Raw genomic sequence first — 109910 nt, forward strand, 5'->3', positions numbered from 1 at the left:
AGATGTATGTTAAGGAAAGCAAAAGTGGCCTCGCCTGGACCTACAGTGAGCGTCTCTAGCAGCTCCCAGGCAGAAAACTAAAGAAGAGAGGAACATCTCTGTGACTGTGGGTGTGGGAGGGGGAGTGGCGCTGGACTAGGTCTGAAGGGAAGGGGGAGTGGCATTGAATGGGGGGCAGTTTCTCTTTCTCTGATCTCTTTTGGGTATAAGTCTGGCAGTGGTATAGCTGGGTCAAACAGCACGCACCGTTTTGTGTATAATTTTTGTGTATAATTTTAAATTGCTTTCCTAAATGATTGTACCCATTCACAGGTCCATCAAATTGCATCAATGTGGCTGGTTTTCCCTAGCCCCTCCAACATTTATTCTTTTCCTTTTTTGTCATCTTTATTACTCTGATGAGTGTAAAGTGGAATTTCAAAATTGCTGTAATTTGCATTTCAATAATTAATATTGGGACATTTTTCCAAAGCTATAGATATCCTGAATCTCTTCCCTTGAGAACTGTCTGTTCATATCTTTAGACGTTAATTGGGAAATGGATGTTTTTCTTATAAATTTGCATCAATTCTTTATACATCTTAGAAATGAGACCCTTCATCAAGGAAATTTACTGCAAAAAAAAATTCCCCAGCTGTTTCCCTTTTAATTTTAGCTTTATTAGGTTCATTTGTGCACAAAATTTTTAATTTTATGTAATCAAAATTATCAATTTTATCTTCCGTGATCCTCTCTATATATTATTTTGTCATGAACTTTTCTCTTATGCATAGATCTGGTAGATATTTTTTTTCCAGGTTTCTCTAATTTGATTATGATGTTACCTTTTATATTTAGGTCAAATGCCCATTAGGAGCCTTCTTTGTATAAGGTGTGAGTTGTTGGTCTAAATCTAATTTTTTCCATACTGCTGTCCAGTTTTCCAAGAAGTTTTTGTCAAATAGTGAGTCTTATCACAATAGCATCTGGCTTTGCCTTTGTCAAATACCAGAGTACTAGATGAATTTGCTTCTGCATGTTGTATATCTAACCTGTTTCACTGACCAATCTCTTTATTTCTTGCCCAGTTACAAATTGTTTTAAGGAAAAGAATTTTATGTACAAAAATATCTATTGCAACTCTTTGTGGAAACAAAAAACTGGAAACCAAGAGGATGCCCAGTAAATAAAGAAGAGTTGAATAAATGAGATAGATAGATAGACATATATGTATATTTACATGTATATGGAATACTCTGAAGTGTAAGAGCTGAAAGAATAGAAGGTTTAAAATGCATGGAAAGACATATGAACAGATGCAGAATGATGTGAGCAGAAAAAATTTATACCATAACATCAATATCATAAAAATACACAATTTTGAGCACTTTTATAAACTGTCAAGGAATGAAATGAGCAGAACCAGGAGAACAATTTATACAACATCACTGTAAACTTTGAAAGCAGTTAGAACTATGATCAATAAAATGACCATTTGTAATTCCAGAGCACTGAAGGTGAAATGTGCTATTTATTAGAGAGAAGTGATGGATTTGGGGTGCAGATTGAGACACACCTTTTATTTATGAAGCCATTGGGGGAATTTGTTTTGCCTGACTATGCATATTTGTTATGCCCCTTTTACCGATGAGGAAATTGAGGGAGGAAGGAAGGTGGGAAAGAGGAAGGAAGGAAAATATTTATTAAGCATCTACTATGAGCCAGATACTGGGCTAAACACTTTATGAATATTATCTCTGAGGTTCAGAAAAGTTAAGGGGCCATGGTCACACAACTAGGTGTTGGAGGCAGGATCTAAGCTCTGATCTCTCCAGACTCTTTCTAGGACACTACAAGCAACTACAGTTCTAAAGTTTTTGTTTAGTTTAGTCTAGAGTTCCAGTTTTAGACTACAAGGGATCCTGAAGACCATCTAGTTTCTTTTTTTTTTTTTTAATAATTTTTAGTTTTCAATATTCACTTCTATAAGACTTTGAATTCTAAATTTTCTCCCCTTTTTTCCCCTCCTTCCCAAGATGGCATGCAATCTGATATTGGCTATACATATACATTCATATTAAATACATTTACACATTAATCATGTTGTAAAGAAGAATTAGAACCAAAGGGGAAAACCATGAGAAAGAAGAAAGAGAAAATAGTATGCTTTGATCTGCATTCAGACTCCATAGTCCTTTCTCTGTATGAGGACAGCATTTTCCATCATGAGCCTTTTGGAATTTTCTTAGATCCTTACATTGCTGAGAAGAGCTAAGTCTATCAAAGATGATTATCATACCATGTTGCTGTTACTGCATACAATGTTCTCCTGGTTCTGTTCACTTCACTCAGCATCAGCTCATGTAAATCTTTCCAGGTTTTTCATTTCTTATGGAACAATATTATTCCATTACATTCATAAAACACAACTTGTTCAGCCATTCCTCAATTGATGGGCATCCCTTCAATTTCTAATACTTGGTCACCACAAAAAAAAGCTGCTATAAATATTTTTGTACATGTGAGTCCTTTTCCTATTTTTATGATCTCTTTGAGATACAGACCTAGAAGTGGTACTGCTGGGTTAAAGGGTATGCACAGTTTTATAGCTCTTTGGATATAGTTCCAAATCACAAGACCATCTAGTTTCTAGCTCAACCAAGTCATTTGACAAATGGGGGAACTAAAATCAAGAAAGAAGTGATCTGCTCGGTTATGAAGTTAGTTTGATCATTAGTATGGGACAAACAAGGTTTTCTGACTCCCAGGTCAATGCTTTTTTTCATGCTGATGTTTTGTGTCCTCTCTTCCACTCATGTTCTTGTCAATTGCTGCAAACATTTGCTTGGCACCCTGAAGTATTCTTAAATTCTAGTCCTTCTAGTGTTAATTCAGTTCATTGCAATGTGTATTAATCACTAGAACCTGAAGACATAGTATAAAAATGAAGCAAAGCCAACCCCCTGCCATCTCTCTTGGAGTTTACAATTTAGTGGGGGTGGGGTAGGAGTAAAACAAATACACTAAATACTGTGAGTGTAAAGATGTTCAAAAAGTATTTGGTATGAGAGATTTGAAAAAGGAGGATTTATATCTGGAGGAATCAGGAAAGCATTTATGGAGAATAAGGCACCTGATCTAGTCCTTGAAGGAAAGGAGAAGAATTTCATCAGGTGATACCATTTAAGGCATGATGGGTACCAAAAAAAAAAGAAAAAGAAAAAGAAAAAAAGCATAAGGAGCAGGTAGGTGGCACGGTGGATAGAACACCGGCCCTAAAGTCAGGAGGACCTGAGTTAAAATCCGGCCTCAGACCAAACACTTGACATTTAACTAGCTGTGTGACCCTGGGCAAGTCACCTAACCCCAACTGCGAAAGAAAGAAAGAAAGAAAGAAAGAAAGAAAGAAAGAAAGAAAGAAAGAAAGAAAGAAAGAAAGAAAGAAAGAAGAAAGAAAGAAGAAAGAAGAAGAAAGAAGGAAAGAAGGAAAGAAGGAAAGAAAGAAGAAAGAGGAAAGAAGGAAAGAAAGAAAGAAAGAAAGAAAGAAGAAAGAAAGAAAGAAAGAAAGAAAGAAAGAAAGAAACAAGAAAGAAAGAAAGAAACCAAGAAAGAAAGAAAGAAACCAAGAAAGAAAGAAAGAAACCAAGAAAGAAAGAAAGAAAGAAACCAAGAAAGAAAGAAAGAAAGAAAGAAACCAAGAAAGAGAAGAAAGAGAGAGAGAAAGAGAGAGAAAGAAAGAGAGAGAGAGAAAGAGAGAGAGAGAAAGAGAGAGAGAGAAAGAAAGAGAGAGAGAGAAAGAAAGAAAGAAAGAAAGAAAGAAAGAAACCAAGAAAGAAAGAAAGAAAGAAACCAAGAAAGAAAGAAAGAAAGAAAGAAAGAAAGAAAGAAAGAGAGAAAGAAAAAGAAAGAGAGAAAGAGAGAGAGAAAGAGAGAGAAAGAAAGAAAGAAAGAAAGAAAAGCATAGTATGGGAAAGGATAGAAGGAAATCAGGGAAGGTGAATGAAATCAGGGAAGTCGAAAGAAATCAGAGAAGTCAGATTAGAAGGCACTGATGTAAGCAAGGGGTAAATAGTTCCTCTATTAGAGTGATGGCAATAAGAATGGAAAGGAGGGGAAAGATGACCCTATATAAATGACAGAGTGGAGTTACTCTTATCTCACCAACAATATTGTAGAGACTCCCACAAGGTTGGATTCAAATCCTACCCCTCCCGGTTGCACTTAACAGGCGATAGGTACCTTTTAATAAAGACTTGTTGAGTAATTCCTCTTTCCTTTTGAGTTCCTTATGTGCCAGGTTAGCTTCAGTGACCAATGGAACCTTGCCACAGGATCATCTTTTGAGGAGGTATGGGTACCTTCTCTAGGGGAGAGAAGTTAGCCCAGCCATATGATAGAGTCATTATTAAGTCATTCTCTACGTTCTAGAATTTTGGGAAGGGGCAAGAAAGGATTTGGAGAATCTTGCTACCTTTAGGACCTAGAGGGATCCTGAGGCGAGTGGGTCAACTCCTCCCCACCTATCCACTCGTCGCTCCCCTCCCCCTTCCTCCATCCTCCCTTGACTGCTGAATTGATGGACTGAGCTGAGCTCCTGAACCGCTGCATTAATAAGAAACAGGGGGAAGAAGCTCTGGGAGAGGGTTCAAGTGGCCGGGTTTTGGGATTCCTGCAGAGACCTCAGCGGGCAGATCAAATGGAGCTTGACGCCTTGGTGGGGAGGGGAGGGGAGGGGAGTGGAGGGAGGAAGGAAGCGAGGAGGAGGAGCAGTAGCAGCCACAGGGGGTGGGGGAAGTTCTAACAAAAGACCTGGGTGCCAGGAGCTCCTGCTTGATTCCTGATTTCAAGACGAGCCTGTATGCCTACACTGACTGTAACCCAATCTTAGGCACTGCTCTGCTCGTCCTGTAACTAAAGTAAGCGTCCCAAGTCCTCCCTGGAAAGCAATCTAACAGCCAGTCTATGCTGGGGGCTGGAAGGACCGTGGAGATCACCAAGTCTAGCGGTTCTCAAAGAGTGGTCCAGGGACCCCCTGGGTTAATTTCTAATGCAGTAAATACAGAAAAAATACAACTCACAGAAACTTGGGGGGGGTCAACAATTTTGAAGAGTGTAAGAGGTCCTCAGACCAAAAAGTTTGAGAACCACTGAACTAGTCCAAACTCCTGGTGTTACAGATGTGACACAAAAATATGCAGTGATTTGCCCAAGGTCATACAGCTAATTAGCAGCTCGCTCCCTCCCTGCACTCCAATCCTCCAAAGGTGGAGGGTTCATACAGTATGTAGCCCCAAGGTCTGAGAAAACTACCTCTTAGGGGGACCTCACCTCACCATTTGAGGTTTATGCCTTATTTGGGGGGAGGAAGAGGGAGTCGATTTCACTCTGGAAGCGAATTTAGGATTTAATCCTAAAGATAACCTTATCCTCTCCTGTTGCCCGCCTCGCCAGTAAGCGCTCTAGTCTGGATGTAGCGCAGTTAAGTGTGTATATATGCGAACGTGTGTGTGTGTGTGTTGCCTAATCCGAGGCTGCCAGTCCCCCTCCCCCGACTCCCTAGGCAGGAGGGGGTGTGGCTAGGTTTCAGTTTAGCTGCCCTTGGAGGGGTGAAATTTTCCCCCTCCCCGGGGACAGGAGAACCAATTTTCCCCCCTGCCCTTTCCCCCTTCAGTTTTCCTTTCCCCTTCCAGCCTTTGGGGAAGGTGAGAGGGTGGGGGTGCTGCCTGGAGTCTGGGCTGGAGTGGCCTGGAAGGGTCAGAGCGGTCGGGGAAAGTTTCCACGTGGAGCCTTCGTCGGGGGAAGAGAGGGGGCGGAGAGGGAACGAGAGAGCATAGAAAGGAGCGAGGAAGGAGGGAGCGATTGGGGGTCCCGGGCAAAGGTGAGTTAAGCCTGGCGCCGGAGGAGGGGGAAGGCGTGGGGAGGGAGTAGGGAGGAGTTGGGTCCTCTAGGATGACTGAGAACCACGGAAAGGGAGGAAGCTGGGAAGTAAAGGATAGGGGTGGGGAAGCAGTCCCGGAAAAGTGGGAGGGGACAGGTTGAGGGGTGGTCTCCTAGGAGGAGCCAGACTTCACTTTATTGTTCTATTGCCCTCCACAACGAGTAATTCTGAGTTGAGGGAGGAGTAGGGGCTTAGGGGAGTTTAAAAGAAAAGACCCCCATCACCCCCATGGGCTCTAGGCAGGTCCGTGAGTTGATGCACCTTGGGATGAGGCTGGAAGCTTTTTCTTTGGTTTTAGGTGTACCTTGGGGCGGACGGTGTGGCTGGAGGTCGTAAGGGAAGGTGCAAAGTTTGGGTTAATTACCTCTCTTGGGACTCCTTACGGTACTGGGGTGGAAATCCTATGGTCGAAGGTTAGGGCTTTGGTAGCGCTGGAAGGGTGACAGACAGTGGGTTCAACTAAAATCGGGGAGGGGGGTGCGGCATCCCCAACCGGGAATATGTCCTGTAGAGGGAATTTCCTCCTGGGTAAAAAGGAGGGAGAAGTGTAGGGAGCTGGGAGGTGGGGGAAGGGATTTGGTTATTCTCCAGGCAATGAATTCTAGTCCTAAACCTAGGAACTGGTGTGAGGGGCAGAGAAGGAGGGTGAGGAGGTGAAATCTCATTTTTCTGTGTCCAGTTTTGATGGATATATTCAATCACTTGAGTTGAATTTTTCTCTTGAGTTTTTTTTTAAGGGGGTAAGAGTGTAAGATAAGAGGGGCTAGATTAGAGGGAATGCTTTTGTTAGGAACAGGGGTGCTTCTGCAGGGCTGAGAATGCATTGTTTGTGCCCTCACGTACACATGAATACCTTTTGCAGGCTCTTGGAGTGTAATTCCTAAGGTGATGTCTGAAGGCAGTTTCTGGAGGAACCTGCCTTCCTTTGGCTGGGGAGCCCCTCCCTAGAGGGGGTCTCCTTCTTGGGACTCCGCCTTTAGAGTGGCAGAATGGGGGGCAATGGCTCCGCCTTGAGAGTCTGCACGGATCACAGAGGAGGCATCAATTGGCTCAGCCTGAGCCCTGACGGCCGACGGCTGCTAACGGGCAGCGAGGATGGCACTGCTCGTCTCTGGAGCACTGATGACAGCCAATGTCACGGACACTTCCAAGGTAGAGAGCGCGCTCCAGCCGGTCTCCTTGCTCCTCCCCTAGTCTGGGACCCTTCTAGCCTCCCAGAGAGTGCCACATGGCGCCTTATCCTCTCTTTCCTTTTCCTCTTCCCTTTCCATTCCAGCCTCTGGGGTTCTGTCGGATAGTGTCTCCCCAAAGACTGGGATAACAGTGGGACCTTCCAGCTTTCACATCCTACAAGGAGTTTTTAAAACAGAGCTACAGCTATATGAACAGATAGAAGTAGACCCAGCCATTTTGGACAGGAAGCCAAGTCTCCTGTCCTTCTGGGAGGTAAGGAAGACTATATGGAATGGACATGCCTAGGATGTAGGAGGCTAGTTAACTGGGAGGGAGGCCCATGTAGAGCATTTATCAGTAAGCTGGATTTTGAGAAGCACTAGGCTTATGAGGTCTAGTCCTGGCCCTGCCAATAACTAGCTATGTGACACAGGGCAAGTCATTTCCAGCTTTGATATCCTATGATTCTGTGATTTTCAGCCAAGCAAGTGTGGCTTATGTTTTGTGCCTTTTTTTTTAAACCATCTTCCAGGTAAAGAGCTCCAGGTAAGGAACTCTTTCTACCAGTTCATATTTATTGAACCTACTCTTCCACTTGCTGTTTTCCTGCTGCCCTCTTTTGGAGAGTTTTGGCTCCAAAGTTTATCGTTAGGCAGCTTCCATTTTTTTATTCTGTGCTATCTTACCACTGCATATCTCCCTCCCCCTAAATTTACAGGCATTATGAAGAAGGATCATTAGATCAACTATCTACAGCTTGAAGAGAACTCAGAGGCCCATTAGTCCAACCCCTTCATTTTGCATATGAGAAAACCTAGGCCCAGGGACGTTAAATGACTTGCCAAAAGCTAATAATCATCTACCAGTACCTATGCTTTTTTCCTTGTATCATGTCCCCTCTTTTTGTTTTGTTGAAGAAAAAAAGATATTTTAGTGAATGCACAACCGAATAGAAATAAACTTCGGCTTTTCTGATATTTGCTGATGTTTATTCTGACAGCTGAGACTTTGCTACAAATGAAAAAAAAGAAAACAAAACAGCTGCTTATCTGTGGCCAAAGGAGAACTGTGATTCCCTGTAAGTGTTAGACCTCGGAAGGTCCTGATTTGAGTGGAGCCCATTCTCTCTCCTTAAAGTTAAAATATTTTCCAGATTCTACACCAGTTTTAAGAATTCGTTCTGATTTTTGCACCCATTTTTGTATCTATAGTCTTGTAAAAGCAAATGGTAATTATTTTATAGATGATCATACCATTTTTGGCACAGCCCAGTCTGGTATTCCCATTCCCCAGAGTGCCCCCTTTGGGGACTCCACTGCATTGCTCCTCAAACTGGGCCCATTTTTTTCTCCCACCTTCACCCACAGCCATCCCTTGTTTCCTCTTCATCACCCTCTGCTCCTCATTCACAACTGCTTCTGCTTCCACCTGGCTTCTCCAGCTTTATTTTACTTATACCTCATTCTCAGGAAGGCATCTGTGCTCCAGAGCCCCTTAGTACCCTTGATTTGAGGACTGATCCTACTAACAGGAAAGTTTCATGTGCAAGAGTAAAAAATGTCTACTCTTTCCCACTTAATTTTTTTCCTCTTGATGGCTGGGATTTCAAAGGGAGAGGGATGTTAAAAGCTCTGTAGAAGGGAAATGCTAAATTTTCTTCACCTGGAAGATTGGATGTGAATCAATGGGTACTTGCTGGGAAGAAAGAACTGATCTTTTTTCTTAAAAGATCATACCTCCTTGAAATCAGGGACAGTGCGCTCTCTTACTTTTGTAGCTGCCTTCTGAGAAGAGTCAGGGATCACTACTTCCAGGTGTCCCCTGAGGTGGGGAACCACCAATGGTGGACATATCAGATCTCTACAGAATGGGTATTAGAGCTGCCCCATCAGGCTTCAGGGCACATAGTAAGTGCACATTATTGAGTAATAAATATAGATTAGTTGATCTGTGATTCTCAAGACAGGAGAATTGATAACTTCCAACACACTGTCTTCCCCTGAGCATTTAATTCAGTGAAATGCTTACCATGCTAGAATACAGAGGGTCAGAAAGCCTGCCTCTTTTATAGGCCACCTGTAATGAAGGGTAGAAGGTGTAAAGACCAGCTATGGGTCATGTGTAGAACTGCCCATGAAAATGTGATTCTTTAGTAGCAGCAGGTTATGGTGGGGGGGGGATGATGGAGAAAGTAGTAAAGAAGTGAGAGGGTTTCGTGGGGAATTTCTGGCTGTATGGATCTAGAATCAGGAAATAGAATCAGAGAGTTGGATAAACTCCTCTTGCCGTTTGAACTCCTTAGGAGAAGGTGGTTATAAAAACAAAGTGTACTGAAATCAGATTTTTTTTGGCAAATTGGATATTTCAGATATATTCAGGAGATTCTCTATGAAAAGGACGCCGTAATTGAGAATCCTTCTCTAAATTAAGCAATTAGTCAAAAAGCATTTTTTAAGAAAAAATTTTTATTTTCCCCCAATTACATGTAAAAACAATTTTAAACATTTGTTTTAAAGTTTTGAATTACAGACTCTATACCTTCCTCCCCTTTCCCCCAGATGGTAAGCAATCTGATATAGGTTATACATATGCAATCATGTAGAACATTTCTGTATTAGTAATTTAATCAAAAATAATTTATTAAGTACCTACTATGTGCCAAGTACTATATTAGCCACTGGGGATAAAAAAGATAAAAGTAAAAGCCCCTTCCCTCAAGGAATTTACATCCTACTGGGAAAAACAGTATGCTAGAGATAATTGTAAAAATGAGAACGACTATGAAGCCTCTGTTCTCAATCTGGGGTCACTTCTAATATGAAAGATTAGGCTCCTTTTCACACACTCTTTGGCTCGTCACACCCTGACTCCAGTCCTCCAGGGAAAAATTACTTGAAGTTTATGTTTGGTTCATTCCTAGGGCTTTTCAAAACAGGACACTAGAAAGGTCTTCAGTGTACAATACAAATGAGGTATGGGACAGCAATTAATTTCTTCCATACAAAAGAAATATGAAATGCAAAGACTCATAAGCACACGTTGATGGAGACTCAGAATAGGATACAGTAACTTATAACAGTAATTGTTATAATATCCCAGGAGACTGGTATTTAAAACAAGACACAATGCAGTTTGCAAAGTCGGCTTAATAAGTATTTTACACTTCAACTTGACTCTGTACTGTCCAAACAATTCCTTCCAGGTCTGTGTCTTTTGTCAAGGCAAGTCAGGGGTTAATCTCCTCCCTCTGGTGGTGGTTCTCCTCTCTGATGCAGAAACTCCTAATTATAAAAAGAATTCAGTTGTGCCTCACTTTATTATAGATATGCTGTTGAAAAGTTTTGTAGAAATCAGATTTCTTTTATAAATTGGTCATATTTCAAATGAGAAAGCACTGTGTAAACCTTATGAAGTGCTGTATAATGTTAGCTATTCTGTGCTCAGGAGATTTACTGTGAAAAGGATTGTGAATACTTCTGTAAATTGAGCAATCAACCAATAAACATTTATTAAATGCTTACTATATGCTGGGCATTGAGTGAGGCACTGGAGATAAAGACAAAGATGAAACCATTCCTGTCCCTATTCTTGCTCTCTGGATTAAGGGAGTATATTCTGTCCCTTGCCCTTATCAATAGGGGAGGGGGAGGATATTATCTCCTCCAATACATTTTATTAGGAGAAATAATATGTACACATAAGTATATACCAGATACAAATATGTACAATAATATCAAAACCTTAAGCTGACTGCCAGTCAGCTCTGACAAAGGAACCCAGAATCTCTCTCATACGAGGTCCATCTTGGGATAACTGTTCATTCACCTAGGATCAAAGAAATACAAAGCAGAAGAGGCAGCCAAATGTCTGGGCTAAAGCTTACCTGGCTGAACCCCAGTTTTAACTTCTGCATGACCTGCAGCTGACAAGCTGTTGGGGTGGGGAAAAGGGAATTCTCCTATCCCCATCACTCTCTAAAAAGAGTTATGAATATCTTGACACGAGTCTGCCAGGGGAAACAGAGTCAGAGGGTGGGTGGGTTACTCCCTTTTAAAGATCCCTCTGAGTCAGCAGCTCTTCTTCCCCAGAGGCCAATAAAGTTTTGTTGTTTTTTTTTTTCATTCCAAAGTACCCAAGTCCTTCAACCATGACCAGTTTCACCAGAAGTGTGCTGGACACAGGTGATTTAGGTTTATACTCCAATTCAACCCTGCTACCTAATTAAATGCAAAGTATATAGAAAGTGTATACAAAGTAATTTCGTGGGCACTAACAGCTGGGAGGGATGAGGAAAATATTTATATAGGAGGTGGATGCTTGAGATCAACTTTGAAGGAAAAAAGAGGGTGAGATCCTGAAAGAATAGAAGAGATCAGAGAAGTCACTTTACCCCCCCCCAAAAAAAAGCAACAAGAAGATGGAAGGAATTACTAAGTTCCATTTGGTATTCTCATTTCTATAATCTCTTTAAGAATGATCTGTCGGCATTGAGGTTGATGAAAACACGGGAAGGGAATGTGCAAGGCTTCCTCAGAGAAAACAAAGGATAACTTTAATTTTTCAGAATGAGCAATTGCCACCTGATTGATCTGATTTGTTGGTGCAAGGGTGGGCATGTTGAATTGTCACAGAGCGGGGACACAGAGTGTCACTTATATTGAGCCAGTGAATAAGGAGTAAGCAGAAGGGGATATTTGCCAAATGCTTCTCTTCTTTCCTCCATCCCAAAAGAGTTCATGCTACTGCCCTCTAACAGGTGAGATTAATTCAGAGAAAACTTCAGGCCTCTGATTCTGTTTATCTGCCTGCCTGGTCACTAATAGACAAACTTCCTCTAGTTATGTCATCTTCCAACTTAAAACATGGGAGAATTTTACCCTCTTAAAATCCACATATACATGGGGCAGTTAGGTGGTGCCGTGGATAGAGCACCGGCCCTGAAGTCAGGAGGACCTGAGTTCAAATCCGACCTCAGACCAAACACTTGTCACTTACTAGCTGTGTGACCCTGGACAAGTCACTTAACCCCAATTGCCTAAAAAAAAAAAATCCAGATGTACAAACTATACTTGGGGATTTGGTTAGTTTAGGTTGTGTGTAAAGAAGGGGTCATGTGGAGGCTCCAGAAGGGTGAGTGAGTTGTATGAATTCGATTCATACAACTTATGATGTCATTGATGTGAGTACTCTCCACTGACACTCCTGTAGTGTCAGTGACCATCCCATCAGAGCCTAAACTCTTGCAACAAGCCAGAAGGACTTAGCAACAGATTGAAGAAAAAGAGAACTGGATTTGGTCAGAGGATATGGATTCAAATCATGGCTTTGCTATTTATTGCCTGTGTAACCTTAAGTAATTGACTTTACCCTTTGAGCCTCAGTTTCCTTATCTGTAAAATGAGGTAATTTAGACTCGGTGATCCTCTAAAATCCCTTCCAAACCTAAATCTATGGTCCTGTGCCTGTCAGCTGAAGAGCAGTCTAATTTTTTTTAAAATCTGGGTCTCCCTATCTTACCCATGCTGAAGTTATATGGGCTACTGATAGGTCTGATCCCACTCTGATCCACACAGAAGCTTGGACTGCTCCATTTCTGACTTGGGCCAAGTTGCCCCTCCTTGAACAACTTGGCAAAGCACTCTCACTACTCCTCATTCCTGGAGCTTGCTGTTAGCGTAGACACTCAATCAACTTAGCTCACTGCAACTCAAAACGCTCAAGTTCAAGAGATCACTCACCTCCACTTTCCCAGTAATTGAGATTACACCCAACTGAGCCATATTTAGAGAGGCGTCTTATAAGAACAGGGATTCTTGACCCTTTATGTGTCATGGGCTCCTTTGGCAATCTAATGACACTTATAGACTCCTCAAAATAATGGTGTTAAGTGCATAAAGCAAAATTATAGGATTATAAAGGAAATTAATTGAAATACAGTTATTAAAATGTTTTGAAAGAAATAAGAAGTCCCTTTATGAATGTTTCACTTGAAGGACCCATACTTCAGGCTAGATTCTACTCAGAGCTTAGAGATCCCAGTTGCCAGGTTACTTTTTCATCAACACCCAACTCCAGGTTCTTTTCTGTGACCAACAATAACAGTGGAGATCCCAGATCTCCTGGTTTGGGAGCTGATGCTGAGACATTCCATCACCCAAAGAAGAGTTGTTAGAACCTTAGGAGATGCAACCTGCATGTTGGGTCAGGGAGTGAGAACACTTCTGGAATGATGGAGGGGCAGGGAGAAGACAACAAAGAGGAAGAAAATATGACAACCTTGTCAAGAAAGTCTTTAGCCTCAATGTATTTCTCTCACTACCAGTTCATGTGATTTTTTTTAAATGCCTATCAACAACATTTCTCAAGCTCCTGTTTGTGCAGAGCACTGTACTAGGCATCATTGGAGGATGCAGCATACAGGATAATCTTTGTTATAGTGCTTCCAAGCTAGTTAATTCATAAATATGTGAAAGAACTTAACAATTAAAATAAAACGTTAACAAGGGCCAAATAATATTGAAGCACAATAGCATGCAGATGGGATGAAAAGATAGAGTAGAGGAGTGAATAATGTCACAGTAGAGTTAATCAGTGAAGGCCACTTATTGATTCTGTTATTGTGGCAATGTCTTATGTTGGTAATCAGAGCTTCTTAAACTTTTTTCCACTCTCAACCCCTTCAGCACTTCTTAAACCCCATTTGGGGTCTCGACCCACAGTTTAAAAAGTGCCACTTAGGGAGTTTTCGATTCTCCTGTGATTCAGCGAGTGGAGGTCTGAGGTAGATAGAGACAAACTGTATTAGTCTGTTTTCAGGGAGGTCTATGCTCTCCTACCTGAAAATTTTCAATAATCAATAGATTATTGTTTTTTAATCTTTTTTTTTAATCAATAGATTATTGTTGAATGAATACATGTGGGAGTATAGGGAGCACAAAGTACAAACATGGTCCACTACTTTAAGAAACTTATAGTCCTTTGAACTGGCTGTTCCCTAAGCCTGGAAGACATTCCATTTCGCCTCTATCTCTTCAAATCCCTTGTTTCCATTAAAACTCCAGTCAAGATCCAGTCTGCTCAAATATGAAGGCTTTCCTGATTCTCTCCTCCCATAAATATATGTTGTATGTATTTCATACATTTATATGTTTATATATTATACATGACATATATGTAAGGTGGTAACATATAATATGATACATTTATATATTATATGTGTGTTTTATTCATATGTATATATAGATAGATAGAGTGTAAGCTCTTTGAAGACAGAGTTTATTTCATTCTAGTCTTTGTATCCCCATGGCCTAGCAATTAGCTATTAGTAGCACATAGTAAGTACCTAATAAATGCTTGCTGATTGATTGGGGCTGAAGTCATAAGCTCTCACCAAAAGAGGAGCTTCCACCATTTTTTTAAACAATTAGCCACATCATTGGGCTAAGTAATAATAGTGACAATATTTAAATAGTGCCTATTAGATGCTAAACACTCTGTCAAGCACTTTACAAAAATTAACTCATTTGATCCTCAAAACAACCCTGAGAAGGGGGTATTATTATCTTTCTCATTTTACAGTTGAGGAAACTGAGGCAAACAGAAATTAAGTAATTTGCCCAAGTTAACGTAGTATATGGGAAATTATGTTTATATAGCCATGTTCCCGTGCTAGTATGCGTATGTTTGTTTAAAATAAAGTAGTTCCTTTATCATTATGCCTCAGGTACAACAGATCCCTCAACCTCAGAGATCCACAGCCTATGGAATCTTCTCCATCCCACCCTGTCAGGATAACCCATTTTCCTGCCTCCCCCTCCCTCCATTAGAAAAAAAGATTGCTTTTGGCAAACACAATTTTCTTAAAAACAGTTGCCCAAAAGCAAGCAAAATCTCAAAAATCTCCCTTGTCATATTGTATCGATTTTTTCACTTGAGTAGTTTAAATTTAAGGAAACAATTCTCACTCCATATCAATTTGACCTCCTCCACCAACTTCTTTTCCAGCTCAGCTAAGAAAAAGAAGTAAGGATTGATTTGTGCTTTACCAGTCCTACCTTTAACCCAACTTTGGAGCAGTGATATAATCAGTCATCACCTTTTACATGCATTCTCCAAACCAGCAATGCCATTTACTTTTCATTTTGACATTTGTGGATTCGTAGGCCTCTACAGACACAAGACCTGCCTCCTTGGTCTCTGTGCTGGTCTAGTGAAAAGAGCACTGGATGAACTAGGGCTCAGAAGATCTGACTTTTGAGTCCTTGCTCTGCCAATGAACTCTGATTGACCTTGGACAGTCATCTCACCACACAACCCCACCCTGCCTCAGTTTCTTTCTTTCTTTCTTTCTTTTTGGTAAAATGAGATTGGACTAGATCCCTAAAAACCTCTTCCAGCTCAAAATCTCATGATCACCTCTCCCCTCCATCTAGGGTACACACAGTTTTGTAGCTGAGTGGGCAGCCGATTGTTTTTTCTTCTCCTTAGTTTAATGCCCTCAATCTGTTATATCGTCATCATGATGTTAGGACTGCAGTAGTAGAGCTCAGAGGGCTTGGATCCTGATGGATGATGCCATTCTAAATGACACTCTGCAAAGCCCTGGCACAGTCAGAGATCCCACTGAAAAGCTTCCCAAGTGTGCTTCCTAGAAGATCTTCCTAATCACTGTGGGATTTGCTTATTGTTGATGAAGCCCTCAAAACCATGAGTCATTGCTGGTTCTGTTTTCAGATGTGGGGTGGGTGGCTTCGTCAAAGAAAATAAGCCAGGAGGTTCAACTCCAGATGGTCAGACCATCGTTGAGGAGCAGGGGGAATGGGGGTTGGGAGGAAGGAGCTTTTCTTTAAGGAGAGTTTGCTCCCTGGGGAGGGGGGAGGAGCCCCAGTAAAAATGAATTCAAGCTAGTTTAATAGAGTTAATGAAAGCGTAAGACGTGATCATGTAAAATCAAAGTGAGGACCTAGGTAGTCTTTATCCTCCAAGAATCGATATATATTCTGTAGTTCATAGATCTAAAACTGCAAGAGACCCTTGAGACCACCTACCCACCTATCCTAAGCCCCTTACTTTAAAGATGAGAAAACTGCCAACCAAAGAGGGGGTGAGACTTGCCCAAATTTATAGATACAAATAGGAAGTGACAGGTGGGAGTTGAGTTTGGGCCCCTGCCTGTAATCCAGTGCTCCTTAAGTTCGTGCACCACAAGCCTTTGCTTGTCACCTAATCCACCTTCCTCATCTTATGGCTGAAGAAACTGAGGCCCAGAGAGGTGACTTGCCCAAGGTCACCTAGGTAGTATCAGAGCTGAGACTCGAAAGTGAGAGTTCTCCCTGCCTACAACATTGGTCTGCTCACTTGCACTGCGTCATCTCCCCTGCCCCAGTTTACAGATTGTCCCTTGTTCCTTCCCTTCTCGCTCACTCACTATTTCCTGTGAAGCAGTTGAGGAGAAGCACCATTACAGTGTTAAAAAAGTTGCTGCTGCCTCTTCTCTGTTGGTATTCTGGGACTGTCAGATCAGTGAGTGGTGGGGGGCGGGGAGAGGGATAGCAGGGGACAGATCCGGTCTCAGGAAGGATTTGTTGACAGTCTCAAAGTATTTTGCAAATTCATTGAGGCTGGTGGAAAACAAAACAAAACAAACAAAAAAAAAGCCCTTGAGCTTCATTTTGCCAAACACATTTTGCCCTTAACTTTTAAATCCTGTGTGTATTTTAAGAGAAATTTAATCTGTAGGGTTTCCTCACATGTTTACTTAATTCCTGCAAACACTGTTTTCTTAGAGGCCTGGTATCTGCTGCCCAAGGAGATTTGAGCATTTCTTTTTAAAAAAAATTTTTTTTCCTAAAGTTTTCTTCTCTCAGAATCCAGGAAGTTGAGTGTTTCCAAGAGCAAGTAAACTCAAACTTAGGGAAAATGTGTCAGGCAGCTTGAAACTGAACCCTGGAGGTTCTAAGGCCCTGTCTGGGTGATGTCAGGCATCCGGATGAGAAGGGGAAAATTCAGTAAGAAACAGAAATGTTCTGTCCACGCGCTGCTGGACAGCTGGATGTGTAGATTATGGTAGAAAGACATCCTGAAGAGAAAGCTGGAGATTCTGGCTCTGTCCCACACTACCTGTGTAGCCTTGGACAAGTCACATCACTGGTTTAGGCCTCGGCTTCCTTCTTTATAAAATGAAGTCAGCTGGATAAGATGATCTCCAAGGCCCTTTCTAACTATGAAGTTTGGGGAGTCAGTGATTCTGTGCTGCCCAAGTTGTCGGTCCTGTAGCTAGGGCTGTACTGTCCAGCTCTAAGCTGCTATTTGATTTGCACAAACCTTAATCCAATAAGGCAGTGCTCAGCAATTTTGCTAGTCAAGAGCGCTACCGATAGGTGCTAACAGTGTCTGTGGGTGCTTTTGACTTAGGGAAGATGCAAAGAAAGGGTAGAAAGAGGAGAAGGGAAAGACAGGAGAGAGAATGTGAATGTGAAGGCTATGAGAGAGAAAGAAAAGAACTCTGTCCCAAGGGGAGGAAGAGAAAGCCACCATTGATTTCCTGGGGGGAGGGAGTCCCTCTGAGGGATCTGTCATAAGCCCCTGTGTTTTTTCCTAAAATGTCACTCCTTTCACCAGCCCTACCACTCTCCCTTTCCTGGTGGTTTCTTTTTAAGGAATAATGATAGTCAATGTCCCTCACACATCTCACCCGATTCTCCCTTTTCTCTGAAGGACATGAAAGCTATATCACTTTCTGCCAGTTGGAAAATGAAGCTGCCTTCACCTGTAGTGCTGATCACACCATCAGAAAGTGGGACGTGGTGACTGGACAATGTCTGGCTGTTTACCGAGGTCATACATCGATTGTAAACAGGTTCGTGCGGCTGATACCATTATTCCACAGCTGCTAACTCCCAGTGATTGAACGGCTACAGGTGTCCCAGAAGGCAGCTACTGCGCATATAATACTCGGCTGGGCACTAGTGGGAAATACGAATTCAATTCAACAAACATGTATTAAGTGCTGGTGCTATGCAAGGTGCAGTGTAGTAGGCAGTAGGCAAAGAAAAACATAACAGTTCCTGCCCTTAGGAAGCTTACCTTCTTTTATACAAAGAAATAGAGGACAAGGTTTCTGCCCTACAGTATGGCGTAGTGGAAAAAAACATTTGATTGAGAGTCTGAGAACCTCAGCTTTGCTTTTGAAACTTAACTTTGCTACTTACTACTTGTTTGAACTCAAAACAATCAGTTCATCTTTCTGGACCTCAGTTTCCTCATCTATAAAATGAGAGTGGAGTGAATGATTTCTAAAGGTCTTTTTCCAGCTCTAAATTGCATGAGCCTACCATCTTCAGTCTAGTTGGGGAGACAAAGCATACATATATGCAAAAATTTAATAATAATAAAGTATGGTGTGGTACAGTAGAAAAATTGCTGGACCAGAAGTCATGAGACTCAGATCTGAATAACAGTTCTGGCTCTTGACTCATTCTCTAAACTGGGGTAAGTCACAGCCACTTCTCTGAGCCTCAGTTTCCCCATCTATAAAGTGGAGATAATAATGTGTGCACTCCCCACCTCTTATAGTAGTTGTGAAGAACTTTAGAAGTCTTAAACCTGAATATGAGGCATTATTTTTAGGACTGAAGTAACATGAATGACACCACAATGGGAAAGACTAATTAAGATCACACAGCTAGGAAGTGTCTAAGATGGGACCACTTAATGGCTGAGCATTAGCCAAATCTCTGGTGCAGACGTCTATGCTGAAGCAGTTCAGAGAAGAGGAAGGTGACCGGGGGCTGCAGTGGGCAGGCTCTCAATTGGAGTCAGTCTTGTTGAATGGCTCATTTAGCTGTCCGCATGGAAGCAGATGCCTTCCTTCAGTTCCAGGCACCCCTTGATGCCTCACTTAGCTGCTTCAGGGTGAAGGATGGGAGAGGAACCAAAAGCCCAGCACTCTCCCTGGTGAGAACAGAATTCCAGAGGAAATGGCTTAATTGATAACTGATGCTTAGCTGGGGGGAGATTGAAGGAGGAGGAAGAGAGAGGCGGGAGTTGTCTGTTCTAAAGATGGAACTAAGAATTTTTAAAAAAATCCTTTCCCTGGTTAATTGTTGAAAATATCCCCCAGCCCAAGATGTTTCAAGTTTTTTTTTCCCCCCAGCTGAATTCAGACCTGCCAGCTGGTTTTCAGGGTAGTCTGCAAGGCCTTCACCATTCAGTTAAAGTCAATAAGACTTACTGGTTGCCAAGGAGCTGCCTGGCACTGTGCTAGGTGCTGTGAGGAAGGTATGGAAATTATATAAGACTGAATTTTTGCCTCCAGATATTTGTAGCATAACAGTAATAAAAACACAGGACTTAGAGTTGGGACACTTGGCTCCAAGTCCCGTCTCTGACACTTCCTAGCTGTGTGATCTTAAGCAAGTCGCTTAACCTCTCTCGGCCTCAGTTTCCTCATCTGTAAAATCTCTACAATAACTCTGAAAAGTGGTTTTCTAGCTTTTACTTTAATACCTCCTTCTATAAGAGGCAGCCCTTATTACTTTTGAACAACTCTTATTGTTAAGGCACAGACTTAACCATAGTTCCCACCTACTGTAATCTAAATAAAAATTAGTGAAGTAGATGAACATGCTCTCAAAAGACAGATGACCGGGGCAGCTAGGTGGCGAAGTGAATAGAGATAGAACTCCAGCCTCGGGGTCAGGAGGACCTGAGTTCAAATCCAGCCTCAGACACTTAACACTTACTGGCTGTGTGAGCCTGGGCAAGTCACTTAACCCGATTGCCTCACCAAAAAGCAAAAAAACCCAAAACAAAACAAAAGACAGATGAGCAACAGTGGAGGATCAGATTGTGAATTGTTCTTACCAATAATTGCCCCAGATCTTTAGCTTCTCTCTCAACTGATAGCCAGGGGTAGCATTCTACTGTCAGACACTGAGAGGTATACATGCCTGATGGAGAGGCAAGAATGAGCACCATGCCTGTGGATTAAGCATTTGTGACTCTGTGGTAGAATTTCTGCCTGCAAAGTGGGAGGTTTGGATTTTCTTTCTGCTTTCTACTGCAAGGCAGTTCTGGACAATCAAATGAGAGATAGAGTGAGCTGTAAATCAAAGATTATGGTATAGAAACTGGACTTGTGATTTCAGTAGTATAGGGAATTCTCAGGTGAGTTGCCTAGAACATTGAGAGGTTAAGTGATTTGCCCAGGGTCATACAGTCACCATGTATCATAGGCAGAACTTGAACCCAGGTCTAGAACTATACAATCAATTCCAGTTTTAACATTCTGTAGTTCTTTGGATATTCTATATGTTATTAAGAATAGGAATCGAAAAACGGACTTGACTCCAGGTCTTGCTGGCTCTCCAAAACATAAATTTAGATTAAGATATTACTTGCCCTAGCCTTCTGCCTTAAGGCAAGTAAAGTATTATTATCCCTATTTTAAAAGTGAGCCAACTTTCTAGCCTTCTTACACCATTCGTGCCCTCTTGCCGATCCTGTCCCAGGACAGTCCATCTCCCGACGTTTTCACTATCTGTCCCTTACGCCTAGAATGTTCTGCTTCCATCTCCTGGCTTCCCTGGCTTCCTTCAAGTCAGAGCTAAAACCCCTGCCTTCTACAGGAAGCCTTTCCCCCTCCTCCTTAAGGCTAGTGCCTTCCTTCTGTTGGCTATTTCCAGTTTGTCCCATGTGTATCTTGTTTGTCCACATGTTGTCTCCCTGACTAGACTGTGAGCTCCTTGAGAGCAGGGACTGCCTTTTACCTTTCTTTGTATCCCCAGCACTTAGCACAGAGCCTGGCACATAGTAGGTACTTAAAAATGTTTCTGGCCTGACTGAACGATTAAATGGCTTACAAAGAGACTAGAAGAACCCAGGTCTCCTAGTCTAGTACTTTTATTTATTTTTTTTCATTTTAAAAAAATTTTATTAATTTTAGTGCTTTTTTAAAAAAGATATCATAGGACACTGCCTCTTAAGGGATCAGCAATGAGTAAATGAACAAATAAATGGACTTCCTTTGTGGAAGAGATACAAGAAAGTGTAAGATATGTGGAAATTAGAAAAACACATTTGGACAGAATTTAAGAAGGTCACGTTCTCAGCTGACTGACCTTGACAATGTTGTCTCAAATTCTGGTTTTCATTTAATATGTCACATCATGCCAACTGTCAGCCCTCTGAAAGCAAAGCAGATAATTAGTCTCAGAAATCATCAGTTGTCATTTCTAAGTTTTTGGAAATGGAATTTTCTTCTTTTTTAAAATTGACATTATTATAGACTAATACTTCTGAGCTGACATTTCAACAACTGTATAACCAGGTCTCAAATGCCCAAGATGAGTGGTGGAACTAATAAATATATGGACCTCAGAGCTGTTTTGAGCGCTTGTGAGGCTCATGGTGTTAAGGGATCATGGTCCTATGGAACTAAGGGAAAGTCAGACATTTAGTATAATAGCTAGTATTTATATAGTACTTTAAAGTTTGCGAAGTGCTTTTACAAATATTATCTCATTCAGTCCTCACAACGACCCTAGGAAGTAGTTGTTGTTAATGTCCGCATTTTACAGATGAGGAAACTGAAGCTGAGAGTGGTGAAGTGACTTGCTCATGATCACACAGCTAGTAAATGACCGAGGCCAGGTTTGAACTCAGGACTTCCTGACTCCAAGTCCACTGCTCCTCCCATCCCTTGTTGTTGTTTGTTCTTCGTTCTCAAAGAGGACCATGACAGCAGGGAGATGATGCAAGTGAATTGGATTTAAGTGAAGGAGGTCTGTGCAAAGTCGCCGGCCTCACCTTCTCCTCTGGAGCCATCTGGGTCCAATGGCCAGAAATAGATCAGGATGACTGCAGATGGCCTCTTTTGCTGGGATAGCTAGAAAGAGGAGTGAGCTCTTTGTAATCTGCCAAGACGAATTTAAAGATGTCAAGAAGTAAGCAGAGGGTAAGTGTATGAAGGAAAGAGCAGCTGGAAGCCAGTCTTAAGTGGTGTGCACTATAGCCTTGAAGGAGAGACAGGGATCTTGGTGAAGGTATGTTTCAGATATGCCTTTAGGCTTGAGTATCTGAGAGTAAATAGAGATCCTGAGACCCCTCCGCATTAAGGGGCTTCTGGAAGAGCTTCCTCCCCCACCCCCCTTCATATGGCCATTATGGTTGGGAGTGAGGAAGTACACACAAGGGCTGCACTTGTGGCCTAATTGCTAAGGCTCCCACATACAGTGTGCCAGGATGGAATGAGCAATGAGGAGAGAGCTGGGATATCTGATTCTAGCTGTTACAGAATAGCTGGATCAGAAGGACTAAGCCCAGCTTGCCTCTGGGCACACTAGGAAGGAGCATACTGGACGGTGGTGGGAGTATTGGACAGCCAACCACTTGAGCAGTCTTGATTCTCAGCATTCTGATCAGGCCTTTCCACCTGCCCCGCCAGTCCTCACTTCCAGTAATCGTTGTCTCCCCACTTAACTCTTCTCTGTCAATCTCAGAACACCTAGATTGATATCACAGATCATTAAAACAACCTTAATAAAGGCAGCTTCATTTGATGACTGACACCCACTACAACCTCTTTAATTCCAGTGACTTTGAAGGAAGGTCAGCTGAGTGAGAGGTCTGAATCAGAGGATAGTTTTTCAATGTCATTTTGTTATTTTCACAAGGATTTGGAACTGGTAAGGATCTCAGAGATCAGTCAGTCAAGAAACATTTATTAAGTACTTACTATGTGCTAGAAACTAGGAATAAAAATAAAAGTAGAAAGACAGTTCTTACTGTTACAAGTTTATATTCTAATTGGGAAAGACATGTAAAAGAAAGGTGGCAGGCTGGAGGATAGGAGCATAAGAGCCTGGTAGAGGAAATCTGGAGCAGCCTAGAGAGGAATGAGACACCACTGGCTTGGGCACCTTCTTTAAATGGAGGTTATGAGAGGATCCATCCAATCTGAGGGAGAGGCAGACAGGGGTGGAGGATACATCCAATGTGTGAATGCCAAGGAGTGAGGTTTCAGGATGAAGAGCTAGGGCATGATAGAGGAGGTCTGGAGTGCAGCCTCAATTCCTACATAGCACTGGTCTTACCAACTTCTGAAAGTGGCATCTCTGCCAAATGAATCCTCCTTTCAGCCTTTGCTGGCATGGGTCACTCCCAAAGGTAGTCAACAGTCAATAAATTTTATTAAGCACCTACTCTGTGCCAGGCATTGTGCTAAGTGCTAGGCTGGGGATACAAGTACAAAAAAGACAATCCTTGACCTCAAGGAGCTTACAATCTAATGAAAGCATGGAGAGAGGTACCCAGTACAGGGCATGGTGAAGAAGTCAAAGAAATCCAAAAATGAGGTAGCTGGAGAAGTCAGAGAATTCCGAAATGATTTCTGTTGGATAGGAAATGAGATGTCTCAGGAGATGTCTGTTCTGTCTCCCCTCCTTAAATGGAGCTTGGGGAGTTCATGGCTCCATCCTCCAATCAGGGGAGCAGAGGGTACTGATGAGGCATGAGTACCAAAGCTGATGGGATCTTGCAGGATACTTCCCGATAATGAATTCACTGGGGGCATGGTGCTCACCTAATCCAGAGGTGTCAAATATGGAGGCCACATATGATCTACAGCACTCCAGCCCCCAACATTCTTAAGGGCAGCTCAAACCAGATTAAGTTGTAATTGGGAAATATTTGACAAAATAAATAAAAATACAATGTAATATAGATATTACATTTTAGAACTGTCAATATGCGGCCTCCAGGGATCCTTATTACTGTTTAGGGGCTCTGGTTTCTATTTGAGTTTGACATCATGCATCTAGTCATCTAGTCAAGCTCCCTTATTTTATAGGTGAAAAACTGAGGTTCAAAGTGGTACATTCAGTAATGGGAACACCCTGTCCAGTCTGTGTTACTGACTGGATAAGAATCACTTGTAATCAGTACATGGTTTGTGCATGAAAGGGAGTGTCTGGGTAATAAAGAGTGATTAAATTTCTGGAGAGAGTCCAGCATCCCCTCCTAAACCGATTCCTGCTTTTGGTTGGATTAAAATTAATTTTCTATAACCAATCAGTCAATAAATATTTATTAAGCACTCTTTGCTGGGCACTGTGCTGGCTCTGGGGGTGCAGAAAGAGGCAAAAGACAGTTTCTGCTTACAGCTGACTAGTTAACTAGTACAAAGGCTAATTTCAGCTCACAGATTGCAAATTAATGGTGTCCCAATAAATGTGATTTTAATGGATCGAAATTGTCCTCTGTAGAAGAGTCTAGAAGATCAAAGCTCAAATCCAGCCTCAGACACTCATTATCTATGTGACCCACCCCGCCCTCCACCCCACAGCCAAGTCACTTAACTTTTTTGTTTGCTTCAGTTTCCTTAGCGGTAAAACAGGGAGAAAATATGTATATAATATAAAAATGTAAAATAGCACCTACCTCTTAGGGTTGTTGTGAATATATAATGAGATAATATTTGTAATGCATCTTGCAAACCTTAAAGCGCTATATAAATGCTAGCTATTATTATTCTTACCAAATACATATTTCTAATATTATGTTACCTGTGTGCCTTCTCCCCATACTAGACTGTAAGCTTTAATGAGTTCAGGGATCATGTTTTATTTCAACTTTTTATTTTCCACAGCACCTAGCATGGTGCTTTGCACATAGTTGCTTAATAAATTTTGCCAAGATGTAGTGAATCAATTGAGATGAATTTAAAGCACTTCATAGCTGTATCCACTACAGCTATTATTAGGGGCAAGTCATTTAACTGATCTGTGCCTCAGTTTCCTCATCTGTAAAGTTGAGGTGATAATCCTTGTATCTGCTTCATGGTTTGCCATGAGGATCAAATGATAGTATATGCAAAATGTTTGGAAAACCTTAAAACACTTTTTAAACATTAGTCATCATTGTCATCATCATTATTATTACTCCTCTAAACTCCTCGAAGGCCTGGTTTCTCTTCTGTATCACCAGCCTTGGGAAAGAATTCAGTAAGTCCGTGTTCTCCTGTTGTCCTTGTGGTAAGTTGTCTCAATAACAGCACTCTCAGGCACATATTAAATATAATAGGAAGTGTGTAACCGGATAACATAATTAACAATAATACAAAGTGACACCGAAAAATATGCAAGAGGAAGCTAACAAGTGCTGCACTCCTTGGTAACATTGTGTTCAATCTGACAAGTGTGTTTTTTTATGTACCTATTTTGGCCAAGCTCTAAGCAAGGCCCTAAAGACATAGAAATGAAAGAATATGTAACTCCTGCCCTCAGGAACCTCACAATCTAATGGTGGAATAATACATTTACATATTCAAATTTTATTCAGAGCAGATTATGGAATCTGGTGTAGTGGAAACCCGCCCCTTTCTCCCCACCTACCCCCCACTAGATTTGGCACCAGAGAATCCAGGTCTGAAACCTAGCTCTCCGCTCCTACCTGTTTGATCTTGGACGAGTTGCTTTATCTCTTTAATCCTTAACTTCCTTATCTGTAAAATGAGAAGGTTGAATTAGATGACCTCAAGGATTTCCTCCAGCTCTAAATCTCTGATCCTGTGGACAAAAGAGAGGCCTAGGTAAAAGTGTTATGAAAAATGTAAGGATTGAGAGATCACTTGATGCTCTCTTTACTTCCAAATGACCTGCTCTTGGTTCAGCTGAGCTCATTCTGTGAACTATCTCTCTCTCCTCTCTCTCTCTCTCTCTCTCTCTCTTTCTCTCTCTCTCTCTGTCTCCTTTTCTCTTCTCTCCTTCTCTCTCTTCTCTCTCTCTTCTCTCCCTCTCTCTCTCTTCTCTCTTCTTCTCTATCTCCCTCCAATTTTCTTACTTCATTGTGTCTTCATCAGGATGCCTGGCTTCCAATATAATCCATTTACTGAAACAAAATGTTCTGTCTATAAGGGTGGAGATAGAGGAAATCTTTTCCATTTACTCATTAACACTTAATTCTTGGTAATTATAAAATTACTTAACATTCATTTAGCAAGATATCTTAAACGGTCTTACCCTCCTCATATACAATGGGATTTGGGTAAGTAGGAATGGGGGGGGGCCATCAGTTTGCCAAACTCAGTGACAATCTTGAGACTCTTTATAGCCTGGCTGGGGGAACTGAACTTTGGGCTAGTGTTTGATCTCAGATTTGTTGCCAATAGGATCCTAGTTGCCAAAGACTACCTCTTCAGTGGTTCCTATGACCGAACGGCCCGCTGCTGGAGTGTGGACAAGGAACGGCAGATCCAGGAGTTTCGGGGTCACCGGAATTGTGTCCTGACCTTAGCTCACTACTCCTCCAAGGACATCCCAGATGCATCCTCAGAACAGGGGGAGAAGGTCAGCAGAGACTTCCTGGTAACAGGCAGCACAGATGGCACAGCCAAAGTTTGGTGGGTGTCCAGTGGTTGTTGCTACCAGACCTTGAGGGGCCACACTGGAGCGGTCCTGTGCCTGGCCCTGGATGAGCTCAACCAGGAGCTCTTCACAGGTAGCACTGACTCCACCATTCGCACTTGGAACCTTGTGACTGGGGAGCCACTGAAGGTGTTTAAAGAGCATCAGGGATCAGTGATCTGCCTGGAGGTAAGCATCAAGCAATTTGCTTGCGGAACATGTAGAATAATTCTGAGATAATCTAATCCCCGCTTTGGATCATTTTAGAAAGTACTTATAGTCCATTGGGACAAAATATGCTTTTTAGTAGAAAGTGTAGTGTAAGTAGAGAAAAGCATAGTGTCCTCCAGAAACTCTGCATAGTGATCTGGGTCCTCATTTCATCAGTATAACCTTGGATGAGTCACTTCTCAGAATCATCAGATCTCAGATTGGAAGGCATCTCAGAGTTCCTCTAATCAAACACATACCTAAGTAGGAAACTTGCACAATATCTCTCCCTAACCATTGGTTATATTTTTTTCATAGCAAAACTTTGAGGCAAATAATGCAAGTATTATTATCCCCATTTTATAGAAATAAAACTGAGGCTCAAAGAAGGAAAATAATTTGGCCGCAGTCACACAGCTATGAAGTATCAGAGTCTAGACTCCAACCCAATTATCTGACTCTTGAGTTCAGTGCTTTTTCCAGCTCACCAGGAGGCATCTGGTTGGGCAGTGGAGTGACCCTTTGGCTACCCATGCCACTCTAGACCACAAGGACACCCGGAGTAAATCAAAATACGAGAGAATTACTGACCTTTGCTGTTACACAGGCTTGCCTCATTTTATGCTTAAAAAAGTTGGGTGTAAAACAATTTTATTTATTTACATTTTGGAGGGGTAATTGATCCATATTTTGAACACTCTGGTGAAGACAACACTGTTGGCCATATGAAGCCTTCCCCTGTCTGGGCCTTCATTTCCTCTCAAATAGAGGGATTAGACTAGATGTTCTCTAGGTCTCTGCTAGCCCTAAATCCTAAATTCTGACTTTTGGTCTTCAATCAATGACTAAATAGCTGGGTGACTTTGGCCAAGTCACATAACTTTCAAAGTAGGTAGACTAGTTGACAGATTAGCATCAGTTTCCTTGTGGTCAAAAGGAGGATAATTTCATACAAAAGTTAAAATGTGCTACACAAACAGACCTCTATAGCGAGCCCTTTGAAAAGATTTATGACGATTCCATTTAGAAAACAAAGGCTCCCTCTATTCATTTCTCCTTTGTACCCTGGGTTTCCTCCACAAGTCCTTCACTGATGCTTTAACACAGCAGGTGGGTGACCCTAGGTTCTCAAAGGGCAGGCTTTGAGCCCAGATCCAATGGTAGACTGAGTCCACTGTCTGAGGACCAGCCCAGCAAAGCTTATCACTACTGACTTGGCCACTAAGAGGTAAATTCCTTGGCTATGGTAGCCCATGAAACAAAGAAGGCTACGAAAGAGCTCTCGGTCCTGTGTGGCCCCTCTTTCACCTTTCTAGCCATGGTCATGTTCTCAGAATAGCAGTTCGTCACTAACCCTGAGCAAGATCAAGTGAGACCTAAAACAGGCAGACATATTCTTTAACCAGGTTGTTGGAGGGTTCCGTTTCTGGAGGTTACCCAGTCCAAATAGATGGATTGAGTCACTCTAGATTGTTCCATTGTGGTGGTTGTTTAGTCATTTCAGGCATGTCCGACTCTCCATGATCCCATTTGGCAAAAATAAAGGAGTGATTTGTCATTTCCTTCCCCAGCTCATTTTACAGATGTGGAAACTGAGGCAAATAGGGTTAAGTGACTTGCCCAACTATAGATTGTAAGCTCCTCCAAGTGCCTCTGTTTGCAAGTGTCATTGTGTTGATTGAATCAAACCTCAGGATACTGTATGGTATCCTCAATGAGAGACCTAACTCCTCAAAAGAGATCCACTTGATGATCCATATAGGAAAAACATAGATAAAGAATGTCTATAAACTTGATTATTCTGTGAATTATATGGACTGCCCATCAATCTAGTCCAGCAGTACATCTATCTTGGATAGGCACTGGAGATGGATAATGGGTCCAAAGTTGAAGAGGGAAGAGGAGAGTGGACTAGATTGCCTTTGGGAAATTGCACAGCACTTTTGGGGATCCCAAGCTGATCCCTGACACAAAACCTCATCTTTTTAACACTGAGATTCTCCCAGTGAAGGCTTATGACAATCAACCATAGAACACTGCCGGTTCTGACCTGAAGGGCACTGGAGGAAAACATGGCAAACATAAGCAGGCTATTAGTTATTGTGTGTAAGAAGTGGCATAAAAGCTATCATCCAGGAAATGTATGATGAGAAGGAAAAATGGGCAAGTCAGCTAGTAAGAGGGCAGATGGACAATGCAAGGGTTCTACTGGTTGGTACCCCACCCACAAGATGTATTTGAAAAACCACACATAAACACAAAAGCACCCACTGGACGACCTACAATACATTGGGTGCATCCTGAACAAAAGATTTTTAAATTAATTTATTTATTTTTAGTTTTCAGCAATCACTTCCATAAGCTTTTGAGTTTTAAATTTTCTCTCCCTCCCTCTCCACCTCCCTCCCCAAGACGGTACACAATCTGATATAGGCTCTACATATACATCCCTATTAAACATATTTTCACATTAGTCGTGTTATAAAGAAGAATTAGAACAAATAGGAAGAACCACAAGAAAGAAGAAACAAAACAAAACAGAAGGAAAAAAAAAGAGCAAATAGTATGCTTCGATCTGCGTTCAGACTCCATAGTTCTTTCTCTGGATATGGATAGCATTTTCCATCATGAGACTTTTGAAGAAGTCTTAGCTCTTTGCATTGCTGAGAAGAGCTAAGTCTATCAAAGTTAGTCATCACACATTGTGGCGGCTGAACAGGACAAGAATCATATTGGATGAGAAGGCATGGATGATCATGAAGGAGCTCCCACATCAAGGAGGTTATGGATCCTAAGTGAAGTATTGAAGCATATGCTGGACTTGTTTCAAGAGGGTGGCCAGGTGTACAGAGGGCCCCTGGGCCCCTGGGGAATGGAGATAGGGTTTCACAGATCCTTCTCTAAGCACTGGGACTTCCTTGGTCACTTTGGGGCTTGGACTGAAATATTATAAACTTTAATTTTTAGTTGGGTAGGAATTAAGCTATTATCTGAGTAGCCTAGCTACCTGAGTTGAAGATGTAAGCCAGAGACAACCCTAGGAGGGGAAAAACAGTCTCATTTGCTGCTTCAGTCATGCTTTCTCTCTCTCCCTCCCCAGGATGTTTAGGCCTGCTCAGTAAAAGACCATCTGTCTTTACTGGAGGAGCCCCATCCTTTTGGAGGTAATTTCCTCCAGTGATGGACAAGGTGTTATCTTTATAGTACAGCTCAAAAAGTCTTTCTTCGGGGCTGGATGCTGCTTTTCCAGTGAAGGGGGTAGGGATGGGCCTAGGGTATTTTTTGACAGGGAACAGGAGAAAGTCAAGGCCAGAGCAGAGAGAGAGAAGGAGAGTGGCAGCAGAGACAGGACAAAGAAAGGCAAAAGGCAAAGAAAAAGAGACAAAAAAGACAGAGGAGACACATGAATCAGAGGTGAACAGGGAATGACCCAAAACAGGAAGGGCAGAGGCTCTGATGGTGTGGTTTGTTTTGGTTTTCATTCCTTTTGAAACTTGAAAAAACAAGCAAATGGCCCAAAGGGCACATCTTAAGGGAAGAGACATGCAAAGTGAGAAAAAATGCTTTGAAGGAAAACTAGGTGAAAGGCTTGGGAAGTGGAGATAACCAACGTATCTTGCTCACAAACCTATCTTCCTCTGCAATTCCTTGGGCAATGACCAAGTATTTCCCAGCCACCCTTTGTCAGACAGTGTTTGGGGTATGAAGGAAGGAGGTGTCAGAGCCCCTGCCTTCAGGAAGTTTGCAATATAGTTGAGGAGAGCAAGAGTTGCATATGGAAAATGGCAATTTAAAAATGCAGTAGTAAGTAGTGTAAATGTTGCATTCCCCCACAGAATCAATCAATGAATCAATTTATCAACAAGTATTTATGAAGCCCCATCTGTGTTCCAATCACTGGACTGGGCACTGGCGACGCAAAAACAGTGAATGAAACAATCCGTTTGCAAGGAGCCTCCATTCTAAGCAATTTAGAATGGACTGCGTTGGGCTTTGTTTCATCATTGCACTGCTTAGAGAAGTGCCTCGAACATTCTAGGTGCTTTATAAATGTTTGTCAAATTGAATGGAGTTGGTGTGTTCCAAGCTGTAACCACTGCTGAGGCAGAGAAGAGAGATTGGTAGGAGCTGAAGTAGTTGGTGAAAGCTTCATTTAGGAGGTGGAACATGAGGTACTGGGGCCTTGAGGAGGGATAGGATTTATATGGAGAAAATTCCAGTCTGGAGGAATAACATTAGAAGGGGAACAGAATTTGGATTGAGCCATAGTGTGTGTGTGGGGGGGTGGAGTGGGGAGCAAGGAGTCAGAGATTCAAATTAGAGGATAGGAGATCAAATGTAATTGGGGTAGAGGGCATTGAGCTAGATTGTGTATGGCCTAAAAGCTACACATGCCTACAGAGGTCCAACTTGATGCAGTAGGAAATTTGGAACCATTACAGATTTGATTGCATTTCATTTAATAAGTAAATTAAAAGTAAATTTTGCCTGTACAGGGCATGAATATGATTTGTGGAGGAGATGAATGTATGAGTGGATTGTGGTCCTTACTAATGGAGGGAATACCCACATTATAAGAGTAACTTATAATAATATAATATTATTGTATTATTACAGCTAGTATTTATATAGTGCTCTGAGGTTTGTGAAAAACTTTACAGATGTTTCTCATATTTATCCTCACAACAACCGGGGAGGCGGATGCTATTATTATTCTCATCTTACAAATGAGGAAACTGAGACAGAGGTTAAGTGACTTGCCCAAGATCACATAGCTAGCATGTGTCCATAGGTGGATTTGAACTCAGGACTTATTGACTCCCACGTTCAGTGCTCTAGCTGCTGTTCCACCTAGTTGCCCACATCATGACATCACAAATCCTTGCAAGTAGTGAAGTGTGCAGAGCAGAGTGCTAGGTGGCGGAATAGGTACAAAATTTAGATAATTCATCATCCATGTAGTTATGGAGCTTATGGTTTACGACGTGCTTGAGCAAGACGTGACATAACCCCCTAACAAAACTCCCTTCGGTGTCAGGAAAGAATGCCACTCATTAATAGAAGGAGGCACCATTAATACAATAGATTCCCATTTACCCTCAGTGTTTGGGGTGTAGAGAATGTTTGGTTAATCTAATATTGTGACTTAAAGGTTGGCTGACCGTCCGCTCAGCCAACAAGCACTCCTTAAATGCTTACCATGTGCTTGGCACTTGTGCTAAACACTGCGGACATAACAGAGCAAATCCAAGGTTCTTGCGTTCATGTCATATTTGGACTGCCAGTTTTCAAAGAGTTGGGATACTTAAAGGACATAACATTAAAACTCTTCTAAATGGAAGCAGGTCTCTGCTGACTCTGGAGACATTTCCAGCTCTTTTGCTGCCCTAAGGGCCATCATAAGGATTCTCACTCAATCCATCAGGGTTGATTGAACACCTGCTCTCCCCTTCCTAGGGTAGGTCCATCAGGGGAAAGAAGAGAGATAGATGTCTTCACAAGGGCCCCTGTCCCAGGTGCTCACAGACTAATTGAGGAGGCAAGATAAATGCCCAGGAATTAATTATAGAATGTGTACTTGGCACTAAATTGTAGTGTGGTGCTATCCAAGTGCTGTAGGAGTTTGGAGAATGGTGACATCATGAAACAGGCTCAGGGGAGTAAGGGACAGTTTCTGCCAATTGTTTTTGAGTGGTATGGCTGGGATATAAGGGACCAGGGGAGAAAAGCCAGGAAACCTTGTTCAGTTGAGCTTTGTGGATGTTTGGATTTCATAGAAATCAGATGTTTCAATTTCTTCTCCTTGGCTACAAAGTTTAACCCCTAATTTTGTTTCCTGTCTTGTTGTTGACCCATTCCATTCTTCAGCTCCCATGCCATGACTTTGAAGAGGGGTTCAGGAAAAGTCAGACCCTACTGTGAGGATGCTGTTTCTTCCCATCTCTCCTTATCTCCCTAACCCATTCTGAGGGGCCTACTGAACACTGGCTCCTGTGGGAAAAGGAATGTGATATAATGGACGGGAAGGTGGAAGTGATTTAAATTGCTACGTTAGGTTTGTTGCCTGATTTCTTTTCAAGCTGCTGATCTGAGAAGCTGGCAACCAAACTGCTGAGGGGGAGTGATTGCTCAGAAGTGTGACTTCCTCCTCTTGGTAATTTGCATGGGATTTTCATTCAAGTAGCATCTGTGCTGGCCTTAGATTATGAGAATTTCCAGGGGACTTGAAGCTCTAACTATTCTGAGAGGAAAATTAGTCCACTCCTTTCTTAGAGGAGGCAGATGCGGTCCTATTCCTACTAATAATTACAGCTAACATCCATGCAACACTTTAAGGTTTGTAAAGCACTTTTTCGTGTCTTATTTGGTCCTCACAACAGCCCTATGAGGTAGGTGCTATTACTATCCCCATTTTACACTTAAGAAACTGAGGCAGAGAGCTGTTGGATGATTTGCCCAAGACCACACAGTAAAACTAGTAGGCTTACTAGCAAGGCTAGTAATTTGAGGCAGAGTTTGAACTCTAGTCTTCATGACTCCCAAGTTCATCATTCCCGATAGATTTACCCACCAGGCCAACTAGTGGCCACTACTAGAAGTGAAGCAATTTATCTGAAGCAACCTATAGTGTCACTGAGATGAGATTCAAACACAGAGCCCTTGAATTCCTAATCTTTGGCTTAGAAATGACCAAAAATCAAGAAACAACATGAGGTAATGGAAAGAAAAGTGGGTTTGGAGTCAAGGTGTTTGAATCCTACCTATTCAGCTTGCTATATTTGTGACTTTGGGCAAGTCACTTGCCTTTCTGGGACACTTTCCTAATAACTGAAATGAAAGACTTGATCTAGATGATTTCTCAAATCCCTTCAAAATCAAAATCCATCCAATATCCCACGGATCTAGTCCTGTCTCTGTCTCAGTGGTGTGACCTTAGGCAAATCACCTAAACCCTTTGTGTATCTCAGTTCCTTTATCTATGAAATGGGGATAATAATAGCACCTACCTCATAGGTTATTGTGAGAATCCAGTGAGATAATATATGCAGAGGACTGTGAAAACTTAAAGTGCTCTATAAATACTAGCTGTTATTATTATTCATATTCAGCATTTCTTATGGTGCAGTAATAATATTCCATTAGATTCAGCTGTCACAGTTGGTTTTATTATTTCCCTTAACTGATGAGCATGTGTTTTGTTTCCTGCTCTTTATATATAACTATTTTAGTGTACATAAGGCCTTTCTTTTTATCATTTCATTTCTCTTGTAATAAACCCAGTTTTCATGTAAGTTTTACGAAGTTGTGATCACCTATTGACAGTGTATATGCACCTAACAGTAAGACTTCTGGGTCAAAGGATAAGGACATTTCAGTCTCGGTTTTCTTCTTCTTTTTTCAAATTTCTCTTTTTATTCTTAAACACACACACACACACACACACACACACACACACACACACATACACAAAGCAGCATTTCCATATACATGGCAGATCACAGTTATATATGAAAACATGAATCTCAATTTCATATCACTTTTAAATATGCATGTATATAATATATATATATATATGCACATATATATTTTAAAAATAAAATAAATTCCACAAGCTACTTCCCAAATTTCCTGCTTGTCACTGCATCCTTTGGGGCTTCCTTCTGTTCTCTGCTATACATTTTAAAAAAATGTTTTCAATAGTCCTCTTTTGTCATCACTATTATTAATTCCTTGGGCAGCTTGGTGGTACAGTGGATAGAGCACTGCGCCTGGGGCCAGGAAGACTCATCTTTCTGTGTTCATATCCAGCCTCAGATACTAACTAGCAGTGTGACCCTGGGTAAGTCACATACCCCTGTTTGCCTCAGTTTCCTCATCTGTAAAATGATCTGGAGAAGGAAATGGCAAACTACTCCAGTATCTTTGCCAAGAAAACCCAAATAGGATCACAAAGAGTTGGACACAACTGAACAACCATAACAAATTGCTACTCCCTCTGACCCCTCCTGACTTCCCCCTTAAGTGAGGAAAAGAATAGCTGGCCGGGGGGGGGGGGGAACCTTTATAATAAATAAACACAATTAAGCAAAATGAATCCACACAATGGCCATGTCCACAAATGTATTTCTCTGCACTTTGTTGCACTTTGTTTCCATTCTTTCTCTGTCAGGAAGTAACATGCTTTATCAGAAGTGTCCTCTAGAGACATGGCTGGTCATTGCTTAGATCAGAGTTTTTAAGTCCTTCAAAGTTATGTTCCTGTATAGCATTATTTTCCATTTCTAAACTGTTCTGGTCCTGTTTACTTTACTATGTGTCAATTGATACTACCCGGGTCCTTTGAAATTATCTCTTTCATAATTAATTGTCACAATAATATTAATGCCGATGAACATATTAATATAATGATGAGAGAGGGAGAGGGAGAGAGAGAATGGACATAATTGATCTGGGAAGCAGAGATGGGGAGTGAGAGGTAGGGGGGTGTCTGTGGAAGGAGACTGGAATCAGATTGTTTTAAGCAAAATAACCTTTAGGGACTTAGGACTAAGCAGGGGAAAAAAGTAATAGAGAGAAACTCAAACTTAACAACTATGAACTTAAATATTAATGGACTAAACTCAGCTATAAAACAGAAGAATGGAGAAATGGATTAGAAGACATAATCCAACAATTTTCTATGTATTAAAACACAATTTAACATAAAATTACACACAGTTAAAATGAGGGCTGGAATAAAATTTATCAGGCTTCAGGCAAATCCAGAATGCTCAGCTGCATTAGAGAGGGTAGGAGGCTGATTTCCTCCTTATACTTAATTAGCAGTTGCTGCTGCCTTCTTTCCCAACAAATCAGTTTGCCCTACCTTCTGCCTCTCCAGTCTTATTTCCCCGCTCTGCCCTTCATGAACTTGAACCTTTTGCTCCAACCAAATTGATCTACTCTGTGTCTCTAAAAAAAAAACCACTTAACTTATCCCACTTCTGTGCTTTTGCATAAACTCTTCCTCACTAGCCATGTGACCCTGGGCAAGTCATTTAACCCCAATTACTTAAAAAAACAAACAAAAAATAACTTACATGAACTCTTCCTCCCACCCCCAACTAGAATGTTCTCACCTTTCTTTCCACATGTTCAAATAATATTCCTCCAAGATCCAGTTGAGATCTTATCTTTTCTTGACCATACCACCTAGAAATGATCTCTTGGTTTTCCAGATGCTCTTCGTATTTGTAATCTATTCATTGAACACTCACATATGAATCTTTGGACTGGCCCAGGGGTGGGGAGCCTGCGGCTTCAAGGCCACATGTGACTCTCTAGGTCCTCCAAACTTCACAGAACAAATCCCCTTAATAAAAGGATTTGTTGTGTAAAACTTGGACTCAGTCAAAAGGCAACACCCAAGGACCTAGAAGGCCACATGTGGCCTCAAGGCTGTAGATTCTCCACCACTGGACTAGCCTAAAGTCTGTTCTGATCAGTGGCTTCGATAGTTTGACCAGCTCAGAACTCATGCCAACAAACCTTCAACTCCACCTACATGAACATAGCAACTATAAATCTAAAAGGAACTCTGCTCACTTGGGGACACAATCCTTGGATCTAAGTCCAAGATAATGGCTCTGAGGGAAATGCAAAGATTCATGATGCAGGAGAATGGGTGCCTAGGTTATTTCAGGAGCAGGTTGAGTGCCATTACAGAATGAATCCAAACATGAACTTCCCTGGAACTTTATTCTTCAGAGGCAAAGATTATTGAGGAGCTTTCCAGCAGGATGGAAAGCAGACAGGTCTAATGGGCAAAGAAGGGGGCTTTTGTGCTGGGCTTTATCAGCCTGAAGGTGAAGTTACAGATATGGGAAGTTGAGCTGCATGACTCGTGGATCGCCTATAAGGTAATCCTTCCAAGCTTCTGTGAAAGTGCTTCTCCTCGGTGGCAACATAGAGATCGAAAAGCAGCAGGTGTAATAGCTTCATAGGTTCATAGATTTAGCTCTGTAACAGACTTTAGAGATCATTTACTACAAACCTTTCATTTTACGTCTATGGAATATGGGACGTAGAGTAGTGATGTGACCTGCCTAGTGTCACATACTCTAAGTGTTAAGTGGCAAAGTCATGATTCAAACCTAGGTCCTCTGACTCCAAATTCAAGACCTTGTATTACACCATACTGCCTCAAGGGGCAGCTAGATGGCTTGGTGATTAGACTGCTAGGCCTGGATTCAGGAAAACCTGAGTTCAAATTTGACTTTAAAGATTTACTACATGGATGTCCCTGGGAAAGTCACTTAACCTCTGTTTGCCCCAGCTTCCACATCTGTAAGGTGGGGATAATAGCAGCACCTACCTCCCAGGGCTGTTGTGAGGCTCAAATGGGATAGTAATCATTGTGAAGTACTTAGCCCAGTGTCTGGCACATAACAAGCTCTTAATAAATGCTTGTTTTCTTCCTCCTTCTGCAATTTGTCGTCATCTCTTGCCCTTGTTTTAATGTTAAATGATGCGCCAAGAGGAAAACCTGATTTTGCTCCATTTAGATAAAGGTATTGGCTTTCTCAGGTGCCTAATGTTCCCTAAGAAGTATGGAGGAGGTGGGTCAGTAAGTAGTCAGTGTGGAACTGTTATTATTATTGTTATTCTTATTAGCATGTGCCTTAGCAAAAATTTATGCTGAAATACATAAACTGGAGACTGTTTGCTTTATGAAAGGACTGCAGTTCCCTTAGGGCATTTGAAATAAATTTAATTAGCACAAATTTTATGGGCACATCATTTTCTTTTTTTAGAAATGTATCAATGGCAAGAAGCAAGGTCTATTTGGAGTGAAGCAAAGCACATGTAAAAAACACAGCCGTTGTGTTCACTTGAGGCTGTTTTCTTTTAGCTTCTCCCATGGCACCCACTCATCCAGTTTGGAGACAAAAGAGAGTGCCTGCAGACTGGGGGCTGAAGGAGAAACAGCTGTTTGTCTGCAGTTTTCCATGCAGATCAACTGGGGGTGTTTGTTGGAATCCAAGATTGCATATTTAGATAAAGGGGACAACTATGTTGTTTTTTTTTCCTGGAGAAGTTGTATTAACACCATGTTAAGGTCATTACAGTCCAACCAGAGTTGGACAATTCTTTTTTGTTTCTTTCTGCCACCCCAAGCATATTGCATGTATAATACTGCTTCATACGTAGTCCCTTAGAGAGAGAGAAACAGAATACTCTGGTGGAAGGAACGAAGGAAAAGTCACCGTGCGGATAGGGACCAAGCCATTGCTACCCCACTGAAGTGATCTTCATTCCTCCAGAGGCTACCCAGTTATAGCAACCCACTCTGCTATTCAGGGGGATAAAGGAAGAGCCCAGACCACAGATAATCCACTAACATAGGCAGTTTAGGGAATTGAACATGAAAATTGTATAGAATGGGCCAAATCCTCCACTCAAGACCCCAAATGATAGAGGGGCTTTGCTTTGCAACTTTTGCCTCCAAGGAGGAGCAAGGGAGATAAAGCTTTAAACTTCCCAAGGACACCCCAGAAAGACCTAGTGGTGATCATCACTGCTACCTCCTTTGAACACCTGTAGTGAAGGGGAACCTCTCCAGAAGTTCTTTTGGTCAGCTCCTTTTATTAGGTAATTTGTCCTTTTACATTAAGCCAAAATCTGCCTTTGCAGCTTTTACATATGGCTACCAGTTCTTCCCTCTGCCGCCAAGCAGAACAAATCTGATCCCTCTTCTATATGGTAACCCTCTAAGTACTTAAAGTGTACAGAGGTAGATTAAAATTGAAATCCCAGCATAGGATATGCCACCCATAAGGTTGGTAAGGGTGGACCTGAAGACTGTGGGATAAAAAAAAATGTTCTGGTCTCCTTAGCTTCAGTAGCCTTGGGCTCTGTTGGACTCTAGGCATAGGGTCAAGGAGATAAGGTGTGGCCCCAAGGACAACCTAGTTCACCTCTGGGGAGAGAGTCCTGTTTATGCTTTGATTAGCATGTTCAGAAAACCAAATGTCTAGCTGAGGGTTGTTTGTGAAGAGGCTTCAGCAGAACTAGCTTTAGGTGCCCTCCCCCACACCTGGTATTCTAAATTTGACAGGCTAATTCCAAGGAGTGGAAGCATTATTAGGCTCTCCTGCCCATTTTCCAACATTAAGCAGATAAGGCTCTGTAAACGTGATAAACATTACCCCTGAGCCACTAAAAAGTGAAAGCAATACCCAGTGCACAATTTTCAAACGTTTTGGTAAGATTTATTGAAGGATGAGAGTTATTGTAGAGATGAGTTATAGCTGGCCAGATCTTGGGTAGATAATGAATACAGGGAATGTGAGAGCTAACAATAACTCTCAGGTGCTTTCAGAGGAAAGGCAAGCTCATCTAGGCTTGCAAAGTTTCCTCGAAAGCTTCTTTCATACCACTGCAAGTTAACAGTATCTGTGTGAGGGTGTCAGGATGAGTCTTTGATGGCGATGTGATTTGAGACTGGGTTGTTGTTACAAATGTAATGAAAAAGCCTCCGCTTCTGAAATTAGTCCTTACTAACAGTGACCTGTCCCTTCAAATATTCCTGGAAACTTATCAGTACTCATTGGGCAAGCCTGAGCTTGTAGATGGTCTTTTCTGCAGGTTACTTGGCAAGGACACATGAACCTAGCTCCCAGATAGTGGTTTTCACATTTATGTTTGGTCCTAGAACCAACTTGGTTCCTGTTCAAAACTTTCAAAAGCCTTAGTTGTAGTTATCTGGAAAGATGCCTTTGGTGGATTGGTTCACATAATTACCCTCATGATGGTATATGGCCATTGGAGGGGTATGATATATAGGAGGTGGCAGTTCTTTTAGGATGGATGGTTTACCCAGCTTGAATACTAATAATATCTGGAGAACAACGTGATAAAAGGTACTGTTGTCTTAGAATAAGGTAACACTAATACCAGATTTATTTATCACTTAAGCCTCCCTTCTACAGGTTTAAAAATTCATAAATCAGCACTTCAAATTACTGGATGGGTCACAGAGTCAAATTAAGGCACTGGCTGATGGAAAAAGGCCAAGTCCAGCTTCTACCATGCCAAAAATCTCATGTCTGGATGAGCCAGCCCTCTGAGTAATCAGAAAGGGACTAGGCTAGGACTGAGCAGCCTATTTATCGGATCATTGGGTTTAAAGTTGGAAGGTATCTTAGAGATTATCTTGTTTAACTCCTTCATTTTATAGCTAAGGAAACACAGGATTCAAACCCAGATCCTTTGACTCCAAATTCAGTATTCTTTCCATCTTGCAATCCTGCCTTTTTGCAGTTTTTGAGAGTTAATATCCAGAAATTGTGAAGTCATAGGCAGAAAACTGAAAGACTGAAGGACTTACTTGGTATTTGAATTATTGCTGATGATGGACGGTAAAGGCTTTAGAACAGAAATGAGTTTGTGGGAAAATTAGCAGCTAGCTAAGAAGTTATTGTGAGAAATTGAGATTTAGTTTTCTGGGCTGCGGATTAAGATATAAGAGTGGGTCTTGGCCAGGAATAGGCTCTTTGCCAGCAATGGAGGGCAAAAAAAAGGATTTGCCTGGAGACTTATTGATCTGATTCAAAGGACTTTAAGTAAATGGAGAATGAAAAAATTCCCCAGATTTCCCTGCCAAACCAGATACTAAAGGGAGCAACAATAGAACAATGGAAGAAAAATAGCAGTTGAGGTTTCTAATAATTCTTAGGAGGATATAATGATAATTATAACAAGGAAGAGGAAGCAAAAGCAATAATCATGGTCTCAGAGATGTCTGCAAATTACAATGCACAAAACCAGAGATTTTAATATGAAGAAGAAAATATGAACTTGCAAACATAGAGACATGTTGGGCTATGACTGATAACTATAATATGCCAGTGGAAGAGTAGACCCTTTTTAAAAGGACTAAAGTAGATTGAAAGGGACTGGTGGAATAGCAGTGTATACTGAGAAATAACAGTCTGGTATCATTTTCTGATGAGAGGTAGCATGGTGCAGTGGACAGGGAACTAACTGGCCTAGGGAGCTAGGAAGACTGAGTTTCAAATCCTACTTCTTTTTTAAAAAATTATTAAATTTATTTTTTTCTTTTAAAACAGTATTTTATTTTTCCCAATTACATGTAAAGACAATTTTTAACATTCTTCTTATTTTTTTTTATTTTAAAAATGTTTTTGGAGGCAATCAAGGTTGAGTGACTTGCCCAAGTCACACAGCTAGTAAGTGTCTGATACTAGATTTAAACTCAGGTTCTTCTGACTCCAAGGGGTAGTGATCTATCCACTTCTCCACCTAGCTCCCCTTTAAAATTCTTTTTTTTTTTTTTAGGATAGGCAATGGCGTTAACTTGCCCAGGGTCACACAGCTAGTAAGTGTTATGTGTCTGAGGCTGGATTTGAACTCAGGTCCTCCTGAATCCAAGGCCAATGCTCTATCCACTGCGCCACCTAGCTGCCCCAACATTCATTTTTAAAAATAATTTTTTTGAGTTCCAAATTTACTCCTTGCTTCCCCTCCCCCCTCCCTAAGATGCTAAGCAATTTGATATAGGTTACATATATGAAATGTTGATGTAGATTATATATGGGTAATCATGCAAATTTCCCTATTAGTCATGTTGTGAAAGAAAAAACAGACCAAAAGGGGAAAACACACACACACACACACACACACACACACACACACACACACACAAATATAAAGTGAAAATAGTACGCTTTGATCTGCATTCAGACTCCATCAGTTCTTTCTCTGGATATGAATAGCATTTTCCATCAGGAGTCCTTTGGAATTGTCTTGGGTCATTGTATTGCTGAGAAGGCTAAGTCATTCATAGTTGATCATCACACGATGTTACTGTTACTGTGTACAATGTTCTCCTGGTTCTGTTCACTTCACTATGCATCAGTTCCTGTAAGTCTTTCCAGGTTTTTCAGAAATCTGCCTGCTCATCATTTCTTATGGCACAATAATCTTCCATTACATTCATATATCACAACTTGTTCAGCCACTCCCCGATTAATGGGCATCCCTTCAATTTCCAATTCTTTGCCACAAAGAATTGTGCTGCTCTAAATATTTTTATACGTGTGGGTCCTTTTCTCTTCAAATCTTGTTTCTGACACATACTGCCTATGTCATCCTGGACAAGTGATTTAATCTCTTATTGTCCTAGGCAACACTCTAACTCTCTAAGTTGAAGAGAAATTCATGACCTTTATTGATAGAGGGAGCGTCCTCTTCCAGGAATGAGTTTCTTGTACCAGTGAAAGCATAGGTCCTTCTTCTAATGCCTTATCATTGTGAAGAGATAACGTTGGCTTCTCAAAGGCTGTGCCATCATAATGAAAGCTCTGGCATGTCCTTCCAAGCTGGAAAGGCTTTGAGTATGTATGTATTGTATGTATGATAGATGTTATACTTGTTATCTAGAAACCAGTCTAATTAAGTTCATGGAAGTTTATCATTAGGTTGCCGATGCAGGTAAAGTACTGATAACTCCAACCAACAATGATATCTTCACCTCATTACCATCTATGATCCTTATTACTATATGCATTATATGTAATATAGTTCATTAAAAGTAGAATATTATGTTATTTTACATCATGTTACATTACATTGTATTATTTATGTTGTATCCACCAAAAAGTCCAACTTGGGTGCTTCATTGTGGCATAGAAGTGATCCTGAGTTCTTGAAGGTGACCCCAGTAGAGTGTAAGATCTAGTAGGTACTATCAGGCTGGAAAGACTTTGAGTATGGGTTTGATGATGGGCCATCATATAAGTACCGCCGTCACTAAGTTTGGAGAGGCTTTTCATTGGGTTGACTGAGGCTGATAAATATTCAGCCCCAGCAAATGTTAAAGACTACTTATGAGGTTGTTAAGGGCTTGTGATCTGTGTCAGTGAAAGTCTTGAAGCAGATATGGTCCTGGGTGCATATAGGCAAACCTAGAGGAAGGAGTATGATAGAGTGATACATACAGTGATATGGGTGAGGATAAAAGGAGGGGAAAACGTAAATGATATCATGGTGTGAGTCTGCTATAAACCTCCAGCAGGTCAGGACAAAGACATGGGTAGGGAATGCCTACTATTGAACCCAAAAACTGATACGGAGGCAAGATCTGGCAGTGTTGGAAAATTCAGTCATCCAGACATCTGCTAGAGGATTTTTGTTTGTTTTTGGAGAAAAAACCATGAAAACAGAACATCTGATAAGCCTCTGATTTGCCCTGCTGATCACTTCATCTTTCAGAAGGGAGAGGAAGCATCAAGGGGAGCTGCCATTTTGGATCTGACTCTGACTGGGTAGATCTGCTGGGAAGTGGAGATTGCAGGAACATTGAGGGGAAGTGATGATGCATTCTTAGCATTTATAGTAGAGAGGACAAGTTTCAAAGTCAGAGAAAATATTGGCAAAAATTTGTGGCCCAGGACCTACTTACTAAAGTAGCTAAAGAGGTCGGCTAAAGAGGGCTAAGACACTCTTGTGAGCAAAATTCTGATGATACAGTCACATTAAGCTTCCATTAAGGAAGCAAAGGGGAAGGGGCCTAAATGATGTGACTACATAGGAAGCTCATTGAAGAGCTCAGATTTAAAAAAAAAAAACTAAGTATAGGAAGTAGAATTAGGGCAGTTAATTGGGAATGATTACAAAAATTCTGTCAATATTAGGAAGACTAAATCCAAGAATGAACTGAGGCTTGTGATAAGTGCCAAGGACAAACAAAAATGGTGTTATTGCCAATGTTGGGATTAAAGGGAGGAACAAGGGGAAAAGAGACTCCTGGCTTGGAGTAAATAGGACATGATATGATTGCCAAGCTATTGTTAATGATCTTTGAGAAATCATGGAGAACAAGAGGAGTATTCTGAGACTGGCAATTGCCAAAGATCTTGGATTTGGGACTGGTTAAACAATTTGATCCAGAGAGTATTGGTTAGTATATCAGTATTAGCCAGGAGTGGATTGCCTGGTAGAGTTCCAGTAGGCTGTGTTCAAAACTCTTATCACTGACCTGGCTGAAGTCAGCAATGACATGCTTATCAAATTTGTGGATGACTCAAAGCTGGAAGGGATTGGTTGGCTTGATGATACCCTGAAGGATGGAACTGGGAATCCAAAGGACATTTCACAGATTGGAATACTGAGCTCAATCCAAGGAGATGAAATTTAATGTCTGGAAATGTAAAGTATTGAGCTTGGGTTGAAAAAAATCAACTACAAAAGTAAAGGATAAAGGAGCACTGCTAGGGAACAGTTCTTGAGAAAAAGATTTTTAGAAGATGTTTTAATGGGTTGCAAGCTCCATGTGAGTCAGTGAAGTAACATGGCAGCCAAAAAAATAATTTGTTTTCATTCTGTATTAATGGAATTATAGTGAAGTATAATTTCCTGAATGAGAGAAATGCTAGTCCTATTTTACTCTGCCCGGGCCAGATCACATCTGGATTACTATGCTTGGATCTGGGTATTATATTTTGCAAATCTTTTTTTTTTTTGGGGGGGGGCTGGGTAATGGGTTAACTGACTTGCCCAGGCTCACACAGCTAGTAAGTGTTATGTGTCTGAGGCCATATTTGAACTCAGGTCCTCCTTAATCCAAGGCTGGTGCTTTATTCACTACACCACCTAGCTGCCCCCTGGGTATCATATTTTAAGAGAAGGTAAAGCATGATTAGAGACAGTGACCAGGACGGTGAGTTGACTAACCACATCATGAGAGAAATAACTGAAGGAATTGTGTTTTAATAGAAAAAAGCACTGGATTTGGAACTGGAAGCCCTGGGTTTGAATTCTGGACCTCTTATTTAATACTTGAGTAACTTTGGACCAGTCGCTTAAACTCTGTGTGTCTGTGTGAGATGAGTTTCCTCATCTCAAAAATAAGGTGTTTGGAGTAGATGATTTCTAAGGGCCTTTTCAGCACTAAATCCTATAATCATTCTGATCTTAATTGAGGATGGTTAAGCCCAAGGGAATGGAGACTTAGGGGAAATACGATAGCTGTCTACAAATATTTGAAGGGCTGTCATGTGGAAGAAGGATTAGCCTTGTTTTCCTTGGCCTCAAAGGGCAGAAGTAGAACAAGGGAGGTGACATAACAAAGAGGCAGGTTTCAGCTCTATCCATATGAGGAAAAAACTTCCTAAGGATCCAAGCTCTCCATGAATGCAATGAGCTGCAACATCACATAGGAAGTTTGTCATCATTGGAGATGGCCTTGGAAGTCCCTTCCATCCCTAGGAATCTATTGGAAGAAAAGGGCTGGGGAGGGAGTGTCAGTGAAAGTCACAGTGTTTTTTATTCCAACTAGTGGTTCCCACCAGAGCACAAAGAAGATAGATCTTCTAGATATATTCAAAAAATTTTCCATGCCATCTGGGGAGAAAGTAAATGGTCTTTATGCACAGCTCTGGAATGTAGGTGAGGCAGATACTCATTTTACAGAGGAGGAAACTGAGACCCAGAGAAGCTGCAGTTTGCCCAAGACCACACAGATAGTTATTATTAGAGGCAGGGTAAAAAACCTGTCTCTCTTGGATTAGTCTTCAAACCCATTAAGTTCACTTTTCATTGAACCACCCTGCTTATTGACGGTGGTTGAGCTCCTACTACTCACCCCCCAAAAGGAGCCCTTTTGAAGAATTTGTACTTGAGGCTCCAGCATTTAACTTTTCAGAAGTGTTGGAGATACCTTCTACTCTCCATGATCATTCACTGCCTTGGACAACGCCGTTCTCGTTTTTCAGCTCACCAGGGACGATATCCACAGAATATAAAGTGGGGCAGGGCCTGCTGTGTATTGGAGGATTAGTAGATCTTTGTAGGAGGGTGCCACAAGATGATTGATGGATTTGCATCTGATGCATTTGATGGAAATACACTTCCTCCCCGTTCCCCTTAGTCCTGGCATCCTCTGCTGTGTGAAGGACAGGGACTGGAGTTTCTGGCTCCAAAATCTGTTGGTGTTATTACTATTTATTGATGTTTCAGCATTTCCATTTAGAGAAAATTTTCAATGCTTTCCTTGATGACTCGGTTACCTTCAAATCCAGGGGATACCTGTCACCACCTAAGGTACAAATCCTTTTTGCCATAACGTTATTTAAAGACAATCTGCTATGAAATTAATCTTCCTAAAACACTGCTGGTGTTCTATTCCATACTTGCTTTGTTCATTTCTCAGACTCCCTTGGGCCACGGTCAACTAAATAGGAAATTAGCCAAAATGAACAGAGATGAGCCTGAGTTAGCCAAGAAAAATATTTCACAGAGCCTCTCTTACTGAGCCCCCAGATCCTGGTAGATCAGAATTTGTCACTGTTACCTCCCAATCATTTTCAAACAAGAAAATTTATAGACATTGAGTAGTTGGGAAACACCATAGAGGGCTCTAGAGAGTTTTTCCTTCATTATCATCATTATCAACAAGCATTTCTTGAGTACCTGTTCTATGCAGAGCCCTGTGTTAAATGTTAAGGATACAAAGAGGGTCCATGCTCTCAATTAGAGTCTAATAGGGAAACAGGACATACTTATAAGAACAAAAAGTAGCAAATATTAGTTGGCAAATAAATAAAAGGGACCATAATGTTACCGGTTAAAGGGGGAAGAGACCTCTCAGTGATAGGTGGCCAGGGAAGGCTTTGCAGAAGAAGCTGGGCCTTGAAGGATGAAGAGACCTTATTCAAGTAGAGAGGATTAGGGAGAGTATTCTAGGTAGAAAGAATTGTATGAGTAAAGGAGTGAGAGAGACAATATGAATGACGTATTTGAGGAATGAGGAGCAGACTGCGTTAGCCCCAGAGTGGAAGATTCACGTAGAGGGATGGTAGAAGATCAAGTTGGAATGATGGGTTGGACCAAGGCTGTTGAAGGCTTTGAATGGCAAGCTCAGGAATCTGGTATTTATATTTTAGGAAACAAGGCGCTATCAGAGCTGCAGCTTGTATGGAGTGAATAGGTGTCTGCCCCCACAGCACTGTGTACTAGAGGTGCGTGGGCTTCCTTCCCATGTTTCCCCATGTGGTCTGCCCCTGTGACTCATTTCAAAGTCCTTTGATGGCATAGCACAACCACTATTGGCCTCTACTCTAAAGCTCCTATCACTATAGCAGCTCTCTTCTGGGGTCCCCTTCTTCCCAACCCTCTAGGAGTCATTAGCCACCCTCTTTGGGTAATAGGATGGTCCCACCTCAGGGGCGATCATTCTGGCAGGGGCCATCCTGTGCACCACAATGTCCTTCATCCCAAGAGATTTTGCTCCAGGTACGGTGATGGCTTGTTATGGCTCTAGAAACAATTGAAGGTTTTTGATCATAAGAGTATAGAAAGCAGTGTTTTAGGAAGATTGATCTTGTAGCAGATTAATTGTCTTTAAATAAAGTCATGGCAAAAAGGATTTGTACCTTAGGTGGTGACAGGTATCCCCTGGACTTGGGGGTAACCAAGTCATCAAGAAAAGCACTGAAATTTTCTCTAAATGGAAACCCTGGAACATCAATAGATAGTAATAACAGCAACAGATTTTGGAGTCAGAAAGTCCAAGTTCCTCTCTGGACTCTCCGCTTACCTACGTGACTTCAGCCTTCCTCTACTCAGTTTCTTCCTCAGGAAACGTGATGCAAAGATGGCTGAGAAGTACAGTGGGAAGAGGCCAGGACATTGGTCGTGAGACCTGCCTTTATGTGTCTGTAAAATGGGAGAGCTGGGCTATGTAGGTCTCAGAGATTCCTTCCAGCTCTAGATGTGTGAGCCTATGACCAAATGACCCCTAAGGTCATTGCCAGCTCTATTCCATGAGCCTATGATATATTTATGAGCACCTACTGCATGCTTAACATTGTGCGGGGCATCATGGGAGATACTGATTGAGGTACCACAGTACACACATGGTCTGTGGAATCTTGGCGTTGGAAGGGACCATAGAAGCCAATCTAATCCAGAGGAGGAAACTCAGGCCTAGAGAAGTGACTTGCCCAAAGTCATGCAGCTAAGAAGAGTCAGGATTTGAACCCAGGTCCTCCTACTCCAGAGCCTGTGCTTGCACACCAGGTTATCCTTGGCCTCAAAGATCTCATAATCCAATTGGAATGATAAAATACATTAAACAAGAGCAGAGCAGAAGAGCAATGAAAGTTAGCATGGAAAATGTGAGCTTTGGGATAGACCTAGAAAGAATGGAAAGGATTTACATGAGTCACAGGGCTGGGGAGAAGGGGAAGGACAGGGGCATAATAATTAAAGAATTCTGGGTTAGAGATAAACATGAAGGAAGGAAGAGGGAAATAACCATATTTTAAAGGACAACTGTGGCTTCCTTTTTCAGACAAGACCAATGTATGAATTTAAATATATTAAGTTATCACAAGGGGAAAGAAAGGGGCTTTCATTTCTGGAGGGAGGGGTTTGAGCAGGGAGAGCAAGGTAGTAATAGTGATGCCATTAAAAAAAAGTGTCAATGCCATATTTTTAAAATACACAGGAGACAGAGAAAAGCAGAGACAAATCGCTAATACTATGTTCAATTTCATGTAGACTTAAAACCAAACAAGATCTACATAATGGAGAATTTTCACAGGCTGCCTGTAAACACTTTGGACAAATGGTAGTCCGAATTTTCTAATGCACATGGCCCAAAAACCATATGGCTGTCTCCACTGCAAAGGTTTTGAGTGCATAACCTCCCCAAATGCTCCAGTTCTTTAAGTGGCCAACAGCAAACAATGTGTCAGTTACTTGAATCAGCTAGTGCATCCCCTGACCCTCTGCACCCGATGATGTTTCCCTCTTCCAGGGCACATCCCGAGGCCAAGGAACCAGCACTGGAGAGGGCTCTGCCCACGCTGCAGAGGCATCCAGTTACCGGTGTTCCTGGTGAATGGTTTCTTTAATTAGGGCTCCTGCTTGCCTGGAAATGTTTAGTCTAGGGATTTTTTCAAGAATTATTTTCACAGTCTCAGGATTTCTCTTCCCGGGCTCACACGGTGGTTCTTGTACAGGGCAATGAGTCTCAGGGGTCAAAAGGGCTGTGGCCAGAAAGCAGAAAAAGAGCTGGGCTTCCATGCTTTGTCCCAATCTTTTCAACTCTCTTCCCTGTATCCCAGAGTCCCTCACTGCAGGTCATCAGCAGAACAACTCTTTGTCAAGAAAAACTGTGATTCAGGCAGATTCCCTTGAGTACCTCCTCCCTCCCTCTCCAAGGGCCCTCTGCCCTCCCCCCAATCATCTCCTCATCTCACTTCTTGCTGTGGCGCCCAAGAGTCTCAGTCACAACCCCTGGCTGTCCAGATTTCCCTTGCCCCTGCTCTCCACTCTTGCCTGCCTTCCCTGACCCCATATGAACCTATTCCTTCACTCCTTCCCGCCCTCCCCTCCCCCACATAAACCCATTTCTATCCTGTGTTCCCAGTCCTTCAGTTCCCTGTCTTCTTCTAGGCACAGAGATTCTTAACCTTTTCTGTATCATGTATCCCTTTGGCAAGTTGATGAAACCTCTGGACACCTTCTCAAAATAATGTTTTTAAGTACATAAAATAAAATAAGGTTAATCAATAAATATTTATTAAGCACCTGCTGTATGCCAGGCACATAGTGCTAAGTGAGGAGGATACATATTCAAAAAAGATAGTTCCTGCCCTCAAATAGCATACAATCTAATGGGGGAAGACAATACAAGAAGGAAAGGGGGCAAGAGGGGACCACCGGAGGGTATTTGGCATAGGCATAGGGAGATATTTGTGGAATTGAAAGCAAGCAAAGCAGCCAATAGCAAATGAAGTTTCTCATGATGGAAGCCAATTATACTGAAGTATAGTTATTAAAATATGTTTAAAATAACAAGTTCACAGACCCCAGGTTAAGAACTCCTGTTTTCGGGTGAGTCTCCACACTAGTGTGATGATAACTATTAATAGGTTCATGTTACTCTCTAACATACATACATTTTTACAAAAGCCGTCCGGAAACAATGTCTGTTCCTAAAGGAAATTTTGGGGCAGCTAGGTGGTGCAGTGAATAGAGCACCAGACCTGGAGTCAGGAAGACCTGAGTTCAAATATGGCCTCAGACATTTACTAGCTGTGTGACCCTGGACAAGTCACTTCACCCTGTTTGCCTCAGTTTCCTCATCTGTAAAATGAGCTGGAGAAGGAAATGGCAAACCACTCCATTATCTTCGCCAAGAAAACCCCAAATGGGGTCATGGAGAGTTAGACCTGACTGAAGCACAGCCAAACAACCATGGAAATTTTAAGCATCATAGGATGCACTGGTGGTGGGGGGCAGAAGATGCTTCTCCAGCGAGGCCTGCTCGACCCACTTGTGTCAAGGGAGGCCCTGAGCGCCCCTTAGGGAGACAGGGATGGGATGAGCTGACTTAAGTCACAGCATCACCCTCACCTCAGTAACAGGCCATTAAGTGAATGGTTATTCTAGTGTTCTGGTGCCATGGTGGCCCAGTGGATAGAGTACTGGGCTTGGTATCAGGAAAAGCTGAGTGACTCAGACACTTACTATCTAGGTGAACCTGGGCAAGTCATTTAACCTCTGTCTGCCTCAGTTTCCTGAACTTTAAAATGGGGATAATATAGCAACTACCTCCCAAGGTTGTTGTGGGAAGCAAATGAGATAATACATATAAAGTATTTAGTACAGGTTATAACATAGAGTAGGCATTTAATAAATGCTCGTTCCCTGCCTTCCTTCTTCCTATGGTCTCCAAAGTGGGATGTGTAAGATGATGCATTGGAGTGAAGGAAGAAAATAGAAGAGCTTCTTTGTTTAAATGAGAGAGAGAGAGAGAGAGAGAGAGAGAGAGAGAGAGAGAGAGAGAGAGAGAATTTAAACTCTAATAATATTTAACATATGGTTGACAATGGCACCCCTCACTGAGTTGTCTGTCAATCACATCATGGTAAGCATGATAGCCTGAGGTCAGAATAGGAGTTCTGTAACATGGTCAGGTTAATGAGTGCTCTCACTTGGTTCACTTTTAGCATATGTTGAGACTTTGCCAGATTCTCCCCGTCCCCAGACCACTGGCCTGGCTCCAGCCCAGCCCCTCTAGTTATCACAATGGGAAGAAATACCTATGCAGGTGCTATAACTCTACATACACCCTCCTTCCCCCAACTCAGTAGCCACGAAGACCCAAAAGAGAAAGTTCTAGACAACAAAGTTCTTGGACTTGTCCAGCAGTTCAAAATCAGAAATAGATATTATTTTGTCAATGGAAACAACATTAACTCTTTGTAGCTTTGCTGCTGCATTGTAAGGACCATGGGATTTTGCTATCTGACTCAAGGCTTAAATCCCCTCACTGTGTTGTGACCCACTAGAACTTGAGCTTCTTGGGGGCACGGGTTCCACTTCTCTGTATTCCCAGGGCCTGGGTGCTTTGCACATCACAAGGACTCAGAAAATGCTTTTTCTTTCATTCATTCATTACAGTTTTCATGTGCCCAATTAAGTGGCTTTACAGATTATGTGATCTCATTTTAATTACATTGACTCTCATAAAAAGGCCAAGTGGCTTAAAAAGATTCCTGCAAAGAAATCGGAAATTAAAGACAAGTAGTTTAATGCTAGAATAGAATAGGAGCAGGCCGGACATTTCTACTCCTAGTGGGATCTTTTTGTGAGCCACATTTAAATAAATTATTTTGAAAATATTATTTGTCATCCCTCATTCCTTTTAAATGTCTGTTTTGTGTATGTTATAATGTACGTGATATACTAGTCTAGCATGTGTATAATCTATGATATACTAGTCTAGCAATATGTATATAATTTATAGACATGAATTGAGAAAAAAATAAAATAAAAATTAAATGTAAAAAATAAATATATCTATGTTGAGGGGGTTGCACCCCCAATTCCTTACTGATGGTATGACCGATCAAAAAGCATGGAAGAGGGCTGTGCTCCACTGGGGGCTGACCTCTCTCCCTCTTCCTCCTCTCTTGCAGCTGGTGAATCGGCACTTGTATTCAGGAAGTGCAGACAGGACAGTGAAGTGCTGGCTGGCAGATACGGGGGAGAGTGTGCGCACGTTCAGGGCCCACAAGCACAGCGTGAGCGCCCTCAAGTATCACGCCGGCACCCGTAAGTGGCCCTTCTTCCCAGCTCTCACCCCCTCTGAGCAGCCTGGGCTGTTCTCTCTCACAGAGGGAGGTGGTAAAATGCTTCACAATCTGAGCTCATCCCCTTTGTTAGACCTTGGAGCACATGACCTGGCTGTCAGATGCCTCTCAGGCCTTGGCCATCGGCTACTCCAGGAGTGGGGAACCTTTGGCCTCAAGGCCACATGCCACCCTCTAGGTCTTCAAGGGCCCCAGGTTCTCCACCCCCAGGCTACTCCATCACCACTTTGTAATTAGAAGAGGGAAGCATACTTAATATGATGCATAGTTTCAGAATAATTACAGTTCTTTATAATAGCATGGTGGAAGTGGAAAGAATACCTGGACATTTGAATCAGGATACAAATCCTGCCTCTGATAACTTAAGAGCTGTGGGAGTGTAGGTACTGTCATTTAACCCCTCTCAGCCTCAGTTTCTTCTGTAAAGTGATACAATAATACTTAGGCTACCTACCTCACAGGGGAGCTGTGAAGAAACCATACTGGTAAACCTTAAAGTGCTATAAAATATACGGTTTATATATTTTTGTATATTTATATAAAATTTTATATTCTGTATAATATATTTTATTATATATATATATTTATATTAAATTTATATAAATATATAAATGTATTAATTTATATATTTATATAAAATTTATATCATATATATTATTTTATATATTTGTAGAAATATATCTTAACTACTCAGTAATTTTTACATGCAATCATTGTTTCTAGTTCTTAATCAGTTACTCTTTGGGAGAGGAATATACTGGAAAGCTTGGTTGTTCACCACTACTTTCCATACAAACTTGCACCTACCTCCCGGCAAGTGGTTAGAAGTTTCTATCTTTCCCTTCCCCCTTCCATCCCTAAAGGAGTTAGGTGACAACTTGGATAGACCTCTGGATGTGCAGTCAGGAAGACCTGAGTCCAAATCCAACTTCAGATACTTACTAGCCGTGTGACCCTGGACAAGTCACTTAACCTCTATCTGCCTCAATTTCCTCATCTGTAAAAATGGGGATCATAATAGCACCTACCTCCCAGGGTTGTTGTGAGTATCGAATGAGATATTATTTGTAAAACACTTTGCAACCTTAAAGGGCTATACAAATGCTAGCTATAATTGTTATTGTTATTATTATTAAATATTTAAAGATGAAAGTAACCTTGTGGATCATCTGGCCCAACCCTCTCATTTTACATATAAGAAAACTGAGGCCTAAAGAGGTTAAGTGATTTAGCCAAGGTCCCACAGGTAGCAAATGGCAGAGCCAACATTTGAACCCAGAACCTCTGGGTTCTCCATTACCTTCTCCACTGTATGGGGCTGTCATCTCATCTTTACCACAACAGAACATAATGAGGATTTCTGCATGTTCTGAGCTCCCAAGCTGAAAAGCACTAGGCAAGGATAGAATTCGCATGACTCAGAATCAGAGAAGTGACGGTATCCACAGGGTTCTCAAAGGAAACAAACATTTATTAAGCACCAGTTACATGCCAGGCGCAGTGCTAAGTGCTTTGTCTTCACAACCACCATGGGAAGTAGGCATTATTAACATTTCCATTTCACAGATGAGGAAACTGAGGCAGATGGAGGTTAAGCAATTTGTCCAGTAGGTCTCAAAGTCTGTACTTGAAGCCAGGCCTTCTGACTTCAAGTCTGGCATGGTCCCCACCCTCCAGAATTTTTCATAGTTTGCCTCTGATAACCTGTCAAACCAACCTCCTGTTTGCGTGCACAGCACAGACCCCACACATCCCATATCTGGGAGGGGGGTCCTCAAGCCCACCTGAAATGTTTTTGCTCTGCTGTTCCCTGGTCTCCCTCCTCTCAAAAGTGAGTCCTCCATCCCTATCACTCTCATTTCTCATCCCTGTTGTCCTAACGCCTGTTCCACACCCTCTCAGGTTCCCTGCAAGATGTCTGGCTAGACAGAAAAATGATCTTTGGGGTACACCTGTGAGAGTCCCCTACCACGTCCTTCCCTGCCCCACACCACAGTTGGAGAGGCTTGGGGAGAGGAATGAGGAGGCTGCTGATGAGGTGACGGAGGAATCATAAAATCTATTTTCACAGTCGGAGGTGCAGAGGTGTCAGATGGGGATGGCACCGAGTGTCTGAGAATAGAACCCAGACTGCTCTCAAGAGGCGGGGGATCTGACACAGAAAAAAGATAAACTGTTCTTTTCTCCATCCTGTGTCACAGCCAGTGGGTGTGATTGAGACTCTGCTCCCAAACCCATTTAAAAATTAGAACGCTCAGCTCCCAGAGGCCATTTGAATAGCTTATAAGGAACTGACTTATGGCTGTAAATCAGATCCACCTTCAGCTACTTCATGTCGCCCCACTTCCCCTACAGCTTGAAGCAAACCTCACTGTCTTTATCCATGACTTTCATGGATAAAAGAACCCATGAAAATGGTTCTTTTAAATAAAGGCCCACATAAGGCTGGCCCTTTTACATCCCATGTCTGGCCCTGGTGTAGGAGGCACAGAATTCTGTGTTCACCTAACACCGATGTGGTACCAATAGATCTCAGGGCTTTGGGTCAGTTTCTGGTTTGGTTTTTCCAGGAGTAGGAAGCAGGAGGAGTGTGAAGGATGTTTGATATACACTCCCATCTCTTCTCTGCTATTAAAACACTTCTTTTCCTTCAAGGCCAAGTGCAAGTGACCAGGGATAGAAGTAAGACAAGAAGCCATGTCTTCTGATTGTTGATGTGGAACCTTTCCCATTACATCATGATGCTTTTCATGCCTGGGATAGTAAGAGCTAATGTGCCACATTCATATGGCCCTGTAGGGTTGGTAGAGGAGTATCGCCATAAGAAGTCTGTGAAGATAGCTGGGTGTAGTGGAAAGTAAGGAAGACTTGGAGTCAGAGGAACTTGGTTCAGATCCTAACTTTTCTATTACTGTTGTTCAGTTGTTTTAGTTGTGTCTGAGTCTTTGTGACTCCATTTGGGGTTTTCTAGGCAAAGATACTGGAATGCTTTGCCATTTCCTTCTCCAATTCATTTTACAGATGAGGAAACCCAGGCAAACAGGATTAAGTGACTTGTCCAGGGTTACTCAGTTAGTAAGTGTCTGAGGCCAGACTTGAACTCAGAAAGTTGAGTCTTCCTGATTCCAAACCCAGTGCTCTATCCACTGTGCCACCTAGTTGCACTTTCTATTACTACTCTTCCTATATTTATACTAGTGTGTGAGTGGAGACCTAAGATTCCTTATCTGTAAGATGAAGGTGTTAAGACTACATGGTCTCTAAGGCTTCTTCCTTCTTTAAATCTTATGATTCCAGCTAGGTGGGGACAGGAAGGAGCATGGTGAGCATGGGGAACCAAATATTATCCTCATGGTGCAGATGAATAAGATTTTTTATCTGCACTGTTTAACGAAACTTTGCAACCCATTCTCACATTTCCTTCTGGCTCTGTTGCTAGGAGGGTGGACAGTGATCGAATCCAGTCCAAACCAACAAGCATTTATCAAGCCCCTGCTTTTGCAAGGCACTGGGGACTCAGGTGCCAAGGTGGTTTTTCTAAAGCATAGGTCCAGTCATTTCACTGCCTGCTCCCCAAGTGTCAGTGGCTCTCTATTACCTCCAAGACCATGTAAAGCTCCTCATGGGGCCATCTCAGTCATCCTGATCTATATCTGGCCACTGGACCCAGATGGCTCTGAAGGAGAAAGTGAGGCTGGTGAATTGACATAGCCCTCCCTCACTTAAATCCCATTCATTTGCATGTCATGGCATCACCTTCCTGATGTCATGGTCCTCCTCAAGAGCAAAGGACAAAGAACAACAAAGCTTCTCACAACCTGGCCTCTTTTCTAATCTAAAGCCTTTCCACAAACTCAACAATCCAGTGACATTGGCCTACTTCTAATTCCTCAAACATGACAATCCATCACCAGACGTCATGTATTTCTACTTGCTGCCGCCCCCCACTGGGAATTCTCTCCCTCTCGCCTCTCCTTCTCTATTTCCCCAACTTCCTTCAAGATTCAGCTCAAATACCACCTTCTGCTGAAAGGCCTTTTCTGATCCCTTGAGCCACTAACACCTTTCTCAAATCACCTCCCGTTGACTGTATAAATACCCAGTTATTTATAGGTTCTCTCTTCCATTTGAATGGAAACTCCTCAAGGTCAGGGGTGGTGTTTGTGCCTTCATTTGTAGCCTGGCACAGGCTACAAATGTTTGGTTTTTAATTTTTAATTTGTTTTTATTTTATTTAACATTTATTTTTTATATAAAATTTTCGGTTGCAGATTTTCTCCCTTTCTACCTCCCATTCCTGCCCCCCTCTCAAAAAGGGAAAGAAAGCAAAAATAGTGTGCCTTGATCTGACTCCATCAGTTCTTTCTCTGGATATGGATAGCATTTTCCATCATGAGTCTTTTGGACTTGTCTTAAATCATTGTACTATTGAGGAGAGCTAAGTGTATCATAGTTGATCATCACACAGTGTTGTTGTTACTATGTACAATGGTCTCCTGGTTCTGCTCGCTTCGCTTTGCATTAGTTCATGTAAATCTTTCCAGGTTTTTCTGAAATCTGCTTGTCAGTTCTTATATAGTACAATAGTTTAATAAATTCTTGTTGACTGACTGAGAATACAAAGACAATACAAAAACCAGTTCCTGCCCTTAAGGAATTTGCATTTTACTAGTATAATACAGATATTGATATAATATGCACAATATATAACATATGTGGTATACGTAACATGTATACACATTATATATACATATGTGTGTATATATGATAATTTTAGGCAGGAGTGAGCACTAACAACTTGGGAGAAGTGGTTAGGAAAGCCTTCCTTAGGTGGTAACACATGAGCTGAGCCTTGAATGAAACTGAATTTTTGTCATTCTCCCCTCACAGAGGTGAGAGGAAGGAAATGGCATGGGTTGACAGCAGGCATAAAAGCATGGAACTGGGAAATGGAATCCCAAGTTTGATGAATAGAAAGTAAGTGAGCCCTTTGTCTGGACCACAAAGCGAGGGGAAGTAATATATAATAAATCTGAAAAAGAAGGCTGAAATCAGATTATGAAGGGTGAAACTGAAATTTGTACATTATCCTTGGGGCAATAGGAAACCACTGATAGATAATTGTTCCGATTTTATTTTTAAATAAATTTTAAATTTATTTTTAACATCAATTTTTAAAAAATTGTATTCCAAATTCTCTCCCTCCTGCCTGCCTCTCTCCCTCACCCATTGAGAAGGCAAGCAATGTGATATCAATTATACATGTGAAATTATGCAAAACCTATTTCCATATTAGCCATATTGCCAAAAAAACCCACAAGAAAAATAAAGAAAGCGAAAAAATCATGCTTCAATCTGCACTCATACTTCATGTTCTCTCTCTGGAGATAGCAGTTTTTATCAGAAATCCTTTGGAATTGTCTTGGATCATTGTATTGATCAGAATAGCTAAGTCTTTTGCAATTGATCATCCTTATAACATCGCCGTTACTGTGTACAATGTTCTCCTGGTTCTGCTCAGTTCATTTTGCATCAATTCATGGAAGACTTCTCAGGTTTTTCCGAAACTATCCTGCTTGTCATTTCTTATAGCACAATAGCATTCCATCACAGTCTTTTATCACAACTTGTTCAGTCATTCCCCAATTGATTTCCAATTCTTTGCCACCACAAAAAGAGTTGCTATAAATATTTTTATACATATAGGTCCTTTTTCATTTTCTTTGAGTTACAGATCTCTAGTACTGGGATTTCTGGGTCAAGGGGTATGCATGGTTTTACAGCCCTTTGGGTATAGTTCCAAATTGCTCTCCAGAATAGTAGGATCAGTTCACAACTCCAACAGTACATTAATGTCCCAATTTTTTTCACATCTCCTCCAGCTTTTCTGTCATGTCATTTTGCTTTTCTGTCATGTTAGCTAATCTGATAGATGTTAAGTGGTACCCCAGAGTTGTTTTAATTTGCATTTCTTTAATCAATAGTGATTTAGAGAATTTTTTCATATGACTATCGATAGCTTTGATTTCTTGTTCTGAATACTGCCTGTTCATATCCTTTGACCCTTTGACATGGGGAATGATTCTTATTTATACATATCTATTTAATTGATGAAGAAATGAGGCTTGGAGAGAGGCAGAAGCCTTCTTGCCATCCAGGTATAGTCTGTTGTTAGCTAATGCCTACATGTGTTTATATTTGCAGTGTTTACAGGCAGCGGGGATGCCTGTGCCCGAGCATTCAATACTGAGTCTGGTGTGCTACAAAGGGTATTCCGGGGCCACACCTTCATCATTAACTGCATCCAGGTAGGTAGGGCCAAGAGATTTTCCAGGTTTGGAAGCCTATTGATATGGTTATTAAATAGTTGAGAAAAACTGAGTTTTGGATTTACTTCAGCCTTAGAAAAATTTATCATATTTCACTTTTAGGCTCATAATCTCTCACAGACCCCCTCCTTGATTATTTATTTAACCCCTTAGTATATGTACTACAGACCAAGCTCATTTCCCCCTGAAATGAGGGAGAACTCTGGCTTTGATGCATGAAGGTGTAGCTTTCTTTTAGGGATATGTTGTGAGTTTTTATTGGGAGCTTGTGGGAGTTGGAGGTGGTGAGTAGATGTGGAGATAGTGCTTAGAGATTACCATCAGTTTTTTGGTTCATTCCACCATGTACCCTGGTGTACAATTCATAACTTCCGTTTCCTTTTTTTTGGAAATACTGAAGGGCTCATTCACCCCCTAGTGCTCCTGTGGTTTTATATTTATATTTATAATTATATGATGTTACTATGTAATATTTTATTACTATTGACACATTATATTGTTAAGATAATTATAATAATATAGCATGGTATTGTATGATATGTCACTATACATAAATATAATATAATGTATTTATATCTTGTATCATTCCATGACTATAATAGGTACAGGATGGGGAGATTTGTGTTAGAGGGAACTAAACAGATGATGGGGAGGAATATGAAATGTTTACAAGTGATAGTAAACTTTAGGATCCTAGCTGTAGAGTAAGAAGGAACCTCATCTAATCCAAACCTTTCACTTTATACAAAGGGAAACTGAGGCCCAGAGAGGTTAAGGGCCTTGCACAATGTTACATAGGTAGCAAGCCACCCAAGTAGATTGTCCAGTTGAATGGAGATGAATTGGGCTAGGAACAATAATGACCCCTTTGGGATACTAATATTCTTCTCACTGTGGGGAGAGAAAGATGCTCTAATTCGTTATGTTCTACATTTACCTTTACACTGGCTGTTAGAGGACCTGGGGTTCAGATCTCATCTCTGCCCCTTACTGCATGTGTGACAATGAGCAAAGCACTCAATCTCCATGGTCCCCTGAAAAGTAAGAGGATTGCACCAAATGATCTCTGGGGTCCCTTCTAACTCCAGATCTACGGTCCTCTTTTTCCTGACTGACTACTGAGCGCCATATTGGCTGTGGTCGATGGTGGTTGGCCTTCTGGGCAAAGCAAAAGGGGGTAAATGTTTTGTTCAGGACTACCCTATTAAAATACTGAGAGGGCTTACTATCACCTAATTTCTTAGTTAATAGCTAGCATAGAATTTTAATTCTTAATGCTTTGTCAGATAACACTTTAGTTATTCACTAATTCTTAGTTATCAGTTAACTATTTCATTCCTAGCTAACAACTTGGCAAGGGTTGCTTGTCAATAAGCTGTGAATAAGCATTTGATGTTGGAGAATTAGTCAATAACCAGCATTTGTTAAATACCTACAATATGCTAGGCACTGTGTTTAGTACTAGGGATACAAAGAAAGGCAAAATAAAGCCATACAAACAAACAAAAAAACACAGGGGGCAGCTGTTCATTGTGTCCAGGTCAGAACTGCCTCTGATGGCAAGTAGGAGACCATAAAATTTGAGTTTTGTCTACTTCACAATTTTGTTAAGAGATAGCTTTTCCCAGAAGCTCAGAATCATCTGACATGGTGACCAGCGTCCTAAGCCAATCTTTCCTTATATTTAGTTTAGTTCAACAAATCTTCGGTATGTTCCCCTGTATGCCTAGGATCTTACAATCTAGTCAGGGATATAAAACTTATATATATATATATATAAATATATACACACACACACACATATACATACACACACACATATATATATACATACATACATTACATACACACACACACAAACACTTAGCAACTGTATCCAGAGCATCAGTCTGCACTGTTAGAGGGAGTACCCACTTCAATGAAATCACAGACATTGAAGTAGGATCACAGAATCATAGACTTAAAAGCATCAAAGAAGCATATTAGATTGACCAAAGTACTCTTCCTAATATATGAATCTGGCCACATCACTCTCCTTTCTCAAAAATATTGAGGTTCCCTATTGCCTGTGAGATAAAATATAAACTCCTTGGCCTGGCATTGAAGGTCCTCCACATTCTGACTCTCATCTGCTTTTCCATCTGTACTTCCTGTTGCCACCCCCACCTCCATGTATTCACACAGCCATCCGCCATGCAGGGAATGCACTGCTTCCTCACCTCCACTTGTTAGAATTCTCATCCTTCAAGGACTAGCTCAAGTGCGATGGCCTTCATGAAGTTTTCCCTGATCCCCCCAGCTGAAAGCAATCTTTCCCTCTTCATATTTTCCTACCACTCTGCGTGAAACTCTTTTGTTCTTATAAGCACTTTGCCTTATATAATACTTATGTGGTGCTGTGTCCTCCCTACCTCACCTAAGTTTTAACTAGGTCAGACCAACAGGAGCTCTTCCTAGGGCGCTAAAATTTAGAGGGTATAAATAAAGATTGTGCAATTCAAAAATTTGTTAGGTTTATGTTTTTGCACCAATCCTCATTATTTTCACATCATGAATTTCCAAGTTAATTTGAGGGCAATTTTCATTCTATTTGCTCCATTTATGACAAAGTTGCTAGATATAACTCTCTCTCCCTGGCTTATGGTCATAGCTCTTTGTTGGCAGAGACTATATCCATGTTCCATTTCTGTATCTCTAGCACCCAGAAGTCTTACATATATAATGTGCTTAATAAATGTTGGTTTACTCGATTTGAATTGAATCTATATCACTCCATTCCCTCATCATGGCATATAATTGAGAAGTTGCAGGAGAGTTCCTACCCCCTTCCCCAACAACCCCAGACCCATCCTGCCCTTGTGTGCTTCCTGGTATTCTGCCCCAGACCCAGCAGGATGAAATATGAGCATGTTATTTCAGGTTCACAATGAGGTGCTCTACACAGCCTCCCATGATGGCACACTGAGGATCTGGGACATTCACGGAGTCTGCAAGCAAAATTTGCGTAGCCGCCCCAAGAAGGAGCTGGCCCAGAACCGAAGCACCCCCAAAAGGAGCCTCTCCCAGCTTTTCAACAACAAAGTTGGCTGCACAGTGACTCCACCTCAGGGTGGGGAGTGTGAGACCATTGAGCTGCTGTGACCATGGAGTACAGAATGGACCTTAGCCATTGGTCGCCAAACCAAGCTGTGTGTTACCCAGCAGAAGGGAAGACTAGAAGGCCCCAAGCTCAGAGTACTGAAGTGAATGTTTGAAAAGCCATTTCCTTGACGAGCTCAGGAAATTGAATGCCTTGTGGTCTTACTTCATGTAGGTCATGATGGTACAGAAGTCCAATCTGCTTGATTCATGTGCCTCTGGGACTTCTGGCTGGGACTGACAAAGGAGCCCTGTAGGACTAGATGAGTTTCCTCTGTATGCCTATTATCATATAACTGTAATTTTAAACTATTTTTAAAAATTCCTCTCTGCAACCAACTGCTGCCCAGCACTAGAGCCCTGTTCTCAAGGAAACAAAAAATGAAAAGCAAGAAGATTCTGCCTTTCTTACATTGTCTGGCAAGGGATGAGGTGACACAGGCTACATTTTTGCTTTGGGAATTTTGCCTCCATTTTTCTCTTCTCCCTCCTCCTTCTTTCCCCTTTTCTTCCCCTGCCTCTTCAATTCTTCTCTCCACACATTTTCTCCAGTTCTCTCCTTTCCCCTTTTTACCCCCCATCTCATTTCCCCTGACTGTTGTCACTATCAACTTCCCACTTTGTCTTTCCCTCTTCTTTTTACTCTCTCCATCGATTTCTCCCTCTCCTCTCTCCATTCCCTCACCTTCCCCCAACATACACACATTACCACTATGGGTAACCAAGTGAAAGGTCCCCGAGAACACAAGATTAAGCCTTTCTTGTGGACAAGACTGGCTGCTACTCCTTAGACACTAACTTGGCAAACCCTAGCTTCCCTCCCTGTCACGGATGAGCAACCTGATCTCTTATTCTCCTGCTTAGGAATAAGAGATCAGACGCTAATCCCTCCACTCTCTGAATCCCCAAAAGAAGCCACAATCTTAACTCCCCAACTCAATAAGAGAGTGGGGACATTACATTTAAAAAAAGAAATATTTCAAAAGAGAACCATTGAGCCATGGATATGTACGTGATCACTGTCATTTTTCCCTTTCGGTCAGTTTTCTGTGACGAGGGAACTTTTGATAGAGAACTGAAATACATTTTGTTTGCTAGCCATGCCCTCTCAATGTGCTTTTCTTGATTTAATTCTATAGAACTCTCAGGCCAAGTTCTAGGTCTTGTGCAGAGGGGTGTAGTAGACACAGGTGAGGCTGGGTGCTATGATGGCTTTGGAGTCTCATCTCTCCCACTGACACCTCGAGGGACCTTGGACAAGTTAACTTTTCTGAGCCACAGGCTCCCAGTTTGTAAAATTAGGTGGATCAGGCTATGTGGAATCACAGGAACCTTAAAAACTCTTTAAACTAGTGGAGTCAAACTCCAATAGAAACAAGGGCCACTGAACTGTGCATGAGAATCCCTGTGGGCTACATGTTAACTTAGAAAACCACATTTTATTCTATTTTTGTCAAATATTTTCCCATTTCTTTTTAATCTAGGTTGGGCTGCAGTAGGGAGTGTTGTGGGCTAAGGGTTTGACATCTCTGCTTTGGACCAACTTTTTCATTTAATACATGGGGAAATAGAGGCTCAAAGAGGTCCAAGGTCACATCACAATTTAAATGACAGGGTTAGGATTAAAAACACCAGATTTCTCCTGACTTTCCATTGTACTTTTCTTTGGTCCCTAATATCCCTTCTGGCTGTAAAACTTCTCTTCCATGATACCTTCCTCCCAGACTCTTCAGTTTGGAGCAGTATTTGGCTTACACTGATTCTTATCCTTTAGAATGCAATGTCTCATTTCTTATACTTCAGCTACGAGATCAGGACTACTCTCAGCTTGATGCCCAACTAGGTCTCCCAAGACAGCCAATTCTGCCTGGCCTATAAGAGGGATTGTGTGTGGGTGTCTGCAGTGAGTACTTAACTCATCTGTGGACTATCCATGCAACCGTGCCCCTCTAATTCATGCAGATTACTGGAGAGTTGATTAGTTTGGGTGATGTGGACATAGAAACAGGAGTTGGAGTACCATGTGTGATGACTACTAAACCCAGAAGAAAATGAAGGTCGGTAAAAATAAAGGGTAAGCCCTATAGCTTCCTGGTTTGGGGTAGAGGGTTCCCTTTGTTTTGTGTGGGGGAGGGAGAAATGAAGCACCCTCAGGGTTTTTGACTTCTCTGCACCTGATGGGGAGACTGGCCCAGGCTCTTCTCCAGGGTCCTCAGTCAACAACTTTAACAGAACAACATTATGGCAAAGGTAGGTCATAAAACATAATCCCAACTTTCTCAAGGAATTTGAAGGTTCAATGTACACATCAGCAGATGTAAATCATGCAAGATATGAATAGATGAGCAGTTAAGTGTTAGGGTTTAGGGCAGAAAGAGCTTTGAGGATCAGAATAAATGAGGAAAGCTTCATGAAAGAATTGAGCTTTGGAGAAGTGGGAGTGAGGAGAAGGGGTGGCCAGATTGGTCCCCCTGGAGCAGGGGCTGGGTCTGGCATATTTTGAGGACTTAAGTACATAGTTCCATGCCACGAACCATGGAGGATGGGGGAGGTGGGGGTAGGAAGACTACTTTCAAAAAGTTTACAAACTTGTTGAGAAGTCTCATACCATCAACAAGATTTTATTAAGTGCCTACTCTGTGCCGGGCACCGTCTTATAAGCTTGGAGTTGGCAAGAAAAGGCAGGGCAGATCTCTGCTCCCTGGGATAGCTGACAAGATGATCATCGATGGATCACTGATGGAGGCATCAAGATGCTGTTTGCTGGACCATGGGAGGTAAGAGAGGAGTAAACTCTATGCATCCAGCTGCTCAGGATTCAGGCTAGTCAGAATGGTGTTGTCAGGGACCTTCTGAGTACAGACCAACTCCTCTCTCATCTAGAAACACAATGCTGTTTGATGCTAACAAATGACAGCAAAAACCCACGAGTTATAAGCTTGGTATAGCAGTATCACACATAAAACACAATATTTCCATCATCTGGTCTTCTCATGTGGACTTGCTGCATCTTGAATAAGGAAGTACTCCTAGGAAGGAGATTAAAACCACCACCACACTGACACAATGGAGTGGTTACTGAGTAGCTCACCAAAAGAATAAAACAGGAATTCAGGTGGTACCCTTTTGAATGACCAAGCTGACACTCTGGCATTGGTGACTTCATGCAAGGGTATAGCCAGGTCTTCTGTTATTTTCCAGGATCACACAATCATTCACGTCTTTGCTCAGATTGGTCCCTTTGCCTACTTTTTATCCAAATGGGCTATTCCTTTGGGCCCTCAATCTCTTTCTCTTTTCGATTACAGCATCGTTTGAGGGGCAGTGATTTTGTCTTATGCCTCTTGTGTAGCGTTTAACAGAGTGCCACGAATATACTGGGTGCTCATTTTTCTGGTTTTCCTGGGTTATAGCTGGAGGAACCAATGCACTTTCCCTTGTACTTTGCTAAAAGGATGAATTCATTTATTCAGCTCCCCAGCTGTTGAGCCTACTTCCACCACTGCTTATTTTCTTTGGAACAGGAACTGAAAATGCACTTCCTAATGGCTTAGAATGTCCAATTTTTCTTCCTGGCCCACTCCTGCAACTGGAATGGGTCACCCTGCTCCTTCCTCACCTTTCATCCAAGGTTCTTACAATCCACATTCCTGCACCATCCTGAAAGGCAATAACCTATTCTGTTAGGATGTTAAAATGTATAAATAAGTAAAACTGGCCCAAAAGAGAAACTCCTAAATTTTGGACTAAGTTCTTATTCAAGGAATAGGCATTTGTTTTGTTCTCTGTTAAATGCTTTTATGGGGCAATGCAGTAAAGACAGGAACAGGCTAGTACAGTATGGCAGTTCTTTTCTATTACAATTAAAACAGCATCTGTGAAGTTATCTGTATAATTTCCTAGCCTCAAGATGGTAAGTAACATTGAAGTGGCTTGTAAGCTGAAAACCTTGAAATAACTCAAAACAATACCTTTAGGGTTTATGACACTGCTGTGGAGGAAAAAAAAAAAGAGTGCAAGCATGCCCATTTTACAGATGTGTATAATACAGGTTTTCCCTCCCCCTGGGAGCTTCCTCCAGCATTCTTCCAAACCAAATGGGTACCTTGCCATTTCTCTCTGATATATATACCTTGCTACCACTGCCAGTTCTGAAGGTGTAGCACAATAAATCTGAAAAAATTCTAATTTTCCTTTTAGCTTCAGATTATATGAATTCCAAGCCTTCAATGAAATGTAAAGCTAAAAGCTTCCTCACTTCTTCTGATGAAAAGATGTGGGGTCAGGACAAAGAACATATGAGGAATACGCAAACTTAACAGTAATTTAAAGGAAGCTCTGATTCATCCAGGAGCCATAACCCTTAACAGTTTTCAAGCCAGGACTTTTCCAACCAACAGTCCTAAGAAGGGCTAAGCTAATGAGGCAGAAAGATCTTGCCCACCTTTCTTCTGCTGTTTTAAGGGAACGACAAAAAAAAAATGGCCCTCACTCACTCAAATAAAACCACAGCTCAAGCTGTTGTGGTGATTTCAGTCTCTTGATAATAACCATCAGGCTGGGAGGGCGGGGGAAGCACTTGGCAGTCAACGTTTGCCCTCAATTAGTGCAGATCCCACTGGCTTTAAAGAGGCTGAGACAAGCCCAAGGACAACACTTGCACTCAGTTTCTCCTTTTGTTACATAGGAAATCTTGGTGTTATGAAAATGATTTATTCATTCCACTAAACATATTAGCCATATAGCTTTAGAAATAAACTCTGTGAAATATAAGTATACAAAAAAATCTGTCATAAAATATTTGTTTCCACTACACAGTTTTCTCTGCTAGCAATGACATTTAAATGACAGTGCAGATTTGGAACAGATTACTCAAAAATAGAGTTGCTTTGCCTTCCATTTAATAACCAAATAAAGTTTGCAGAAAAAAATTGCTGAATGTGTAAAAATTCCTGGCCTGAATTTCAAATGCATATTTTACTATATAATCAAGGTACTGAAAAGCTCCAGTCATTTACCATTATTTTATTCTGTACCTGCAGCGTACCCATCTGGTTTTTTCGCACATGGAATAGAGATTTAAAACAATTTTAGTGACAGTAGCAGCCAAGTTGATATAGGAAGGCACAAGTGCTTCAGAGGCAAGGACAGGCACTATGTGAAGAAAAATAATCCAGAGCTCAGTCTTAAGAGGAAGGAGGGTCAAGGTCCACAGCTACAAAGCCAGATACTACATTAGGGGATTGGGGAAACGCTGTTTTTTTTTTTTCCCAAACAGCCCTCTTTCTAGCTCCCAATCTCACCTGCAAGGAAAAGAAGTGGGGCCAGGTGGGCCAAGGTGAGAAGGCCAAGCTTGAATGAAGACGGGAAAAGGCAAGTTAAGCCAGAGCAATCTCCCTTCTTTATGCCCTCCCCACCATGGCTCCAACTACTAAACATTTCAGGGATTTCCTTGGTCCTTGCCTTTATAGTCCTTTATCTTCCCTATCCTAGGAATAATCTTTCAAGTACTCAAAGCAAGCAATAGGGAAGAAGAAAAAAAATGAAGGACTGTATTAGATTTTTTTTATACAGATAGAATTTATAAGCACAAAATTAAGGTACTTATTTCAATTTGTCATCTACTTTTTCTGGCTTGTTGATTTTATATTCTCTACATAGGATAAGTACTCAGCAATAACCATTGCTTCATCTTCTAGAGTTGAGTCAAGATAATCTTCTTCATGTTCTGGAATATCACCCAAGATTTCATTGACTGCCTCTGTTTCCATATCTTCATCTGTTGAGGCACTAGAAGTACCTGAAATAAAATATTAAAATGGGAGAAAAGGGGAGAAAAAAATCAAACAAATAATGGTCTGCCAAAGTCAGTTTTAGAGCATGTCTTCTGCTAATTATATATTCTCTCAAGTAATCAATTACTATGCAAAACCAACAGGGCAGCCCTAGCCTTCCCAACTAAGGCTTCTATTTCTATTTCTGCACGGACCAAAGTCCTTTCTCAATAAGAACAGTTTCCCCCTAATCAAGAGCTTGAGTCTTACCAGCAGAATCTGAAGGGGATTTTGTTGATGAAGTTGAAGAAGAATCTTCAGATGGCATTTGTAAATCAGATGGAAGAGTTCCGCTATTATGAGCAAGTGTCTGAGCAGCCAGTTGAACATTTCCTCTAAATACTCTGAGAGCTGTCTTGGCTGTCTCAGCTTCAAAACCCATATATACCAACTAAAGCAGAAAAATGGAAAATTACAGATAACAGAAAATAGAAAATTCAGGTAGTATACAAAACCTGAGGTTTGTTTATGGTTGCTGTAAGCACTTGCATCATCCAATGAGACAGTCAATCCCCAGGCTTATTTCTTAAAATTTATCAGACCTTTTGTTCTTTATACCAGTTATTTCCTGATTTACCCCTACTCCCCCCTCAATGAACACTCTGCTGTAAGAATGAAAAAAAGTTGACTAAAACTAGCCAACAGAACAAACATAATCTGACAGATTATGTACCATTCTGTAACATAGGTCTCATCTCCTTATTCTAAGATTAAGGAACTATGTTTCATTTATGTCTTCTCTGGGACCACAACTGACTAGTCCTAGGCTTAAAGAGGATTTTTAAAAAGATGTCATCATGAACATCAAATTTTTCCCAAATCAAATGTTCTGAATTCTATGAGTCTGACTCCAAGCAATTCAAGTGGTGAGCACATTTGAGTCAAGCATCTTAATTTCCCTTGGGAACAGGAGAAGTTTTATCATTGCCTTTGGTTCTGATTCATCCAAAGAACACCTTGAGGCCTCTGTAGGAAAGGTACTATACAAATTAGTAATATCTGTACTTAACTAAGTACTCAGAATACACTAGTTGCTGCCTTAAGTAAATGTGTACAAGACAAGATAAAGTCCTAAGTTGTTCCCTTGGTTTCCTCCTGCCAGGAATACACCCTCCCCAGCTTCCCAATGCTTGGCTGCCCCCAGGACAAGGGGCCAGAACAGCTGAAGCACTGTCTCTTTCTTGGCCCCTATCTCTGCAACTCAAGAGGTCTCTGTGATGCTCTGAGGGACACAAAGGCATTAGCACTCACCTTATCAATATTTTCTTGAGAAGCATGTTCCTGGTTGTTGCTAGTCTCAGGATCTGCATCATTTAGCCACCACATCTGCGGATTACTAAGAAGAATCTAAAATACACAGGAATAACAAGCTACTGATCCATATGGAATATAAATGTCATTCCCCACTCAGGTTCTAAAGCAGAAATCAAAACCTAGAAAAAGTTTATATTAAGGCCTTGGCAGTACAGGCTTATTCATTCTAATCTGTTTTTCAAAAAACTTTATCTAGTCTGCTATTAAAATGTCAAACACTGAGGTTACCTACATTTTATAACTCTCTGCAATACATGAAGTGCTCCTGTTTCCAATAGCTTTTATGAGTTTTTTGTTTTTTAAACAAATTTTTGATTTGGAAAGTTGTTTGTCCTTCATGCTTGAAGAGGACCCAAAATGACATTGTGATGTTAAGGTCAATATACAATGTGCCTGGCTATGGCTGATCATACCACTTTGAGCTTGGAAGGCTCTACCACAGGTCAGGCACAAATAGTCTATATGAACATTTGGGAGGGAGACCTCTCTAAATCTGCATGTTTCACATTTCACTTCTTTTGAGCTACCACCATGCTGAGTGGTCCTGTGCCATTATCTCCCATGTCTTATAATTGATACCAAAGCTCTTCAAAGAGACCTTGAAAGTGTCCTTGTATTGTTTCTTCTAACCACCATGTAAGCACCTGCCTTGTGTGAGTTTTCCATAAAACAGTCCTTTAGGTAAGCCCATCAGAGTTGGGCTCTCTGCAGTACAGTTTGAGCACTTGGCAGTTCAACTCAAGAAAGGGCTTCAGCATCCAGTACCTTATCTGGCCAGGAGATTTTCAGAGTCTTCTTAAGACAATTCAAATGGAAGCAGTTCAATTTTCTGGCATGGTGCTAGCAGGCTATCTTGGTTTCACAGATGTACAACAATGAGGACAGAACAATGGCTCTGTAGACCTTCAGGTTGTTAGGCAGTCTAATTCCTCTTTTCTTCCACACTTTCTTTTAGAGCCTCTCAAATGCTGAGATAGCTCTGGCAATGTATGCATCAACCTCATCATCTATGTGAACATCCCTGGAAAGTATACTGCCCATGTAAGTGAATTTATCCATAGCATTAAACATTTCTCCACTGATGGTACTGCATATGGATGGTGTAGTACTGGTTGGTGGAGAACTTCTGTTTTCTTGGTGTTAGTTGTTCGACCAAAATTAGCACAAGCAGCAGAGATTTTAGTCATACTCTGTTGCATCTCACCCTCAAAGGCTGCAATGAGCGCACAATCATCTGCAAACAAAAAGTCACATACAAACTCTCCCTCCACTTTAATCTTGGCTTGTAGCCTTTTCAAGTTAAATATTTACCATCATTGTGGTAGCTGACCTTGATGCTGTTTTATCCTTGTTGAAGGCATCCAACAACACCACTGAAAACAACATGCTAAAAGTCACAGGAGCAAACGGATAGCCCTGCTTCACTCCACCGGTGACTGGGAAAGTGCAAGAGCACTGTCCATTATCCAGAACCTGTGCAAGCAGGCCAGCATGAAACTGGTATACAATACTGGTGGACTTCTCTAGGCAACCAAATTTTGCCATGATCTTCTACAGGCCTTATGACTTACAGTATCCATACAGTTAGACTGACAAAGGTGAACAGACCTCTGTTCTGTTAAAAAAAAATGTCATTAGTCTTTTAATTGTACAATCTTGATAAAGTTAGAGGACCTCTAATTTCTTTATCTCTGTTCTTGAGACAGGATAGATAGAAGGGGAGATGGGTTTCCTGATTGAGGATAAGGCTAGGGAAGAAAAAGAAGTGGGCACTAGAAGTTTAGGCTTTTTTTTTGGAAAGCTTATTTCCTTGCAAACACTAAATTAAACACCAAACAGGAAACAAAATTCACAGAAAATTTTAAAGCCTCAAGAGATTTTATACTGCAGTTAGTAGAACACATAGCCCTGGGTCTCCTGGGGGAGGTGGGTGATCTCCTGGCCCTGGTGGCCAAACATCCTTCAGTACAGTACATGGCATTTTAGAGAACGAGGCCTGTGAAGAAGACACAGAATGGACGAATCCTTCCACTTACCTTGAGTGCTTCATCCAGGTTTCCTCTTGCCTGGTGGAGAGCTTCTTTTGCAGCATGAGCCGAATAGCCCATTCCTTTCAAAGAATTTATGTTATCCAGTCTTCTTTTTCTTTTTTCTTTTTCCTCTTTCTTTATTTGGGCAATTTCCTTTAAGGAGACAAGTAATGAAGTTATCGTGACTGATAAATGTCCAATAACACATATGCCTAGTATGCTGGGTACTGAGCTCAACTATATCCCTATATCTGAGTCTTTCGTAATTATTGTTCTCAGCATACAACCTCAAGAAAAAAATTTAAAGAACTTTATTCTACTCCCTTTGTGTAGGAGGGACTGGGGAAAGGAAGAAGAAAGGAAGGAGAAGGGAATACAGGAAACAGAGAATGGATGCTTCAATAACATATAACAAGAACCACTATTTCAATGTTTGTCATTCAACAGATAATCCTCACCAAATCTCCCTATTCTAGACCTAGCCATAAGTACAAGTTCAAACAGTTGAAGTCATAAAGAAATTGTCCTTATCTTTTTATTTCACAAGAGCAGACTGTATAACTGGGATCTTAGGAGATTTCCTATGAAGTTTTCTAAATCCATGCTCTATAACATAAATCCATGATTTAGGCATCCCCTAGGTTGCCTGGCAATATAAAACAAACAGAAAAAAAGCAGAGCAGTGTAAACCTCTCTTTACCTAATCTCAATCCAGTCACGTTTCATGAAATACAAATGAAGTAATAGACTTATTCTGTATTGCTCCAGAGAGCAGAATCAGGACTCATTACTGGAGTAAACACAACTGTGAACATTAAACTTCTAATTAATCAAGTGATTCAATTTAAAATTTTTCATGTCCTGTTCTAACACTACATTGCAATTAATATCTACTGGAAAAGTAGAATAATTTTTCACTCTTCTGAAGTCAGGAAACTTGAGTCAAATGGGATAAACAGTTTTCTCTGACACTGATGGGTGGTATACTATTGGTTTGGTCTTAAGTCTCACTACCTGTTCAAGCACAGAGCATAGATATTTGACAAACGTAAGCAGAGAATGTTAAAGTACCTCTCTTCGGTTGGTAATATGGGTGGCAGCATGATCTACATTCCCATCACAAGCCCTCAAGCCAAGTCGAGCTTCCTGAGCAGTAAATCCCAACTGTAACAAACTGTGAACTTTTAGAGGATCTATAGACAGCTCTTCATAAAGTTGTTGTGCCTAACAACGGGGGAAAAAACAAAGCAACCATACAGGTATAAGAATGTTGATACTTAACATGAATTTAAGGCCTAAAAGAAATTAGACTGTAGAGCCAAAATCAATTTGGCCATGTGTGTGTAAGAACTGGAAATATGACCAGTCAGTGGTACATTATGAACACCTACTATGTGCAGAGCACTATAATGGGTACTATTGGGAGTTACAACAGAAACTTAATATGTTGTACCTGCCTTCATAAGCTTATGACATAAGAAAGATAAGTAGTTCTTGTCAGATATACGTAACTCACAAGATATATCTAACTTCACCAAGAAAAGGCTGAAGCCATTTGTCGAGTTTCTTCAGCTCCCATCCTTCGATTCCCTAAACCTTTTCAGCATCATCTCCCACTGTCCCATATTTCTCTCCAGTCACAGAAGAGATATCCCCACAGAACAAGCTAATCTTTCTAACTGTACCCTTAATCCCAATTTCTTCCCACTTCCTCTAGACTCTAGCACCAACTGTCATTCTTGCACTCACATATCTTCAATATCTCCTTAACTGAATAACTTCCACCTGTGTACAAACATGCTCAAGCTTCCCTAATCCTTAGGGAAAGGAAAAAAGCCTTTGCTTGAAGCCCATCCATTTCCCATCCCATCTCTCTGTTCCTCTTCAATGCTGGCATTCTTGAAAATAATTCACATGTATATACCATCTGAAGGTTTGCAAAACACTTTCCTTACCACATGTAGGTACAGTACTATTATTCCCCCACTTTCTAGATGAGAAAATGGAAGCTCTGAGAGGTTAAGTGATTTCTCTATGTTCATACAGCCAGGGTGACTAAGGCAGTATTTGAACCTAGGTCTCCTGACTAAGTCTAGCCTTTTTCCTACTTCACCTCAATGTCTGCATTCATCTGTACCTTAAGTCTCTATTTCCTCACTACCCACTTTCTCCTCAACCTCTCGTAATTAGACTTGACTCACCTGCCTAACTCTACTGAAAATGCTCTAAGTCACCAATGACTATCTCCTTGACAAATCCAGTGGATTTTCCTCAACCCTTATGGCTCCCTCAGACCCTCTGTAGCACTGTCTTTTCCCTCACCTCTTACATCACTTACTAAGTCCTTTTGATTCCATCTCTGCGTACGATATCCCTCACATCTGTCCTCTCACCACCACCACCACCACCATAATTTGGAATCCTATTACCAACCATTTAGACTGTTGATAAGGTCTAACATATCTCCCCCACCACTCTCTACTCCCTCCAATCTGTTCATCACAAGACAGCCAGAATAATCTTATAGATTTGGTCATGTCACTCCCCTACTCAAAAATCTCCAAAGACTCCACCCTGCCTAAGTCTGCCATTCATTGTCTACAATCAAAGCCTTTCCCAAAAGGTAGAACCCTCTCTTTTTAGTCTTTATGTTGTATTATTTCCCTTCAAGAGTCCTGCCTCAGGACTCTTCCTCTTCCCTTCCCCAATCCCATACCCTGCACATTCATGCCTTTGCTCAAGTTCTTCCCTCTCCTTGAAATTCCTTTCTTCCTAATCCTCTCCTATAAAACTTTAAAGCCAAAATTCAATGTCACTTTTCCCAGGAAGTCCCCCAAGATTCCAAGTTGCTAATGACCTTTCTCCTCATACCGAAATGAAACTTTGTTTTGTAACTTGTAATGCACTTATCACTTTACCATTATGTTACCACTATTCATATCTTTTCACCCTATTAGTCTTTAAGCTTCCTTAATATAGTCTAATGTTTACTGTCAAAACAAATAGTAGCTAAGTAACTACAATGTTTCTCATCTTACCTTATTGAGATATTCAGAAGCCTCCTCCCCATTACCACTATGGTAGTTTCTTATTCCTTGAAGCAAATAAAGTCTTAAAAATAGTACCTTCTCTCTCCCATAACTTCCCTAAGGAGAGGGAGAAAAAAAAATATCCAAAAGTTAAAACAACTACCTTACTTCTATTACTAGACATGTTAACACTTCCATTTAAATTCCTTTTTTCTCCTATAATAGCAAAAAACAAAGTTAATTTCAATACAGTAAACTCTGCTATCTCATATTAATCAGATCTAATCGAATAGAAAGAACACAGGACTGGCGGTCAAGAGACAAAGATTCCCACTCCAGGTCTGCCACTATCTAGCTATGTTACCTTGGGAAAATCACAATCTCCCTCTGTCTCAGTTTCCTCATAAGATATAACACAAATGAGGCTAGATTAGATTGAAGCACAGCAAATTAATGTTGCATTTGGGAGATAGCCAAAAAGTTTAGAAGCCAAATGAACTTTTTAGCTTTCAAGGGAAAAAAACGAAGAAGGCAGAGTAGGGTGAGTAAGAGAAGCTGCACATTGTTGGTGAGGCACTGTGGTTCAACTAGAAGATGGACACTACATTAAGATTACAGAAGGACTATTGAGAAGTCTGGAAGAATCCTCTAAAAAAGCTCAAACATCCAGTCTGGGCAGTTCCTTGGCTCAGAGGCAAAGTCCTTGGCTCTTCTGGGTTCAACTCTCACCTACCAAGATACACATGGTAAAGATTTAGAAGCACACAAAGCCTTTAGGTGAATCCCCATTTGTGGGGTTGTCTATGGTTGTGAACTTCAAGTTACCTTAAAGTAAAAGATTCACAGAGGAGGAAGTTTATAGTTTCTCATATGATACTAGAAAACTAGTTTCCTTAGAATACTAAGTATCATGTGAAGTCCCCAGACACTATGGCAACAAGGTACCTAAGATTGGTCAAACCCTGAATTAATGAACTCTTAAAGGTCCCTGCAAGACTAGAACCCAATTCTAATTTCTAGGCCATGGAGATATGCTACCTTCAAAGTACTCTTAGAACTTTCTGAAATATCCAAGAAAGATAAAATTATATTTAGAATACTTTTAGTGTTTAGTGTATTTTGCTGCTTCTGCTAATTCTTTAAAAATTGATCACCTGCATATTGCAGATATGGTTATTATCATTTACCATCACTCAAAACAATTATTTTTGTTTTATTGCTTTAATTGCTTTAAATATTATTTTAAAATTACCAACTGTGGCCAATGAACAAGTTTATTGAATTTTTTTTTTTTTGGTGAGGCAATTGGGGTTAAGCGACTTGCCCAGAGTCATAACACTAGTGAGTGTTATGTGTCTGAGACCGGATTTGAACTCAGGTCCTCCTCACTCCAGGACCAGTGCTCTATCCACTGTGCCACCTAGCTGCTGCCATGAATTTCATTTTTTTTAAAAACAAATTTTAAAGACTTGGTTTAAGAACAGGCTGACAGGAAGATGAACAATCCAATAAAATTCCAGTGCAAAAATGTTTACTTTCAGATTAATAAAGTGGTAGAACCACCTTTTTTTTTTTTTGGTGAGGCAATAAGGGTTAAGTGACTTGCCCGGAGTCACACAGCTAGTATGTGTTAAGTGTCTGAGGCTGGATTTGGACTCGGGTCTTCCTGACTCCAAGGCCAGAGCTCTATTCACTATGCCACCTAGCTGCCCCAGAATCACCTTACAATGTCAGTTTCACCAAATGATTCCTACTAGTAGACTCATCTAAAAGAGGTTTTTCCACCAAATGATTTTGGACCAGATCCTGTGGGGCGGCTGTTTTTCACGAGTGGCATCAACATTATCACTGTACTATTCTTGAAATTTCTCTTCAAAGCTTTCTATCCAGTGTTAGCTCATTCCACGCACAGCAATATAACATGTAATTCAGATAATTTGAGAGGTGAGGGGAAAGAACAAATCTACACCTACTTGTAATTTATAATTCATCTGAAATGGCCAGCATATATACATACATACATACACACACACACACACACACACATATATACACACCTTAATCCTCAAAGACTTTTGATCTTTATCTTTATTTTCAGCACAGGAAGATAATAACAGTACCTACCTCCCAGAGTTGTTCTGAGGATCAAATGAGTTACTATTTCTAATGGCACAGTGTCTTGCCTAAGCAGGCACTTAGTAAGTGCTTGATCCCTCTCCCTTTTCTAAGGATTTAGGCCTGGCAGGGGCTTTAAAAAATCATTTAGTTAAATCTCTAATTCCCATGCCCCAGAGAGGATGAGGCAGATTAAATGACTTGCCCACGGTTATACCAGTTTTAAGTAGCAGGGCTGGGACACAAATTCAGGTGCTCTAATCCAGAGCCGGTATTCTTCCACTACACTATGAGGTCTTTCAAGCTAGTGAAAATGTAGTGGGCTGACTGATTAGGTAACAAGTGTCCCTTCCCTGAAGCCATTCAAGTAAAAGCTAGCCAAACAATTTGTTGGAAACACCATAAAATGGCTTCACGCACTGGGCAGGGTTAGTTTAGATGACTACTAAGATTCAACTCTGAAATTCTATAATTTAAGTAAAGCCAGCAAGACATAATGGAAGGGGCACTAGATCTGCAGTAAAGAGACCTGGGTTTAAGTCCTATTTCCAATGCTTACTAGCTATGTGGCCACAGGTTTATCACTTAATTTATCTTAAAAAAGGAGAGCATAGTTCCTGGATCAGTAACTGAGTTCCATGGGTCTAATAGCTCCGCACAGGAAATAAGGACTACAGCCCCAAACCTCCACATATGTAATATATTGTTAAACTTTAAAAAATTGTTTTCAAATGTAAGTTGCTTATCTGTAAAATGGGGATAATTAAAAATCTTTCCACTACCTACCCTCACAGTACTGTTATGAGAAAAGAACTTTGCAAAAGCTAAAGTGCTATATACATATGAGCAATTATATAAACAAGAGTTATTACAATAAAATGATATTCCTTGAAGTGAAGTAGTAGAACTGGTAACAGAACTCAAATACTCTCCCTTTGCAAGTCTGTGGGAAAATAGGGAAAAGAACCAAAACTTAGGAATTGTAGAATGGGATAGAAAATCCTAAGCAATATCTTAGGAATTAAATGAATTTGTTTTGGGGATAGTGAAGCAATAATTTAGTTGATTAGTTCAAGCCAATAATACCCAGACAATAGTTCTTGAGGCATATGTGACATGTAAACCCTATGGGGTATACAGAAGTCACATGTTTCTTTTGGCTAATGGGGATTGCAAAAGTGGTCCCAGAGTCACGTAACTCTGAATACCTCGGGTCTGAATTCTGCATGGACAACAATAATAAAACCCAAACACCCCAAAGTATTTTAAAACCCTTAAAAATTATTTTCAAATATAGTCTGAAATTGCAAGAAACTGCAAACTACTATAAAGCACTTTTGAGCTAGCAGATACGATGTGAATTACACACACACACACACACACACACACACACACACACACACACACACACATTCTGTACTCAGACCTGACAACATGCAAACCATACAAACCATAGTTCAAATCAACATACTTTTATATGCACTAGTCTTTGGTGGTTTTCCCCATAGCAGTTTTTAAAGCATGTCTGGGCCACATTTAGCTTTCTTTCTGCATCATCAAGGCATTCCAGCTGTCCCAGACGGAAGTAACACCACACTATATCCAGCTGAAGAACTGCATAATTATCTACTGTGTCCAACAGGTCTCTGCAACATTCACTGTAAAAGAGAAAGTACATCTCACTAATCATCTATTCTATGAAAATTTTCATTATGTCAAGTTTTACTGAATTCTTTTTTTCTAAATTAAAGCAGAAAAAAACTGCAAAAAAACTTCAATTGTGTTTGTGAAGACTGGATGTTTTACAGTGAAACTCTCGACTATAATAATAGGGGCAAGTTCTGCTCCTTATCCAAAGCATCAAGATCAACTGGGGCTCTTCAGTGGGAGGGACAGTAGAGCTGGACTAGTAAAAGGGTGCCAAAAACCTCCTGAATAAAGGCTTCTGGCCAAGATTCCCTCTTGTACTTAGTCTACCACACTGCATGCCTTTAAAGACTTTCTCTATAAGTTAGGGACCATGGATTACAGGAATGGATTAGATGGGTGTATTGGGAGAAGATAAAAGTTAAAGATAGTTAGAGGTTTAAGATCTGGAAAGAACCTTAGAAAAAATTTAGAGTCCAACCCCCACATTCTATAGATGAGAATAGTGCATAATTAGACTATAAAGATAATTTATTAGGGGATGACGTGTTCAGACCTGCACTTTAGGAAAATCACATTGGCAGCTGTGTGAAGAATGGATTGATGGATTAGTGGTGGGATAGACTTGAGGCAGGGAGACCAATTCAGAGGCTCCTGAAAGTGAGAGATGAGGGCCTGGAATAGAGCAGTGGCTACACAAATAGACAGATGCGGATAGATAAGACAGATATTGTGAAGGCAGAAATAGCTAAATTTGGCAGCTGACTGGACATTCAGGATGAGAAAGGGGTTTACAAACCTGGGTGGAAGGAGGATAGTGCCCTTGACAGTAACAGGTACATATGCCTATTACAGCAATAAAAATGAATTTGGTCCAGACCTGTGATTTCATTTTAGGAACTATTGGTGGAGAAATTTCTTGCACTGATACAACTCAGTAGCTCATCTGTAACTTAATTTTTGTATGTCCTCACAGCTAATATGAGTCAATGGGAGAACCGAACTCAAGGCAAGCCCTCTAACCATTTTGCCTTACTGTCCCTCCCCACTTCCACACCCCTCCTACCTCTCAGGGACAGACAGTATTTGTACATTTTAACCCTGATTTTAAGCAACAAGTGGACTAGACATTTTAGCAGGTAAAGTCAGCTATGAGTCTCTATTTTGGAGGGCAGGGAAAAGAAAAGAAAGGAGCCACTACTCATGTGGTAAGCATACTCAATAAGGAGATGACTATCTACATAGGGCCAGTCCTGGGTGAAGTCACTGGATGGCAGTCCGGGGGCGAGGAGGAAAACTGGCATAGCAGAGCTTGTGGCAGCAGTGCAGAGGGAACCCTCTTCACAGTTCCAGGGCAGAGAAGAGTGCTTGTGGTCATTCACAGACTAGAGCACAGTCCAGGAAAGGAGTAAACACCTCACCCTCGATCGTACCACCTTGGAAGAACTGAGAACTGACAGGTCCCTACAAATGCCTCTGAAAACAGCTGCACAAAACCCCTGAAGCTTGGGACAGCACATGGGCTTTTAAGTCTATAAACTAATTGATTGCTATATTCATGATTTAAAGCCATTCACGCTCACAGTATTCCAGGATATTCATTCCATATACTGATGTTCTAGGTCCTCTTCTTTTCTTCCTCTATACTATTTCACTTGTCTCATCAGCTCCCATGAATTTAATTATAATCTCTGGAGATGATTCTCCAATCCACTTATCCAGCTCTAACTTCTCTCCTAACCTCTAGTCACATCTCCAACTGCCTTTTGGACACCTTGAAAAGGATGTTTTTAGATATTTTAAACTCGACATGTATTATCCTTCTTCCTAAACCCTACCCTCTCCCTAATTTCCCTGGTACCACTATCCTCCTAATCACCCAGATTCAAAAACCTAGGTATCATCCTTGACTCCTTCACTGTCAAATTGATCTTTGTAGATATGATCACATCATCACCTTATCAGATATGCTCCAGTGGCTCCCTATCGACTCCAGAAGCAAATCTAAAATACTCTGTTGGCTTTTAAAGCCTGTCATAACCTGGCCTCTTCCTGCTTTTCCACTCCTACAATTTCTTTCCTTTGAATACTTTGTGATCCAGTGACACTAATTTTGTTCCTCTCACAACCCACTTCCCTACTCCAGGCTGTCCCCAGTGCTTAGAATCCTCTCCCTCCTAACAGCCTTCGTTTCCCACTGGTTTCACTCCTTCACTCACTACACCTTGTTCACAAGATCGCCATCAATGGGAAACCTCACCACCTTGCCAGAACAAATCAGCTTTGGTACTCATACCTCATCAATACCCTTCGCCCTTCTGATTGGTGGGCAGGAGCAATAAGCTTCAAAACTAGCACTGAAGAAGGGGGCGCATCTCTTCATTTCCCACTGGCCATGCTCCTTTGATTTCTCCACCTTACCTCTATCTGTCCCAGTACTTTCCACCACCACCTCCACTTTTCAGTTTCCTTTCGTGTTATCTTTCTCCATTAGATTATAAGTTTCTTGAGGTGAGAAACTGTCTTTCTTTTTCATACTGGTATCCCCAAAGTTTAGCAGAATGCCTAGCACTTGATAAATGTTTGACTGACTCATATCCTTTCTCCTAGCCTTCCTCAGGTCCCAACTAAAATCCTGCCTTCTACAAGAAGGTTCTTCCAATCTCCCCTTAAAGCCAGTGCCTTTCCCTAAGATCATCTCAAATTTATACTGCATGTGTCTTGTTTGTACAAAGTTATTTGCCATGTTGTCTGTCTCATTGGACTGTAAATTCCTTGACAGCAAAGACTGTTTTTTGCCTTTCTTCATAACCTCAGTGCTTAATGCTTACCACAGTGCTTTGCATACAGCAGGCTTTTAACAAATGCTTCTTGATTTAATGTATTTGAGTAAGAATCAAATGCTCTTTACAAGCTTTATATCAAATACAATTTTTATGCAAAAACAACAGCAGGGTTCAGAAACCTGTTTCATGGCTATGGCCTTTAGCCACATTTGATTGTTCTTTGCAAGCAATTAGAGGTGATATTTGCTCTGGCTGCAGCCAATGCACACCACACAATACATCTGGTAGGCTGATGTGGTGCCACATCCAGAACTGACATTTTATAGAAACTGAAATTTTTTTGGTAATCAGTCTTCCAAAGGGCAATTCCAACAGGTAAACTCTACCATTTATTCTTTTTATTCTTTTTAAAATTATTTTTTAACTTATTTTTTTTAGTTTTCAACATTCACTCCCACAGGCTTTTGAGTTCCAAAATTTCTCCCCATCTCTCCCCTCCCCCTACCCCATATTTTTCTTGGAGGCTTTGGATATAGGCACTTTGACTTTGTTATCTTCTTCTCCTTGTATGTTTTGATCTTCCTTGTCACCAAAGTAAGATTCTATAGTCTGAGGTTTTTTTTTCCCACCATCTGCTCATTTTCCCAGCCAATTACTTGACTTTCTAACTCTTTGTTAAGGTAGTGCTCTGCTTTGAGTGTGGAGGATGTGCTGTCCCAAGCTTCAGGGGTTTTGTGCAGCTGTTTTCAGAGGCATTTGTAGGGACCTGTCAGTTCTCAGTTCTTCCAAGGTGGTACGATCGAGGGTGAGGTGTTTACTCCTTTCCTGGACTGTGCTCTAGTCTGTGAATGACCACAAGCACTCTTCTCTGCCCTGGAACTGTGAAGAGGGTTCCCTCTGCACTGCTGCCACAAGCTCTGCTATGCCAGTTTTCCTCCTTGCCCCTGGACTGCCATCCAGATCCACGTATAGGCAAAGCAACAGAATCCTGCCTCAGTGCCAGCGAAGAGATCCCTGTAATCTTCTTCTGATCAGTTTTTTGATCCCCTTACAGTGTGTGGGCTGAGAGCTCCAGAAGCAGCTGCTGCCACTGCCAGGCTATGCTAGGCCTGGGGCCAGACCATGCTCCTCTCTCATTCAGGTCAGACAGACCTTTCCTATTGCCTTTCTAAGTTGTCTTTGGTATCTGCGGGTTGACAAGTCCGGAAACCGCCACAGCTGCCAGTGATTTGGTTTCTTGAGACCTGCTCTAGGCCTGCTGAGGCCTTGTCTGTGCCCGCTCAGCCCGCACTGGACCGTGTTCCTCTCCCAGCCAGGCACAACAGACCTTTCCTGTAGACCATCTAGGCTGTCTTGGGCTAGAAATTTGTTTCATTGTTTTTGTGGGTTCTCTTGCTCTAGAATTTGTCTAGAGTCATTTTTTATGGTATTTGGAGGTATTTGGGGGAGACCTCAAACAGGTCTCTCCTTTTACTCCGTCATCTTGGCTCCAGCCCAAGTAAAGTCCAGTACATGATGGAAAGAGTTAAAATATAACCAAGCTCGACCTGAGAACCCTACTAAATCTGTCTCCTCTTCATCCATTCATACATGGAAATGCAGTGTGATTCAAGGAAAAGTATGCTAAATATGGAGTCAAATGACTCCTGATATCACCCATGTTCAAATTCTACCTCTAACGTGGATAAGTCCTTTGAACTCTCTGATTCTGTTTAACTAGAACATGATGGGGTTGCCCTAAATATTCTCTAAGCTCTGTCCCAGCTCTAAACCTATAATCCTATGGTCTCTATACCCCCGATCTTTCTCTCCCTCCTGTCTCTAATTTTTTCCTCTCTTTTAACTCCTGTTCTAATTTCCCCTCACTCTCTGCTTCTCTTCCCCTAAACTAGCTAATACGATGGAATTTAAATACACATTGTATTATGTGCATTACTTAACAAATAGTTTCAAGTCCTCTGTTCAGTGTTGGTTTTTAATATAAAAACTGTTTTTCTCCTTAAGTGTGGCACTTGATCCATGTTTTTATGTGAAGCAACAGACTTTTATAGAAAAAAAACTTCACTACAGTCTATAATACATTCCAAGTGTGAAATAACAGATTCCAATGACTAAAAGCTTTTAAAAACTTATGCAGGGTATCTCCTATTTACGAACAACACCTATACCATAATCACAAAAATAACACATACATATTATTGCTTTGAAATCAGGAAAAACATTTTACAATGTACATTGCCTCATGGTACAAAGTGAAGAGACTCTTGATTACATTCTTAGCTCAACTACTCTTGGAATTCAAACTAATAAGCCTAACCATTAAAACATAACCAAGGAGGTAAATCTGTTGTAAAACCACTAGTATTATCCACATCACTATTCCTTTCCACCATTGTGGATAATTGAAAATTTACTATGTATGTTATTTCTCAAGTGGTATATAACATTTTGCTGAAAAACCTCCCCAAACTAAATGATGGTGAATACTGACATGTGATGTTGTACAAAGCATATAAAGATGTAATAACAGACATGGCCTCTGTACTATAGACACTTTTAACTTAAACACACAATATTATGGGTACAAAAACACTTCCTTGCTTTTTTATCCTGCTAGACTCAAATCTCTAAGGTTTCCACCCTTATATCCTAGCACAGATGCCAATTGCTACTAACAAGCTGAATGAAAATTCCCAGCCAGCAATTTAGATCAGCTCCAGAATGTCTGAAATCACATAAGGACTTGAACTGGAGACATATAGCCATTTTTCAGAGTTAGCTCCAGGTCTAAGGTACAAATAGTTTTGTTTGAAGGTTTGAAGGCTCTCTGGGCTTCTGATATGCTCTGAGGAATCCTGTATAGAAGATGATCTTATTTGGAATTGAGCTATTCTCTTTCTGTAAGTATGTAGGGTCTCCTACATACTTAGGATAAAATGAAAAGGTTATCTGACAGAAAACCTGGGAGTTACTACAGGGGTAGGAAGATGATTTTGAAAACCCAGATACACCTTAGTGAAAGACTCCTCAACGGTGTGTGCCCAAAAACTATTCCAAATTTCAAGATGTTGAAGTGGTGCTCATCATTAATTCTTATTTCTTTTCCTCAAGCCAGGTATCCAACTAGACATTTCTATTTCTTTTCCGTAAGTCTATTCTTAAGCATTATGACCGAGTTTGTTTCAATGCTTCAGTGCCAGTCAACAAGAGTAAAGATGTTTCTGTAGAAAGTTAAGTCAGATTTAAAGAAGTAATGTTCACATAAGGGGCCCACTTCACCACTATGTAGGCTTGAAATAGGGAACATAAAAAAAGTATTTTGTCATTTCTCTTAAAATTAAGGAGTCCAAAGATTCTTACCAGAAGTATTTGTCAGCATCCAGCAGACAGGGCAATGCTATTCCATATTCTTTCCTTTTCAGAAATGCACGACCCTTTTCATGATATCCCATAGCTAACATAAGGGCCTACAGGGAAAAGTGGATTGGAAAGGCCACTTTTAATTGTAATTCATGGCAATGGAAAATTTCCATTTATATTTCTAAAAAAGGTAAAAATATATCTTTAATATCAAGGTAGATTCACAACTTAAATCTAAAAGCCAAATGAAGTAAAAGGAGAAGAAAACTGATTTCTACAAAGTTTATTTTAAATACTGAAAGATCTCAAGAGATGTATACCATAACAAGTTATCACATGAAAAAACAGCATTCTTGGTTTAATGAGCCTCATTATGGCAGTACCAAGTAGCCACAGTAAATATTCCTAATTTTATTTCATGAATTAGTGAAAGCTGTCCCTTTACTCTCATCTTTTTATTTCAGTATGATGCTATATATAGTTTAAGTTTAAGATACTACACAGGAACAGAAATAAGAAAAACCTGCCAGGAATACTATAGAATCTTTTGGGAATGAATATGTTTCTGTTCTTAATCACAAGATTCTATTTCTGGATTTCTTATTCATGTCTTCACTGGTATTTCCAATGCAACTAAAAAGTGTTTTAGAAAATGAAAAAAACCACTATCTAAACAGCAAATTTTCATGCATCTGAACCTGTTTTAGAATGCAAGCTTATGAACTTTGTCATGTGGGTAAATATGTTGATGAAAATTTATCCAAGTAAATTACTGAAGCCCTCCACTACTAAATTCCCCACAAGTATAGACAATATTAGAAGAAAGTGCCTACATTTTATGTTCCTTTATTAAAAGTCACAGAATTAGTTCCCACTGGGAACAATTCCACATTACAATTGTTACATACCCTATTTGGAAGATCATGAACAGAAATCTATTATTTGATCCAATGTATTATACACAGACCAAATGGCTAGAAAAAAATTTTTACTTAACACAAAATCTGAGAATGAACTATGAAACTCAAAGTACTTACTTTTTTTTCTGCTGTGGGTATTTTGATTGATCTGCCTGTTTGATTAGCTATTTCTAAGTATGGAGTTGTTTCAGGATCCACAGTCTCAGCTGCAACAAAACAAAAATATTCAACTTCCACTAGCTCACAGTCAACAACGGTGACACAGAACAACACACACACCAAACTGCCAAGGACAAAGGGTTCCAAACACTAAAAGGAAGGCAACAACCACGCTAATCCACGGAAACGTGCTGCTGTTTTACTGTCACCCCAATAAAAGAACTAAGTTGTATTTTTCATTAGCAGAAGGTGAAAAGCAGATGCTCGTACGCATACCTCTCTGTGCCAGTATTTCCAGGCCTCGTTTTGTCCTCTGCATCCTCTTCTCCTTTTTGTCAGCTTCATTTTGCTCTAGTTCTTCTTCCTGAAGATTTCTTCTTGCATCCTCTTCTGACTGCTTGAGTTCAAGCACCAAAGCTTTCACATTGTGCGTCACCCCTTGCTCTTCCAGGCTTTTCCCTACAGAATCGGAGTCACAGAGAAGTAGAAACATTCAGTCCAGACCTGCCATGACGCTCACCACCTGTAGGCCCTCCTTTTTGAGCCTCAGCTTCTTCACCTATTTTTCTTTTGTTGTTCAGTTGTGTCTAACTTTCTGTAAGCCCATTTGGGGTTTTCTTAGCAAAGATACTGGAACGGTTTGCCATTTCTTCCATCAGCTCATTTTACAGATGAGGAAACTAAGGAAAACAGGGTGAAATAACTCGCCCAGGTTCACACAGTCACACAGCTAGTAACTGTCTGAGGCCAGATTTGAACTCAGGGAGATGAGTCTTCCTGACATCAGGCCCAGCATTCTATACATTGTACCACTTAGTTGCCCCCTATGACGTGAAGCTAATAATGTCTACATTAAATATTTTCCAAGATTTCTCTAAGGAATGTGCTTTATAAACTTTAAAGCACCACAGAAAGGTGAATGAATGAAAAACCATCTAGGTGGCACAGTGGATAGAGCTAGGATGGAGTCAGGAAGACCTGAGCACAAATCCTGCCTCAGACATAGACTGTGTGATCCTGGGAAAGTCAAATAACTTCTGTCCAACTCAGTTTCCTTATCTTTAAAGTGGGAGTAATAACAGCACCTACTTCCCAGGGTTATTGTGAGCATAAAATGAGATTATATTGTTAAAGTACTTTGCAAATCTAAAAATGTTACGTAAATGCTAGTAGTAGTTGTTACTCAGCATTTATTATGTGTCAAATAGCCAGAGCTACAAATATAAAAGCAAAGACAGTCCCTGCCCTCAAGAGATATGCAATATTTGCAATTTGCAATACAGCACTAGAAAGAAAAAACACGTATATGGGAAAAGTGGCCAGGGAAAGTATATTTTGTTTCGGAAAGTTACAGGGATGATGAGTTGTAGCCAAAGTGAAGTGACAGTCACAGCCTTTCCAGGAAGGATCATTGAGCAGATATGATTAGGATTCCAAAACTGGAAAATAGAGGAGAGGGAAGAAGGAGAAGACAAAGAAAAGACGGCCAGGAAGTGAAGTAAAATGCGGCCCAGGCCTAAATGTAGTGGGTGACAAACACCAATCAAGAAAAAATTATTACAAATTAAATGGGCACTTTGGGAGCTATACTAACCTTCAAAAAGCCATTATAGGATCATTCTGGGATAAATACATTTGAATTTCCCTTGTGACAATGGTAACATTAAACAGATATTAACCTTAGTAAGTAAAAACATTAAGAAATACTGTATTTCCATTTGGGGGAATTTAGCTGATCTAAAATCAATTTATTCTTTCAGTAATTCTTTTCAAAAAAGTCACTGGGATTTTAAAATATCCAATAAAGTCAACCAAGCTTTACTAAGTGCCTGCAAAGTTCCAGGCACTATGCTAGACCCTATGGCAGAATATACTATGTTAGCCTTTGTGGAGTAAATGAAGTACAAGTGACTCATACTGCCCCCAAGAAACCTACAACCTAATAGGGAATATAAAACAAGCACATTAAGTTAGATTTAAACATGATAGCAGATGAGATGGTACAAGTTAGCACAAGTAAATGATACAGTCCACAAAGGCTGTAGATTCTAAGAGTATGGAAAGAGCCCTACTTTACAGAGTGATCAGAGAACGCTTTAGAGAGGAGATGGAATTTGAGCAGATCTTAAAGGCTAGGGTGGGTGCAGATAAGTAGAACACAGCAGAGCATAATGTTATTAAGGTAGAAAGCATAAGGAAGTTGGGAAGTGCATGGTATGTCTGAAAGAGAGTAACTATACCAGTCTAGTTGGAATGGTTTATGTAGAGGAGTACTGGGAGATATGACTTGTACAGCAGACTCAGACATTTTGAAGAAACCCAGATCTTACGTAAGGGAAATGGGTAAGAACTGATAAGTTTCTGAACAACAGAGTAACAAGATCAAAGTGACAGTTAAGGAAGTTTAATCTGGCAATTATGTGCAGGTTAGACTTGAATGAGAAATGCTAGTTAATTTTTGCAATAATCCAGATAATCCAGAAAGGATAAAAGTCTGAACTAGATTTCTGGGAATGAAAATGGAAGGAAGAGAACTGTGAAGAAAGAATCAACGGGAGTTGGTAACTGTCTAAGGAAGGTGAGGATAAGACAGAGTTGTGAGACTGGACCAATGGGAGATTTGTACCATTCAAAGCAATAAGGAAGCAGCAGTTTGAGCCTATCATGCAGCTAGTAGAGAGGTCAGGGCTAGAGATGAAGACCCATGGGCCATCCAAAGAAGTAATAGCTGAAACTACAGAATGAATGAGAGCACAAATGGAGGAAAAAAAGAGAAGTGCAATGATCAGGAACTGATCAGGGAAATATCAGGAAGATGTCTGGTAAACAGAAAAAAAGAACAGGATCATGGGAAATAAAGGGAGAAAAAAAGTAGAGTTTCAATAACATGTAAGTAAACAGGACCCAATATTGGTAAACCTAAAAGATCTTCAAGGAAAGGGCTGTTTTTGTGTGCTTTTGTACCCCAGCACTTAGTGCAGTGCTCTGCACACAGTAGGAGCCCCATGTTTATTGACTGGAAAACAAGACAAGAGAGAACTAAAAAAATTACACTGGCTGAGAGGGGCAAGCAATCCCCATTGAGCTCCACAAGGTCAAATTCAGTAGAGTGAAAAGACAGAAGGCAGAAAGGAGAGAGAATTCTACTTGCCATTCTTCTTCATGTCAGAGATGGTCAAGATGATTTCCATGGTGAAAAAAAAAAGACTGAACTGAAGTATTACCTCTAAGCTCACTGATTTAACACCATATAATCAATGAAGAGGAAAGGTTGGAAAATCTAAATTTCTGTGTTGTTTAGAGCTATAAATTATTTTTAAAACCCTACAGATTTAATCAATACATACCTAATTGAAGCTGCTTCTTATTTATAACTATTTTAATGTAGTTTTCTTGAAATCCAAAGGTTTCAGCTATTCTACAAAATAAAACAGATATAAGTCACTGGAAAATACAAATGTTTATATTATATTACCTATGAAACAGATTTCAATTTTCACAAATAGAAATATAGGCTACCAGAGGGGGACGTTTCAATTTTTCTGAAAGACAGAATCAGGAAGATTCTGTATTACTATTTCATGATGAAATACTAGACTTTCAACATAAGGACATAGTAATGCTAATCACGACCTTCAAGATGACAGGTTTGGGAAAATCACTTAAGTTTTCTTAAGTGAGAAAACTAAGGTTATTTTATATGAACTGTTTTGCATGGTTATGTGGTTCAAATGAAAGTATTCTATATACAAAAACACTTTGAAACTATAAATATAGTGCTATGTACCTGTGAATCGTTGTTTTCATTATGCAAACTAAAAACCAAAAACCACCAGGAAAAGCAATTAGCAAATCTATTTATTGGAATTAAGCTTTCAGTTCCCTTTTCAAATGTAACTCTGGTTAATCCTGTATCTTAATAAATCAAAATATAGGAGAAAATTCAGCCACAGTGACAAGTACATTTCAATTTAGTATTCATTTATAAGCAACATAAAAAATGTAGATACAGGATAACTCATAAATTTGCTATCATCATCTTATAATGAGAGGTTAGCAGTATTAAATACATATAAATACTTTCCATTTTCAACTGAAACCAACAAATGAGTAAAATATAGAAAACATATAAACTGCCGTCATTTATATTAAGATTTTCCTCAAAGGCTATTTTAAGAAAATAACAATCTCATGTCATTTAAAACAATTCAAATTAAAAAACAATTTAACAAATAACTTTTCAGGGTCACTTCGGCATAAAAGGTACACCTAAGATAGTTCCTGCATTTCACCATTTTGCTTTCATAAATTCAGTCGCTAACACAAATTCAACCAGTATGAATGAGTGTCACCTAGTGTCAAAAATCGGTAACTACAGAAATGTGTTATCCAAAAAAATCAAGAGCTCCATTTAAATCTTTTTTACCACAGATTTCTAGAATGCTTCTCATCATAATTCAGGGACCACCTATACAGCATTATACTTTGATAGGTCACATAACTACTATGGAAGCTGACTAAAGCAATATTTGCTCCTTCTTTTAGAAATATTAAGAAAGCATCTTTAAATTATCCTGGTCTGAGGCCTTTGGACTAACATCAGTCTTTAATTGGTGATTGTGAAACAGTGTTCTCTCCCCTTTCCAGGTGAGCCCTGGAAAGGAAGATTAGGTCTTCTGGAAAGTAATTAAAGTAGTGATCAGACCAAGGTGTGCTTGACTTACCTACCTGGAAAGCAATCTCTCTCTCCTTTCTCTTCCTGTTCCCCTCCCCTCAATGCTTAAACAGAACAGTGTAAATTAATAAAAATGATTTCTAGTAGACTTTGGTCCAAAACTCATAGTAAAGGATTTAAACAGGAAGAGACTAGCTTATCAGTAAGGAAGTTACTCCTGCCTTTTTTAGTTTTCATGGAGGAACTAGGCTATAACAGCTAACTCAATGCACCTTTCTACTGTTTTCTGGATCCTAACTATAAATGTAGGCTAAGCTATTGCAAACAATGGGGGGAAAAAACAGGAAAAATGTTAAAAATGACTGCTGGAGGGGTAGCTAGGTGGTGCAATGGATAGACCACCAGCCCTGGAGTCAGGAGGACTTGAGTTCAAATTTGGCCTCAGACACTTGAACCAGCAGTGTGACCCTACGCACTTAACCCCAACGGCCTCACCAAAAAAAAAAAAAAAAAAAAAAAGACTGCCTGAGGCAGAGGGGAATAATGGCTGGAGAAATAGAGGGCTGCCCTCCAGTATCAAGAAGACCTGGGTTCACGGCAAATCACTTGGTTCTCAGTATCCCAGGCAGCTCTCTAAGACTATAAATGGTACAGCTGATCCTGAATGGTCCTGAAATTCTTCACCTGGAGCTACTTATACAATTACACATATGGTTAAAATAACAATAACAACAACAAAATAACCCTGCCTCACTAAAAAAAATCAGCTATTGTTTCAAGTACTTAACACTCAAAAATTAAAAATAAATAAAATAACCTATTAATTAAATTTCAACATTTCCCATAAGTTAGAATCTTGTGAAGAGACCCTTAAAGATGAGAAAAATAAGACTCAGAAGTTAAATGACTTGCTGAAGGTCACAAAGGTTCTGACAGTGGCATAGTCAGGACTGGAATCCAAGGCTCTTCTTACTGAACAGACACCACTTTTTTCATATTGCAAATGGAAAGTCCAAGATGGGTAATAGTTGAAATAGCTGCCTCATATTATACAGGAAACAGCATATAATCCAATCCGGTCTACAAACTATAAAACTGTACCAAGACTTAGGAAAAGTGGAGAAAGACTTTCTGGACTTACTGTGATCTCAGTTCTTTGCCGGTGATGTGCAGTTTGGTTTCCAAGAAAGTTTTCTTATCCTAACATAAAATTTTTAAAAATTACAGTTGTGATTCCCCTGTATTTAATTTCACATTTTTCTGTTCTATTATTCTTTTCTGTTAAGAAGGCCTTATATCAAATATTATGACATTTGTGGCACTGGACATGGACTAAAATTATAGCTATACAGATTTATAAGTATTGTTGTTTCCATTATGAAAACTAAAACCCAAAACCTATCAGGAAAAGCAATTAGCAAATCTATTTATTAGAATTAAGTTTTCAGTTCTCCTTTTAAATGTAACTTTGGTTAAATCCTATATATCTTAATAAGTCAAAATATAGGAGAAAATTCAGACATAGTTACAAGTACATTTCAATTTAGTACTCATTTATAAGCAATACAAAAAATGTAGATATAGGATAACTCATAAATTTGCTAGGGTCTAGAACACAATTCTATTGCAGTGTCAGAACACAGCCCAAAAGATTTCAACCAGACAGCTAACTGAAAAGTGCAAAAATGTTGCAGAAATCACAACATATTTAACTGGTGCTTTAGTTTATCCTCTGGTACCAAGACATGATTTAGGGAAGCTAACCAATAAAATAATCAAGAGGAAGGAGAAAATATTATAATCCACCATGCTGGTACCTGTCCAAGCAAGACCAGAATAGTAAAATGTCTATGACAAGTATCAGAAACTGATGAATGGAAACATATCTCCACGGATTTTCAATTTTTCATTACTTAAAAAATCCCTACATATTTATGAACTGAAAAAATAAACATGCTCAGAATAAATGCTTTGGTTTTCTCACTAAGCTCTTTAAGGTATACTAGAAGCTTTTATAAATACTGGTTTGGTTACACATTACCAAAACTACATTATAAGTGGTGGGAATACCTGCTAACTGCTTTTATCTGTTGGTATCTGGTCCATGCAGGGTATGGGCTTCCCTTAGAACTTTCTCTTTGGAGTTTCTATGTATTGGGTAGCTATGGTAGGGAACAGAGAAGTACCTGTTTCCCTTACATTCTCTTCTGACCAGATAATGGGGGACAACTGGCATTAGCAAGATGAGAGACAATGTCCCCCAGTCAGATACTGGAATGAAGGAGTAGCATTTCTTTCTCTGTCACCATGAGGAGAGAGCACACCTATACCTACTCCCTCCAAACTTTCTTCTGGGGAGAAGGTGAGTCTCACCCATATGGACAGCCATACCTTAAGTGGCACAGGTCCTAAAATCCCTGAAGTGAAGCACCTATCCTTTCTATCACTGCTTTTTCTTTAAACACAGAAATCAGATTTATAAGTGATCTATTTCAACTCCCTCATTTTACAGATGAAAAAACTGGGGACCAGATTGGCTAGGTGACTTGCTCAGGGTTTAGTAAATGTCAGAGCCAGAATCTGAACCCAAGTCCTCTGACTCTAACTACATTCCCTTGTTCCTCCGTCTGGCTATCTTGGATTTCCTTCTTTGTATTCTTAACCCTTTCTCTCCTCTTTATTTTTTCAGTAGCTATACATTTGCAACAGTATCATTTTCTAAAGTAGAGTAGTTAAGATATAGCATGGGTTAAGAAGTTCTTTCTTTTTAGGGGCAGCTAGGTGACACAGTAGTGGATAGAGCACCACCCCAGAGTCAGAACGACCCAAGTTCAAATCTGGCCTCGGATACATAACACTCACTAGCTGTGTGACTCTGAGCAAGTCATTTAACCCCAATTGCCTCACCAAAAAAAAAAAAAAGTTCTTTCTTTGGTGGGCTAACATGAGAACTTAACCACCACTTGTAACACTACTTCTACAAGAAAACGTACTCCAAATTTCAAACAACTGACTTGGAAATATTTGGCGTACAATATGCTCGCAAATTTGGGATTTGTCGTATAGGCTATCAATGGCATAAAGATTACATCGTGACTTTTCAGTTTCTTATCCTTGAGACACTGTGGCTAATTCTATCATATTTGATAGGAAAATAAAGGGAAACCTGTCTCATTTGTTTAGTATGTCACTGTATCACGTTAAAATCTATATTATACATGCTTTTATACTATTACTCAAGTTTAAGTGACCATTACAATTAAGTCCTTTTAAGATATCTTTTAAAAAAATAAAAATGGGAAATTGCTTACCCAAAATTTAAAATACTTTAAATTTAAACAGTATAAGACTCTAATTTTAAAATCACAATTAGCTTGAGCACTGAACAAATAATGAACATCTATATTAGTAAAGATAATTACTTACTCTTCTTAGTCTTGTAGGCAAGTATAATTCAATTGTAGCAACACCTGTGGTTTTAAAGTTTTCATTTCCTGTTCCACGTTCAATTGCTTTACACCGTATTTCTTCAATAATTTTTTCTATTTCATTTTCACAGCATTCTAGCTTGTCTGAATATTTCTTTGCAAGTTCCTGTCAAAAATTTACAAAACACAGCTCAGTGCAAAGCTGCTAAATTTTAAATGAATAATGCAACAGAGGGAAAAAAGCCCCAAACAAACCAAGAAGCTAGTATTAACAGAAACAAAGCATGCAGAAACTGTGAAATAATCAACCATGTTGAGTAGCAGTCACTCCTAGTGTAAGATCCCATATGGGAGCCATATTTTGAGATACATAAAAAATTTAAGAAGGATTCAGGAATAAAAGAAAAACAACTAAAGAGCTGTGGCCTACAAGAAAAAGCCAAAACAACTGGGATCATTCAGAAAAGAAAGCTAAGAAGTGACTTAACTGTCTTCAGTAATATGAAGGATTATTTTAAGAAAGATGGTGACCAAGTGTTCTCCATCTCCACTAAGGAGAAAACAAGAGAAAATGGATTTAAATTATAGTGAAGTAGGAATAATTCAGATTATACGTAAGAAACAACTTTCTCATCACAATAGTTCTCAGATAATAGAATGAATGGCAAAATAATCACCTGAGGAGAACTTTAGAACTGGGAGAGAAAAATGACCATATGTTTTAGGTTTCTGTGAAGCCAGCTTAGAAGATAGACTTAAAAATTTCAAAGTTCTATGATTTTAATTTTGTTTATATTTTATTTTTCCTCGATTACATGTAAAAACAATTTCAACATTCATTTTAGGGGCAGTGAGGTAGCACAGTGGATAGAGCACTGGCTCTGGAATCAGGAGGACTCGAGTTCAAATCCAGCCTCAGATACATAACACTTACTAGCTGTGTGACCCTAGGCAAGTCACTTAACCCCAACTGCCTCACAAAAAAAAAAGAACGTAAACATTTTAATCTTATTGGATCTCTAACAATCTTTCCAGTTCACCTTTTCAATGCTTCTCTTGAGTCTTGCATTTGAAAGTCAAATTTTCTGTTCAGCTCTAGTCTTTTCATCAGGAATGCTTGAAAGTCCTATTTCATTGAATAGCATTTTTTCACCAAAGGACTATATTTGGATTTTGCTAGGTAGGTAATTCTTGGTTGTAATCCTAGTTCCTTTGTCCTCTAGAAGCTCATATTCCAAGCCCTCTGATGCTTTAACGTACTAGCTGTTAAATCTTGTCTTGTCCAGGGGCAGCTGGGTGGCGCAGTGGATAGAGCATTGGCTCTGAAGTCAGCAGGACTTGAGTTCAATTCCAGCCTCAGACCAAACACTTGACACTAACTGTGTGACCCTGGGCAAGTCACTTAGTCCCAAAAGCCTAAAAAACAAAACGAAACAAATCTTGTCTTGTCCTAACTGTGGCTCCATGATATGTAAATTATTTCTTTCTGGCTACTTGTAACATTTTCTCCTTGACCTAGGAGTTCTGGAATTTTGCTATAATATTCCTGGGTGTTTTCATTTGGGGATCTCTTTCAGGAGGTAATCAGTGTATTCTTTCAATTTCTATTTTACCCTCTGGTTCTAGAATATCAGGAGAGTTTTCCTTAATAATTTCTTGAAAGATGGTATCTAGGCTCTTTTTTTTTGATCATGGCTTTCAGGTAGTCAAATAATTTTTAAATTATCTCTGCTTGATGTATTTTTCAGGTCAGTTGTTTTTCCAATGAGATAATTCACTCTTTATTCCATTTTTCCATTCTTTTCATTTTGTTTTATTGCTTCTTGATGTCTCATGGAGTCATTAGCTTCCATTTGCCCACTTCTAATTTTTAAGGAATTATTTTCTTCAGTGAGCTTTTGTACCTTCTTTTCCATTTAGCAAATTCTGCTTTTTAAGGAGTTTTTCTCTTCACTGAATTTGTATATATTTTTCTCCATTTGGCCAATTCTACTTTTTCAGGCATTCTTCTCTTCAAATGGATTTTTAAATTTTTTTTATTTTTAGGCAATTGGGGTTAAGTGACTTGCCCAGGGTCACACAGCTAGTAAGCATCAAGTGTTTGGTCTGAGACCAAATTTGAACTCAGGTCCTCCTGACTTCAGGGCCAGTGTTCTATCCACTGCGCCACCTAGCTGCCCCTCTTCAATGGAGTTTTGTACTTCTTTTACCATTTGGCTTATTCTGCTTTGTAAGGAGTTATTTTCTTCAGCATTTTTTTCTGTGCCTCCATCACCAGGCTATTGATTCTTTCTTGCATCACTGTTATTTCTCCCCAATTTTTCCTCTACTTCATTCTATTTTTTTTAATCCTTTCTGAGCTCTTCTAGGAATTATTTTTGTGCCTCAGACCAATTCACATTTTTTCTTTAAGGCTTTGGATGTAGCATTTTCTTTAAGTCTTTGCTATCTTCCAAGTTTACGTTTTGATCTTCCCTGTCATCATAGTAACTTTCTACGGTCAGGATCTTTTTTCATTGTTTGCTCACTTTCTCAGCCTATTTCTTGACTTTTAACTTTATATTAAAGTTGGACTCTGCTCCCAGGGTGGAGGAGGCACTGTCCCAAGCTTCAGGTTTTTTGTGCAGCTTCTTGTGAGGGTCTGTAAGCTTTCAGTTCTTCCAAGTCATGGTCTAAGGAAAGGTGTGTTTACTACTCTCCTAACCTATGCTATGGTCTCTAAGTGACCACAAACACTCTTTTTTGCTGTGGAACCAGGGTCTCCACTCTCCCGTGGATACAAGCTCTGCTGTGCTAGTGCTCCTCCTCACCCTGGTACTACAACCCAAGACTATGACCCGGTTCTTAGTATGGGCAATGTCACAGAGTCCTGCAGCCAGTGTCAGCAAAGGGACTCCTGTAATCTCTTTCTGACTAGTTGTCTGACCCCTTACTGTCTGTGTGCTGGAAGCTCCAGAAACAGCCACTGCCACTGCTGATTCAGTCACCTCCCACCTACTCCCCACTTCCAAAGGCCTCCTCTGGTTTTGCTGGGGCACCCCCTGCACTTCACTCTTGCCTCAGTGTGACAGAGCTTTCCTGTCAACCTTCTAAGTTGTCTTGGGCTGGAAAATTGTTTCTCAGTTTTATGGCTGAAGTCTGGAGTCTGCCACTCCAGAATTTGTTTTGAGCTGTTAAAGTTGTCTATAGAGTTTAGGAGAGCTCAGGCAAGTCCCTGCCTGTTCTCTGCCATCTTGGCTCCTCCCCCTGTTGGAGCTTTTCCAAAGTAAAATTCATCCTAATATTAACCCAGGACAGCTAAGTGACGCAGTGGATAGAGCACTGGCCTTGAAGTCAGGAGAATCTGAGTTCAAATTCGGCCTCAGACAAACACTTGACACTTACTAGCTGTGTGACCCTGGGCAAGTCACTTAATCCCACTAGCCTTAAAAAAAAATTCATCCTAATATTAACCTAACAAAATAGAATTCCTTCCAAAGTACATATTGTGATAGATGCCAATTCTTGCTATGTTAGAAGCCTCAGAGATATTTATATATGCAAAAGTAAATCTCAAATTCTAGTCCTCAACAGAGAACTACTCAAAGTAATCATATTCCAAAGGATCATTCTTAGGTGCTCAGGGATACAGTACTGAGAAAGATACTCTGGTGGTCAAAAAATTGTCTTCAATTCTAATATAACAACTAATCCAGAAGTCATTTAGCCATAAATCTCAACTATTTGGAACACAGACAAGCAAACAAAAAAAGACCTTGGAGCAGAAAGATTTCACATATTTTATTCATAAGAAATTCTCTCAAGGTATCACTCTTAAATCTACTAACTCTTATTTTAAATACAATTCTAACATGGGTGATTTCCCAGAGAGATTTAGATGTCACAAATCTGAAGGGAGGGTGGGATCTCTAAAGAAAGAGATAATACAAAGAAATCACAGCTGACTAAGGAAAGCAGGAAAATGACAAAAAGCATAGCAGTCTAGTCCTATACCCTGATATACCTGAATGGCCCTGGAGTCTTCACTGCATTACAGTAGAGTGCAAAATCAGTACTCATAAGGATGGATTGGTCATAAAGTGATAGTTAAATCATGCCAGGAAGACTTTAAGATAACAAGAAATGTGTAGTATGCTTTGTAGAGATTCCATTAAAAATGTTTAACATTAAGTTCCTCTGTTTAACAAGGTAAGTTTCAGTTATTTATACGTAACAACTTATTCCAGGAAAAAGTTAAGTAAATGAAATATTACAATATTTAGAACAATTCCATAGATTTTTTAATGTCATTCATTTGGGCATTCCCTCAGTACAGAATGGCAATCCATCTGCACTGTCTCATTCAGTCCAGTTAACCACATTCTCCTTCTTGATGTCAGTCACTGCATGAATATCAATGCAGCAGTTAGAGTCAACCCCTTTTTTAAGTACTTCCCCTCACAGTGGACACATGATCTTATAGAAATGGGAATTTGCTCAAATAATACAGATCACAACCCACCAACGCTTTCTTATCCTTTATGAAATCTCATTCATCCGTGTCCTACCAAAAATCTTCAATAAAGAATCTATCCAATATGTAGGCCTCAAAGAGGCACAATGAGTTCCATACCTGGAGTCAGACAGACTCATCTTCCAGAGTTCAAATTTGGCCTCAGACACTTTCTAGCTGTGTGAACCCTGTTTGTCTCAGTTCCTCACCTATAAAATGAGCTGGAGAAGGAAATGGCAAACCATTCCAGTATATTTTCCAAGAAAACCCCAAATGGAGTCATGAAGAATCAGACATGACTGAAACAACTGAACAACAAAAAAAGTCTTTTAACATTCTATATGTACCAGGTGAGAAAAATAAGTAGGCCATCTGAAGACTAGTATACAAAAAATTTTTACAGTGTGTGACAGTAGAAGCAGCTAAGAAACATCAGTTTAAATAATTCAACAGTAACTAATCAGTACTCTACTACTGAGCTGTGATATCAATGTTAATATCTAAATTTCTTTCAATTTTAGCTCTTTAATAAATTGGGGGGAAATCTTAATTTTAATAATTTTTAAATACTATTATAATTAATCATAAAAAAAACACAAAGAAATAAAAGACTTCATTGTCATCATAGATGGGGCCTTACTGAAAAGATTCATAAAGACAAGAATGCTCTGTGGGAGAAATGATAGCATTAAGTTGCTACTTGTTTATCAGCAAAACTCTAACAGAGATTCTGCATTTTACATAGTTATGATTCTGACACTTTGGTATCTTCAATAGTCACTTCACTAGACAACAGATATGAATTACTGACCACTTTTGATGTTTTATAAGAAAAGTTAATACCTTCAACACCAAACCAGCTTCTTTGTTCTCAGTAGTATACGGAGGTTTCCAAAGTTGAATTTTGTCTTCCCTTAAGAAGTGGGTCAGTTTTGCTTGTAGATATTTCTTTTGGGCCATCCTTTAAAAAAATAGATATAAAAGAAGATTTTAGAGTGTAACTGGAACTTACACAGTATGGTGGTGGTGTCTTTTTGGCCTAGAATAATCAGTTACCCACCCCCAGTTAATATAAACTAGGTAGGTGTTATCATTTCAGTTTCTCTCCTTTACAAACCTTTTTATTGGAGATGCTAACAAGTGGTAAGATCTGTAGGTCTGAATTTTGTCTCCTTTAGATTCCCTTGCTCACCCTCTAAATTCTTCTTTAATCCATCATTAGACTTAATTATAGTAGAAAAAGAGATAAATTGCCTTAAAAAACAAAACATTTTAGACTCCTTTCTTAAAACAGAACTGAATTGTTTTAAAAAACAAAAATTATTTTCTATGTAAGGGGCCATTTCATACATACTTCATTACTTAATTATTTGTTGCTATTCTTTTCTGTCAGCATGCTTACTGATTCACAAAGTAAAGCAGTATGTTTTTGATTAATCTTTGTATCAAAGACACCAAAGACTGAATATTTTGCTGATGTGGGTGAAGTTGTAGAAGAGAGGTAAAAATGCTGATAAACAATGACTGAGTACAGAGCTCTAATAAAGTACCAGGCCCTACTAAAGGTCAATTAAAAGCAATAAGACATAATCTTGGTGTTTTGGTCAATCTGTTCTCTTATCTGTGTGGTTAACTGCTAACATCAGTGAAGATTCCCAAGCTTCTCCACATACGTGTTTTTTAATCCATGTCATTCCAAAGACCCCACCCAACACTCTAAAGAGCTTTCTTTCAACCTATTAATATCCTGGGGATATCAGTGTACCATTCAGGCTCTTTTTTCTCATTTTCACTACATGATCAAATAAGGAGATGTGGCAGATATAAAATGTGTAAAGAAAATGTAAGGATGTATGGACAAGTTATCAGCTTGTGCATAATCAAGACAAGTCTAACTAAGGCACAAAAAGCATTCAAAAAGTGAAGTGGGGATTAAGGTTATACCACTGGGGTAGGAAACTTTTTTTCTATCTAAAATTAGGTTTAAATTACGTATTAGTTTAGTTGAGGTAAAGCAAATTCAAAGAAGGAAAAGGCAATTATTAAGCCCTGACTACATTCAAGGCACCATTCTAAACAATGAAGATACAAAAACAAAAGCAAGACAGTTCATGCCCTCAAAGACCTTACTTTATAATACAGTGAGCAACACATATAGAGGAGTGGTGGCCACAAGTCACAAGTATGAAAAGATGTGGGAGAAAGAAAAGAATAGAGAATGGCTAAAAATCAAAAGGAAAGAGTCAGGAAAAAGAGAAAGTTAAAATAGGGAACTGTGGAGGGGGAACATATCTGAAAGACATTCTCAGTAAGTTCTAAATGATTAATAAGCTACTCCTCAAATTTGAAATAGCTTTATTTACATCATTATCACTATTTTGAACTGACTTTAAAAATACCAGTTAACCACTGCTCATAGCTCTTCAACTGTTTCTTATGTTTTAAGCCTTCAGAGACTAAATGAGTATTCTCAGGCAGGTATCAGTCTGGGGCAAATTTTTGCTGCTATCAAAAAAAAATTTAACTACTAAAAAGATCTTCTCAAAGTATTTTAAAACCGTCTTCCCTGCTTCATGCTGCTATTGTTATTCCCCCTTCTTCCTCACAAGTTTCCAGCTTGTCCACCTAAGTTGCAGTAAGAGAATTTACACATTTTATCAGTGACAGCACAGTCTGGGTTGAAAGAGAAGAATATTCCCTGGGCTAGTAGCTATAACTGCAACAATATTACCAAAAGTATGAAATCAAACCAACTCATCCAAAACTAACTCTAGCCAGAAGGTTCTATCCTCTGGTACAGACTGAACATTACCAATTAGACACATTTACTTAAAAGGTACATTTTCTACAAGTTTTTACCAGATACCTCGCTAGATCCTCTGATACTAAATCAGGGTAGGGAACCTGAGGCCTCGAGGCCACATATGGCCTCCTAGGAACTCGGGTGCAGCCTTTTGACCGAGTCCAAGTTTTATAAAACAAACCCTTTTTTAAGGGGATTTGTTCTGTGAAGTTTGGATTCATCAAAGGCTGCACTAGGGACCTAGAGGTCTGCAGGCTCCCCACCCCTGTAAATCCACACATACATGTTTCTCTAATCCTATGAAAACCTTCATCTGACCTTGTTAGGCAATCCAATTACAATCCCATCTCTTTCCTTCCCTTCACTTAATGAAAGAAAAAAAAAAAGCTGTCTATACCTCATGTCTCCGCTTCCTCATTACCCACATCTTCCCTGGTATCTGGGCTTCCAACTCCACCATTCTACAAAAACTGTTTTAAGGTCACCAATGGCTTCCCAATTACCAAATCCAGTGACATTTCTTTCAGTTATTGTCCTTTTTGACAATGTTGATAAGCCCCTCCCCTTGCACATTCTCTCTCTTCCACTGGTTGCAGAGTTGCCGCTCCTTCAGGTTGTCTCTCTTTTCCCTATTCCCAACACCGTCTAGTATATTCTACAAGTTTCAGGGTTTGGTTCTCTTCCCTCCCTTAGTAACATAATTCACTCCATGGCTTCAAAATACTTCCTTTGCAAGTGAATTCAAAACCTGTTACTAGTCCTGACCTCTGTTCTGAGGTTTGAATTTAGATCACTGGCTGCCTACAGGGCATCTCCACCTGGGTATTCTTCAAATACCTCAAACTCAACATGTCCAAAACGGAACTTAACTTTTTCCCTAAACTTGTTCCTTTTTCTGACTCCATTATTTCAGTCCCCTATTTTGGCAATCTTGCTAGCTTTGATTCTTCCCCCTCCTTTATTCCTCATATCCAATCAATCATTTACCAATTCTACTGTATGTGGTTCAGGGCTTACTACTACATGCCTAAACCATCTCCTTAGGGGTCTTCCTAATCTCCAATCTCTCTCCTTTATGCTGCTTACAGAATAATCTTTATAACACATAGATCTGGTTATACCTTGCTTCATGTCAAAAATTTTTAATAGTTCCTTATTAATTATCAAGTAAAGGTCATTCTTGGTATCATCCCAGCTTTTTCTCATATTACCCTGCCTCCATATATACTCTACACTAGGGGTGGAGAACCTGCTCTACACTCTCAGCAAATTAGATAATCATTTAATCCCCCAACACTGAATTCTCATGCTTCCACTCAAGCTGTGTGCCCAGAACATCCTCCTTTCTTTTACCTGTGAATTCCCATCCATCCTTTAAAGCCCAAGTCAAACGCCTCCTCTTGTAGGATGTTCTCTGATCTCCCTCATTGCAAACAACTTTCCTTCTCTCCCCTCCCCAACCTCACACAGCACTTTATCTTGTGATTTTACTGTGTTCAACTGAAAACAGCTGAGAAATAAATATTTTGCTAGTCTAAAACTCTTTCCAGAGTTTTTTCCTAAAAACATATAGAAAGCTAAGAATGGGCCTTTCTTAAGACAAATGCATTAAAGATGATAACCAAACTTAACTCTTATCTAACTAAAATCACTGCCTCATTTAGAGATTTGGAAACCAACTTAAGGGCGTTGTCTTTTGCCCCCAAAGTCAAGATACTTATCACAGGGTTAAAAACTCTTTTTAATCTGTTAAGAGGAGTGGCCAGGGTGAAGCAGTAGATACCGAGCTTTGCCAGAAGTCTGGGAAGATCAGTTCCAACACTTACTAGGTGGGTGACCCTGGGCAAGTCACTTAAAGCTGTTTGCCTCAGCTTCCTCATCTGTAAAATGAGCTGGAGAAGGAAATAGCAAACCACTCCAGTATCTTTGCCAAGAAAACTCAGAGTCAGGAAGAATCAGACATGGCTGAACAACAAGAAGAAGGAAGAAACTGAGTAGTGACTACTGTTTTGGAATATTAACGTGAAATTATAATTTAAGATATTATAACCTTTTCCTTGTTGAAGATTCCTATAAATGGTACTGATTCGGTATAGGACTGGTGGGAACCCCAAAATGTCAGGGTAGAGGGCAGTATCCACCTGGAATGAATTCACAAACTCAAACCTTCTTCCACTCAAATGACAAAGTTTACCATAATGCCAATAGAAAAGGGCAGATTCCCAGTGAACCTTCTACTTAATTGGGGTGAGACTGATGCTTATACACAAAAAGGACAGTGAAAGATCTGGCTGGGATTAAGGAGTGGTAAATAGTTTGGGGTGGGCCAAGAGCTACAGTGAAAGGAATATCTAGTAAGCTAATTAGGTGTGTGATCTAGGTAGGCTGGGTGGGCCAGCTGCTTTGGGCAGAGTGATCTGGGCTGCTGAAATGTATGGGAAAATTCAGGGACTGGGTTGCTTTCAAAGACATAGTCTTTTTCTTTCAAGGGTCTATGTCACATAATCCCATCAGTACCTCAAACTGTCCCGCAGTAAGAGGGCATAGGGAATGATTCCATTTTGGACATCTCTCTCTAAGTTAGGAAACTGCCTGAATATGAAATAACATTAAAATAAATAAAATTATTCCTGGCAGTCTTGTGCCTAAAAGGTAGTGTACAGTATTATTATTTTAACAGTATTATAGTTAGGGTGTTTTGGTCTTGTCTACCAAGTGGACCAGGTTCAACTTAGCAGAGCCCTGAAGAATGTGAAAGTACATTCTATGCAGAAATGACTACCTAAGCAAAGATATTGCAGCAAGAAAGGCCAAGTGACAAGTAGTGAGTTTATCTCGTCACTGAGTTACAGTAAAGCTGTAGATGGCTTTGAATAAGCTCAATTTACAATTTACTGAGGCGATAACAAGGAGACATTGAAGGATTTTTTGAATGGGAGAATGATGGTATCAGACCTGTGCACCACTTTACTTGGATCAGAGAATTTAAGAGCTGAAGGGGAACCTAGAATCATCTAATCTAACTAGATGAGGAAAATGAGGCTGAAAGAAGTGAAATGACTAACTGAACAGCACATAGGTATTAGGAGCCACATAGCCAGTATTTGGACACAGGTCCTCTGACTCTAAATCTTGCGGTTTTTTTCCATCATGCCATGCTACTCTAGCCCTATGACTGTGGTAACAACAGATTACTCTGGTCCTGATACAGAACTCTGGAGCATATCACCCTTGGCTTAGATGTATATGAGGGATTTTAAGAAGTCAGTGAGCAGACTTACTAAGGCAAGAGGTAATGAGGGAGGGTTCTGAGGGGAACAGAAAGATGATACATAGGTCTTACATTAAAACTAACAAAGCTGTACCCCACAATACAAAACCGAAAGTGAAATTTCTTTCAAGTGCCATTTTACAGCCAGGGATAAATAAAGAACACAAGTTTTATTTTCACTTTTGCATTAAGCTGACAAAACAGTTCAACCTTCCCAAATCTTCCTAACTATACATCTCCTAGAATGCTCATACTTTTACTTTTCTTATGAAATGTAACAAATTATTTGAGAGGAATGGGCAAAGGAGGGAATCTAACAGCAGAAAGTTAGGATTTTGGAAAATAACATTCACCTATCTATCCACAGAACAAATGAGGCAGTCAAAAGGCCAACAGAACCTACTGTTGACTAAACCCTAAACCACACACCTTGTACTTTTAATTAGAACTCTTTGATTTTAATTACAATCTCTCGTTGTTGTGGTTTAAATTATGCGCTCTGAGCTCATGAACAAAGGCTTGAGTAAGTACCCAACCGGTCTTATATGTCACGTCGGCGACCTCCCCCCACCCCACCGGGGTCTCGCTTCAACCACAGGCCACTCTCACCCCGCGCCACCCCCCCCCACTTCGTCCTTACCCGGGGCGGAGCAGCCTTTCCTCGGTAACCAAGAAGAAGGGGCTCGCCCCCCGCAGTGACCACCTCCTCCTCAGTGCCTGGAAATGTGGTGGGAGGGGAAGAAAGGGAGCCAGAATGAACGGAATATGGACGCAGTTTCTCGCAGCCCTGGGCTCCCCCCTCCCCCGGGTCAGGCGATGAAGGGAGGAGGAGCCGGACCCCGCCCCGCCTCCCGCGGGACCGTCAGCTTCGCCGGGAGTTACCTTTGCATCCCCAGCGCCGGTCCCAGACCCCTCACACATCCACTCCCCCGCAGCTTCCCGGGGGACGAAGCAAGCCCGGCGCCCCGCAGTTCCGAGAGGCTCCCAGGGAGCGGTGCGTGCCCACAGAGCGCGGCCGACGCCGACCCCAAAGGAGGCTGGGCTGACAGAAGGCAGAGAAGCAGGCGGGCCGACGGCCGCCCCTCAGCCCTCCTAGCTCAGCCCGGCCCAGCCCGGGCTGGGCCGAAGCCTCACTCACCTGAGCTGCGTTATGGTCAGAGCTCGCCAGCGTTCAGGAAAGTCCCCGGATGCAGCGGGTCGCTGTTTGTTTTCGTTCCGGGTGAAACCGGCTCCTCCTCTTTCTCCTCCCCCCCCTCCGCCTCCCATCCCGCCTCTCCGCACACAGCCCCGTGCTGGTGCCCAGCTGGGAGGGGGCGGGAGCGAAAGCGGGGGGGGGGGGGGGAGCCCAGACCAGGCCTAGGCCTCCGGGCCGGCGAAGGCGTCACGTGACTCCCCACGCCCGCGCGTCTTCACTTCCCCCCGTCGCCTTGCTGCCTCACGCCCACCTTTAGGAGCTAACAGACGGGCGCGAGGACTTCGCGGGGGTGGTGGTAGGAGAGCGAAGAACTTGAGGGTTCTCCTTCTGCACCCCTCTTCCTTGTTCCATGGGCCACCAGTTTTTATAGGTCCTCAGGTCACTTTTTCGAGCCTCAGTTTCCTCATCTGTAAAATGAGCTCCAGATGCCACGATTATGGCTTAGGTTCAAGTGTCGCAGCTTCGAAGGTCACCTTCTGCAAGATGCCTCTTCTTTAATGCTAATGCATACCCTTGTTGATTGTCTGCCATTTGCCGGGTAGAGGATAAGTCTGTATGTGGAGCTGCTTCATACGCAGCTTTTTTGCAAGGTGGCTCCCCCATTAGTATGTAAGCTCCTTGAGGGCGGGACCTGGGTTTGCATTTGTGAGCCCGCTGGTGGCTCAGTGTAGAGAGCGCCAGAGCTGCGTCAGGCAGTCCTGAGTTACAACCGCAATACAGCTTCTCACACAAGCCATGTTTCCCTGGGCAAGTCATTTAACCTCTGTTCGCCTCGGGTTCCTCCTCTGAAAAGTGGCGATAGCCCCTGCCTCTAGAGATGGTTATGAGGATCAAGTGAGATAATAGTTGTACTTTTTTTAAAAGTTCTTGACAGAGCAGGTACTGCAGTAATGCTTATCCTTTTCCTCTCCATCCTCAGCATGGTGCCTGGCACATAGTAGGCACTTGGTTAATGTTTTACTTGAGTGTTTTCCTTATGAAGTGGGTTCTGGCCCCTTAAAGGTAATATTTGACATCCCGGAGACTCTCTTCCCCCAGCTGAGGCCCCTCATGAGCCACCTGCAATGTGCAAAGACTGTCTCCTGGCTAAAAACTGTGGTCAAAGACCACTCTGGTTTTGTGGTTAGAAAAGTAGGAAAAAGGAAATGAATGGTGGGATAGGATCCACTTTTCCTTCACCTCCAATTCCACAAGCACTTAAAAGATGAATTTGCTACCTCTGCAGGTGTTGAGAATATGAACCATTTAGAATTTGGCTCCCTTAAAGTTCAGCTAAGTGCCATCTATGGGAGGAGGACTTTCCTGATTGCAATATTATTATTGCCAGCCATCCTCCAACAAATAACTTTGTAATTCTTTTGTGTATATACCGGTGTACATAAACTGATCTATTAACATTGTAAAAATACACCACCATGCCCAGTAGAATATAAGCTTTTTGTTTTTGTAGTATGTAGTACTAGGCCTAGTAGAATGCTTGGTACCTAGCAGTTGCTGTTCAGTGGTTTCTGTCGTGCCCAACCCTTTATCACCCCATTTGGGGTTTTCTTGGTAAAGATACTGGAGTGGTTTGCCATTTCCTTCTTCAACTCATTTTACAGATGAGAAAATTGAGGCAAACAGGGTGAAGTGACTTGCCCAGGGTCATGCAGCTAGTAAGTGAGGGTGATTTGAACTCATAAAAATAAGTCGTCCTGAGTTCAGGTCTGGCAGTCTATCTACTTAGACACCTAGCTGCCCTGGTACCTAATAAGGGTGCTTAAATGCTTTTTGGTAACAAAACAATCTCTTGCCTTCAAGGAGATTACTTCCTACTGAAGGGGGGCGGGGTGAGGAAGGCAAGGAATAATATGTACCCAAATGAGTACAAACTATATATGAAATAAGTACAAAGTACTTTTTAGGTAGAAGTGCTAGAAGAATCAATAAGAATTTCTTTCTAAAACTTTTCCCCCAATTTACATGTTAAAATAATTTTTTAACATTTTCTGGTAAAGTTTTGAGTTCCAAATTCTATCCCTCCCCTCCCCACCACCCTGAAATGGTAAGCAATCCAATATAGTTTATACATGTGCAATCATGTAAAACATTTCCATGTCAGTCATTTTGTACAAGAAGAAAAAAAAAAGGAATGAAAGTGAAAAATAGCAGGCTTCAGTCTGTCTTCAGACAATATCAGTTCTTTCTCTGGAGGTAGATAGCATGCTTCATCATGAGTCCTTTGGGATTGTCTTGGATCATTGTATTGCTGAGAATAGTTCTTGTTACTGTGCACAACTTTCTTCTATTTCTGTTTGCTTTCCTTTGCATCAGTTCCTGTAAGTCTAAGAAAGTCTTCTAATAGGAAGTGGCCCGTAAGCTGAGGTATGAAAGAGTTTTGGAGAAGTCCAGGTGAGGAGATGAGCATTCCAGGCTTGGGATGAACACCAGTTTAGCTAGAGTGTATAGTGAGTAAAGGGGTGTAATGTGGAATAAATAGGAGAAAATGGTTTGAAGCCAAATGGCTGGTTCCTTAGCTTAGTGCCTTATCAATCAGTTAATTTATGAAGGCCTCTTTTGTGCCTTCTCTGAGCCTTCTCACTACTCGCTCACAGCTCCAAACCTCCTGAGATCTCTCGATATAACATATTCTACATAAGAAGTCCTGTGCCTTCACCATTTCATGGACCAGAAGCTCGCCAGGCTGATGCCACATCCTTCAGCATTGAGGACAGGAGGAATCAAACCAAATCCTCCTGGTCATGACTTTCCAGACCCCCCTGTGCACCACCTTTCCCTTGCTGTTTACACGCTTCCCCCAGTCTCACCTGTGACTTCTACTGTACCAAGACAAATTTATCTCCACGCCAGTTTCTCTCAGTACTTTCCCCTTCCCCCAGCAGGAAGTGCTTTCTCTGCTCTAACTTCTCATGACGCTCAGTTTGGATCTCTCCTTTTTCATTTAACACAGTGTAGCCTTTATTATGCTTATCTGTACCTAAGGAGCGTGAGAGCTAGGGGGCACAGCAGATAAAGTGCTGGGCCTGGAGTCCGGAAGACTTGAGTTGAAATCCAGCCTCAGACACTTATTAGCTGGGTGACCCTGGGCAAGTCACTTCACCCTGTTTGCCTACGTTTCCTCATCTGTAAAATAAGCTGGAGAAGGAAATGGCAAACCACTGTAGTATCTTTGCCAAGGAAATGTTAAATGGGGTCATGAAGAGTCAGAGACAACTGAAAACAACTGAACAACTTAAGAATCACAGGATTTGTACTTGAAGAGACCTTAGAGATCGTTATCTAGTCCAATTCATCTTACAGAGAAAATAAGTAACAACCAAAGTCACATAGGATTTTAATAACAGGGCAGGAATTAGAACCCAGGCTTTCTGTTTCCAAGTCAACTGATCTTTCTTCTATCTGCCCACCCAACACCCGTTTGATTTTAAAGTCCTTGAAGGCAGGAACTACATCTAATTTCAGCTTTGTATCTCTAGTGTCTTTCTCACACATAGAATATGGCACTGAATGAAAGTGAATTATCTGCCTTTTCTGTGTCTGAATGGTACCATTCTGCATTACTTACAAATACTTATTGAAAGCCTACTATGTATAAGGTATCATATTAAGTGAAGTATGGAACTCAGAGAAGTGGATCTTCTAATCCACTATAGGGGGATAGCCCCTAATTTCAGGAACCCTGTCTTGGGAGATCCAGGAATTTGAATGAGGCAAGTGTTTAAGGTTTATTCTAACCTATGATCAGTTGATAGTGAGCTTTAAGGGGATTTAAGAGATTATCTAGTTAAATTTTCCTCCACCACTACCCCCCATTTTACATATGAGGAAACTGAGGCTCAAAGAAAGTAACTTGGGGACCAGTATAGGGGAAGGGTGTTAGTGTGTATTAAAATCTTGTTAAACTCTAGTACTGTTTAGGTAATGAGAAAAAATAACTACAATGGAAAGCAATAAATGTTAAGTGTGGAATGAATGCTAGAGACTGTAAGTGTTATGATCCTTTGAAGAAAGATTCAGTTCAGGCTCAGACTATCAAGGAAGGCTTCATGTAGGGAACTGGGATTTGAACTGGACTTTGAAGGATATATTATTTGACGTGTAAAGAAAGGGATGAAAAGCCAAACCCATTCTCTCTACTTTTTCAGATTCATTGTCTGATCCAAATACTTCTAAAAAGCGTTTCTCACCAGAGAGCTTGACTTTACCAATCCTCTTATTGCCATGAGTGTCTCAGGGGGTTCAGGTCTAAGAATGTTCAGCATTCCCCTTATAGCTACCTTCTGGAGAGAATCTAATGAGTCTACTGGGCTGTTGAGTGTTTTATACTTTTGTATTTGTTCATGGGCACCTGTGAGATCTTTGGATCTTATGCACTTTCTGTGCTGAGTGAAATAGAGTCTGTCACATAAACAATGGCAATATTGTACCAGGATCAGGGAACCTACACATGGGGAAAGACATGAGCCATGCTGAATCTTTCTTTAGAAGAGCTATCCAGAGTAAAACTTCTAGGGTGGGGACAAAGAGACAGAGAGAAACTAACCACTTTAGGGGGTCCAGTACATAGGATTGGACCCCGTTCTGTGATAGTGCAGTCTTTGAGAGAACTCTCTTTAATCTGGCATGGTCAAGGAATGGGGCTGATAAACTGAAAGTTACATGAGTGAGTTACTAATTTTCAAAGAATTAGAATATACTAGTATGTAAAATGACCAAACTGTACTAAACTTACTTTAATTTACTTTAGTAATTCAAAGAACACCAGAATTTTTCAGTGTCTTGGAGTCTAGATTTGTTTGTTTTTTCAATTATTTTGCTTTGGTTTTAGTATGCTGTGTTCTATTTTCTAGGCTAGCCTTAGACTTATTGTTTCTAAAGGGAAAAAAAATCTCTTGCTTCAAATATAGTTGACTTAGAAATAAATCTTTGAACTACAAGCTATTTGTAAAATGAAGTACTTTCTCTTAGATCATTATCAATGAGAATGGACTTTCCATTCTCATTGTATTCTATCATTAAGTTCTGCTCTTCCTCTGTAATAGCTTTGATTTGTCCTTTCTTTTCTAGCCTCTCTTACTGTCCTACTCCAGGCCCTCCTAGATTATTGTAGTTCTCTTCTAGCTGGTCTGTGTGCCAACAGTCTTTCCACGACCTCTCCCGCAGTCCGATACTTTTGGCACACCATCACCAAATTAATGTTCTTATAAGTGATTCTTAGGAGCTAAACAAGTAAAAGAAAAGTCCACACCACTTTACTTTTGAAAGCATCAGGACCTGGACCCATGACCTCATCAGTAAAGGGAGTTCTTAGAAAGGAATTCCCCCTACCAATGCAAACCAAAAACTTCTCTACAACTTGTCTTAAAGAATGCCCTGGAGCATGAAGAGGTTGTCAGTCAGTCGATTTTGTACAAACAAGGTATATACAAGATAAATTGTAAATATTAATTGTAAATAAATATTAAGGGAGATCAGGAAAAATTTCTAGTAAAAGGTTGGGTTTTAGTTGGGAC

The 109910-nt window shown here is 40.6% G+C and overlaps 2 protein-coding genes across 6 annotated transcripts; one reads left to right on the plus strand and one right to left on the minus strand.

Moving 5' to 3' along the window:
- The first annotated feature begins 5521 nt into the window (after positions 1-5521).
- WDR86 (WD repeat domain 86) lies at positions 5522-62985 on the plus strand. 2 transcript variants are annotated; one of them, XM_020977800.2, is made up of 7 exons: positions 5522-5857; positions 6780-7069; positions 17807-17948; positions 26259-26682; positions 51699-51834; positions 58077-58180; positions 61121-62985. In XM_020977800.2, exons 2-7 carry the CDS (start codon positions 6907-6909, stop codon positions 61340-61342), a joined length of 1191 nt encoding a protein of 396 aa, XP_020833459.1. In that variant the 5' UTR covers positions 5522-5857; positions 6780-6906; the 3' UTR covers positions 61343-62985. The 2 variants fall into 2 exon arrangements, with proteins under 2 accessions (XP_020833459.1, XP_020833458.1); XM_020977799.2 differs by lacking the exon at positions 5522-5857 and adding an exon at positions 6018-6160.
- A 3364-nt stretch (positions 62986-66349) lies between these two features.
- NUB1 (negative regulator of ubiquitin like proteins 1) lies at positions 66350-104444 on the minus strand. 4 transcript variants are annotated; one of them, XM_020977798.2, is made up of 16 exons: positions 104341-104428; positions 103843-103919; positions 97972-98089; positions 92635-92802; positions 90350-90408; positions 87881-87951; positions 84810-84992; positions 84492-84580; positions 83455-83561; positions 77133-77319; positions 73556-73663; positions 71589-71741; positions 70524-70670; positions 68425-68520; positions 67384-67564; positions 66350-67139 (listed from the first exon to the last, which is right to left on the minus strand). In XM_020977798.2, exons 3-16 carry the CDS (start codon positions 98086-98088, stop codon positions 66961-66963), a joined length of 1845 nt encoding a protein of 614 aa, XP_020833457.1. In that variant the 5' UTR covers position 98089; positions 103843-103919; positions 104341-104428; the 3' UTR covers positions 66350-66960. The 4 variants fall into 4 exon arrangements, with proteins under 4 accessions (XP_020833457.1, XP_020833455.1, XP_020833454.2 ...); XM_020977796.2 differs by lacking the exon at positions 104341-104428 and adding an exon at positions 104085-104334; XM_020977795.2 differs by lacking the exon at positions 103843-103919 and having other exon boundaries at positions 104341-104444.
- Between the last annotated feature and the right edge of the window lie 5466 nt (positions 104445-109910).

The sequence above is a fragment of the Phascolarctos cinereus genome, unplaced genomic scaffold (genome assembly GCF_003287225.1).
Source record: "Phascolarctos cinereus isolate Bilbo 61053 unplaced genomic scaffold, phaCin_HiC Scaffold_1;HRSCAF=81, whole genome shotgun sequence".
In the NCBI taxonomy this organism is placed as follows: Eukaryota; Metazoa; Chordata; class Mammalia; order Diprotodontia; family Phascolarctidae; genus Phascolarctos; species Phascolarctos cinereus.

What these genes read in the sequence shown, in the direction of transcription:
- NUB1 (XM_020977796.2), bottom strand. Translation starts at nt 104,123, where the DNA reads ATGTGTGAGGGGTCTGGGACCGGCGCTGGGGATGCAAAG. An exon ending in GGCAAAGAACTGAGATCACA is followed by an intron (nt 87,952 to 90,349) that starts GTAAGTCCAGAA and finishes TTTATTTTGTAG; the next exon opens with AATAGCTGAAACCTTTGGAT. An exon ending in GGAAATACTGGCACAGAGAG is followed by an intron (nt 84,581 to 84,809) that starts GTATGCGTACGA and finishes GTTTTGTTGCAG; the next exon opens with CTGAGACTGTGGATCCTGAA.
- WDR86 (XM_020977800.2), top strand. Translation starts at nt 6,907, where the DNA reads ATGGGGGGCAATGGCTCCGCCTTGAGAGTCTGCACGGATCACAGAGGA. An exon ending in CATACATCGATTGTAAACAG is followed by an intron (nt 17,949 to 26,258) that starts GTTCGTGCGGCT and finishes TGTTGCCAATAG; the next exon opens with GATCCTAGTTGCCAAAGACT. An exon ending in CAAGTATCACGCCGGCACCC is followed by an intron (nt 51,835 to 58,076) that starts GTAAGTGGCCCT and finishes TTATATTTGCAG; the next exon opens with TGTTTACAGGCAGCGGGGAT.